Source organism: Macaca nemestrina, chromosome 13 (genome assembly GCF_043159975.1).
Source record: "Macaca nemestrina isolate mMacNem1 chromosome 13, mMacNem.hap1, whole genome shotgun sequence".
Lineage (NCBI taxonomy): Eukaryota > Metazoa > Chordata > Mammalia > Primates > Cercopithecidae > Macaca > Macaca nemestrina.
The window spans coordinates 31,372,820-31,516,998 of NC_092137.1; the positions used below are offsets into that span (position 1 = coordinate 31,372,820).

The 144,179-nt window shown below is 42.2% G+C and overlaps 1 protein-coding gene across 2 annotated transcripts; it reads right to left on the reverse strand.

Moving 5' to 3' along the window:
* Positions 1-23,401: 23,401 nt before the first annotated feature.
* Positions 23,402-100,738, reverse strand: LOC105479696 (xanthine dehydrogenase). 2 transcript variants are annotated; one of them, XM_011737823.3, is made up of 36 exons: positions 100,581-100,738; positions 92,100-92,157; positions 89,268-89,364; positions 87,451-87,559; positions 84,950-85,076; positions 84,049-84,110; positions 74,279-74,347; positions 73,817-73,903; positions 72,274-72,415; positions 71,320-71,412; positions 70,558-70,709; positions 69,211-69,304; positions 67,443-67,552; positions 64,764-64,948; positions 63,083-63,257; positions 61,532-61,615; positions 59,909-60,078; positions 58,037-58,160; positions 56,216-56,335; positions 55,636-55,732; positions 54,574-54,698; positions 53,689-53,822; positions 53,170-53,257; positions 51,869-51,955; positions 36,899-37,090; positions 36,602-36,747; positions 35,761-35,842; positions 35,149-35,244; positions 34,408-34,536; positions 33,656-33,730; positions 32,687-32,739; positions 30,167-30,281; positions 29,321-29,386; positions 27,481-27,669; positions 26,674-26,850; positions 23,402-25,052 (listed from the first exon to the last, which is right to left on the reverse strand). In XM_011737823.3, the coding sequence occupies exons 1-36, from the start codon at positions 100,620-100,622 to the stop codon at positions 25,002-25,004; spliced, it is 4,002 nt and encodes a 1,333-aa protein (XP_011736125.1). In that variant the 5' UTR covers positions 100,623-100,738; the 3' UTR covers positions 23,402-25,001. The 2 variants fall into 2 exon arrangements, with proteins under 2 accessions (XP_011736125.1, XP_011736126.1); XM_011737824.3 differs by lacking the exon at positions 100,581-100,738 and adding an exon at positions 100,257-100,443.
* Positions 100,739-144,179: the final 43,441 nt, after the last annotated feature.

The following is a 144,179-nucleotide window of genomic DNA, read 5'->3' on the forward strand; positions in this document are numbered from 1 at the left end:
GCTGATATCATAGGATCACTGTGAACTAAAGTGGTTAATTAAAAACAAAAGCATTTGTAAGGTATGAAAGCCTGCAGTGATATGGGATATCATAAAGGTGAAGAACGTAGTATCTGAAGTTGAGCCCTGCACTTGGGTTCCAGCTACACTGGCCACTAGTGCGGGGACCTTGAACAGATGCTGACGCTTTTATTTTTAATATAGACTTTTTATTTTTAATACAGACTTTTTATTTTTCAGACAGGGTCTCCTTCTATCACCCAGGCTGGAGTGCAGTGGCATGAACATGGCTCACTGCAGCCTTGACCTCCTGAGCTCAAGCAGTCCTCCTACCTCAGCCTCCTGAGTAGCTGGGAACACAGGCACATGCCACCATGCCCAGCTAATCTTTCAGTTTTGTAGAGACAGGGTCTTACTATGTTGTCCAGGCCAGTCTCAAATTCCTGGGCTCAAGCAATCCTCCCACCTCAGCCTCCCAAAGTGCTGGGGTTACAGGCATGAGCCACTGTGCCTGGCTAGACTTTAATTTTTAGAGCAGTATTAGGTTCACAAAAAAATTGAGTTGGAAGTACAGAGATTTCCCATGTATTACCCCCAGCCCCAGCTTCCTCCACTGTCAACATCCCACATTGAAGTGGTGCATTAGTTACAACTGATGAACCTACACGGACCCATCATTATCACCCAAAGTTCATACTTTCCATTAGTGTTCACTCTCGGTGTACATTCTACAGGTTTGGACAAATGTATAATGACAGGCATCCACCATTATAGCATCATGCTGAGTAGTTCCACTGCCCTAAAAATCCTCTGTTCTTCACCTGTTCATCCTTTGCTGCCCCCAGTCTCCTGATAACCACTGATCCTTTTACTGTCTCCATAGTTTTGCCATTTTCATAATTCCGTGTAGTTGGAATTATACAATATGTAGCCTTTTCAGATTGACTGTTTCACTTAGTGACATGCATTTAAGCTTCCTCCATGCCTTTTCATGGCTTGATAGCTCATTTTCTTTTAGTAATGAATAATATTCCATTGTCTGGATGTACCAGTTTATTTATCCATTCACCTACTGAAGGAAATCTTGGTTGCTTCCAAGTTTTGGCAATTACAAATAAAACTGCTGTAAACATCCATGTGCAGGTTTTTGTGTGGATCTAAGTCTTCAACTCAATTGGGCAAATACCCAGGAGGATGACTGCTATATCATATTCACTATTCTGAGCCTCATTTTCTTCATTGGTAAAGTAGAGACAACAATAGTCCCATAGGGTGATTGTGAAGTTTAATTGAGATAATGCACATGAAGCCCTTAGCAATGCAACCAGCACATAGGCAGTACTCAACTAACGGTAGCCCATCCTTGTTATCCTATTCAAAAGTAGTGACAATACAAATGTGAGAGATGGAAATTCAAGTATTGACTGAGGGATATGACATACGGAGGTGTCATAGTCATGTGTCATCTGTCCATGCTCCAAGAGGGCACAGGGCAACAAGAAATACTAGAAGGCAGTCAGGGCACCACTGCTGCCATTGAGGTGGGATCTGGTCATCTCCTAGGGCCTAGACTAGACACGTTTTAAGTACTTGCTAGTCACATGTGGCTGACCCTGAATCCTGCAGTCTTGAGCAGCCAGGGTAGGAGAGGTGGAGATGAACCCATTATCCCACAGTGAAGTTTGTCCCAGGTTTAGCAAACTGAGGTATCCTCCCACTGTGCATTCCTCTCCTCTCCAAGCCTGCTCCTCCAGCAGCTCTCCTCCCCCATCCTTTTGACTCATCTAAGCCAAGCCCTTTCCCTAACTAGAAACTCAGAGGTGATGAAAACAAAGCTTTTTCCTCTCTTCACTTACTTCCTGTGAACTCGTTTAATTGTTCCCAGAATTACTAGGTCACCAGGAGGCTTTGATACCTTGGTTTTTTTTTTCTTCTTCTTCTTTATGCTTTCTGGAGACAACAAGGGTCACTTGGGGTCCAGCCTTGTGTGGCAAGGGTATGCTCATGGAATTTCTCTGGAATCCATTTCTGTGGTGTTTCTTGAGGGGATGGACTGAATGGCCTGGGTGGTGTGTGGCTTTCAGAAAGCAATGCATTCTTTTCTGCAGAAGTAACTAAAGACACGTTCTCTGAGCCTCCAGTGATAGGCCATGTTAGCTGGAAACAATAATGGTGGTTGTATTTCTGTTGTTTCTATCTCAGCCTTTCTTTTTCAGGCTGCCATGGAACTATTAAATGGTTTGAGTCAGAATCAGGCCTGAGCCTTCCAGAAGCCTTTCCTTAGACAAACATCGCTAGTAATGCTTTAGTTTAGCCTTCTGAGAAGTGGGTCTCATTACTCCACCCATGTGCCCTTCCCCTCTGCTCCCATCCCCCTCTCTCAGATAAAAGCATGGGGAGGAGTGAGAACTGCTTTGCCCTGTGCTCTTGGAGAAGGGCCTTTCTCTTAGGATACAAAGCCCTTGGGGAAGCAGGCGTTTCTGCCTGTGATGCTTCTGATGCGTTGGGTGGAAAAGATTGCCACCCAAGAGCCTGGTGTAGGCACCACTCCAGCAACAATCAGCAATCAGCTGAGTGTTCCCCAGCATGTCACCTCCACAGTGAGGGTGTTGGACCTGATGATCTATTCTAGATACATTTTTAAACATTTCTCCAAGTGACTTTAGCACTATCCAGTAGAGGTTTCTACGATGATTGAAATGTTCACTAAAGGCTACCCTGTCCAATAATGGCAGCCACTGGTCACGTGTCACCTTTGAGCTCTTGAAATGTGAATGGTACAGTGCAGAAATACTTATTTCATTTAATTTTAATTAATTTAAATTTAAGGAGCCACAAGGGACTAACGGCTACCATGTCAGACAACACAGGCCTAGGCTGCTGGATTCTGTATGTTTAAAACTGTGTGTTCCGTCTATTCTATCTAAAAATTATACCACATCCACCCATGTCTCTTCATTTCCACAGTATCCACCTTAAGCTGAGCCACCAACATCTCTTTCTTAGGAAATGACAGTATTTACTCCTTGGTTTCCTTTCTCTAACTTTAGCTCCCTCTGATCCGTTTGCTACAGTGAAAAGTGATCTTAAAACAAAAATTGACGAAGTTACTCTTTTCCTCAAAATCCTTCAACAACTTCCCCACTGCAGTAAAATTGAAAACCCCTCATGAGGCCTGCAAGTGCCTGCACACTCTGAGCCCCGCTCCCTCGAGTGCCTGCACACTCTGAGCCCCGCTCCCTCGAGTGCCTGCACACTCTGAGCCCCGCTCCCTCGAGTGCCTGCACACTCTGAGCCCCGCTCCCTCGAGTGCCTGCACACTCTGAGCCCCGTTCCCTCGAGTGCCTGCACACTCTGAGCCCCGTTCCCTCGAGTGCCTGCACACTCTGAGTCCTGCTCCCTCGAGTGTCTATACAGTCTGAGCCCTGTTCCCTCAAGTGTCTGCACACTCTGAGCCCTGTTCCCTTCAGGCCTCAACCTGTATCAGTCCCCCTGCTGTACCCACCACACATTAGGCTTCTGGAAGCCATCAAACCCTTTTTCAGTTCAGGTCCTTTGCTTAAACTTCCCATTTGTTCTAGAGCTGTGCTGTCCAATACAGTGGCCACTAGCCACATGTAGTTTCTAAGAAATATGTATTTTTTCATTAATTAAAATTAAATAAAATTTAAGATTTATTTCTCAGTCACACTAGACACGTTTTAAGTACTTGCTATTCACATGTGGCTGATGGTTACCATATTGGACAGCACAACAGTTCCTTTGGACAGCACAGTTCTGGAACATTTTTCCCCATACTTGAGTTTAGCTACTTCCTACCCATCCTTCAAGTCCAACATTCCATAGAGGCCTTTTCTCACCCTCCAGTCTAAATTAAGAGTCCCCACTTTATTTCTCACAGGACCTGCAATTTTCCTTTTCAGTTCTTCCAACTCTTTGCAAAGTTATAGTTATGTGTCTGACTGTTTAATATTCATGTTTCCTATTAAGATCTAAGGCAGGGTCTCTTCTGTCCACCTGTCATTCCTCAACCCCTGTCTCAGTGCCTGGCACTTAGTAGGAGCTCATTCATGTTGAGTGAATGAATGAATACGTATATAGATGGGTACAGTGGCTGAACATCATTTACTTGCCTAAAGAAACACAAAATCAAGAGTGAGAGCTTAGGGACCACATGGTCCTGAAATAAAATTCTGACTTCCATTCTTACTCTAACCTTTGGGAGCCACTGTCTCCTCACATGTGAAAAAGGAATGTTATTGCCATCTTAGAGTGCAGTGCTGAGGAGTGAATGGGCTGACATAGGCAAAGCCCCAACATATAATAATAGGTGTCATGTGTATGTGCATTTTTTTCTCTTTATCCCCTCTGCCTTGTCCTTCTATCCTTCTCCATGGTCCCCTCCCTTCCACGCTGCATCTCTGGCCCTGGCCTCTGAGTCTCTCATGCCTCAGTCCTATCCGTCTCTAAGAGGTCTTAAGTTCCTGCCAAGCTGCCACAACTGGAGGATTAAACTAAACATTTCTCCAACATAGAGCACCCCCTATGTTTGGGCATTCTTCACTGTCTACCCTGTATGTGGCTGTATAAACCAGTCTGACCTACCTTTCCACCCAGAACTCATAAAGGCAGACTCCAGTCCTGGAAATGCTCTCAGAATACAGGTGCTCTTAACGTCTGGTAGAGAGTGGCCCCATTCTCTTTGGGCATTTTCCAAGAGTTTGTATCTGCAGACCACATGCATCAGAATCACCTCCAGGGCTTGTTTAAAGTGCAGATTCTTGGGTCTCACTCTAGATTTATTTCACCAGAATCTCTGCAAGGGGGCCCTGAACCTGCATTTTCAGTAACCAGCTCAGGTGATTCAGAGCTCTTGTCAAGCCTTCTCGGGGTATAACATTTAACCCCGTGGAACACTGGGAGGATGCTTCCGATAAGCCACTCACTGATCCTCCTTTAATGTTTATACAATTTCATCTTTACGTCAAAAGATCATCTACCAAACACCTACCTAGTGAGTTACTGAGTTTATTACTATTATTTGGAACTCATAAGCTCACATGAGGAATTTTGTCAGGCTTAAAGGGGATTCCAACCCACTCTTCTGTCCAGAGGTACCTGCAGTGGCAAACCATCCTGCAGACTTCCACGGGGCGAGCGTCCACAAAGGTCGCGGAAGTCCCCATTGATAGTCATTTAGAAGGACACAGTGTAATCAAAGGACCATCACTGTTGTCTTGAATGGGTCGTGATTTAAAACTGCTGCTCTTTTTGATCTTTAATGATAACTTATATTTGGTTCATCACTATCAATTTGTTTTCTATGGGTGATATGATTCACCCTACAATATGCAGGCAAGCAGGTTGGCATCAATACAAACCGTGGCCTACACATTCCCAATAACTAAAACTTAAGGCATGCAGCTTGCTGTTCAAATATAAATAACCTCAAAGCCAAAGCAGATGTGTGTATATGTAATCCCTTCAAAATCTGCATGAGATTGATATTTCATCATAGTAAGCATGTTCATTTCCCACATGAAATTGTAAAGGCAGTGGGTAGGATAGTGGTGCCAGCAGAGACATTCAAACAGCCCTGAGCCAGGCTCTGAGCAGAGCTATTGTCATTTTTCCCTTTTTTTTTTTTTTTTTTTTGCTTTGGGAAGAAAAAGATATCTTCCCGTGGCACCCTAGGCCCACCTCCTTCAGGCAGAATTGCCAGTTTCCTCTGGCCCCTGCCTCACCCACTTCCAGAGTTCTCTCCACTTAACTCCACCCTCCGGCTCCACCCTGAAAGGGCACAGCCCAGCTGTACTGAGTTGAGGTTTTTTGACCCTCAGAAATAAGCAGTTAGCAGCATCTCCAGCGCCTATCTTCTTTCTGCTCTTCCCAGGGGACCCCTGACTCACCACCAACCCACAGGAGAAACCACAGAGCACAGCAGCCCAGCGCCAGCTGCACCTCCCTGGAAAAGTTCCTGGAGGTTCAAGAATGGCTCCTGTATGTTGACTCCCTGTCTCATCTCAGGTGCCATGCTGGACTTTTATATATGGGGTCTTAACCCCCCACCATAGCACAAGCCAGCAAGGTGGGGCTTCATGCAAATGAGGGGTCTGAGGGTCAAAGCAGTGTGGTGGCCACCCCTCACCAAACTGAGCCTGTTCCCAATAACTACTCCCTTTACCGTCCCATGCTGGAGGCCAACGCCCAGCCCGCTCCTCTCTGTGCTTTTTTTTTTTTTTTTGGTTTTTATTCCATCCAATCCCATTTATGTGAATGTGCACAAAAACAGCAAGATCTTCCTGGTTTGGAACTATGACATATTTAATTTTTAAAAATATTGAGGATTATTTACACATAGTGAAATGCATAGCTCTTAAGTGAACCATTCAACGAGCTCTCTGGTGCAGCTGGACCAATTTAATGACAAAGCAGTACACAGGGGTTTAGCTAAGAGGCTGGGATGAAGAAACTAGGAAAGGGGCCACTCACCCTCACAGCTGTACCACCCCAAGTTCCCCTTCGCATTCCCGCTGAGGGCCTGCTGACATCCTGTTTAACATGACCGTCAAAACAACTCTTGTTATGCTATCTCAACCATGTTTATGATAGCAAAACCACTTGGGAGCAAGCCAAATGTCCATTAAATAAACTATGGTGCCATCCATACAATAGAAAATACCATTAAGAAAGAACATGAATAGACATGGAAAGCTGTCTCTTAAAGGCACCTCATAAAACACCAGTGTTAACAGTTGTTCTGAGTGTCCGGATTATGGGCAATTATTATATTCTTCCTCTGATTTGTCAGTACTTTGTGCAACAAATATGTAATAGTAAATAAATTTTATTTGTTGAAGGTGCTTGGCTCTACATTGTTACATCTGGAGGAACAGGGTGTACACAGGAAGTGTAGAAATGCTACGACAGCAATCTCCTTGGCAGAATTGAGATGAGCAGCAGGGAACGCCTACATGCCCTAGGACAGGAATCTGTGGCTGCCTTTCTCTGGTTCAGAAGGTCTTACTCTGTGCAAAGAGCTTACACACATATCTCATCATTTGGAGGAAACTAGCTGGTTAGCACCCCAGGCAAGGCTGGCTGTTCCCACTGCCCCATCCATGTGGTTTACTGCCTCTACAGTTTTGTTCTTCCCACTCCCACTTGCTGAAGAGCCCTCTGGCATGGCTCAGCAGATGTAAAGTCTACCGATCCTTGGTAGGCAGGATAATGGCCCCTCAAAGATGCCCTAATCCCTGCATCTTGTAAATATGTCATGTTGCATTGCAAAAGGGACTTGGCAGACGTAATTAAGGTTATAGAACTTAAAATAGCCAGAGTACAGACAGGCACGGTGGCTCACTCCTATAATCCTAGTACTTTGGTAGGCTGAGGCAGGTGGATCACTTGAGGTCAGGAGTTTGAGATCAGCCTGGACAACATGGCAAAACCCAGTCTCTCTACTGAAAATACAAAAATTAGCCAGGCATGGTGGTATGCACCTGTAATCCCAGCTACAGGGAGGCTGAGGCACGAGAATTGCTTGAACCCAGGAGGTGGAGGTTGCAGTGAGCTGAGATTGTGTCACTGTACTCCAGCCTCGGTGGCAGAGCGAGACTCTGTCTCAAAAAACAAACAAATAAACAAACAAAAAAATAGCCAAAGTAGCCCAGATCATCCAGGTGCACCCAGTCTAATCACATGAGCCCTTAAAAGCACAGAACTTTCTCCCGCTGGAGTCAGAAGAGAAGTGGTAAAAGTCAACAGAAAGATTGGAAGCAAGAGAGGGACCTGACCCCATTGCTGAAGCCTACATGGAAAGCGTGAGGAGAAGGTGGGCAGCTCCCAGCTAACAACCAGCAAGGAAGTGAGGACCTTAGTCCTACAACTGTAAAGAACTGACTCCAGCCAATGTCAAAGAGCTTAGAAGAAGATTCATCCCCAGAACCTCCCAGAAGGAACATGGCCCTACCAAAACCTTGATTTTGACCTTGTGGAACTCCAAGCAGAGGACTGAGTAGAGCGACATGTACCCACACTTCTCATGTACAGAACTATGGAATGATAAAAATAGGTGTCATTTTAATCCGTTAAGTTTGTGTTAATTTGTTATGGCAGCAATAGAAAACAACACACTGTCCTTCAGAATCAATGCAAATGCCACTTCGGTGAAACCTCCTCCAATTCCTCCCTCCATATACGTGAGCATTCCCTTCTCTGAATTCCCCAAACACTCTTCCCCAGGTCTCTTCAGCCACCACTGTGGTCCACCTGGTCTTAGGGTTATTTGTGCACATGTTGTATTTCCCCTGCTAGATAGACTGCGAGCTACTTGGGGCAGTATCTAAGGCGGGTTCCTCTTTCTTTTCATTTTAGGGCATAGCACAGCACTTCATATGTAGCCAGAGGTACATTTTTGTTGGAAGGATGTCTTCCTACCTGGATGGATGTTTATCATTTAATAAAATGAATCTCTATGGCAATTAGGAATTAAAATATGGACCCCAGAAATATTTGCAAATATAGAAATGAATAGCCAGTGATGGATACTGACAGTATAAGAAAAACTAGAATGTGCAAAAGTAGGATATCTAAATCTTTTTGATGCTTGGAATCTGACTGCTCTAGCAGTTGGTCCTGAGATGTACCTTAATACAAAAAATAAATAGGATTACAAGTAGGATTCTAAAATATAACCTCTTAAAAGATTCAACTTCTGGCAACATGGAAGTTTAAGGAAATGAATGTTCCTTTCCTGCTTCAAATAGATAGAAATGTTGTAGAAACTGTAATATAATTTTTTAATACCCAGTTGAGCTCAAAAGAAAGAAAAGGAAACCCACAGGTTCCAGAAAAGAGAAAACTCCAAGTCAGACTGTCAATAGCAATGGCTGAGCAGTTCAGTGGGCCTTGGAACAGGACATCGGTCCTCATGGCTTGGCTTAGGGATTTAACATCCGCAAGTGAAGATGAGATGTCCTCAGGCTGATGGAGGTAGAAAGCTGAACTTCTATATAAAATAGTACCTATGGCATAATAAGAAACTTCTATTTGGTCTTCATCACTGGTTCCTGATAGAGAGTTCCTAAATTGCTTGGAACTTGCTAGGTGATAGGAGTATCTTTTGTTCTAATGAGGTGACTCTTGGTGAGCTTCTAGACAGCTTCAGAATGGTGGCTGGTTACCAAAAGGACCAAACCTTGATAAGAAGCCTAGAATTTTCAGCATCACACTACCCTCCAACACCACCCCATTCACCCCAGGAGGGAAGAGGGACGGGAGATCGAGTTAATAATAAAGTGTGCCTATGTGATCCAACCTCCATAAAAAAGCCTCTAAATGATGGGGTATAGGGAGCTTCCGGGTGGAACACATCCATGTGCCAGGAGATGGGGGCACCTCAACTCCATGGAACAGAAGCTCCTGCACTTAGGACCCTTCAGACCTTTCCCTATGTTCCCTATATGCCTTTGTCTGGTTGCTCATTTGCATCCTTTATAATAAGCTGGTAAATGTAAGTAAAGTGCGTTCCTGAGTTCTGTGAGCTGTCCTGGAAAACTATCAAACATAAGGAGAGAGTCATGGGAACCCCTATTCATAGCTGGTTGACCAGAAGTACAGGAGGCCTGGCACTGAAGCAGGGGCAGTCTTATGAGACTGAGTTGTTAGGCTGTGAGGTCTGTGATAACTCCAGGTACTTAGTGTCAGAATTGATCTGAATTGTTGGACACTCTGGTGTCCAGAGAATCAGAGAATCAGTTGTAGTGTTGGAAAACACCCTATGTAGAGTACCCTTCAAGAGAGGAAAGAAAAAACTATTCATTAGCCCATAGAAGCAGCAAGAAACCATTGCATCTACTCAGAGTTCTTGGAAAGAAAAGAAAACAAAAAGTTCATATGAAAAATCAAAACTCCAGGTGTGGGGTCTATATTTACCCAGCACACATGCTGGAAGCTCACCTATGAACTGATAAAAAGGCAATAAAAGCACAGAAGACACATTTGCTCTATAGGGAATAGTTCCTCAACCCAAGGAGCACAAGTTCCCCACAGGGAACAGAACACTCATTGAGAATAAGCTTATAATGAAAAAAAAATGATCTATGTGAATAAATATTCCACACTGAAGGAAAGAATTAGACTATGAGAACTTGTAAAATCTGTTAAAAATAAATTGTGCTCAAAATGTTAGAAAACACTTCTGTGAAGTTCTTACTACATGGCAAGCATTGTTCTAAGCATTTTACTTGTTTATTTTACTTGTTTCAAAGAGAAGAAAGAAGGGAGGGGGCGCCCAAGATGGCCAAATAGGAACAGCACCAGCCTCCAGCTCCCAGCGTGAGTGACTGGAAGATGGGTGATTTCTGCATTTTCAACTGAGGTACCAGGTTCATCTCACTGGGGCGTGTTGGAGAGTCCATGCTGGTCAGTGGGCGCAGCTCAACCAGCGAGAGCTGAAGCAGGGCAGGACGAGGCATCGACTCCTGGGAAGCACAAGGGGGGAGAGAATTCCTTTTCCTAGCCAGGGAAACTGAGACACACAACACCTGGAAAATCGGGTAACTCCCACCCTAATACTGCACTTTACCATGGGTCTTAGCAAACAGCATACCAGGAGATGATATCCCACGCCTGGCCCAGAGGGTCCCACACCCACAGAGCCTCCCTCATTGCTAGCACAGCAGTCTGAGATCTAACTGCAAGGCAGCAGTGAGGCTGGGGAGGGGCGCCCACCATTGCTGAGGCTTAAGTAGGTAAACAAAGCCACCAGGAAGCTCAAACTGGGTGGAGCTCACTGCAGCTCAAGGAGGCCTGCCTGCCTCTGTAGACTCCACCTCTGCGGACAGGGTATAATTAAACAAAAAGCAGCAGAAACCTCTGCAGGTGTAAATGTCCCTGTCTGACAGCTTTGAAGAGAGCAGTGGTTCTCCCAGCACGGAGTTTGAGATCTGAGAACGGACAGACTGCCTGCTCAAGTGGGTCCCTGACCCCTGAGTAGCCTAACTGAGAGACATCCCCCACTAGGTGCAGACTGACACCTCACACCTCACATGGCTGGGTACACCTCTGAGATGAAGCTTCCAGAGGAAGAATCAGACAGCAACACTTGCTGTTCAGCAATATTCTATCTTCTGCAGCCTATGCTGCTGATACCCAGGCAAACAGGGTCTGGAGTGGACCTCAAGCAAACTCCAACAGACCTGCACCTGAGAGTCCTGACTGTTAGAAGGACAACTAACAAACAGAAAGGACACCCACACCAAAACCCCGTCAGTACATCACCATCATCAAAGACCAAAGGCAGATAAAACCACAAAGATGGGGAAAAAGCAGTGCAGAAAAGCTGGAAATTCAAAAAAACAGAGTGCATCTCCCCTTCGAAAGGAACACAGCTCTTCGCCAGCAATGGAACAAAGCTGGATGGAGAATGACTTTGACAAGTTGAGAGAAGAAGGCTTCAGTCAATCAAACTTCTCAGAGCTAAAGGAGGAACTTCAAACACAGTGCAAAGAAACTAAAAACCTTGAAAACAGAATGGAAGAATGGATAACTAGAATAACCAATGCAGAGAAGTCCATAAACAAACTGATAGAGATGAAAACCATGACACTAAAACTACGTGACAAATGTACAAGTTTCAGTGACAAATGCACAACCAACTTGATCAACTGGAAGAAAGAGTATCATTGATTGAAGATCAAATGAATGAAATGAAGCGAGAAGAGAAGTTTAGAGAAAAAAGAGTAAAAAGAAATGAACGAAGCCTCCAAGAAATATGGGATTATGTGAAAAGACCAAATCTAGGTCTGATTGGTGTGCCTGAAAGTGACGGGGAGAATGGAAACAAGTTGGAAAACACTCTGCAGGATATTATCCAGGAGAACTTCCCCAACCTAGCAAGGCAGGTCAAGATTCAAATTCAGGAAATACAGAGAATGCTACAAAGATACTCCTTGAGAAGAGCAACTCCAAGACACATAATTGTCAGATTCACCAAAGTTGAAATGAAGGAAAAAATGTTAAGGGCAGCCAGAGAGAAAGGTCAGGTTACCCACAAAGGGAAGTCCATCAGACTAACAGCATGTATTTTGGCAGAAAGTCAGAAGAGAGTGGGGGCCAATATTCAACATTCTTAAAGAAAAGAATTTTCAACGCAGAATTTCATATCCAGCCAAACTAAATTTTGTAAGTGAAAGAGAAATAAAATCTTTTACAGACAAGCAAATTTGTCTGTAAAATCCTTTTACAGACAAAAAAATAAATAAATAAAATCCTCTACAGACAAGAGATTTTGTCACCACCAGGCCTGCCCTACAAGAGATCCTGAATGAAGCACTAAACATGGAAAGGAACAACCAGTACCAACCATTGCAAACACATGCCAAAATGTAAAGACCATTGATGCTAGGAAGAAACTGCATCAACTAGCGAGCAAAATAACCAGTTAATATCATAATGACAGGATCAAGTTCACACATAACAGGATTAACCTTAAATGTAAATGGACTAAATGCTCCAATTAAAAGACACAGACTGGCAAATTGGATAAAGAGTCAAGACCCATCAGTGTGCTGTATTCAGGAGACCCATCTCACATGCAGAGGCACACATAGGCTCAAAATAAAGGGATGGAGGAAGATCTACCAAGCAAATGGAAAACAAAAAAAGGCAGGGGTTGCAATCCTAGTCTCTGATAAAACAGACTTTTAACCAACAAAGATCAAAAGAGACAAAGAAGGCCACTAAATAATGGTAAAGGGATCAATTCAACAAGAAGAGCTAACTATCCTAAATATATATGCACCCAATCCAAGAGCACCCAGATACATAAAGCAAGTCTTTAGAGACTTACAAAGAGACTTAAACTCCCATACAATAATAATGGGAGACTTTAACACCCCACTGTCAACATTAGATCAACGAGACAGAAAGTTAACAAGGATATCCAGGAATTGAACTCAACTCTGCACCAAGCGGACGTAATAGACATCTACAGAACTCTCCACCCCAAATCAACAAAAAATACGTTCTTCTCAGAACCACATCACACTTATTCCAAAATTGACCACATAGTTGGAAGTAAAGCACTCCTCAACAAATGTAAAAGACAGAAATTATAACAAACTGTCTCTCAGACCACAGTGCAATCAAACTAGAACTCAGGACTGAAAAACTCAATCAAAACCACTCAACTACATGGAAACTGAACAACCTGCTCCTGAATGACTACTGGGTACATAACAAAATGAAGGCAGAAATAAAGATGTTCTTTGAAACCAATGAGAACAAAGAGACAACATACCAGAATCTCTGGGACACATTTAAAGCAGTGTGTAGAGGGAAATTTATAGCACTAAATGCTCACAAGAGAAAGCAGGAAAGATCTAAAATTGACACCCTAACATCACAATTAAAAGAACTAGAGAAGCAAGAGCAAACACATTCAAAAGTTAGCAGAAGGCAAGACATAACTAAGATCAGAGTAGAACTGAAGGAGACAGAGACACAAAAATCCCTTCAAAAAAATCAATGAATCCAGGAGCTGGTTTTTTGAAAAGATCAACAAAATTGATACACCATTGGCAAGACTAATAAAGAAGAAAAGAGAGAAGAATCAAATAGATGCAATAAAAACTGATAAAGGGGATATCACCACTGACCCCACAGAAATACAAACTACCATCAGAGAATACTATAAACACCTCTACGCAAATAAACTAGAAAATCTAGAAGAAACAGATAAATTCCTGGACACATACACTCTCCCAAGACTAAACCAGGAAGAAGTTGAATCCCTGAATAGACTAATAGCAGGCTTTGAAATTGAGGCAATAATTAATAGCCTACCAACCAAAAAAAGCCCAGGACCAGACGGATTCACAGCTGAATTCTACCAGGGGTACAAGGAGGAGCTGGTACCATTCATTCTGAAACTATTCCAATCAATAGAAAAAGAGGGAATCCTCCATAACTCATTTTATGAGGCCAGCATCATCCTGATACCAAAGCCTGGCAGAGACACAACAAAAAAAGAGAATTTTAGACCAATATCCCTGATGAACATCGATGCAAAAATCCTCAATAAAATACTGGCAAACCAAATCCAGCAGCACATCAAAAAGCTTATCCACCATGAACAAGTGGACTTCATCCCTGGGATGCAAGGCTGTTTCAATATACACAAATCAATAAACGTAATCCAGCATATAATAAACAGAATCAAAGACAAAACCACATGATTGTCTCAATAGATGCAGAAAAGACCTTTGACAAAATTCAACAGCCCTTCATGCTAAAAACTCTCAATAAATTCAGTATTGATGGAATGTATCTCAAAATAATAAGAGCTATTTATGACAAACCCACAGCCAATATCATACTGAATGGGCAAAAACTGGAAGCATTCCCTTTGAAATCTGGCATAAGACAGGGATGCCCTCTCTCACCACTCCTATTCAACATAGTGTTGGAAGTTCTGGCTAGGGCAATCAGGCAAGAGAAAGAAATAAAGGGTATTCAGTTAGGAAAAGAAGAAGTCAAATTGTCCCTGTTTGCAGATGACATGATTGTATATTTAGAAAACCCCATCTTCTCAGCCCAAAATCTCCTTAGGCTGATAAGCAAATTCAGCAAAGTCTCAGGATACAAAATCAGTGTGCAAAAATCACAGCATTCTTATACACCAATAACAGACAAACAGAGAGCCAAATCATGAATGACCTCCCATTCACAATTGCTTCAAAGAGAATAAAATACCTAGGAATCCAACTTACAAGGGATGTGAAGGACCTCTTCAAGGAGAACTACAAACCGCTGCTCAGTGAAATAAAAGAGCACATAAACAAATGGAAGAACATACCATGCTCATGGATAGGAAGAATCAATATCGTGAAAATGGCCATACTGCCCAAAGTAATTTATAGATTCAGTGCCATCCCCATTAAGCTACCAATGAGTTTCTTCACAGAATTGGAAAAAACTGCTTTAAAGTTCATATGGAACCAAAAAAGAGCCCGCATTGACAAGACAATCCTAATTCAAAAGAACAAAGCTGAAGGCATCACGCTACCTGACTTCAAACTATACTACAAGGCTACAGTAACCAAAACAGCATGGTACTGGTACCAAAACAGAGATGTAGACCAATGGAACAGAACAGAGTCCTCAGAAATAATACCACACATCTACAACCATCTGATCTTTGACAAACCTGACAAAAACAAGAAATGGGGAAAGGATTCCCTATTTAATAAACGGTACTGGGAAAATTGGCTAGCCATAAGTAGAAAGATGAAACTGGATCCTTTCCTTACTCCTTATATGAAAATTCATTCAAGATGGATTAGAGACTTAAATGTTAGACCTAAAACCATAAAAACCCTAAAAGAAAACCTAGGTAATACCATTCAGGACATAGGCATGGGCAAGGACTTCATGTCTAAAACAGCAAAAGCAATGGCAACAAAAGCCAAAATTGACAAATGGGATGTAATTAAACCTAAGAGCTTCTGCACAGCAAAAGAAACTACCATCAGAGTGAACAGGCAACCTACAGAATGGGAGAAAAGTTTTGCAATCTACTCATCTGACAAAGGACTAATATCCAGAACCTACAAAGAACTCAAACAAATTTACAAGAAAAAAACAACCCCATCAAAAAGTGGGCAAAGGATATGAACAGACACTTCTCAAAAGAAGACATTTATACAGCCAACAGACACATGAAAAAATGCTCATCATCACTCACCTTCAGAGAAATGCAAATCAAAACCACAATGAGATACCATCTCACACCAGTTAGAATGGCAATCATTAAAAAGTCAGGAAACAACAGGTGCTGGAGAGGATGTGGAGAAATTGGAACACTTTTACACTGTTGGTGGGACTGTAAACTAGTTCAACCATTGTGGAAAACAGTGTAGAGATTCCTCAAGGATCTAGAACTAGAAACACCATTTGACCTAGCCATCCCACTACTAGGTATATACCCAAAGGATTATAAATCATGCTGCTATAAAGACACATGCACACATATGTTTACTGTGGCACTTTTCACAATAGCAAAGACTTGGAATCAATCCAAATGTCCATCAGTGACAGACTGGATTAAGAAAATGTGGCACATACACACCATGGAATACTATGCAGCCATAAAAAAGTATGAGTTCATGTCCTTTGTAGGGACATGGATACAGCTGGAAACCATCATTCTAAGCAAAGTATTGCAAGAACAGAAAACCAAACACCGCATGTTCTCACTCATAGGTGGGAATTGAACAATGAGATCACTTGGACACAGAAAGGGGAACATCACACACCGGGGCCTATTGTGGGGAGCGGGCAGGGAGGAGGGATAGCATTAGTAGATATACCTAATGTAAATGACGAGTTAATGGGTGCAGCACACCAACATGGCACATGTATACATATGTAACAAACCTGCACATTTTGCACATGTACCCTAGAACTTAAAGTATAATAAAAATAACATAAAATAAAATAAAAATAGAAAAAGTCATACAATAGCCAGAGAGTAGGGAGGAAAGAATGATTTGTAAGTAAGTTATGCAAGTAGAAAATGGTATGTATCCTGTCATAGGGTGGTTCCCAAGAAGCAAAGCCTTAAAAGGTGGTATAAACTCCCAGTTGAGGGGACTTCCGTTTTAGCTGAGGGCAATTCTCAAGATGACAGGCAGATATGTACTGTCAGCAGCCAACATTTAGAGGACTAGTAACTCCCAGCCAAGGAAGAGGATTTGCAATAGTATCTTCTACAAGTGTACAGTATAAACATGTTTGGACACTAAATTTACGAAATTGTTGTACATAGGCTTGGAGGATCTTGGAACAGGAAGCAATTGACATTTATTGAGAACCTAACAACAGGTGTCAGATGCTGTGCTGAGTGTCTTTGTTTTCTTTTCTTTCTTCCTTTTGAGACAGTCTCTCTCCATTATCCAGCCTGAAGTGCAGTGGTCCGATTTGAGGTGCACTGCAGCTTCAAATATCTGGGCTCAAGAAATCCTCCCACTTCAGCCTCCGAAGTAGCTAGGACTACAGGTGCATGCCACCAAACATGGCTAATTTAATTTTTTTTTTTTTTTGAGATGGAGTGTTGGTCTTTCGCCCAGGCTGGAGTGCAGTGGTGCGATCTCGGCTCACTGCAAGCTCCGCCTCCCAGGTTCACGCCATTCTCCTGCCTCAGCCTCCCGAGTAGCTGGGACTACAGGTGCCCATCACTACACCCGGCTAACTTTTTGTATTTTTAGTACAGACGGGGTTTCACCCTGTTAACCAGGGTGGTCTTGATCTCCTGACGTTGTGATCCACCCGCCTTGGCCTCCCAAAGTGCTGGGATTACAGGTGTGAGTCACCGCACCTGGCATTAAAAAAATGTTTTTTAGGGACGAGGTTTCACTGTGTTGCCACAGCTGTGCTGGGTGTCTTTCATTGACCACCTCATTTAACTTCACCACACTGACAACAGGTCTCCTCCACTTACAAATGAGGAAACTGAGGCTCAGAGGGTGAGTAATGTTCCCAAGGGAAGAGAACTTATTAAAATACTGGAGCTGAGTACAGTGTTTACTGGCAGCCCTTGCTCTTTCCAGTTGAGCCCTGAGCTTAGCCCAGCAGCTGGGCTTTTTAAAGGAGCACGTGGCATATATAGTTGAGGAAGGAGAAAACCTGGTTTTGGGACTTAGGAACATGAATATCGAGTGCCTTGCAAGCCAATCTCCTCATCAGCTGAAGGCCACAAATTCCTAACAACTTTACTATAGCCACATCTCCCAGAGGGGCGGCACTCCTGGCCCCCAGGGGTGGGGATGGAGAATGGGGGGTGTTGCCAGATTAAAGTAGTGCATAGGAGAGCCCAGAGCTCCACGCTCCTCCGAACCATGGGACCATTGTCACCAATCCACAAGGGCCTATAAAGTACATAAGGTCCTGGCAGGAAGCCCTTGGCCCACTCCAAGAGGACAAAGAATACTTTCACTTGATTTTCCTAAGACTGATCGCTCTCAGGAGGATAGAGAAAGGGTCCAAGACCCCACACGTTCTGCCATACATTCTGCACCCTGGGCAAGGCTCATCATTAAGCAACAATCAGGACTCCCTGGGGTGTGGAGGAAATGACCTTTGGGCCATTCTCAACAATGCCTCCCAACCCCCTCACCTTCTAGAGCTACCCTCCCACTCTGAAGAGGCTGTTCTGGGTAAGGAAAGAGATGCAGGGAGTCTGATTCCTAAGGCGGGTGCTTTCCTACTGATGATGAGCCAGGCCTGTCCTTTCCCCTGGATTCTGAGACCGAGATGGAGGGATGGAAGAGAGTGAACGGGGGGCGGGGGGGGGGGGGGGGGGAGAGAGAGAGAGAGAGAGAGAGAGAGAGAGAAATGCAAAAAATTAAGAGCCCGCACCACCCCATTGAAAGAGCTCAAGCTTTGGCATCCGGAGTCTTAGGTCTAAGTCACTGCTGTCAGAAAGAAAATCCAAATGGAGATGGTTATGTCAGAAGTATCAAAAAAGCCAGGAAGGCATGAAGAGTTGGACCCCAGTCACGTACACACCCAGATGGAATCTAACCTATTAAACTGGGCCAAATTGTAAAACCAGCTGCATTTGATCTAAGCCGTTTATATTGGACCTGATCATTAACTTCCTGGAGAAACAGCTATGCCAAACTGGATTGATCATCAGAAACATCATAAGCTGTGACCAGCCATCACCAATTAAAGACTCTGCTAAAACCTTCCAGATAGGGAAACTTACAGTAAACCTGTATAAGCTTCTACCCAACCTCATCTGGATGGTACACAATTTAGCTGCTTGCTTATTACAATTCCCAAGACCCCAATTAAAACACTGTCTCTTTTGTTTGCTGCTGTGCAGTGTTGGTTTTCTTATTAGTTGACACTCCTCAGGTACTCGCTGTATGAGAGTAGAAATTTCCTTGCCAGGCACTAGGTTTTGTGCTTTCCCTGCATTTTCGGATGCCATCCTCTCCACAACCCCATGAAAGTACCACCGTTATCTCATTCACAGACAAAGAAGGAGAAGTATAAAGATTTAAGCAACTTGCCTGAGATCACACAGCAGCTGAGTGGGAGACAAAGACGGAAACACATCAGTTGATTTCAAAGCTAGTGCTCGTGTCTGCACCACCATCTTCTCCCCGAGCCTGTTTCCTTGTTTGTAAAGTGGGTATGATTGTAATACATACCTCATAGGTTTATTTCAAGAGTTTACAGAAGGCATTGCAAGGGGGAGTGCCTTTCAAATTGCTATACAAATGCCAGTTGTTGTCATTGTCAGACAAAACTAAATAGCATGAATAACAGAAGAGACTGACGTCTCCTTCTGCACTTCTGATAAAGGCTTGTGAAGATAGCCAGGTGAGGCTGATGAGGTCTTTATTCCATCTCACCTGTGCCACTTAGTCAGCTATAGGGAGCTGAGAGCTGGCCCTCCTACCCAGCCCAGTGTGCTGGGAAAATCACATTCATGTGAGAAGCTGAGACATGCTAATCAATCATTTGTGCCAAAAGGAGCAGGTGAGCTTCTCTTACCTGGCCTAAGATCACAGCTAATCCATGTACCCATCACCCTACACCTCATTATGGTCGAGATGCATTCCTGCATCTTCCCTTCCATCCAAGTTTTGGAAAGCTTACTCATGATTTCCCAGTGCTCTTCCCCTTTTAAGGCATGGCCAAAGGCCTGGAAATGACAACTCTGTACTCCACAAAGTGCTTTTTAACCCCACTAATTCTTTCAATCTTCACAACAGCCCAGTGAGGTGGATATGATTATCCACACCTATTTTACAGATGAAAAGATTGAGGTCAGAGGAGCTAAGCAACCTGCCCAAGAGAGAAGAGGGAAGCAGAGGAGAAGCAGAGGAGCTTGAGCAGTCCACGCGTGCTTTCATGCTCAGCTCCTAACACCCAAGAGTGGGCAGAGGCATGCTGTGTGTCACCACCCTGGGGCAGGTGCTCAGTCTAGCCTTGGTGGGAAGCAAGGAAAGGTAGTGAGTGCCCCACAAGAATGTCAGCAACCACGAGGACCCCTGGGAATACTCCATCTAGTGAGAGGAAGAACAGAGAGCACATGCATGGACCAGAATGACATTTGTTGTCGGCCCACAGAGAAGGACAATTGGCTGAACAGGGGATGGGATCTGCTAGGATGTGATGGAGACAGAAAGATAGGAAGAGGGGAGCAAATGACATGCCACTCAGACTCTATGCTCCCAGGGCTGATGCACGGGTACATCAGTACAATGTGAGCAGCCTGTGGATCCATTCCTAAGCTCCCTCCCCCTAACACTCAGGGCTCAAAGAAAAGGGACCCTTGGTCTCACTCTTGGGTGCTCACCTTCTTCCCAGCTGAAAGGTATGGGGAGAGGGGGAAACTTAAACTGGAACAAAGGAGCCAGGGCAAGGATGTGTGGGCACTCCTCATGGGCCACACTGGAATGAGCCAGCCTAAGGCTATTTTGATCCTGAGGCATCAGATGGTCCACTGTTTGTTGGGGTTCCATGACACCCTCCAGGAAGTCCTCCTGGGTGGTGGCTTCCTCCAGTGTGGCCACACTGGTATCGTTTCCCTGTGGCTCTCATCCCCTTCCTCTCACTGCCTTAATGCCTCAGTCTAATCCAACCACAGCTTCTCAAGCAGACCTCATTTACCATGAGACCCCCTTTTTCTTGCACACACACACACACACACACACACACTTTCCTGTTTGGCAGGCAGAATGCCAGGCTTGCTCTCTCCGAAGAAGAGCTCTCTTCCCAATCTCTCAAATTCTGTACTTCAATCTTTTAAACTCTTGAGGTAGATGATGAGTTAATGGTGGCAAAATTAGTGTCCAGCCATCTCTCCACAAGTCTTGCATAGATGATTTAGATTCAGCATCTCTCTTTGAAATGAGGGGATGTTTTTACACTCATTGTTTTGTTTCCCATCTGTGGGACTGAGGAAAGAATCCCATTTTAGCAGGCTGTCACAGAAGCACAGGCAGATAGGCATATATAGGCATACGGGCATATTACCCTCCTTGCCACAGTGTTTATCTTGGGCCTCAAGCTCGCTCTCTCTGTCTTCTTCCCATCCAGTATAACTAGATTTCTATCATATACCCTGGCTCCCTGATCCACAGGTTTCCTCATAGAAGGCTCAGTTGACTAACGGTGTATGGTTAAGCTTTAAAAAGCCTGGACCAGGCCGGGCGCGGTGGCTCAAGCCTGTAATCCCAGCACTCTGGGAGGCCGAGACGGGCGGATCACGAGGTCAGGATATCGAGACCATCCTGGCTAACCCGGTGAAACCCCGTCTCTACTAAAACAACAACAACAACAAAAAACTAGCCAGGCGTGGTGGCGGGCTCCTGTGGTCCCAGCTACTCCGGAGGCTGAGGCAGGAGAATGGCCTGAACCCGGGAGGCGGAGCTTGCAGTGAGCTGAGATCTGGCCACTGCACTCCAGCCTGGGCGACAGAGCGAGACTCCGTCTCAAAAAAAAAAAGCCTGGACCAGAAACCAGGCAGCCTTGCTGTCAGTCTGACTGTGCCACCACAGGGCCATAGGACCCTGAGCAAGTCACTTTCTCTTGTGGGCTGATGTTTCTCCTCTCTAAAATACAGAGATTGAGCTTGATGGTCTTTTCAGCTCTGGGATGCTGAGTTGGCCTGGGGGTTGTGCAAGCCAGAGCAGGGCAGTTCAAGGACAGAGATGACGCCAGAATCCCTTTGGGCAGTGCCTGACATTTCCACTTCCATCAATGGGTTGATTTGTTTCAGGTGACAAGATTGTCACAGGATCTGTCTCCTGCCTTAGGAACACATACTCCCCCACTTCAGGATAGAGACAAAACAAAAGGGCAGGCTCCTGGGCCTGGGGGGCACCAGGGTGACCTCATGCTTCACCAGTTGAAGGAAGCTGCCTGTCAGGAATCGTCTTGTCCCACGATCCAAAATAGGCAGCGAATGGACAGCTTTCCAGGCTCCCCCTCCGCAAAAGACAAAAATATCATGGGCTCGGGGATGTTCTCAGTCATAAATCAATCAGCTAAGACTATTTCTGTCCTTATCCCTTGCCCAGAGTTCCTCCTACAACCTCCGTCCTGCCCTCCCGTCCCGGCCTCCCAGCCACCTAGCTCTGGAGTAGGGGAGTCTCATCAGCTGCCCTGATGACAGCTCAGTGGCTTGGCCATGCCAGCAGGAGAATCCTCACCCTGCCTATAAATGAAACGGTGGGCATTCTGGTGCCTCCACCCACCTCCATGAGCCTGGCTAGCAACTGTCCACTCTGACAGGCAGGTGACTCCCGGTACATGCCAGGTTTCCTGGCCTATAAGGGAGCTGCCAACTGGTTGTGGTGGGCACTTAGGAGTAAATGTCTCTGAGTAAGCCCTCACCATGACCAGGGGTAGGGCTTCTCCTTCACGTGGTTACAGGGGTTAAAGGACCTACCTCATAAAGCCACTGGGAGGAATTAAATGAGACCCTATAGGTAAAGCATTCACCTTGTCACCTGGCAAGTTGCAGATACTCTGAAAATAAGAATTGCCTTCCCCTTGCTAGCCATTCATCTGGAGCTCAGACTCCCATGGCTGACCCATGTCTTTGGCAAGCTCCTTTGAGACTTTTGTCAATCTAAAACCCTAAGTCAGCTGTGATTCCAGCTCTTGGGGAAGCCTCCCAGGACATCTGGTCTACGCAGAGATCCTAAGTCAGTACCTAGTGGTTAACAGATGCAACGCAGCTGGGCCATCTGGACACTATTGCCCCTTGTTCAATCTTCTACTGCCCTCTGCAGGCTTCAGGCCATACTGCAGGCAGTGTAGACTGCATTCCTTGTGCAACCCCAAAAAGACCTAGGCATCTCACTGCATGGGCTCGAGGCACTTTAAGACAACAGGGCAAGGCAAAGTGTCTGAGGTGGACGATGCCACTGAATAGCACAGTGATTTCTAATTGACAGAGCACTTGCTTGTTGGATTTTCATGACCAGTCTACTCTCACCTTGGTACCTGAGCACAGAAGGGAATTCTGTGTCACTGCTTTGCCCCAAGAGCTTCACTAATAACAAGTGACAGGTCTCAGGCCCTGCCCCAGAACACCCCAGAAAATCATCTGAAATGGACCTGGATCTCAGTGTAAATACTCGTTTAGTTTTTAAAGCTCTTCTACCTTGACCATGCTGTAAAACAGCCAGCATATCTAGGATACTCTGGAGAAGGGAATTTTGTAAGAAAGTGTGTGTGTGTGTGTGTGTGTGTGTGTGTGTGTGTGTGTGTGTGTGTGTGTGTGTGTTTTCAGGAAATGAAGGCTGGCCAAGATACTGAAGATACTAGGATTTGGTGTGATGATAATTAATAAGCATTTTTCACACGCCAACAAGCTGACAGTTTCATTTATTAGTGACATCAAGCACCAGTCCAACTATATCATTTCCATTATCCTCCCTCCATGGACAGAACCACAGATTCTGTCTGGCAGAAGGTTGGATTTATAGAGTGAAGGCATGCGACAGTGACACACTGTCCACCCAGCACCATGTAGGGATTAAATCACCTCTTGGAGCAATAAAAGGGATGTTTGTTCTTCCCTTGTTCTCTTTACCAACCGCAGAAACTTGAGGGGATCTAGGCAGAGTTCATCAGGCCCAGGTATCATATGACAGTAAGAAAACCAAGCCTTAGATAGCTGCAGATCCCTTACGTAACTGGAGTTTTCAGGTCATATATTTATAGACTTTTAAAGCAGAAGACAGGAGACAACCCTTTACTGCAGCCCTTATGTTTGCAGTAAAATGGATCACAGGAAGGGGAAATGACAGTCCAAGATCACAAAGATAGAGACAGAAGAGACAGAGCTGGGATGAGAACTCAGGCTTCTTGGCTCTTCTACCTCTGGTTGAGCTTGATTTTGACAGCAGCATTTTTATTTCTTTTTTTTTTCTTCAGAGACAAGATCTTGCTCAGTAGCTCAGGCAGGAGTGCAAGGGTGCAGTCACAGCTCACTGCAGTCTCAACCTCCTGAACTCAAATGATCTCTCCACCTCAGCCTTTCTAGTAGTTGAGACTACAGGCATGCACTATCCAGACGACAGGAGCTCTCTATGTTGCCCAGGCTGGTCTCAAACTGCTGGGCTCAAGCAATTCTCCTGCCTCAGCCTCCCGAAGTGCTGGGATTACAGGCGTGAGCCACCATGCCAGGCCTGCTAGCATCATTTCTAGGTGGAAATTACTTTGGCTTCAAATGTAAAGATTAAACATAATCTTTTTTTGTAAATGCTCAAAGAGGAAGGGAAAGAAATCTAGAACATTGTAGGTGCTCAATAATTGAGTTGGTTGGATTTTTGTGTTATAGAGTAATCTTGCTTTATGCAGCTTAACAAAATTAGATTCAATTAACCTTGAATCTGTTTCATTCTTTATTCTTTCCAATGATTCAAAGATGGTTAGAGGATTTAATCTTACCCCACTGCCTCACTGCAAAATTTGAGTATAGATTCAAGGTTGTGCTTTGCTGTTCATTGGTTTGAAGGCAAGGCTTTCAGAGGAAGGCACACAATTTAAAGTAACTTTGGTTTAAGCTTCTAGAGGTTTGTGGGAGTCCCTTTTGAAGGACAGACACCATCAGAACTTGAGGTTATACAGGCTGTCCAGTAAGTGGGGAATAGCACAAACCCTTCCTGACCCTATTCCAAATACATGATTAGAACAGACAGAAAATGACCCTAATTGCATATTCACCATTTAGGCCTAACAGTTTTGAATTTGCTTATCATTCTGTTTATAAATTACATTTTAATCAAAATCTCCCAATGCATTCACTTGTCTTCCAAATGCCATCCTGATGAATTAGGATGAAAAGTCACAGAATTAGTCACTGTCCTTCTGTGACTTTAATAGATCCATGTTCTGTGGTATGTTCCTCCTGCTCCATGGAAGCCCAAATGCAGCACAGGAAGACTCTGCTGAGGACTCTCTCTTCAGACCCTCACAGACCAGGGTTTGCAGTTTTCTGGTACACCAGTGACACACTAGGAAGGAATGATAGTGTTCTCATTGCCAGGGTCTGCTGATCATGCTCCTCCCACCCTCTTGCATACCTCACCTCCCACCACTGCCAACCACCATTCCAAGGCCAAGCACCACTAGGCAGGCCCAGCTGTTGAGAATGCCCCAGGGCAGGACTCCTTAATTTCCTAAGCCATTCATTTATTTTCATTGAGTACTTTCCATGTGGCAGGCATTCTATTAGGCTTTGGAGATATGGTGATAAACAATACAGATGCGATCACTTTTGAAACTCACGGTCCTTAAAAAGTTCATAGAATCAGCTGCTCATGCAAATCCATGGCAAGAATTTTTAAACGGCTGGTATGTTGTAACATAGAAACGAATCTTTGTTTCAGGTCTGGGGCCATGGAGAGCTTACTAAAATGACTGAGTTCTGCATCAGACTGTTTGCAAAGAGCTCACCTTGCAACCTGTGGGAGCTTATTGGCAGCCCACTCCTCTCAGGGAAATGGGTTTGGGTGATTGTCAGCATTGGGAGCCATAGTGGGAAGGTTCTGGGCTGTGGGTAGGTTGCTGCACAGCTGTGGGCATCTTCACTGCCTGGGTGTGCCACACGGTCTGTGTAGTTCTCACTCCATAGCTAAAGCTCTTGGTAGACCCAAGGAAGACCTGAATGGGGACCCACATGCCTCCTTCACCCGCTGTGTTGAGGTCTGGGGATGGCAGATTTGTCTGCCCCTGGGGCTCTCCTGTGCCCTCCCCACTTGGGACCACGTGTACCCACTTGACCTCTAAATCCAAAAGGCTTATTGAATTTTAAAAAGAGAAAGCCCAACCTGAGTATCAGGAACAACCCAGTCCTGCTAACTCCACACAGGTTGCAGTTGCGAAGGCAATTAAAGCCACTCCAGTGCAGAGGCCACTCCAGCACCATTCAGAGGCTGGGCTGGTTCTGAGATCCTTACGGTGGAAGCAGCCATCCTAGCAAAGTCTTCTTTTGTTAGGCATTGCCAACGACAAGTATCACATAGGTGCTTGTTAAAGTGATTCCAATGACTACGGAATTCTTCTACTACTTCCTGCCACATACACCTTCAAGGCAGTAATCAATCACACTATAATGGAATCATCTGGTTTCCCAAGGTTGCAAAGTCTTCAAGGACACCTATGCGTCCCCAGTATCAGAATGGTACATGATAATCACAGGACAAATATGGTTGATCTAATTAATTATTTCCTCTTTTTCCCTCTATCCCCCCAATATTCATACAGAGTCCTTAACATAAATTAAAGCAAAAATGCTGGCGACTGACTGATACTAAAGATTAGGCTCTCTGGAGTTTCATCCATCACCCTTGTCTAGATGGAAAATAATAAAATCTGTGAGTTATGACTGTGCACCACACATTCCTCCCATCTCTAAAGAGGCCCAGCTACAAGCTACAGCTTTAAGGAGGTTTCTCGTTCTCTTGCAAGTTCGAGTGTGTGTGCTGCATACCGTGCACAATGAAGGGTGGCCATTGATGAAAGGCTGCCTGGTTGAGAGCCCAATACCTCTCCTCTGTGCAGAACGTTCCCTGCAGTTTGCCAGCCTATCCCTGGCCTCCCCTGGACTGAGTGGACGCTTGAAGGGCATCATACCAGGGTGGTGAACCTGTCCACGCAGGCGTTGCGGATCTTCTCCGGGGTGGCAGGGCTGTCTAGCCGGAAGAGTTCCTTCACGTTATTACCTGTGTGCTGAGCTCGAGCTGCACGGATGGCATCTTTGATGGCAAAGAAGATAGAAGCAGCCAGGAAGAGGGGTGGCTCTCCAACAGCCTGAACACAGACAGGGCACAGGGCAGGGGCTCAGGCAGGTGGTCCCGCCTCCACACCATCAAGTGGACCTAGGAGGCCAGGCAGCAAACTCTGCACGAGGAGGGCTGGTGACGCCAGGAAAGCACTGATGGGGGCCACACCAAATACAGCGGGAAGGCACAGTCAAAACTGATCAGGGGCTAAGAACAGTCAAGCTAGTACATGACCAGACCTCATGGACATATTTCTTTGAACACTCATTGTGTAATTTTCTCTGACGACATCATGCAAATATAATGTACCATTTAAAGTTATACTCAGTAATTGTATTTTACAGACCACAAAATCTGACGTGAGTTTTAACCTTTTCCTCAGTCACTAGCCGAGGACCTGCAACTCTGCAGCCAACATTTACAGGCACCATAGTCATATTACAGCATTTGCAGGAATTATGGGCATAAGAACAAACAAGAATTAAAACACTTTCTAGCATAGGTTGGTTTTTCTCCCCCCAAAGTACAGATCAGAGACCACCTATATCAGAATCACTAAAGATACTGGCTGAAAATGCAGGTTCCAGGGCCCTAAGACACCCCCATTGGAGCAAAATTTCTGGGCGTGGGCACAGAGCCAGAGCCAAAGCAATGGTACCTTTGATGCATAGATGGCCTTCTTGTTGGGGCAGTCTCGGAGCAGGGACACCCTGAACTCAATGGGGATGCTGCCAAATGCCGGGATCTTGTAAGTGCTAGGGCCGCGGGTGTGCAGGCTCCCCTCGGGGGAGTAGTGTAGCTCCTCTAGGGTGAAAAGGCCAAGGCCCTGGACAAATGCCCCTTCCACCTACAGGATGGATGGAGAGCACAGTTAGCTTGCCTCCCTCTTCCCTGAGGACAGAGACCATTTGCCACAATGGACACAAAGCCCCACCTGCAGTGTGGCCTGGAATGTAGCTAAAACAACCCTCTATTGCTTACCTGGCTCCTGCCCCAGCCCTGGGATAACCTATCTGGACTTCTGCCAGGCTTTGGCTCAGACAGAGCAAAGACATTAACACGGAAGGTCAGTGATTCTAGGAAGGTCATGCCAGTGGGCGTGTTCCCCATTAACACCTGCCGCAGTGCAGATGGAGATGTTCCTTCCATGTTGCTGCTGGGGAAATGGTGAGCCAAAGCTGAGAAGCAAGCTCACAGGAGGATTTATTCAAAGTAGATTCTCTGAGACTTACCTCCAGCCTTTGTGAATGCCCACCCTACCATTTTCTCTGGGAGAAAGTGCCCTCACTGCAGTTCAGCTTACAGGTCTCTCCTAGGGTAACTGCCATGCTAGACAGGCCCACACATCTGCTCTCTCAGCCCCTTGCTCAGAAGCGTGACATGGGGCACTACCGTACCTCAATGAGCATTCAGAAAAGAAACCGGCTGGCAATCACCTTTGGGTCTATAGTGCCTGGCTTGGTGCCTGGCCACAGTAGGGGACCATAAATGGTTGTTCAATGAATTAATGAACAGATTGACTAATGGCCAGATTTTCATATACTCAGTAGTTGTCCATTTTTGAGAAGTACAATTTGTATTTTCTACCAGATGCTCAGTCTTGAATTCTTGATTCCTCTTCTGTTTTCTCCTATTTCACCTATTCTTTATTTTATTTTATTTTTTTGAGACTGAGTTCTGCTCTATCGCCCAGGCTGGAGTGCAGTGGTGTGATATCGGCTCACTGCAACCTCCGCCTCCCAGGTTCAAGGGATTCTCCTATCTCAGCCTCCTGAGTAGCTCGGATTATAGGTGCATGCCACCACACCCAGCTAATTTTTGTATTTTTAAGTAGAGATGGAGTTTTGCCATGTTGTCCAAGCTGGTCTCGAACTCCTGACCTCAGGTGACCTGCCTGCCTTGGCCTCCCAAAGTGCTGGGATTACAGGTGTGAGCCACAGGTTCCAGCCCTATATCACCTATTCTTCTCAGTAATCCCATATTCTCCTAAAGCGATTTTCTCTGGGACCTCCCTTTACTACTTCTGCTTAAGCCTTTGTGTTTTGCTCCCAGGGGCCTTCCACCACTCCATGTTTGGCAGCATCTGCTTCCTGGGGTACAAAAGCTGTTCTGGGTGGAGGAGGAATGAGAAGACAGAAAACTCCTCTGACCTCAGACCCGCTGTCTGGGCATTGATCCCAAACTCAATCTCCATTCTACACTGTGCTTGCACTCAAATTGGGTGTGTGCGCATGTCCACATGTGCACGCCATGTTCCCCATTCCTCATCTTGTTCTTTGAGTTGTGAGTAAGTTAATCTATATTAATTTGCTTTCTGTCTTGAGAGTTGGTTGGGCTATCACCAATCTAAATTCTACTTTGTGGAGAACTCCCTAGGTTCCATGTTTCAGCCTGTTTGAAGACAACCTTGGACAACATGCTGTGACTGGTGGCCCCAGGAGGGGAGTGGAGCACATCGGTGGCCAAGTCTGTCACCATCCTGGTCTCCCAAGCCTCACCTGTCCAATATCAATGGCAGGGTTTAGACTGGAGCCAACATCCATGACAATATCTGTGCGGAGGTTCTAGAGGAGACAGCAAAATTACAAGCAGTTAGAGAAGAAAAAGATGTTTGGAATATGATAGATGACTCCTGGTGACCCTCAGACTACAAATGCCAACCAAAGGGTATGTTCCCAAGCAGAAAGCCCTGGGTGTACTCAGGCAGAAGTGTTAATATTCCCACCAAATCTCTGCTGCCACCATCACTGCTGGAGTCTGAGTTTGTAGGAGTAGGGGATGGAGAGCAGCAATGATCTCTCAGTAACTGGAAATAACACACATTCATACGTGAGTAGTCAGATAGGGTCCCAGCCTGGGGCTTTGAATCTGAGTCTGGGTAGATCATGTACAAAAGAGTCAATATACTACGTTTCATGGGCTGAATCCAACTCGCCCCTGTTTTTGTGGGGTCTGTTGTAATAATAATTACATTATTAAATAGCTGGAAAAAATAAAAAGAAGAATACTTTGTGACAAGTAAAAATTGTATGAGATTCAATTCAAATTCAAATTTCAGTGTCTATAAATCATATTTTATTGGAACAGAGTCACACTTACCGGTTTACAAGCTGTCTGTGACTGCTATCACACTTCAATGGTAGAGTTCAGTAGCTCAGGCAGAGACTGCATGGCCCACAAAGCCTAAAATACTTATTCTGTGGCTCTTCATAGGATGTTTGCCTATCCTTAATGTAAGGCATTATTTTTCCAACCAGAAAGTTTGTCTCTATCAACTTTTGGTATTACCACTCAGTTGTTTCTCTTTCTTTCCCACTAAGTACTAAAGTTTTGCAACTTCTTACCTTATGATCTCCTGTTAAGCAGTCAATTTCTACTTCAGAGCAAGCCACCCCATAGCTGAAGTAGTGGAAAGGGTTCCCTGAGTTAGTCTCAAAGCTGTAGCCCAGATTGGGTGTTCTGGGAAAGGAAAGAGAAGATACTGCGCGTGTATTAACATGAACACATCCCCTTCCCTATGCATGCACAGCTTCACGCACAACATCTTTAAACCCCACAAGCTTTTGCATTCAGCTGTTCTCCAAAAAAGTCTATGTGTTTTGAACAGTTTGAACCTGTTAATGAAACCCAGGTATTCCAGAACATTTTGTCTCTGGGCTCTCCTCTAGTTTGCCAGTAACCCTTCTGTACTCTTTCTGTACAGCCTAGCAGTGTTTGGTACCATGCTGGCTTCTACACGGTAGAAACAGAGGTAACAGATCCGTCTGGGCTCACGAAAGATGTGAAAGTCACACTCCAAAGGATGCACTGAATTAAAATCCAAGGTCTTCAGGACAGAAAGTTCTGCCTGTGGTGGCTCTTAGACTGTTCACACAAGTTCACCTGCTTACCTTCTCAAGATGAAAGTTAATAAGATCAGTATCTCATGCTAACCTGGGTGCATCTTTAAGCAGCCACTCCCCACCTGCTGGTCCCTTTGAAAGTTCAACAAATGATTTGAGGGAAATGACACTAATAGAAACAAATGCTTCCTTATACATTTTTAAAATTTTCAATCTGGAGTACCTTATACAATTCCACTTTTGCCTGAGTCATATAAATATATGTGTATATCTATGCGTTTGCGCATGTGTATTCACACACCTAGAGTTTACAGTACACTGACTCTGTTATTCTATACACTACACAGGGATAACATGAGCTGATATGACCACATCTGCACAAAAACAAAACCAATATGGGGCTGAGGGAAAAGGCTTCTCCCAGAAAAAAACACCACCAACTCCCAGAAAAAAACACCACCAATTCCTTTGACCTCTGTTTTTCCAACTTTCACCATGCTCATCTGGTTTCACCTTTATAAAACCTTAGTTTCATGAACTCCAGAAAAGTAATAGGAATTTATGAGAAAATGAGTTTATGTATGTGTAGGTCAGATATTAATTACCTAGAAAGTATTGGCAAAACATTTATTCACCACACATATATATACATGTTTATACATATATATGCCTTATACATATATATGTATAATACTTTTATATGCTTTATACATATATATTCAATGTAATATCTATACACATATATATGAACCATATATAGTTCATATATATGGCATAGAAATGTTTTTTGTGTATATATGTTTATACATACATATGTCTCATACATATATGTATAATACATATATATGCCTCATATGTATATGTATAATACATATATATTCAGTGTAATATCTATACACATATATTAGCCATATATATGTTCATATACATGGCATAGAAATGTTTTGTGTGTGAATATATGTTTATACATATATATGCCTTATGCATACATGTATATAGGCATATACATATATGTATAAGGCATATATATTCAGTGTAATATCTATACACATGTATTAGCCATATATATGTTCATATATAGGGCATATAAATGTTTTTTGTGTATATATGTTTATACATATCTATGCCTTATATGTGTATAAACATATATATGCCTAACATATATATGCTCTCATATATACTCATATACACATGAAAATGTTTCATATAAAGAAATGTTTACACATATATATATTTATGCATCTATATAGTCATACATTCAGACAAGATATTTTAAAGAAACATTGAATTATTTTCCAAATATATTGAAAGAAAATATTCCAAATATCTGTGAAAGAAAAGGTCCTAGTTAAAATTCCCAGAGATGGCTAAAACATGATGACTGACAGTACATATGATCATATCTTTTTACAGCTGCTAAGTCAGTTGGGCAGGGTCTCTAGCTATTCATGCTGCTACTAAATTTAAAGTTGCAGAAGACATACGGTCTCTTGAAAATCTCCCTGTATTAATAAGGTTCCACTGTACTCTGCATTTTGTAACAAGACCATGTGCTAAATCCTCCTCTCATTCTATAAAAAAATCCCACACACAGTACAAAGAAGCACGCGTAGCTAACAGCAATACCTAACTCATAACACTACACACCCTGGTTTCTGCAGAACACTGAGGGAGGAATGGTTAGGTGACTGGCCCTAAAATGTCATCCGTAAGGAAACAGGGGAACAGGTTCAGCAGGACCACTGACTTCCTCAGGCAAAATGGTGCAGCCTGAGATCAGAACTACAAGTCAGGTCTTCTGACACACAGCTGGTACTTTTACCCCTTGGCACACAGCGTGGCTATTCCACATATTTTAGAGCATCTTTAGACTGAAATTAGTGGAAGTCTATTGAAGAGATAAGAGTTTCAGTGGAGCTGCTCTCTCCTGACCACAGCCTGGCAGGATTTGGTGCTGGAGAGGACCAGTGAGGTTAAGATGACATCGCACTATGAGCTGGGCAAGGACAGCACCATACTTACCTATAAAACCCAGTGGCAGACAAGCTCACTGTGTCCGTGTAGGCAGCTGTGACCTGAGGAGAGGAGATGGCCATCAGGCAGGAGAAGTGGGGTTTTCAGGAACCCTGACCTGCCACTAAGCTTTCACCCAACTACCAAAGTCAAGCTACATTCATGTGCTTGGTACACGTGGTATGGAGAGGTCAAAGAAGGCATAGTAAGATGAGTGAGTCTGAGAAAAATGGCATGTTTTCTTTAAATCTATTGAGGAAGATTTGTACTGAGCTGGTTTACGTGGGGTCACATTTGATGTGCTAGTCTTCTGCCCAGTTCTACCACTCCAATACTGGGGAAGGATGCAGAGCTGCCATTGATATTTCCCCCTACTGGAGGAGCCACAGCCTCCCACCTGCGAGAGACTCCCTTGCAGCTTCCCTCTGAGATTTCTGACATTCAGGCCACTGATCTAGAAGTCAGAGAATTGGGCTTATTCTTATCTTAAGTACTTGTTCTGTCATTCCCCAAATCACAGGAATGATAGAAGTCCTTGGGTGATGTTTTCTCCCCACGCTCTCACAGAGGGAATCTCAGTAGACCCAAACTCAAGAGATGGAGATTTGAGGAAAACCAGGCTCATTTGGGACAAAGATGGTGTGGGAGCAGACCCAGTGAATCAGTACAATCTGATGAGGCACATTCAGCAGGCACCCATCCTCTCAGGCTCAGGCAGCAAAAACCCTGATTCCCACAAGGCTGTCAAGATCAAAACCTTCCCTCAAATGACCTCCCTCAGTGATGAAAGCTACAGAGAAAGCGACCCAGCCAGGATGAGCATTTATTTGTCCTGTAAAATCACACAAACCACCTCAACTTCTCTCTGCTGTTCTGACTAGAATATTGTCTCCTATTGCTTGTTCGGGGTCGGAACGGAGGGCCTGCTGTTGATTTCTCTCTCCTCTGCAAAAGTGACTTGGATCCGCTCAGACTCACCCAGTCTTCCCAGGAGCCACTGGGATCCTTCTTCTTGTAGGGTTCCAGCCTTTTCAAGATGGTCTGACAAGCCGCCTAAAGTAAACACCCCCCGCACCGCAGACACATCACTCCTCTGCATTCAATAGCCCAGGCAAAACCCGAGGGCCCCAGCAAGGCCATCTCCAAGCAATGCTGTGCCCAGGGTGCCACTCAAACAGCCTGGCCACCCACTCCAGAATGACCGAGGCCCAGGGTAGAATCCACAGGACCTGGCCAATAGGGCCACCACTAGTCCCTGCTTGGAGAGCACCTCCTGACCCAATTCTTAGACTGACAGAGGGTGCAATGTTTGAGGGATCCCAAGGGAGGTGCCTTCTTCCCTCAAACTCCTTGTTTGATTACATCCCCCATATGGGAGAGGAGCAAGTGTGGCCAACCTGACTCTATAATGGAACTTCAGCTTCAGCCCATTGTCCTATCGCCAGCTCCAGCACCAGGGAGTATTTCCGGAAGCCTCTGCTTTCCCTCAGCATCCTCACTTCCCCATCCTGCACTCATCCTTCCCAGCTTTGAGGGCAGTGATTATGATTCTTGGGCCTCTCTTTTAGCTTGAGGTTTGGAGAAATAGCATCCTCCTGGATAAGGGAGCCAGAGGCCTGGCCAGAGCCAAAGGCCTGCAAGGAACCCTTCTAGCTCCCACCCAGGGAGACTCTCCAGGCCCACAGCTCTGGGCTGGCCCTCTGCTCTGCGGGATCCCACGGGCTCCTTACGTAGACGGCTTGTCCATTGAGGTCAGCGCTGACAGAGGCAGCCGTGGGAGAAGTGTTGGGCACAGTGTTAGTGCTTGTCTCACTGATATAAATCTTAGAGGTGGGGATTTTCAGAGCTCTGCTGGCCACCTGCGAAAAGAGAAGACATTGCCCTCTAGGGAAGGGGTTATCATGGGGCTTGGCTGCCTTCTCTCCAAGACAGGATTCACATTCACTGTTACAGGCAAGAAAACAATTTTGTAAGCTCTAATCTCATTGTCTGGGATGTCCTCACATCTGGCTGAATTTGAAGGAGCACTTGTTGGAGCGGTTTGGTTGGGTAAAAGCATTCATAAACTGACAGTGCCTTTTTACACTAACACTCACTTTTCACAAGATCCAATCTGGCCAGTCTCCATGCGCCAAGCAGATGTGCTGACTCTAATCCAGCTCATTGTCCTCACCCCACTCCGAGGAGTCTTTTGGAATGTGGGAAACCTTTACACACACAGTGTGCCCGCCTCACACACTGAGAATGTTGGTAATAGCAATGTCCTCAGAGGTCACCTGGCCAACTCCTTTGCACAGTTGAGGAAACTGAGTTCAAGTGCAGGAAAAGACTTGCCCAAGGCAACACGGACATAAGCAACAGGGCTGGGGACAGACCCTGGGCCTGCTTCTGCTCTGGTAGGTCCCACTGCTCAATTTCTTATACCACTTCCCCTAACAACAGACATCACGGTGCTAGAGAGGGCTGCTCACCTGGACCATTTTGGTATGAAGGCCTTGGCCCATCTCGGTCCCTCCATGGGTCAGCAGCACAGAGCCATCTGTGTACACATGAAGCAGGGCTCCTGCCTAGGGAAAGAGAAGGATGCCAGACACAAACGTCAGTAAATTCCAATTCAATAAAGTTTGGGACCAAAGGTATGGAGCCCAGGAACAAGAGAACCAGCAGCATTTTGGATGTAAATCTCAGACAAAAATTATGGCAGTATGAATCTCATGATTTAATTATATAGCACATCAGTAGTTGCAGAAGGTTTTCATATGTTTCTCTCTGTTTCTCTTGTTCAAATATCTGTCCTCACCCTGTAAGTGAAGAAACAGAACGAGAAAAATAGAGTAGCTCTCACCAGTCCGATAGTAAGGAAAGGTAAGAACTAGAGGTTGATCCCAGATCTCTGAGTCTCACTGCCCATGACCTACTGGACAAATAGGACTGTGCAAGTTCAACTTTCATTTAAATAGCAAAGAGTTCCTTCAGTAAGCCCTGTTACCAGTGACAACGAAATTTCCCTTGCAATGCTGTAAACAAGGGGGAAATGGGGTCCCAGTCCAGCGGAGATAGACACAATTCGATAAAGCAATTACCTGATTCAGAAAAGGAAGTGTGAAGCTTATTCCAAACTTGGTGGGAATTATGCACAATCCTCTCTTTTTCCAACAATTCTCCCTAGAGAAAAGGAACATTCTTATAGAAACTTCTCTACCATGTTGAGGTCATGAACATCTTTGGATCAAACCAAAACAGGACATCCTTGGGGTTGCCCATATAGTCTTGTAATAATGGAACTATGCCCCAATAATGTAGACAAAGATGAGAACGGTCAGCTGGTGCACAGCCCACTCCAGGCGGTCTTGACTTTAGTGTCAACACTCTTCTTCCCTGAGTGCAACTCGTGCTGGGTCAGAGTGGCTTGGTGGTCTTGGGCTGTTATCTCCAGGAGGCACTGTGCTTTGCCAACAATAATAAAGCCTTTTCTGTGCTTTATATTTAATTGTCTGAATAACTCTGTGAGGAGGACAGAGCCAGTCCAATTATGTCCACTTTTCAGATGATGAAACTGAGGCCCAGGGAGATGGAGTGACTCCAAAATTCATATTTATAGATTGGTGTCAGAGGCAGGTGTATAACTGTTATGTGTTGGTCCTGGACCAGTGTTCTTTACAATATGGTGTGCCCAGAAGGTTTACAAATGCTTAAAGATGAACCACAACTGATAGACTATGACACTGATTGCAGGCTGTGAGCCCACCTGCCCCAGGCTGAAGATCATTATAAGATCTTAAAGAGATGGCTGTGAATGAGTTGGCAAAGTCAGCAGTCTCATAAGTTATCCATTAAATTATTAGCTTCCTATTTTGGGGTCAGGAGAAAGGCTGTAGGATATGAAACCCAGGAAAGCACTGGACCCCTACTCCCAGTGCTTACTTGTTGAACTTGTCAACCTCACTCTTCCGAGCATGATACTGAGAGCTTGCTAGGCATTCTTCCCAGCACCTGGGCAAGGTGAAACCCTCAAGCTTCTGGTTGAAGTGTGTCAGGTCCCCTTCTTTGTACAGGTTTTTCATCCGCACCTTCCCAAGGAGAGAGACACAGAGGCCTTGTTGGTGGCAAGAAACGGTGGGGGTGGGGGCAGCCCCCATGGGAGATGCCCAAGATACAAAGCCACTCTCCCCCTAAGTAGTCCAAACCACTCTGACTTGTGCTACCAAATGCTCCGCTTACCTCCTCTGCAGGCATCCCACAGGTCACCGCAACTTCACTCATCCAATACTCGGCAATGAGCATCCCCTGGGGACCCCCAAAGCCCCGGAAGGCCGTGTTGGAGGGAAGGTTGGTTTTGCACAGCCGCCCAGTGCCCCGGATGTTGGGAATTTTATAGCAGTTGTCCATGTGGAATAGAGCTCGTTCCATAATCTGAAGCAGAGGAAACAAAAATGGGAGAGAACAGTGTGCTGATTTCATTGGCTCCTCAAAGTAGAAACTTTGAGGGCCTTATCCATGGCCTGCCTTTCCCCTCTGCACCACAGCTGCTCTTCTTCAGCCCAAGTTATTTCTCCCCCAGGATATTGCAGCAGCATATTTTTTTTTTTTTTTTTTTTTTTTTTTTTTTTTAGATGGAGTCTCGCTTTGTCACCAGGCTGGAGTACAGTGGCGTGATCTTGGCTCACTGCAAGCTCCTACTCCCTGGTTCAAGCGATTCTCCTGCCTCAGCCTCCTGAGTAGCTGGGATTACAGGCATGCACCACCACACCCAGCTAATTTTTGTAGTTTTAGTTGAGACAGGGTTTCACCATGTTGGTCAGGATGGTCTCGATCTCCTGACCTCGTGATCCACCCACCTTGGCCTCCCAAAGTGCTGGGATTGCAGGGATGAGCCCAGCCTGCGGCAGCATCTTTACTGCACCTTATCCACCTACTAGTCCCCTCATTCAGCTCCTCTGTGGAGAAGCCTTTCCCAGAGTCTAGTTGGAACTAATCACTTGCCTCTTTTTGAAAACAGTTAACTTTTAAAAATTCATTGTAAATTAGTTAATAAAAACGAATGAAACCACCATGAAAGTTGTACTGCAAATAGTTTGAAGTGTCGCATACTTCTATAAGTCATGGTATGAAAAACAGTAGCCTTTTCCACTTTCCTTCCTTCCAGTCTCCAGAAGCAACTACTTGCAATTCTCATAGCTTATCATTTATCAGCTATTTAGATAAACTTACACATCTCTAGATAATGTGGCTACATTGCTACGTCTTGACTTTTTCAGCTTTAGACTTTTACGTTGTCTTTCTTTTATGGAAAAGGAGAATTTAGTTTTGGCTTAGCCCCCTCCCTCCAGCCCTCACCCCTACCAGCTTCCTATTTCCCAGTATAGTTGTATTTTGATCAGATCAATAGTCAACTTAATATTATAACTCTGTAAACATTACTTACTGCTGAACCATGTAGTTACATTACAATTTCTTCTCCCTTGATAAAATTTTTTTCACCCTGGAGTTAAGAATTGTCTTTATTTTTTCATCTGCTTCATTTTGTATGTACTTATTACTAAGCCAACTTAAGTTTTCCCCAAATTCTAAAAATCTGCTCCTAATGCGTTTTCTCTTTTCCCTCCTGAGCCCTGGTTCCAACATGCTCAAGCACATTAGATTTTCTATCCTAGAGCCATCTGGCCTACTCCAATTTAAATTGGCTGCCCACTAGATCTGCTATTCAGCTGTTACCTAAGGATTTAAATCTGAAATCCCCCAGTGAGATCCAAAGGGGTAAAGGGATTCATCCCAGGGATTCCCTTCATCTCTCTCCATATTGAATCTCCTGTTCCTGGATTCCATGCCTTTCCCTTTTTAAATTCTACTCCCTCATTTTGTTGGAGTACATCCTTTAATATCTTCATAAGAAAGGATACACAAAGAGGAACATCTTTGACACCTTGCATATCTGAAATGTCTTTATTCTACTTTCACCTTTAATTAATGATTCCGCTGTATATAGAATCCTAATTTGGAAGTAGGCTTTCCAGTTTTTCTCAGCAATTTGAAGGCATTTTACCAGTACATTCTAGCTTCCTGCTATTGAGAAGTCCAATCAATGGCTTTCTAACTCTTGGAAAGGGTTCTGTTTTTTTTTCCTGAAAATTGTGAAATCTTCTCTTTGTCCTCAGGTTTCTAAATTTCATAATGTTATAACTTGACATAGGTCTATTTTCTTTCATTGTGCTGGTTATTGAATGTGCTGTTTTAATCCCAAAATGTATGCCCATCAGTTTTGGAAAATTTTTTGAATTATTGATAGCTCCCCCCCCCTCTGTTTTTTCCATTCTTTCTTTCTGAAATGATTATGATTTGAACCTCTTGAACTAATCCTCAATTTTTTTTTGTATTTTCTCTATTTTTTCACATTATTTCCCATTTTTGGGAAATTTATCAAGTTCCTTTCAACCCTTCTGCTTTCATAGTGTCAATTCATGAGAGCTCTTTTTCATTCTTTGACTGCTACATTTTAGTAACATTCTGTTCCTTCTTTAAATTGTAATATCTCATCTCTCTGGAAAGATCAATGGCAGTTTTCATGTTTTTGTTGTTTGTTTTATTTTGGTTTTAGTTTATTTCCCTATGTGTACTCTCTCTCTCCCACAAGTTGCTTTACGTGTCTTTGATAATTTCAGTCTTACTCATCCTAGATGATTTTTCTATGCCTCAATTAATTCTACTTTTGCTTTCCCTAGTACTTTATCAACTTGCATTTCTGTTTCTTTTACCATCTATTTCCCCAGCCATATTGTGAATTTCTTGAAGGCAGAAACAATATCATATCCTTCTTCATGTGGCCACCCTAGGCACTTAATAAATATTTGCTGGATTGAATTAAAAATCTTGTAAGATGTCTAGGGACAAAGACTGTTTTTCAATGTGATTTTTTCCCATGCCAAAAAGCATGTCTTATACGTGGTGAGAACACGAAATAAGAACACTTCTTTTTTTTGAACAATTTTAACCCTAGATCTGAAGTGTGAAGTTTTCTAACTGAGCCCATTAGGCAGCCCCTAGCAGAGAGGAGTGGGATCCAAAGGGGTAAAGGGGAACGTTGGCTTTTCCTGAAAACGTCAACTTTTTTTTTTTTTTTTTTTTTTAGAGATAGACTTTTGCCATGTTGGTCAGGCTGGTCTTGAGCTCCTGACCTCAAGTGATCTGTCTACCTCGGCTTCCCAAAGTACTGGGATTATAGGCATAAGTCACTGCGCCCAGCCACCTCTTTTTTTTTTTTTTTTTAAACAAGAATCTATACATATGTAACTACTATGGTTACAAAATTTAAGATTTAAAAAACTGTAAAAAGTGGTACCACCAAAATAAATTTGTTAATTCTCACAATTGACTTTATTTCATCCAAACCCTCTAGTTATTTTTCTAAACAACTCAATACTCCAAGTTCATCTGCTAAAGCTGTGACCACAATAATGAGGAGTGTGTAGCTCCCACTTCTGGTCTTACCCTGGTCATTTATAATGTGACTGGAGGAGCATCAACTGAGACTAAATATGAAAGCACACGATAATTACTGATGACATCACTCAGGATTCTATCTTGCGAGAAACTCAGCATTGATGTATAATACGGAGACTTCCACTTCCATACTCCCACTAAGTACCACTAAAAACTCTGGAATTCTATACATTTATTTAAAATCAACCACAACAGCAATGTAAGAATACTCTGAAAAGTGGAGGAAAAAAAAGGCAGTCCCAGGAGGGACTTTGCAATCCAAGGAATGACATGATGGTGAGTTCCAGGGGTTTCCTTTTTGCCTCATCTATATATCCCAGACTTGGGGCAGGAGCTGGCAATCCAGAAATGCCAATGATGACAGAGACCAAAAAGCTCACTCTATATCCCAAATCCTTTTATCTCTAGTCAAAAGACCAGGAAAAGGGCAATCTAGCAAAACTAAACACTTTTAGACAATAAGTACTCCAGTCAAACATCACACACACAAAACTCTAGTCTCATTCCTACTCACACCGGCAAAAGCTCAGTGGGAGCCTAAACTTCCACATTCATGAGGCTGTTATGAGATACCCCAACACTCCTGCTGGGATGGTGCCAGAGGAGACCAGGAAGGGAGTTGAGACTTTCGTTGCTGATGGCCAGTCATAAAGCTGTACCTATACCTTATGATTGAGTCACTGGAGAACACATCGACTTCCCCACCCACCTAACAAAGACACACCACTCTTCCCTTCCATTCTGGTGGTGTCAGAAAAACTCTAGTGAAGAGTCAAGACTTTTAGCACAAGCCAGTGGTAAAGAGACCACCCACACCATGATGTCCATGGACAGCACTTGGAATGTAGATCTCCCACCTCTGCCCAGAAGTAAGGAGTTGTTCCGACCCTGAGTATCAACAAAGGCCAAGTGGAAGATCAAGATTTCTACCCCCACCTAGCAGTGATGAGGTGGCATCCACCACTGCTAAAGCAAAGTCAGAAAGAGCCAATTAAAATAGAAGGCTTAAATAAGATCCAAGCTCTCGGCCGGGCGCGGTGGCTCAAGCCTGTAATCCCAGCACTTTGGGAGGCCGAGACGGGCGGATCACGAGGTCAGGAGATCGAGACCATCCTGGCTAACCCGGTGAAACCCCGTCTCTAGTAAAAAATACAAAAAAATAGCCGGGCGAGGTGGCGGGTGCCTGTAGTCCCAGCTACTCGGGAGGCTGAGGCCGGAGAATGGCGTAAACCCGGGAGGCGGAGCTTGCAGTGAGCCGAGATCCGGCCACTGCACTCCAGTCTCGGCGACAGAGCAAGACTCCGTCTCAAAAAAAAAAAAAAAAAATAAGATCCAAGCTCTCAGAACATCATTGTCACCATCATCATCACCGCCATCATCTGTACATTAGTGGTGGGTTTCTCCAAGTTTTAGTGAAAAACCACTTGTCATACCAAGTGTCAGGAAGATCTCAAACTTCCTGAATAATAAAAGATAACCAAGAGATGCCATCACTGAGGTGACAAAGATGTTAAAATTATCTGACTATAGTTTTAATGCAGCCATGGGAAAAAAAAAAAAATGCCTCCAAGATCAATTGTGAACACACTTGACACAAATAAAAGGCTTCCAGAAATAAACAGATAGTTTCAGCAAAGATATAGAAGATACAAAGAAGAACCTAATGGGCCTTTTAGAATTGAAAATGCAACGACCAAAACAAATAGCTTATTGGGTGGATTCAACAGCAGAAGAGAGGGGGCATAGAAGAGAATCAGTGAACTGAAGAATAGAATAAGATATATTATCCAGTCTGAACTATATTGGGAATATGGAATGAAAAAAAAAAAAAACAGTTTCAAGGACCTTTGGGACTATAACAAAAGACATAACATTGAAGCCACTGGAGATCTGGAAGAAAAGGAGAAAAAGAGAAGAGCATAAAAGTACTCAAAGCAATAATAACTGAAAAGTTTTCAAGGTTTCAAGATATATAAACCTACAGATTCAAGACGCTTAGTGATCTTGAAACAGGATAAGCCTGAAGAAATCCGTGATAAGTCCTATCATAATTAAACTTCTGAAAACTAAAGACAAAGGAAAAAGTCTTGAAAGCACCCAGAGAAGATGACAACTTACCTACAGGGGGAGCCTAATTAGAATGAGAAAGGATTTCTCATCAGAAGCCACAGAGACCTGAACGAAGTGGCAGTTTCTCAGGTGCTGAAAGAAACGAACTGTTAACTCAAAATTTAATGCCCAGTAAAGTTATCCTTCAGGAACAAGGAAAAAAATCAAGACATTCTCAGATGGAAAACTAAGAAAATGTGTCCCCAGCAGACCCACAATAAAATAATGACTAAAGGAAGTTCTAAACAGAAAGAAAAGGATAAAAGAAGGAAGCCTGGAAAATTAGAAGGAAAAACACTATAAGCAAAATCATGGGTACAAGCAGTAAGCTTTTCTTTTCAGTTTTTAAAATTGTCTGATAGTTGCAACAAAAATTAAAACACTGTCTTGATGTGGTTCTAAATGAATGTAAAGAAAGTGTTTAAAATAAAAATAATGTAAATGGGAAAGGGCAGAGTCATAAAGGGAGGGTAAGTTTTCTATACATCGCCAAAACTAGTAAAATGAGACCTTCCGTAGGCTGTGATAAGTTGTATATATATAACATAATACCTTGAGCAATACTAAAAAAGCTATGTAAGAGATACTTTTAATCAAAATGGAATTCTAAAAAAATGTCCAAGTAACCCAACCACAGCAAGGCACACCAAAGAATACAGAGAAATGAAAAGCTGATAGAACAGACAGAAAACAAAAATAAAGTGGCAGACTTATGCCTCAACACATCAGTAATTATATTACCTATAAATAGTGTAAATACAATTAAAAGAGATTAGCAGAATGGATTTAAAAACATGACCCAACTACATACTATCTTCAAGAAAATCACTTCAAATATAATAATGTAGGCAAGTTGAAAGTAAAAGGATGGAAAAAGATATACCATGCAAACATTAATCAAAAGAAAGCAAGAGTGGCTTTATTAATATGAAATAAAGTAGACTTCAGAGCAAATACAATTACCAGAAACAGAGAGAAGGAGATTATATAATGAAAAAAGTGTCAATCCTCCCAAAAGACAGCAATACTAATTGTGTCTGCCCCAAATAACAGAGCTGAAAAATCTATGAAGTAAAGACTGGTAGAACTAAAATGAGAAATAGAAAAAATCCACAATTACAGTTGGAGATTTCAATGCTCCTCTCTCAAAATTGATAGAAAAAAATAGACAGAAAATCAGGAAGGATATAGAAGAACTCAATACCACCATCAGGATCTAGTGGATATTTACACCTGTGGTAGGAAAAAGAAATGCCTCCCCAAAGATATATTCACTTTCTAATCACAGAACCTGTAAATACTACCTTACATGGCAAAATATGTGATAAAGTTAAGGATCTGGAGAGAAGTAGCTTATCCTGAACTATTGCAGTGGACCCTAAATGCAATCACATGTCTCTGTAAGAGAGAAGTATGTATAGGTAGACAAGAACAGACACACAGGAGAAGGTGACGGGAAGACAAGGACAGAGACTGGAGTGATGCAGCCGCAAGTCAAGGAGTGCCACCAGCCACCAGAAACTAGAAAAGGTCAGGAACGGATCCTTCCCTAGAGCTTCCAGAGGATGTGCGGTCCTGCCAACACCTTGATTTCAGACTTCTGGCCTCCAGAACTGTGAGAAAATAAATGTTCATTATTTTAAGCCACCCAATTTGTGGTGATTTGTTATAACAGCCACAGGAAGCTAATACACAGTCCATCAACAGCAAAATACACATTCTGTTTAGGTGCCCATGGAACTTGTATCAAAACTGACCATGTCCTGGGCCTTGATATGAACCTCAACACACTTGAAAGAATTGAAATCCTGTAGAATGTATTCTTCAACTAAAATGGAATGAAACTAGAAATCAATAGAAAGCCTCAGGATAGAAAGATAACAGGAATATCTATAAACACCTGGAAACCAAACAGCATGCTTCTAAATAACTAGGGATCAAAGAGAAAGTGGCAGGGAAACAAACAAGCAGACCAAAAATATAAGACAAAAATGAAATACACATACCAAAACTTATGGGACCTGTCTAAAGTAGTGCTTAGGGGAAACTTTATAGCACTAAATTGAATACATTAAAAAAGAGGAAAACATTCTCAGATAGTTATTTAAGCTTTCAACTCAATAACCTAGAAAAAGAGAAGCAAAATAAATCCAAAGCAAACAGAGTGAAGGAAATAATAAGGATAAGAGCAGAAATCAGTGAAATCAAAAACAGACACAATAGAGAAAATCAATGAAACAAAAACCTGGGTCTTTAAAAAGAGCAATAAAATTGACAAACCTCTGGCAAGACAGAAAAACAAAGTGAAGCCACAAATTACCCATATCAGGATTGAAACAGGGGATGCCACTATAGACCCTGAAGACATCAAAAGAGAAATAAGAACACACCATGAACTATTTTACACACATAAATTTTTTAATAACTTAGACAAAATTAAATTGAATTCATGGAGATAAAGAGTAGAACGATGTTTACCAGAGGCTGGGGAAGGTAGGGGGGACGGGGGATAAAGTGGGGATGGTTAATGCATAAAAAAATACAGTTAGACAGAATGAGTAATACCTAGTATACAGTAGCAGAATATGGGGACTATAATATTTAAAAATATACAATAATTTATCGTTTATTTATTTATTTATTTATTTATTTATTTATTTATTTTGAGACGCAGTCTGGCTCTGTGACCCAGGCTGGAGTGCAGTGGCGCCATCTCGGCTCACTGCAAGCTCCGCCTCCTGGGTTCATGCCATTCTCCTGCCTCAGCCTCCCCAGTAGCTGGGACTACAGGTGCCCGCCACCACGACTGGCTAATTTTTTGTATTTTTAGCAGAGACGGGGTTTCACCGTGTTAGCCAGGATGGTCTCGATCTCCTGACCTCGTGATCTGCCCGCCTCGGCCTCCCAAAGTGCTGGGATTACAGGCGTGAGCCACCACGCCTGACCTATCATATATTTAAAAATAAATAAGAGTAGAATTGAAATGTTCCCTAACACAGAAAAATGATAAATTCTTGAGGTAATGGAAACTTACATTACCCTGATTTGTTTATCCTGATACACTGTATGCCTGCATCAAAACATCATATGTACCCTATAAATATATACAACTACTGTGTACCCATAACAATTAAAAACAAAACATTTTAAAATGAATGTCTCAAAATACAAAACTACCACTTCAACATGAGATAGATAATTTGAATAGTCCTAGAACTATTAAGGAAATTTAACCAATAGTTTTAAGGCTGTCAGAAAAGAAGTTTCCAGTTCCAAATGATTTCACTGGAAAATTCTACCAAACATTTTAAGAAGAATTAACACCAATTCTGCACAATCTCTTCTAGAATTAGAAGAGGAATTCCAACTCATTTTATGAAGCTAATGCTATCCTGACACCAAACCCTGACCAAGATGGTATAATTTTAAAAGAAAAAACTACAGAGCAATATTTCTCATGGATATGGATCCAAAAATCTTTAACAAATTTTAGCAAATACAATTTGGCAATATATTAATTATACCATGACCAAGCTGGATTTATTCCAAGGACAGTGGCTGGTTCAGTGTTTAAATAAAGGAATGAATACAATCCACCATATTAATAAGCTAAAGAAGAAAATATCACATGATCATATCAGTCAATGCAGAAAAAGCATTTGACAAAATTCAACACCCATTCATTATAAAGATGCTCAGAAAACACTAATGGAAGGAAACTTCCTTAATCTGATCATAAGTATCTACAAAAAACAAACAAACAAACAAAACCCTACCAGTAACATATTTAATGATGAAAGACTGAATGCCTTCCCCTTAAGAGTAAAAACAAGGCAAGGATATATGACCTGTAGTTCTGCAAGGTCTGGCTAGCCATCACAGTATGTAAAGAAAAAGAGATTAAAACTTGCAGATTGGAAAGGAAGAAAAAAAACTGTCCCTATTTGCAGATGATAATGATTGCCTGCAGAGAAAATCCCAAGTAATCTGCAGAAGAAATTCTAGAACTAATAAATGAGTTCTGCAAGGTCACAGGATATAAGAAACACAAACTGAAATCACAATGAGCTATCACTTCACACCCACTAATTCTAGTGGGTAAAGACAGACATACCAAGTGTTACTGTGGATGTGGAACCCCTAAAGGTTGTTGATTGGAATACAAAATGGTATAGTCACTCTGGAATATAATTTGATCATTTCTTTTTTTTAAAAAAATCAATAAAAATTAGGTAGATCCATTTATTTTTTAAATACAAGAATAATTTTGGAAGGGCTATTTCACAAATTCAGCATTAACCAACTCTATCGACATGTTTAACAAAACAAAACAAAACAAACACCAAAAAGAAAAAAGGCATTTACTCTTGGCCCTTTTAGTACAGGCGCAGTGTCCTATTGCATCACAAGTGCTAGTGATGCAGTAACAGATCCAAGGGCATAATATTAAAGATTCTTTTTTCCAACTGCGATTTAGTTGAAAAATAACGTTAATACAAACATGTATGAATGGCTGTCAAGACCACCAGTGAGCTGCAGAATACCTAGAGGCCTACCTACTTAGATGGCTGAAACTAGTAAAGCAGTATTAAAATCAGTGCTTTTACTCTTAGATTAACAATGACAGAGTGAGATTTCTTTGATTCCAATTTTATGAGGTGTGGTGGGGAATTGAGAGGAGATACGGGGGAAGACTGGCAGCGTGTGCTGAGATAGAGGTGGGAATGTGGCTCAAATTAGTCAATATTCAGATTAGGATATTGTTTTAGAAAATTTTAAAAGTGCCCTAAATTGTGGCATATTGAAAAGGATATTAAGGAACAATGATTCATTCGCTCTGAACACAATTTAATGAGTGCCATCAATGGGTTTAAGAAATAAGCAGAGAGGGGGGATGGTGAGGCAAAATGAGGTGGAAGAGAAAATGGTAAGTGAAAAATATGCTTGAACATTGAAGAATGTGAAAAGGCCACCAGAGAAATTCCTTTACTTATCACTCAGAAGTGTTCTTCCCATTGGCTACCTGCTCCTGATCACCCAAACATCAAGTTTAGAGCACAGGAGCAGTAACCCCCTTTATCTGCAATTTCACTTTCCATAGTTTGTTAACCAAGGCAACCTTCGTCCAAACATACTATGTGAAAAATTCCAGAAATAAACAATTCATGTTTTAAATCACAAGTCGGCCAAGCACGGTGGCTCATGCCTATAATCCCAGCACTTTGGGAGGCTGAGGTGGGTGGATCACCCAAGGTCAGGAGTTCCAGACCAGCCTGGCCAACATGGTGAAACCCAGTTTCTATTAAAGATACAAAAATTAGCCGGGCATGTTGGGGCGGGGCGCCTGTAATCCCAGTTACTTGGGAGGCTGAGGCAGGAGAATCGCTTGAACCCAGGAGGCGGAGGTTGCAGTGAGTCGAGATCGTACCACTTCACTCCAGCCTGGGTGACAGAGCAAGACTCCATCTCAAAACAAAAAATAAATAAATAAAATAAATAAAATAAATCACAAGCTGTCCCGAGTGATGAAATCTGATGACCTCCTGCTCTGTCCTGCCTGGGATGTGAATCATCCCTTTGTCCTGCTTATCCACACTGTATACTGCCTGCCGCTTTGCACTGAGTAGCTGCCTTGGTTGTTACATTGAAAAAACATAGTGTATAAAGGGTTCAGTACTATCTGAGGTTTCAGGCATCCACTAGGGTTCTTGGAATGTATCTCCTGCAGATAAGGGGAGACTACTGTATTACATCTCAGCTTCCATAAAACTTTACTAATTTGGATTAAGAACACAAGCCTGATTTAGTAAAAAGCATCCATAAATATTCAGAGGTATAGTTTTGTTTCATCAAGTAAAAAGAGCAACTAATTCCAACTGTTGAAGTAGTAACAAGTAAAGGCTTCACCAGGCTTGCCTCGATGAAGAGTTAAGACATATTTTTAGGTCAATAGCACAAGATTATTGAATAACTTGTATGCTACAAACATGCTGCTTCCACTCATCAAAACAACCCAACCATCTTTACTATTCCAACTTGCTGAGAACCATGTCAGATGTTGCCTTCAAGAATGAAATGTTTCTCAAAACTGTTCTATCAAATGTAGTAGCTATTGGACATAAAACAGGTAATTTATTTCAGACTTTAGCCAGTTTTCATGAAGTATTTATTTCCAGCTTCAGTTTATTCCAATATTAATTTATGATAGGACAGTTACTAAAATTAGCCATTTCTCAGACTATAACTTGGAAATCATAAGAAATGGACAATTTAGGTCACTAGTCAAAATCTTGATTCAAGTGATGATCCAATAGCTTACAAATGTCTTCAATAAACTGAGCTTTGAGGCAGAACAAAAAACAGAAAAATCTAAAACCTCTCTATCCCAAGCACCAATAATGGAGGCTAAAGCAATTACACCTACAAATCCTTAATGACAGGTCTCTCCTAATGAAAAAATCCTGCCGGGCGCGGTGGCTCAAGCCTGTAATCCCAGCACTTTGGGAGGCCGAGACGGGCGGATCACGAGGTCAGGAGATCGAGACCATCCTTGCTAACCCGGTGAAACCCCGTCTCTACTAAAAAATACAAAAAAAACTAGCCGGGCGAGGTGGCGGGCGCCTGTAGTCCCAGCTGCTTGGGAGGCTGAGGCAGGAGAATGGCGTGAACCCGGGAGGCGGAGCTTGCAGTGAGCGAGATCCGGCCACTGCACTCCAGCCCGGGCGACAGAGCGAGACTCTGTGTCAAAAAAAAAAAAAAAAAAAAAAAAATCCTGAGATTTAAGCACTGTGACTTACAGAAGGCAGGTTGACTTAATGAGGAAATTTACTTTCAATAAAAAGACAATTGGCAATATTTTATTTTGGGAACTTAGCATTTCACAGATCCTCAATATGTTTTGAGGTAGGTCAAATATTAATAGTGTATTTTGCAAACAAAACTCAAGCAGATGTTTTGTTACTTGTCCCAAACCACAGGAGCAGTTCTATCACGGCCAGGAAGAACGTGGTCTCTCAGATCTTTCAGATTAATCTGTCATGTGTGAATTTAATGGTAATCACTTGCAAATATTCATGAAAAAAACAAAAGACTAGATATAGAAATTCTACTTTGGGATATTTTAAACTTCTTAAATTTATCCTATAATGAGTATATACTTGCTCTCATTACAAATACATATATAACTGATCTTTACAATTACAAATGAGCGCAGGACTGACTATGTTGTTTTTCTGCCTTTTGGGGTGAGTAGAGCAGGGAGATAATCAGCAAGCTTTCCTCAGAGCACTAGGCAGCCTTTAACTGAAGGTGCTACCTTCGAGGCACCATTGACTATGATTTGGGATCATAGGAGAGCAGGTATACTAGTGGAACCAGGATTCAGAAAAGACGTCTGGATCCAAAAAGGGGAGGCTCTTTGAAAGTCAAAGATGAAGAGAAAAACAATAACATCTCAAGCTAGTGATCCTGAGTTGTACTAGGGCATTACAACTACTTGTGAGAGGAGCTCCTACAAGAGCAGTAAGCTTGTCCCAATAAAGCCTATTAAAGTTATTACTAACTAGACAAGCCACAAGTAAAACTAAATTGGTATTTTATTAAAGTGACATCTATAGAAGCAAATATCTAAACATTTTTTTTTTTTTTTTGAGACGGAGTCTCACTCTGTCGCCCAGACTGGAGTGCAGTGGCGCGATCTCGGCTCACTGCAAGCTCCGCCTCCCGGGTTCACGCCATTCTCCTGCCTCAGCCTCCGGAGTAGCTGGGACTACAGGCGCCCGCCACCACGCCCGGCTAATTTCTTTTTGTATTTTTAGTAGAGACGGGGTTTCACCGTGTTAGCAAGGATGGTCTCGATCTCCTGACCTCGTGATCCGCCCGCCTCGGCCTCCCAAAGTGCTGGGATTACAGGCTTGAGCCACCGCGCCCGGCCAAATATCTAAACATTTTTAATATGAGCAAGTTTTACTTGTCATGTAAATTCCTCTCATTGTCACAAGCCTAATTCAATTAGCTCATCATAATTCCTAAAATAATTTACTAAAATTCAGCTCATCTTGACATAGGTTCTTGAGCCAGTATTCTGAACTGTTTCATTATAAAGTTCCTTCTATTTAAACAGTTGTAGAATATTAGTAATAATAAAGCCCAGCTCTCCCAGTGCCTGCCAGGCTGCCTCTGCCCATGAAAATGCGATTATTTCTTAAAATGTTAAGCTCACCACAGATTCAGCAATTCTATTCCTAGGAATTTACTCAAGACAAATAAAAATACATGTCTACGTAAAACTAGTATGAGAGTGTTCAGAGCAGTATTAATGCATAAAAGCAGAAAACTGGAAACAACACAAATGTCCATCAAGTGGTGAACGGTAAACAACATATGGTATATCCTTATGATGGAATATTATTCATCAATGAACAGGAGTGAAGTACTGAATCATGCTATAACATAGATGGGCCAGACATGGTGGCTCACGCCTGTAACCCCAGCACTTTGGGAGGCTGAGGTGGGCCGATCACTTGAAGTCAGGAATTCGAGACCAGCCTGGTCAACATGGTGAAACCCTGTCTCTACTAAAAACACAAAAATTAGCCAGGCATAGGGGTGCATGTCTGTAATCCCAGTTACTTGGGAGGTTAAGGCAGGAGAATCGCTTGAACCTGGAGGCAGAGGTTGCAGTGAGCCAAGATTGTGCCATTGCGCTCCAGCCTGGGTGACAGAGCAAGACTGTCTCAAAAGAAAGAATAATAACAAAAACATAGAGGAACCTACAAAACATTATTCCAAGAGAAAGACACCAAACAGAAAAAAACTAAATAGAACATTTAATGGTTCTATTAAATGACTTAACTACAAGACAGAAAGTAGATTAATGATGACCTGGGCCTGTGGAATGGTAATGGGAGTGACTACAAATGGATGCAAGAGATCATTCTGGGGTGATGGGAGTTCAAACACTGGATTGTGATAGTGGTCTAACAACTCTTGAAATTTACTAACAACCATTAAGTTACATACTTCAAATGGATTAACTTTATGGTATGTAAATTATACTTCAATGAAACAATTTTTTAAAAAGCAATTAGACTTATTTAAAATTAAAACATCACGGAAACGTGTAACATAGAAAATGACAGTGTATACCCCTCTCAATACCATTCCAATCATTGTTAATAATTTGATCATCACTGTTAACAGTTTGGTATATGTTCCTTCAGACACTTTTCCATGCATGTTATATATAGTAATATATATTAGTATTAGTTTAAGTATATATATTACTATTCCATGCATATACACACACACACACAATGCTACCACACTGTACATAAAACATTGTAACTAACTTTGCTAGCTTGGCAAATTATCTTAAACAGGAAGGACGGGTTTTTAACCAGAGAAATAATACGATCATCATTGTGCTATAGAGATTAATCAAGGATGGGAAACCTGAAGGTGAGGACCCATTAGGAGACTACTGCAACAGTAGCAGGCTGGGATTAGGGAGGCTCGTGCCTGTGTGGGAACAGGCTGATCTTGAAGTCAGCTCTGGGTGCAGGGGCGGTTGCAGGTCCTACTCACACTCTGAGAGAGATCCTGGGTGTTCCCCACGTTGCTGAAGTGATCCACCTCCAGAGCCACAACCTTCCCAGTCTTCATGAAGCCAACCTGATAAAAGGAGAAAGGAGAGTGATTTATCAGAAGTCCCCTTTCCCCCACCTCTCTGTCTCTCTCTGATCCTCCCTCCCACTTATGCCACCTGGAGGAAATAAACAGAACACCACATCATCCCATGAGAAAAGAGTGACCTTCAAAAGTCAGCAAAAGGTAACAAGTGAAGAAGAGAGGAACTGACCTCTCCCCAGCGGCGCACACTTGGCTCCCCACCCCTGGACACCCTTGTCCCCACACCCCTTCTTCCTGCTACTGGCACCTGGCTTCTGGTCTAGGAGGGGAGTAAGGAGGTTGGAAATAGAGAGTTGGTCGTGATAGGGCAGGGAGGGGAGCGCAGGGAAGAGAAACTAGGAAAGATACTGGACTGTCCCCTCATGGATTTTGGTCAGAAGACAAAAAAAGTTGTATTTCACAGGAGCATGCACATCCTTGACCTTATGTACACTGTTAAAATACCCTTTACAGGCTGTCACACACACAGAAACTGGGACCCCGAAAGATCAAGGAACTCTCTTCAGGCCCACAAGAATTTGGGGCTAAGAGAACTATAATCCCTTGCTGGGAGCTAAATTATGAAACAAACTCAGAATAGGTCAAAGGCCATGTTCAAGGCCAGTTCATGGAGAGAGGGCTCCCAGGTTTCTAGAGCTAGGCGGAATCCTGGTAAGGTTCTGCTGATGTGTACAGGGAAAGAGTGCATTGGTCATCCACAGAACTCCAGAAAAGGGACTGTCCCAGAGAGAAGTGTGGACAGTCTCCAACCATGATCTGGGAAAGCAGGTGCTTATCCGAACATCTTGGGGCTATCCAGGCTCCTGGGAAGTTTTATTTCTCACAGTAAATTCCAAAGCTGTCATTCCAATATTTACATCAGGCCTGTGATCATGTTAATGTTGGGCTACCAAGCATGATGGGTTGACCCTGAGTCTGCTGGTGAATCATGTTTCTGAGCCTGACCAGAATCAGAACACAGCAAATCCACAGAAGCCACGAGTGCCACCCTTGGGAGATGGGGTGCCAGCCTCCCTCAGCACCACCTTTCTGTGTTGCTGTTAGCCTACTTGAATTTCTCTTCTTGCTATATCTTATTTGAACTTCTACAGATAGGCAAAAAGTAAGAGTGCAGCTCTAGGAAGCCTGGACATTTGGTCCCAGGTTTCCTCACAAAATGGCACTTCCCATCCCAGCACAGCCCCAACATCTACAACCTTGTATCTGGCCAGGAAGGGATGTCTGCCACCAGTTATCAGCATGTCCTCATCACGGTCCAGCATGCAGCGCACAGGGCGGCCAGTCCTGGCGGGTACCGAAAGGATTAGAAGCCTGTGAGCCTTCAACAGCAGCTCAGCCCTGCGAGTCTCAGAACAAAAACAGCCAGGAAGCCACCTTTTCCACCTGCACGCTGAGCAGACCTGTACTGGGCTGCTTTGCCATCTAGGCACTGTGCTAGACAAGGTGGAGAATATAAGGACGCGAGGTATGTGCTTTCCTTCAGAGAGCTCACAGCCAGATGGGGAGATCAGACGTGGACACCTGTGCCAGACCACAATGAAACAGGTGATGTTACCCTCCCACTATGCCCAAGGGTTCTAAAAACAGAGGGCTGTGAGAATTCAAAGCAGGGGGAAACGAATTCTAACAGGGGGAAGTCCAGAAAGCCTTCCTGGCAGAAGCAGCTTTAGTCTTCTTCCCAGAGCCAGATGAGAGAAACAGGCTTTGGAACTCACTTATATGCGGCCAGGGCCACCGCCGTGGACACCAGAGTGCTCCGGGTCTCCTTCCCTCCAAAGCCTCCTCCTATTCTCTTCACTCGAACCACAATTCGGTTTTCTGGAACTCCCAACATTTTTGCAACAAAGCTCTATGGGTAAAAGACAGAACATTCACACTGAATGCATTATCTGAACTTATTTCAGGCCTGATGCAGAGCCTGTCCAACATGCATGGACCTAATTACTACTGTGAATTCTGAAATTCCTTGATTCAAAATCCCCATGCAGCCTTGTGGTTAGTGATGCTGGGGCCTGCCAGACTGAATTCAGGCATTGGTTTTTAACCAGAGGGCAAGCAGTTGGTCACAGAATACTTTTAGAAACTTATTCCGTCTGACCAGGTGACCAGGGACTGGGAGATCATGAGAGCAGGACCAGATGCCAAAAACACTGGCAACCGCTGTCACATTACAGGCAGTAGAGAAAGGAGGACTATTTGAGCTGCTGTAGATAATTTAGTGGGCCCTGTGGCTATGACTTAATCCAATACCTTCATTTTACATATGAGGAAACTGAGGCAGGATATGACTTGACCAAGGCCATAGGCACTGAAATGATAACAGCCAACATGTACCAAACTCTAGTCTAAATATTAAAACTCATCTAATAATTACGACGACCCACCCAGGCCCCATTTTATAGATGAGAAAACTGAGGCTGAGAAAGGTTATGGAACAAGGTCAGTGATACCAGCTTGTTGGTGACTCCAGGACTATGACACTCGAGTACCCTCTGGACCAGCCCACATCTCCCTCTTTCCATTTCCCACATGGCCCTCCTGGTTTGCTAGGAGCTCCCCGCTGCCCTGTCAGCCCCTTGAGCTGACCCAAAGGCACCTACCTGTGTCTTCATGGTGTTCTGTGTAGACACAAAGAGCTCCATCTCTCCTTCCTCGCCTTTTGGAACAGCAATGGTGCAGTGAGTCTCCAGGTAGAAGTGCTCTTGGCCACCGATGTATAACTCCCCTGGGGAAGCAGTGAGATCCCTCATAGTGAGCTCGATTCTGCAGAAGGGACCAGCTTGCCTAAGGTGAGAGTACACTCTGCCAAGTGGCCTGGGCAGGAAGCAACTGATCACACAGTTACCTGAGGGGTAACCTCAAGGTTTCCCACTTGGGGTGGAAAAGGATCCCAAAGTCTTAGCCATTTGGGAGCTGAGTGCTCTACCCTCACCCCCACCCCCTAAACAAAGAAACCAGAATGACACCGAAATGCATCCAGTCCAAAGTTCTCTTCTCACTGCAGCTTATAGAAATCAAGGATTTTGAAAACTGTCATTGTACAGTTTTGGAAAAGGTAAAGCAGGGATTAATAGATGTGATTGAAATGCATCTTCCAGAACCTAAGCTACCAAGCCTGGTGGAGAGTTGGCTTCATAGTGACTTTGCAAAGCACAACAGCCAATGTAAAAAACAGTTCCAAAAGAGGTAGTCAGCTGCATTGTCCTGGGGTGAGAGCAATGGATTTGATTTCACAGTGTCAGAGACAGAGGTGGAGGGAGAACAGGGCAAAGGGAAGAGGAGGGAGGATGCTAGTTGAATATGGGTAAGGACTGCCTTCAGGTAGGGGGATGATGAGAGTTTATGCTGTTAGAGGCCTGGCAGACCTAAGGCTGTCAGGCATCTGTGGCTGTTATCTTCCCTAGATGATCTTCCAGATCAGAATACTCTAGAATCTCTCTACAATCATTAGGTCCAACCTAGAGACAGGAGAGTAGAGATTAAGATGACTGAAGTTTTTTCCCAGCCAACTGTCTACTATTTTGCTACAAATGTAAGAGGGAATTTTCTGTTAGGAAATGTCTGGAAATCACTTCCCTGCTTCAGGGTTCAATGCATATCTCTTGAATTTAATTTGCAAACCAGGGCCACCCCATTCCCACTGTGGCACGGAGCAGCTCTACCTGACACAACATTATCTGCTTCGGAAAACCCCTTCTTGAGGTCCCCTTTCTCGATCTTCAGCTCAGGTCCATAAAAGGAGTTGTTATTTATAGCATCCTGAGGATCACAAAGAAGTTTCAGAAATGTGACTTTTAGCAGGGAGGGAAAGATGGGTTCTGATTAGGGAAAGAGAAGCTCTCTGAATTGTTGACTCTCTCTTCTCATAAATGAATCTCTATACGCTTCACATACAGACTTGAAGTAAGCTCTACTGTAGCCCAGGGAATCATCTTCCTTCATTTCCTCAGCTGTAGGTGGACAACCCTGGACCTTGAGGAAAAGCAAAGAATACCACAAGGACCAGATGGAGGTAAAATTTTGGGAAGGAGGAACTCAGTTTGGCTGTTGTTAGTGGACTGGGCCTAAGATCGTAAAGGGGAAGATTTCATGGGACCCCAAATCCCAGGGTTGAAAGGGATTTTAAAACCCATCTAATCAAATCCCTATCCACTGCTCAAATCCCCTCTAGGGGATCATAATAAATGCACATCCAGGGACAAGGAGCTCACTCCTCTACACCGGCAGCCCATTCTCAGTTACCTCAATTGTGATAATGGCTGGTAGTTCTTCGTAGGTGATTTTCACCCCTTGGGCAGCTCTCTGTGTGTGTTCTGGGGTGTCAGCAACCACAGCACCAATGATATGCCCAACACAAGTAACCTAGTAGCAGAGACAGACTGTTAAAGAACGCAACCAGGCTCATAGTGAAACAAATTATTTTTGGATTGTTCAAAAAGCCAAAAGAAGTCCCTGGCCTCACAATCAAAGCACATTTTAGGAATGCCCTGGGGCCTTTTAATTTCCTTATCCTACTGATTGAGGATCATTAGGATCAAGATGCCAAACACATTTCATCTCAAGGGCCAATTCTGAGTATTTAGTACTGGCAGACTATTGAGAAGCTGAACCAGATAGAATGTGGCAATTGACTACTCATTTGCCATGTGCAGAAAGGAGGATATGGCACCAGGAAGTGTGTTTGTCAATTCAGATTCACTCCAACACCATTGGTCTTCCTATGGAGACTCAGAAGGCAAGGCCACATTTGGCAAGTCACTATTAATAGATCATGACTAATCTTAGACCCTGACCCTTAGTTTTATTTTCTTTTCACCACACCACTCTCTTCTATGTTCTATTTCCCAGATTTATATCAAAAGCTTCTCAAAGGCTGTAAAGGCTATAAGCATCAATATAAGGCATGTAAGACATATGCTTATAAGACGTGACACTTTTTTTTAAGTATCGTGTCCCATCCTTCATCTAATACCCAAAAACAGTAGCTCTCAAATGCTGGTTCTTAGACTTGATGACCCATAAAAAGATTTTTAAAAATTTATATGATAATGATTGTTGTTTTCTTTTCTTCAATAATTCAGTTTCATAAAAGCTTAATGGATCTCCTTCAGAGATAATTTTCATCCAACATCCCCAAAAAAGTAAACAACAAAAAATTTTTGTCCAACACATCACTTTAGAAGATGAGGTTTCCGACAATAGGAACCAACAATTAGCATGCATGTCTCTGATAATTATCTTTGTGGCCCAAATAAGCTATTGACTTAGTTGGTTAGTGCTATGGTGGTTAAATCTGGCTGTTGGTTAGTGCAATGGTGGTTAAATGGGGCTGACTCTCACTAGCCATAATGCTAGCACTGCCCTGAGAAGCTCTTAAAGCATGTAAAGCAACTTGTTCTTCTATGAAATGCTCTCCTCATGGAGTCCTTGTTCTCACATTTTTAGTTTTTTGTTCTTTCCTTCACTTTTACATCAATAATAAGATGAACTCACTCTTCAGAAATACCCACTCATGTCTAATTTGCAAGATTTGATGTCTACCGGAATTACAAAATGACTGTCGAGAACTATCCTATGAGTAAAATATAAGGACTTTTGTAGCAGGTGTCTTAAACATTTGAAGGATTTTGTTTGTTGCTGCAGAATTCCATATAGTTGAAATCAATAGATCAACTTTCGTGTAAGTGAATTATCAATTCACGTAGTGGTGGTATTGTGATTTCTAGTTAGTTTGTTAAATGTGTTCTTATTTTATTTTAATTAAGGAGTTTACTGTTGTACCTTAAGAACCCAATTGTTAGTTCAAATGTAATCACCAGCCTTGTTTTACTGCCACTTTGGCATAGAGGCATCCTACTATGTACAAACAGCAGGCATCAATTAAATAAACAATAACATATTCTATCCCTTTGTGGATTGTGCTGAATATGGGCCAACTGGATGATGGCCACAATTCATGCACATATATAACATTTCCAGATCAGGAGTTTGGAGCAATGTACACAAATTAAAACTTCAATACTTATTCAATGTACTTCATATAAAAAAAAATCCAAGACCTACCTTATCCTTTGCAAAGACTGTCTCATCGTTACAAATTCCAGTTATGTTACTCCCAGGAATATCATCAGCGGAAATGAAACAAACAAACCCTGGCACCTTCTTGGCTTCTGATATGTCTATGGACCTGCAAGAATGAGTAGTGTGAGGGGCCCGGCCAGCAAGCTGGAGCAGGGGACCTATCACCTAGTTGGACAACCCTGTTTTTATTTTGATTGGCTTGGCTCCATCCTAATTCCTCGTTTCTCTGCTTCTTTTCTATTAGATTCTAATTCAATTATATTGTATTCTGCAAATGTCGATTAAATCCTCACCATGTTCAGGCCACTATGCTGAATGTTGCTGGGGATATACAGTGAATAAGCCAGCCAGGCAGAGTTGCTCACGCCTGTAATCCCAGCACCTTGGCAGGTCAAGGTGGGCGGATCACTTGAGCCCAGGAGTTTAAGACCAGCCTGGGCAGCATAGCAAGATCCTGTCTCCATTTAAAAATAAATAAAGTAAATAAGGCAGGCCAGGCCTCTTTATACCTTACGTGGTGCCCTGTCTGGTCTCCAGGTACAAGCGAGCCATATCAGAACGAACAGCACTTACTCTGGAGAGCTCTGGCTAACTCACGCATCACACCTAACTCCCTTCCAAAAGCAGCACATGGGGCCCTGCTGTGCCACTGATCCAATGGCCCTGAACAGCTTCATAGAGCTGCATTTCTCTCCCTGCATTCATGGTGCTATCCCAGCATGACCGGGCATCCTACCATAATAAGGAAACATGAACCTCAAAGGGAGAATGCCTGAATATATTATCAAGGATAACAGTCTCAACTATGTACTGATCATACTGGCACATGCCCCCATAGGGAAATAGGGCAACACATTTCAGGGAAAGGCATGGAAACTGCCCTGAAGTACTAACCATCTTCCAAATGCTTAATCCTTAACAAGAAACTCTGAAAGTACTTATCCTAATTCCCATTTTATGTTCGGGGAAACTCAAACTCAAGGAAGTTAGGTAGTTTGTCCGAAGTCACTAAGCCAGAAAGCAGCGTGACTGGTATTACTGGAACTGAGGTTAAGTTAGGAGGGTTAAGCTCTGTCCTGCCACACCCACCTCCAAGTGTGTGCAGCCCGGGAAGACCCTAGTTGTTGCAGTTACAACAATGTCAACCCCCTCATCCTCTTCCATCCATTCACACATTGCTTGGATGGAGGTGGTTTGAGTGTAGATAATGTGGGTTATGGTATTGTCAATATGGGCTGAAGATAAGGGAAAAAAGGGAAAGAATGTATCCTATAGCTGGCAACCATAGGAACGTAAACACTTTTTTTGTTTTTTTAGGGACCTGAACAAGTTTATTTATCTGTTAGATTTCAGCCATGCCTGGTTCACCATTCCTGGAGGGTGTCCGTCTCCAAACTAGGAGCAGCAGCAGAGAAAAGACCAATGACAAGGAAACCTGATTCCTAGTCCATGCAGTGGGCCCAAGGAAGGGCTTTTCCTAGCTGCTCTACTCAGCAGGCTATGTGTCTAACGCCCACCAGGAAGTGAAGTTCACGCTGTCTGGCTTGAACATGCAGAGGCAGCACAACACAGTTGCTCAGTTGCTTGGCTTCAAACTCCAACTCTGCCACTTGCCAACTGTGTGGCCTGGGGCAAGTAACATACCCTACTTGTGCCTTAGTTTCCTCGTCTGGAACACAGAGGTAATAATAGGAGCTGTCTAGAAGGTCTTCCCTTCTCTCTAGCCTGGGAGGTCCTGGAGGCACCTCATTATCTTTGCATCTCCATGGCCTGGCAGGATGAGACAAGTCTCCTGGGTGCTCCCAGCAGCTCCCTCACAGCATTCCACCAACTCCTCCTGGCGGTGACACTCACTTGATTTTGGCGTGGGCCCGGGTGCTGGTGACCAGCCGGAGAGACAGCTCATTCTCATAGCGAGGGATGTCGTCACAGTACACGGCCTCACCAGAGGCCTGCATGTTCGCTGCCAGGTGGGGCAGGGGCCGGCCCACCATGTCCTCCTCAGACTGGCCCTTGGGCACCTCCTGGAATGACAGGGTCATCAATCAGGCTGAGCTGTCGAGGACACTGCCTCTCTACAGGCCCAGGGGACACTGGAGAGCTTCAGGCTACATGGCAAAGCACACCGAGGGGTAAGAATAAAGAATGCAGGGGGCGTGGGGCAAAGGGAACAGGAAGGTGGATAAGTGATGGCAAGAGTGGTCGTAGCGTTGTTTTATAAAAGAACAACAAGAAAAAGAAGAACCTACATTTCCACTATTTGGGGACTGGGTAAATAAATTATGCAGCCCCATATAACACAATAGTATGCAACCATTGAAACATACTTTTGAAGGACTTTAACTAGAAGGATTGTTCATGCAAGCATGAAAACAGGACATAAAACATTTGTGTTTGTGTTTGACAATAATTCAAATTCTGTAGGAAAAGATAATATATGCTATAAATATAGTATATACATGTCCATATATGCATAGGAAATAATGAAAAGAATTAAACAAAAATATAATAATAATTTGTTCTTGGAGGTGGAATTTTTGGTGATTTTTATTTTCTTCTTTATACTTTTCCATATTTTCTAAAATGTTTTAAATTACTGATTTTATAATAAAGTTGTTTTTGTTTTACAAAGTGATCATAACAATGGCTAATGTTTATTGAATGTTTCACCGTATCCCAGGGACCATCTAAGAAATTTCCTTTTATTAACACGTTTAATCCTCAAAACCATCTTATGAAACAGGTATGTGATTATCCACATTTGCAGGTGGGTATAATTAACCTGCTTAAGAGGCACACAAGAGGATAAATAAGTTGTTCAAGGTTGCACAATTATGAACTGGCAGAGTGTGGATACAAATTCAGGCAGCAGGCCCCAGAGTTCATGCTTGGGCCAACCACACTCCAGTGTGCAGGGGGCAGTAAACTGTGGCCTGGGGGCTGACACAGGCCCACTGCCTGTTTTTGTAAATAAAGCTTTATTGGAAGACAACATACTCATTCATTCATGTTTTGCCTGTGGCTGCTTTTGTGCTACAATGACAGAGTTGCGAAGTTGCAATAGAAACCATCTGGCCCACAAAATCGAAAATGTTTTCCGGAAAAGTTTGCTGAGCCTTTACCTAGCACCTCTCAAAAAGCTGGAGTAGACAGATGGTTTGTCTGTTTTAGCATGCTCAAAAAGACTTCTGGCTTTGCACATTATCCCTTATGTTAAAAAAAAATCTGTAAAGAAGAGGTACAGCTAAGAGTCTAATCCCAAAGAGAGAAATTTAGGCAAATAAGGGAGAAATAGTGACTAGTGACATTAACATCTATACGATTCCCATTTTCTTCACTGGATATTTATGCACAAGCGTAAGGAGCTTTATACACCTACATACAATTCAAGTTAGTCATTAGCTGATGGTCAGCCCCTAGCCAACTGATGTGGCCTGCAAAGTCCCCTGATATTAGCCATACGCTGACTGTACTCACTTGGAAGAGATGGACATTGGCTGGCGGGTCTTTCTGAAAGAGTAAAGTTGCACTGGCGAAAGTGGGGTCCAGTTTACCACACTTCTGTGGAGACAAGACAACAGAGGTGACCAGGATTATATTTCAATCATTGATCCCTTCCTTGGTTGTCCCCAAATAACCAAAGTGACAACTGATCCCCTTGTCTCTTCATTTCATGCCCCTTTGAGTGCTGGCTGGATCTCTCAGCATCCAAACATGGGCTCTGAGAGCCCAGCATTTAAGAGCAGCCTCAGCTTCACTGCTAGCCCCCTAGTGTACCCAGTAGACTGAATGGTCTGTACTCCCTCCAACACCCCAAACTCTTTCCCTCCTTCTTGTATTTATGCCTGCTGCTGTCTCTGTTGGGAATATCCTTCTCCTCCAGCCTTCCTGGAACAGTCTTCCTTGCCCTACTCAATTCCATGGGAAGCATTTAATGATATGGAAAATGTTCACGATATAATCCCAATGGAAGCAAAGGGGAATTTAAAGTTCTATATGCAGTGTGGTCCCAAGTCTATTTAGAAAATAATATATCCACATCAAAAGATAGGAAGATGATAGGTGTTGATAGATGGATGGAAGGACAGCTAGAAACAGAGAGAGAGAGATGGAGCAGACAAACAGTATAACAGATAGATGGACAGATAAATGCAGGAAAAAAGATCAGAAGAAATAACCAAAATACTTAGCAGTGGTTTTCTCTGGGATTTGAGAGTAAGGTAATTTTAGTTTTCTTTATCCAATCCTGTTTTTTTATAGTTGTTTTTGTTTGTTTGTTTGTTTGTTTTTTTTAGAGGGATTTATCTCTGCTGTCCCTGCATCAGTGACATCCTCTCCACTTTGGGCCCCCTCCACACTCCATCTCCGCAGTTGTCTCCCAAGTGTGGCCTTTATTGTCCACGTTCTCCCCCACACTGAGCTGCCCCCTAGCACCTCATGCAACCTGGCATAGGACAGATGCAAAAGAAATTCTTGGTGAACAAATCTCAGGAGCTGGGCCCCATCTTAGCCTGCATCCTCTCTTGAGGACACATATCCTGTGCATTCCACGGCCTCCTGGCTATTGCAGCCCCACCTGACATTCCCATTCCACCCTACGTACTTATCACACTCTGCATTCCCTTTCTTTTTTTCTCTTTCTTTTTTTTTTCTTTTTTCTTTTCTTTTCTTTTCTTTTCTTTTTTTTTTTTTAGACGGAGTTTCTCTCTCATAGTCCAGGCTGGAGTGCAATGGCACAATCTTGGCTCATTGCAACTTCTGCCTCCCAAGTTCAAGCGATTCTCCTGCCTCAGCTTCCTGAGTAGCTGAGATTACAGGGCAAGAACCTGTGTCCCCAAAGCCCAGCCCAGCACTCTGCCTCTAAGCCAGCTGGTCACTCCCATTTCCATGATTCTTGTGCTGTGACCCTGGTCCCTGCTATTCTGCCCTCAGATGTCTGGAGGACAGGAGTAAGTTTACTACCCAGACCAACTTCTTTTTTCCCCAAACATGCTACAGAGAGCCAGTGCCTGGCCAGGCCCCACTCACGTCCTCTGGGTTCTCTTGGCCCAGCTTCCGAAGGACTGTCAGGTAGAACTTGAAGAAGAAGCTGAGGGTGAGGGTGCGCCGGAAGTCCACCATGCCACCAGGGGCGTCGGGAGGCAGATGCAGCTCCTCCGCCAGGGCTGCACACACGTCCTGCAGCAGCTCCTCCGTCCAGAGCCTGCCAGAGTGCAGCGCATGGGACAGCGCTACTGCCCAGCCCTCCACATCCCTTTGTGTAGAGCTGTGTGCCCAGAGCCTCAGAGCTGTACAAAGCTTGGTTCAAAATTCGGCTTGCATACTTAGAGTTGGGTGACTTTAGGCAACTTAAATTAACCTCATTGAGCCTCCGTTTCCTCATCTTTAAAAACAGATGCAATTTTAAAAGACCTTCAAAGTAATAACAGTTAAAATCTATCAAATCCTCACAATGTGCCAGGCAACATCTTAATTGTTTTATGTGAATTCTCACTTTTAATTTAAATTTTAAAATGTAGTAGGGAAAATTCGTATACCCATTTACCAATGAGAAAACTGAGGCACAGGGAGGCTAAGTAACTTGACTTATGTTACCTATTTGGTAAATGACAAAGCCAGGAATTTTGGAACCAAGGAACCAAACTCCAAGTTAAGCTTTATCGATCTTATGTGGGTGCTGTAAGGATTTCCTAGGATAATGCTAGTAAAGTGCTTGGTACAATTTCTGTTATATAATAACCATAGTAATAGTAATAGTAGTAGCAGTAGTACTAATCACAGCCATAATGGTAGCAATAGTAGTAATTACAGAGCAGTAGTAGTAGCATCAGCATCAATACTACTAGTAATAATACTATCAACAGCAATAATAGTTGCAGTAATTGTAGCAATATAGATAGTAGTAATAGAAGTAGTAAAAGTCATAGAAGAAGTTGTAATAGAATCAACAGCAACAGTAGTAATAATAGTAGTAACAGAAGCAAAGCCAGAAAGTAGCAGTCATAGTACCAGCAGCATCAATAACAGCAGTAATACTACTGTTAGTAGTAATAGTAGTAGCAGCAATACTAGTAGCCATAGTCATAGTCATAGTAGCAGTAACAGTAGTAGTAGTAGTAATTTCAGTAGCAATAATAGTAGCAGCAGTAATGGTATTAGTAAAAAACTAGTATAACACTAATAATAGTAGTAGTAGTACTAACAGAACAAGTAGTAGAAGAGGCAGCAGTAGTAGTAATAGTAATAACAGCAATAATACTAATCATAATAGTGACAGTAGGAATTGCAGCAGTGATTGTAGCTGTAGTGATAGTAGTAGCAACAGTAGTCATAGTGATAGCAATAATGAGTAACAGCAGTAATTCTAGTAGTAGAAGCAGCTGGAGTAGCAGCAATGATAATATTAATTATAGTTGCAGTAACAGTAACAATAGTATTAATAATAGTAGTAGCAGCAATGGTAATAGCATAGCAATGGCAATACTAGCAGTAATACTACTAGTAGTATTAGTAATAGTAGTAGTAGTAGTAGCAACTGTGGTTATAGTAGAAGTAGAAGTGGTAGCAATAGTAGCAGCAGTAGCAGTAGTTATGGTAGTAGTAGCAGCAATAGTAATACTACTGGTGGTCATAGTAGCAGCAGCAGTAATAATGATACTATTAGTAGCAGCAACAGTAGCAGCAGTTTTATTCTGCTGTTAGCTCTTACTTGGAAAGCTGCCTCTGAGTGGTCTTGAGGGCCGAGATGGTTCTGTCGGCCATTCCGCCATAGCAAAGGGCCAGCTCCTCTACCTCTGTGGTTCCTGGCTTGAATAAAACTCTCATGCCACTGGTTACCTTGGCAATGTCATCTTCTCTCCGGGAGGCCTGCTTGAATGCTGAGAAATACTCCCCCTAAAAGAGAATAGGAAGGTGCCTGTTTTCCACCTTGCTTTGCAGGGGCTGCAAATGGAAGACCCAAACCACAGGGCTATGAGGTGGGGTGAGGGGATAACACCATCACACATCAGTGTGTGAACTGGCCCCAGGAATCAAAGATCAGACATAACTGATTACCACCTGTTTAGGAGAGGTTCCAAACAGCATTCCCAGAAGCTGGAAAAAAACCAGGATTTCTCCCTGCTAGTCAGAAAAGCTGAGGGTCAGGGACAAAGTAGAACTCGGTGGTCTCCATTGAACAACAGCTGCAGGGGAGGAAGTGTGCTTTCACAAAGGCTCCTCAGAGACCCCTCATCCCCCTTACCTTCCCCACCCTGGTGCCCACTATCAGTGCCCCCCCAGCCTCTCTGGGGACTGAGACTGTTTGGCCCTTGGCATCCTCTGCTTGTGGCCTTCACAGTGCCCTCTCCAATCTGCCCCTCCCACCAGTCTGTTGGCATCATTCAGAAATCCTGGTGAAAGAACCCCGGGCACAGTGGCTCACGTCTGTAATCCCAGAGGCCTAGGCAGGAGGAGTGCTTGAAGCCAAGTGTTCAACCAGCCTAGGCAACATAGTGAGGCCCTATTTCTACAAAAAAAGAAAAAAATTGCCAGGTGTGGTGGCGCACTCCTGCAGTCTCAGCTACTTGGGAGGGTGAAGTGGGAGTATCACTTGAGCCTGGGAGGTTGAGGCCGCAGTGAGCCATGATCATGCCACTGCACTCCAGCCTGGCCCAGCAGGCAGGGTGAGATTCTGTCTCAAAAAAAAAAGAAAAAGAAAAAAGAAAAGAAAAAGAAAGAAAGACAGAAAGACAGAAAGAAGTCTTGCTAAAAGAAAATATCACTATCACACTATGCAACCATCACTGCCCTTGCACTTTAAACACATTTTCCTTCCTGGGTTTGAGCTAGGATCTGTCTTTAAGGATAGGAGGAGAGCATGAGTTATTTTCCAGGTAAGAGCCACCTGACTTCAAGCTCTTTCTGTGTCAGGTTCCTTTTGAGGTCTGTACTCACTCTGGCACCACAAATTCTGTTGAACAATAAAATTAGCATGTTTAGGGAGAGGAGATCTATTGGAAAAAGCACAATGAGGCCCACAGTTGAGGCCCCCAAATAGCCACAGGCTTTTCTCTGAAGAAGCCATGGAGCCCCCTCCTGATGACATCAGCCTGGATGTCAAGCACGGCTCTGGGGCACTGAGCCCAGAGTTTGACCTTTGTTCTGGAACAGAGGTCCCAGGTGCTCACTCCCAGGACTGTGCCTGTCCATGGGGACATTCTTTCTGGGGTACAGTGAACTGTCAGTGTCAGGTTGACAATATCCTTTCTTGAGAGTTTCCTAATTCTGGGTATTAAAATCTCCTTTCTTTTACGGAAGGATGTATTTTGTTAATGACCATACCTGGCAAATAAAAACTGAATAGAGCTACACCTGTTTCCTCCCCCTTTCATCGCTCACAATTAAAAAAAAAATTACTGAACTGTGAAATTCAAAACGCTGGGAATCACTGCTCAAAATGGTCTATACAGACAAGCTAGAAAACCATTAAGAAACCACCTCAGGGATATAATTGCTCTAATTTAATTAGCATTCTCATTAAGGAGGTCAAAATTACCAAGGGCAAAACATGCCTTAGAACACTCACTAAAGCGCCGGCTGTGGGAAACTTCACTCTCCCTGACAGCGGCTCCCCGAGCCTCTCCCAGATGCCTTTTCTGACAGGCCCTTTTGGAATGTGTTCTGAGCTGGTAGCTGCTAGGAGAGGAAAGACCCACACCAGGTCAAGACATCACAGGCCCCAGGGAACAAAGAGTAAGGCAGCCAGTGGTGCCCAGACCTGCCCCGACAGGCCAGAAAAGCCACTCATGAAGCAGGAATCCATCCGCACCAATCCACGGTGAGGTCACCGAAGCAACACCTCATCAAGTCTAAGGTCAGCATATGGTCTGAGCCACAGGCAGCTGCTTCATGCAGCACATGAACCCCACATTCTTCACCACGGAAAAGCAAATTTCCTCTGACATGGGCAGGAAGCCTTGACAGCTAGATGTGTTCTTGGAATTCTGTTGTTAGCTGCTGGTCATCTCCACTGGCTTCTAGGCATCACCAGAAACCTTACGAATTATTTATTTTCAGTCCTCACAATAACCCGTATAGTAAGTGACATGGTGCCCATTTTACAGATGAGGGAATTGGGGCTCAGAAAGGTGAAATGACTCACTCAGGACTAAGTTTCTAGCTATCTGGTTCCACAGTCCATGCCATGTGCACTCCTATCCTGCAACTTCTCATTGTCCAGAAAGGAATATGGTTGGTTCAATAGAGGCAAAGTTCAGAGAGAAAAATCATCACTGTAAAGATTGAGAGAGGCTCATGTTGGTCCCTGAGGCAGATTCTGATCTCTTTGTCTAGAGCCTGGCAGTAGGACTCATTTGAGCAGAGCCTGGAACCACCGCCAACATCTCACCTCCCTGCTGTAGGGGATCTCTATGGAGAGCAGTATCTCCTCCGGGCTCAGCAGGGTCTTTCTGTAGCCAGGGAAGAATGTGTGGTCCATTGGAACAGTTCTCCTGGTGCCTGTACAGAAGCAAGATGAAGAGGAGCCAACGTGAGGGACAGGCTGGGAACCCCATGGGGAGCAAAGGGCAACCATCAGTGGGATTCTTCATGCTGGTCTCCAATGCCCACAGTCAGAGGGAATGACTGGCACAACTGGGGCCAAATCCTCCATTTGAAATCCTTAAGCATCCTTAAGCAATAGTGTGCTAGTGAATCTTTAACGACCAGTTCCGTGTGGGGGAAAAAGCCCTGGTTTATAGCATTTGCCAATCTGTGTGGTGTAAATACTTCCAATAGCCAATTTCAGGCCACCAAAGTTGCATCACTGAATGTGAAACTGGGAAGAAGGCGGGAAAGAGCACAGCAACCCGGACTGCTCTCCTCTGTAGGGGTTGCTTACAAGGCTGACCCTTGGGAACTTGTACTTCAGAAGGGTTCCCAGTGCTCCATGATAGAGCAGCTCACTGTGCCTAAATTATCTGTACAAACAATAGTTTATGCTGAACCCCTGCTTTCCTTCTGGGAGTCTAGACTTTGGGCACATGCTAGTAGAGGCTGCCTATATGACAAGCTCCTGAGAAAACCCCAGGCGCTGAGCCTCTAACAAGCTTCCCTGGTAGGCAAGGCATCAATTGTGTTGTCACAACTTATTGCTGGAGGAATTAAGCATGCACTGTGTGACTCCACTGGGAGAAGTCTCTGGAAAATTGGGCCTAGTTCCTCCAGACTTTGCTCCCATGTATCTTTTCCCTTTGCTGATTTTGCATCCTCCTGCTATAATAAGTCATAGCCCGGAATATGACGGCATGCTGAATCCTCTCAGCGAATATCAGAGCTGGGGTGGTTTCGGGGACCCTCTGACAAGGCAGAGATTCACAGGAGCACATAATTGTACGGCATGTCCACCGTACAGACAGACAGAGGCAAATAACTCCAAGAGCACTGATAACAGCAAAATGAAGTAATTAGGAAGCGATGAATTTTGAGTATTTATTCCTTTTGTTTTGAATATAATTTATTTCATTGTAATTTTATACAACTTTATTTTTATTTTTATTTTTATTTTTGGAGACAGGGTCTCACTCTGTCACCCAGGCTGGAGTGCCGTGGCGAGATCTTGGCTCACTGCAACCTCCACTTCCCAGGTTCAAGTGATTTTCCTGAGAGCCTCTCAAGTAGCTGGGACTAAAGGCGCACACCACCACACCTGGCTAATTTTAGTGTTTTTAGTAGACATGGGGTTTCACCATGTTGGCCAGGCTGGTCTTGAACTCCTGACCTCAAGTAATCCTCTCACCTCGGCCTCTCAAAGTGCTGGGATTGCAGGCATAAGCCATCGCAACCTGGCCTGATTTTTATTAATAACTGTTTCACAGATGGCTCACAGAATTCCTGAAGATCCAACAGCAGGCTGTGGTGAGCCAGTGCATCCCAGCCCCAGTACCCCAGTAGGTAAGGCATCCAGATAGCAGTACCTGCTGTGAATTCTCTACAAAGAAAAGGTCCAGCTTTCCTGTCCCCCAAACCGGGTACATTTTCCTTGCTTCCCTGGATCCAGACCTTAGGGAAAGCTGGGTCACTGAACTTTGAACTCTGTTCCTCCAGAAAATGACCTATCTGGTGAGACTTTTCTCCCCCAAGTCCTTCTTCCTGGACCTCTGCTTCAGGCAGCTCACCTCTGGACACAAGTGTCAGCTTGGCCCCACTGGCCATGAACACAGGGTTGAGGTCGGAGATGGGGCTGGCAGTGATGATGTTCCCTCCAATGGACTAAAACAAGCAGAGAGCATGCAGTGAGAGCCCACCCCAGGAAACCCCTGCTCACGCAGCAGGCTTCCGAACCCAGGGCAACCAGGTGACCCCTGCTGCAGGCAGACCCCTGAGGACCTGTGTCCACTGTAGTCACAATAACAGCACAGTGAGAACTTAGGCATTCTGAAAAATGCGCAAAATTTGAAATCAGAACACTTGAGATTGGATCCCAACTCTAAAATTTTAGCAGGGAAGCCCCTTTAAGTGTGTTTGTTTGTTTGATTGATGATTTCACCCAACCTTTTCCCGAAAGGATTGAGGTGATTTATCACAGAGGCCATATAGAGTTAATAAAGTAGAAGATAAAGATCAAGGAAAGAGAGGAGGAAGACTTAAGGTTGAACAATTTGCCCTACTTGGATCTGAACTTCCTGGTAACTTGGCAAAAAAAAATGTAAGAAGAATCAGATACAGGGTTCTCATTATTCAAAAACAGGAAGAAAATCAGTTGCACAATGACAACAAAATTCTTCCTGGAAGTAGATTTTAGCAGAACTAGGGAACTCGGTAGCGTTTCTGCGTTTATATCTCCTAATCTATCCTCAGAAGTGACAGGTACTTGGGGTGGGGGCTGGGAGGAACAGGTGTAGGCTGTTTTGTTTTAATTTTAAAAAAAATTAAAAACGGCAGGGATAGCTTTTCTTCCAACACCATAAACTGTTGTGAAGAGCTTCCATTGGCATAGGGTGTTTGAATGCCACCATTTGCAAACTGGGAATGTGGGGACTCGTCTGAAGGCTGACTGAATAATCAACAGGTGGATTCCTCCCTCTGTCGGAGGGCTCTGTCTCTGGTTCTCCCCATAGCTCGGAAAGGAAATTCCCCTCCCAATTCTGGCTTCTCCCTAGCATATCTCTTATTCACCTACTGTTTGGCTCAGCCAAGCTCAGGAAAGGGGAGGGAGGCAGGAAGCCTCATCTCTGCAACCACAGCATGAAGCCCATGAGTCGTGGAGTGCGTTTCCCAGGGTGCCCCACAGACCACCTTCATCAGAAGCACCTGAAGAGCTGGGCTATCTCCCAGACTCACGTATCAGAATCTCTGAGGTTGGGGCCCAGGAATCTGCACTTTAACAAGCACTGCTCCTCCCAGGCAACTCTAAGCACTAAAGTTTGAGGCCCACTGCACTGACGCAAGTGAGAGTCTGGCCGCCCTGCTTTCAGATGAAAGCTCCATCCTACGGGCCTCGCTTGCTCCTGACAGCGACTCACCGCCACAGACTTGACCTGCTTCCCAGCAAACCAGCGCAGCTGCTCCAGGACCCCTCTGAACACCTCCGTCTTTTGGGCAGGAAGCTTAGCAACGGCATCAACCAGGGTCTTTTCCACAATGCTCAGGGGGCAAGCAGCTCCGAAGGAGATACCTGGGAACACATATTCGGAATCCCAGCAATTCTTCCCACAGTTCAGAAGAGGCTTTCATGCACAGCTCCTCTGAAGCTTTCCAGCAACCCGAGCAAGGCTGAATCAGGACTCACAGCTTTACATGGATGAGGAAATTAGGGCCCAGAGCGGTTGAGTGACTTAACCAATGCTACACAGCTAATAAAAGAGCCAGTACTCAAGCTTAGGCCTCTTGATCCTACAACCGATGCTCTTTCCTCTAAACCAGTAGTTCTCAACTCATTAAAATCAGAATCTCTGAAGGTGAAGTCCTAGCATGCTTTTCAAAAGCACTCAAGCACAACCCCCACCTCCCTACCCCCGGATGACTGATTCTAATGTGTAGCCAGAATTGAGAAAATGATGGAAGATCCCACAGCCTCTTGCCCATTGGCACCCTACCATGGATGTTTGGTGGAGAAAAGGCAGTGAATGGGGTCTCTCCCGCTTTTCCCCATGCAAGACGAGCCCCAGGAGAAGCAGGGGGCAGCCAGAGCCAATGGGGAGGCCACCCTGACACCTGTCACCCATTGTGTAACCTATCCCCAGCCTCATAGCCCCTCCATGAGCTTGGAGTGAACCTCCCCTTACCCTCGGGTCCATGTTCTACTGAATTCAGCTCAGGGATCCAAGCTGGGCAGACGATCATAGGAAACAGCATATTCTTGAACTTCATCTCAATGCCTAGAGAGAAACGAGAAGCTGAAGTTGTAGGCCCATTGTTGTATCACCAGGGCAGGACTTAGCAGCTTTTCCTACCATTACACACAGGATATATGACATATTCACAATCATAATATGCTCCCTGGTGACTGTAGGTGTCTGGGAATAGGAAACTCAGTAAACCAGGGGTGGGATTAGATGTAGTCTTTGGACTGTCCGCCCAAAACTAGGTCTTTCTTTCCCTCTCAAAAAACCTATCTGAATTCAAATGAAATGAGTTTCAATTCACTCGTGTGTGTGTGTGTGTGTGTGTGTGTGTGTGTGTGTGTGTGTGGACAACATTAGGAAACACAGGAAATTAAGGTATGTCAGGAACCCTTCCAAGCACTTTCCCTATTTTAACTTATTTAATCCTTACAACAACCCTACGAGGTACCATGATTTTTCTGTTTATAGATGAAGAAGCTGAGGCACAGAAAGGTTAAGTTTCTTGCCCAAATCACACAGCTAAGAATAACCAAATTTCAGTACTGGAATGGTTATTCATGTTGGGGTATAATCGTAATAAAAACATGAAAGTTTAACATTAAAACAAAAAGGAAAATGAGAAGGAAAACTTCAAATCTGTCCTCCAGGTCCCAGCAACTTTTCTGAGGTCACACATCCAGCAAGGGGCTGAGCCAGGCCTGTGGGATTCCACAGCCAGGGGCCTTTGCAGGAACTGGAGTGTACAGGGCTTTCTGGTGGGCTCTAGGTAGTCAGTGGGGCAGAGGGGTAGGGTGCAGAGGCAAGTAAGGTCAGGGGGAGGTGAGGATGGGCAAGAAGACCTAGAAACACCCCCAAGCCCCCTGGCAGCCCCAGGGCAGCCTCCCCGGCCCTTACCAATCTCCGTGTTCCCCACCACCAGCTTGGCATCAGGGTACTGAGCCTTGAGGTCCAGCAGCTCCTTGAGGGTTGAGGCCTGTATCCACGTCACACGCTCCCCTTCAAATCGCAGCTGCTTCCGAGGAGTGTCTTTCAACCTCTGGGAAATGCAGTTTTCTTACTACACTGTCTCCCTCTTCCTACCATCATTCCTCTTATAAATTGCTTTAAGTCCACAATGGGATGTTTTACTGACATTCAGAATGAAAATATCTATCAGGAAGAAGCAAGGGGAAGTAATATGTTCAAAGGCAGGAACTCCACTGGGACTATTAAATATATGCTTAGTCTTTACAAGACCTCTATGAAGGAGGCAGTATGAGCCTCATTTTCACCAGTGAAAGAAGATCCTGAGGGTCAAGGAGGTTATGGGACCTGCTGAAGGTCACCTGCCATGAGGGGTCCCCAACAGATCTGGCTGAAAGCCCAGATTCCTTGCAGTTCCCCTTACTGTCTCCAGGGGGCACCATGGACAAGGCATGAAGAAGGAAGGAAGGAAGGAAGGAAGGAAGGAAGGAAGGAAGGAAGGAAGGAAGGAAGGAAGGAAGGAAGGAAGGAAGGAAGGAAGGAAGGAAGGGAGGGAGGGAGGGAGGGAGGGAGGGAGGGAGGGAGGGAGGGAGGGAGGGAGGGAGGGAGGGAGGTTTTGTTATAGGGAAGGAAGGAAGGAAGGGTTTGTTATAGGGAAGGAAGGAAAGAAGGAAGGAAGGAAGGAAGGAAGGAGGAAGGAAGGAAGGGTTTATTATAAGGGGATGCCTAGGAAGGCTGGCTTTAGTGCTTGCAGGATGACACTGGGCTGAGAATGAAGCCCTCAAATAAAACTGCCGGTATTTTCAAAGTTTCACAGTCCAGAGAAAGATCTGCTGGTGGCCTACTGCAAAGCCATTCTCTCTGGCCTGCTGAAGCTACAAGGCAGTTTTCATGAGCTCAACACCCTGAGAAGCACACACTTCAAAAACTCCGAGTGGCTTGATTCTTCTGTTGCCATAAATATTAGAGTGACGGTGATAAAGTGGGTGTGAGGGGGTTTCCTTAAGACAGAACTGTGAGCTGCAGATCATGTCCTTTGAAGAGAGCTCTCTTTTTTGTTGTTTTGTTTTGTTTCTTCTTAAATAAATGGATTGCTTATAGAGGGAATAGGTTTATTGGGGTGCTTATGTATTAGATATAGGCAGGAGATCAACAAATGGTTATAGTGCACCTGCTATGCTACACAGTGTGCCCAGAGAGCCAGTCCCTATCCTCATGGGGCTTGTCATTTAGCAAAGAACACAGACATCGAATTAGTAACTGTAAGTGTGACACACATGAACAGAAGTGCAGGGACTGTGGGCACACATAGCAGAGACTCAACCTAGGGGGTGTCAGAAAGTGGAAGGGAAATTTAAGCTGAAACCTAAAGGACAAGAAAGACACAAAGTTCCCAGTGGGTATGAAAATAAAGCAGGTTTCCAGGGACTCACAGTACAGACTCGGCTGGGCCTGTCCCTGAGGCATCACCTACCAGCAACTCTGGGGGAAAAATGGGCTCCTGGGTGGGATCCAGGGGCGTGAACTCCTCTGGCTTGAATAAAGATGGTGAGAGACTGACCTACGGGGAAAGAGAACAGTAGATGGGGCAGTATCCCCTCCTTTCAAACACCCAAGAGGACCAATTCAGCCTTTCCTTCCAGCCAGCTCATTCCCAGCCCCCTGCAGGGTGCAAGAGGAGCAGGTAATCCCTGGGAGGCAGGAATGAGAGGGTCTCAGTTAGAGGAGGTGGGGCTAATGTGCATCATCACCATCGCCATCTACGAGGGCAGACTACGTAGTAGTCTACGTAGACTTGTCTACGGTGAGTCTGCCATCGCTGACTCACCGTAGGTTCCTTTTCCAGCCCCCACTCCCAGGGACATGGAGCTTGTGCACCGACTCCTCTAAGTCTCAGATTACCCCCAGGCTTCCAGGGGGAGAAGAACTCACTTACCGAGTGGTCTTTCTTCTGGCTCATGCAGCAGTTTGGATTGTTCCCATCTCCTTCACAGCATCCACCACCCTAGAGAGATGATGAACATCTATCTGCACAAGGGTATTTACAAAGAGTATTCACAGAAGCTAAGGAACCTAGATTATTAATATCCAAAACACTCCAGCTCTGATGCCTGTCCCAGCATGAATAGCAGGGGCATCCTACCTGCCTGTCGTGCGGAGTGGAGGCCTCAGCTACATTCCCTCTTGCTTGGCTAACGTAGATTAAACAAATAGGAGCAACAAGGTCACTGAATTTCAGGAAATTTTATCCATAAAAACTAGGTCCTACTTTATCAAAACCTATCCCTTATGCCCATTTCTCTTCTTCAGTGCTGCTTCCTCAGGAAGTGTCTATGAGGGATATTCCCATTGGCTCTCTCAAGACTCAAGAGGCTCAACTTCCAGACCAGTGAGGTTCCATGGGGCGTGGCTGGTGTCTCCCAGGCTGGACTCTCTGCGGGACCCTGCCAAGGATGTCCAAGATGGGTGCTGGGCCCAGCACTGTGTCCAGCCAGTGTGCCCAATGGCCTCCCTACTGCTTATTAGGCACTTCTTCCCAGAAAGGTAAACACTCTTCATTGCTCGCTGTGGGTCTGTTCTGGAGGAAGTATGCAGGTCAGACCACCCAGCATCTCTGGGGAAAGACTTGTTCAGGATCTCTTGGGATACCAGTGGCAGAGCACACACAGAGTCTAGAATCACTACCTCCCAGCACTGAGGCATTGCAGGGTGGTGGAGGGGCGTGCTCAGCTGACCGATCTGCAGCTCAGGGCTTCAGAAGACAGAGTCCTGGAGTTGTGCTGAGATGAAAAAGTAGGGAAAACTCATAGGCTCTGCCCCAGGCACTGGGGTAGTCAATTCCTGAAAAAGCAGGCCGGGAGCAGTCCTTCTGCATGTCAGCCACAGGAGACACCATACCGTGTTGGCGTTTCCCAGAGGCTGTTTCACAACTCAATGACTTCCCCAAGAAAGCGCTCACGGGACGCTGGAGGTGTGACCTTGGAGGAGTTGTAAGCAGGCAGGCGGTGGCATCAGGAGAGAAACGCCCCACTCACCCCACCACCTGCACATGCTGCTCCGTGTACAGACTCTTCCTGCATTCCCAGCTCCGGCACTGGACGCCAGACCTGCTCTGTCCATTCTGAGCCTCCCCCCAGCCAGCCACCTTGTACTTCCCCTCTTTATTTAGACAGAAAGAAAGGAAGAGAGGTTTCTTAGTGCCTCTTCTCATGTTTCTTCTTGGAGGAGTGAGGCATGGAAATGCCCCGCCCTGCCTGAAGTGAAAGTCCTGAACCCCACTCACCTGGCCCTCCTGAGGAAGGCCGTATTTCACAGAAGCGCCTTTTCCAGACAAAGTGCCGGCGCATTATTACTTAGGTCTATTTTCTTGATAATTCATTGGTGTGTTAATGACATAAATTACTGTGATGTGCAGTGATGCGTCACTGCCCTCCAGGTCTATTGAGGTTGGATAAGACTACATTTTCTCATCCCCACCCTCTTGAGATTCCTAGTTTACTAAATAGGCTAAGACTTCTGCTCTGGTGCCTTTAAAAAAAAAAAAAAAAAAAAAAAAAAAAAAAAAAAAAAAAAGCTTTATTTTTTAAGAGTGGTTTAAGGTTCACAGAAAAAACTGAGTGGAACATATAGAGAATTCCCAAATATCCCCTATCCCAACATATATGCACAACCTGCCTCACTTCAGCATCCTCAAAAATGGTACATTTGTTACAATTGATGGACCCACATTGACCCATCATTATCACCCAAAGCCCATAATTTATATGAAGGTTCACTCTTGGCGTTGTACATTCCATTGGTTTTGACAAATGCGTGATTACATGTGTCCACCCTTATGATATCTTACAGAATAGAGTTGTACTGCCCTAAAAAACCTCTGTGCCCTGACTATTCATCCATCTCTTTCCCCTAATCTCTGGCAACCACTAGTCTTTTTACTGCCTCCATAGTTTTGTCTTTTCTAGAATTTCATAGAATTGATATCATACGATGTGTAGCTTTTTAAGATTGACTTCTTTCACTTAGTAGTAGCAGTTAAGGTTTGTCTATGTCTTTTCGTAGCTTGATAGCTCCTTTCATTTTGGTACTGAATTAACATTCCATTGTTTGGACGTTCTACAGTTTATTCACCTACTGAAGGACATCTTGGTTGCATCTAAGTTTTGGCAATTATGAGTAAGGTTGTTGTAAGCGTTCCTGTGCAGGTTTTCATGTGGCAATAAGTTTTAAATTCATTTACGTCAATTCCAAGGTGTGTGATCACTGAGGTGCATGGTAAAACATGGTTAGTTTTGTAAGAAACTGCCAAATTGTCTTCCACAGTGGTTGTGCAATTTGCATGCTCACCAGCAATGAATGAGAGTTCATGTTGCCCCACATCCTCACCAGAATCTGATGTTGTCGGTGTTTTGGATTTGACTATTCTAATAGACGTGTGGTGGTATTTCACTGCTCTTTCAATTTGCAATTCCCTAATGACATGTGATGTTGAACTTACATGCTTACTGACCATCCATATATCTTCTTTGGTGAGTTAGCTGTGCAGGTCTTTTACCCATTTTTTAATTTAGTTGTTCATTTTCTTATTGCTGAGTTTTATCAGTTCTTTGTATATTTGGATAAGTAAAGTACTTTACAAGATGTGTCTTTTGCAAATATTTTTCTCCCAGTGTATGGCTTGACTCCTCACTCTTCTGTTATTAAATTTTAATGAAGTCCCAGCTTATAATTATTTCTTTTATGGATCATGCCTTTGGTGTTGCATCTAAAAAGTCGTCATCATTCCAAGGTCATCTAGGGTTTCTCCTATGTTATCTTCTAGGAGTTTTATTGTTTTACATTTAGTTTTATGATTCATTTTGAGAAGGGTATAATGTCTGTGTCTAGATTCATTTTTTTTTTTGTATGTGAATGTCCAGTTGTTGCAGCTCCGTTTGTTAAAAAGATCATCTTTGCTCCATTGTATTGCCTTTTCTTATTTGTGAAAGATCAATTGACTCTATTTATGTTGGTCTATTTCTGGGCTCTCTATTCTGTTTCATTGATCTCTTTGTCCGTTCTTTTGTCCATTCTTTTTGTAGTATGGACTGTGTCCATACTACACTGTCTTGATTACTGCAGTTTTCTAATAAATCTTGAAATTGGATAGTGTCAGTCCTCTGACTTTGTTCTCTATTTTCCTTCAATATTGAGTTGGCTACTCTGGATCTTTTTCTTCTCCATATAAACCTTAGGATCAATTTGTTGATAGCCAAAAAATAATTTACTGGGATTTTGTTTGGGATTGCATTGAGTCTAAGTTGGGAACAACAGACATCTTGACTTGTTCAGTCTCCTTATTCATGAAAAAGAAATCTCTCTCCATTTATTTAGTTCTTTGATTTTGTTCATCAGAGTTTTGTAGTTTCTCTCACATAAATCTTGTACATACTTTTTAGATTCATACCTAAGTATTTCATTTGTTGGGGAGTACTAATGTAAAACATAAATGATAATGTGTTTTGAATTTCAAGTTCCACTTATTCATTGCTGTTATATAGGAAAGTGATTAACTTTTGTATTACCTCTGATTCTATCTTCTGGAAGAGATTGTAGAGAATTGACATAATTTCTTTTTTAAATGTTTGATAGGATTTACCAGTGAATCTATCTGGGCCTGGTGCTTTCTGTGTTAAAGGTTATTAATTAAGATTCAATTTCTTCAATAGTTATAGGCCTATTCAGATTATCTACTTGTATGAGTTTTGGTAGCTTACGTCTTTCAAGGAATTGTTTTATTTCATCTAGGTTATCAAGTGTATGAGCATAGAGTTGTTCTTAATATTCCTTCATTATCCATTTAATGTACATGAGATCTATAGTAATATCTTTTTATTTTGATATTAGTAATTTGTATCTTCTCTTTTTTTTCTTAGTTAACTTAGTCAGAGACTTATTAATTTTATTGGTCTTTTTAAGGAACCAAATTTCAGTTATGTTGATTTTCTCTATTGATTGTCTGTTTTCAATGAAATTGATTTTTGCTCCAAATTTTATTTTTCTTCAGCTTACTTTGAATTTAATTAGTCTTTTTTTTTCTAGTTTTCTAAAGTGGGAGCCCAGATTACTGATTTTATTTGTATTTTATTTTTTATTACTTTATTTATTTATATATTTGAGATGGAATCTCGCTCTGTCACCCAGGCTGGATGCAATGGCGCAATCTTGGCTCGCTGCAACCTCTGCTTCCCGGGTTCAAGTGATTCTCCTGCCTCAGCCTCCTGAGTAGCTAGGATTACAGGTGCGTGCCAGCATGCCTGGCTAATTTTTGTATTTTTAGTAGAAACGGGGTTTCACCATGTTGGTCAGGCTGGTCTTGAACTCCTGACCTCGTGGTCTGCCCACCTCAGCCTCCCAAAGTGCTGGGATTACAGGAGTGAGCCACTGTGCCTGGTGGATTACTGATTTTTAATCTTCCTTTCTAATATATGCATTCAATATTATAAATTTCCTACTCAGCATTGTTTTCACTGCATCTTATAAATTTTGATAAGCTATATTTTCAATTTCATTTAATTCAAAATATTTTAAAATTTCTCTTGAGATTATCTTTTTGAACCTCTGTTCTTTTGAATTGTGTTGTTTAATCTTCAAGCATTTGGGGGTTTTCCAGCTATCTTTCTGTTATTGATGTCTAGTTAAATTTCATTTTGGTTTGAAAGCAGACATTGTATGATCTCTATTCATGCAAATTAAATTTATAAATGTGTGTTTCATAGCACAGAATGTGGTCCATCTAGGTGAATATTCCACATGAGCTTGAGAAAAATGTCTTCTCTGCTGTTTTTGGCTAAAGTAGTCTATAAATGTCATTATATCCAATTAATTGATGGTGCCGTTGAGTCCAACTATGTCCTTACTGATTTTTCGCCTGGTGCTGTCCATTTCTGATACAAGGGTGTTGAAGTCTTCACATATAATAATGGATTCATCTATTTGTCTGTGCAGTTCCATCACATTTTCCTCATGTATTTTGAAGCTCTGTTGTTAGGTGCATACACATTAAGGACTGTTATGTCTTCTTGAAGTATTGATTCCTTTATTATTTTTAGGGCCCCTCTTTTTCTCTGGTAACTATTCTTGATCTGAAGTTTGCTGTGTACAAAATTAATATGCTACTTCCACTTTCTTTTGATTAGTATATCATGGTCTACCTTTCTTCATCTACTTAGTTTTAATCTATGTGTGTATTTTTATTTAAACTAGGTTTCTTGTAGACAGCATATAGTTGGGTCTTGTTATTTTCATCTACTCTAACAATGTCTGTCTTTTAAATGGTATATTTAGATCACTGACATTAAAGGTAATCATTGATACAGTTGGATTAGTATCTACCATATTTGTTATTGTTTTCTATTTGTCATCCTTGTTCTTTGCTTCTAGTTTTGTCTTTCACACATTTTCTGACTTTTGTGGTTTTAACTGAGCATTGTAAATAATTTCATCTCCTTTCCTTTCATAAAATATCGATTATACTTCCTTTTTTCTTTTTTTTTCTGGTGGTTGCCCTAGAGTTTGCAGTATACATTTTTAACTAATCCAAATCCACTTTTAAATAACACTATGCCACTTTACAGGTAGTGATAGTATCTTATAATAACAAAGCATTTCTAATTTTTCCCTCTTGTTTGTTTTATCATTGTTGTCATTCATTTTACTTATACACAAGCACATATATATATACATCTGCACACATAAACAAATGCATTGTTGCTATGATTATCTTGAACAAATTGCTATCTGTTAGACCAATTAAGATCAAGAAAAATAAAAATTTTTATTTTACCTTTACTTATTCATTCTCTGATGCTCTTCCTTTATGTAGATCTGAGTTTCTGGCCTACATCATTTTCCTTCTTTTTAAAGAACTTCTTTTAATATTTCTTACAAGACAGGTCTACTGGCAACAAATTCTCTCAAGTTTTGTTTGAGAAAATATTTCTCACTCGCTTTTGAAGGATACTTTTGGAGGTTACAGAATTTTAGGTGCTTTGGTTTTTTCTTTCAACACTTTCGGTATTTTACTCCATGCTTCTTGCTTGCATGGTTTCTGGGAAAAGTCAGATATAATTTTATCTTGGCTCCTCTGTAGGTGAGGGGTGTTTTCCTCTGGCTTCTTTCAAGTCATTTTTCTTTACCTTTGATTTTTTGAAGTTTGAATATCACAGGCCTTGGTGTAGTTTTTGTTTGGTTTTGGTTTTTTTGGTATTTATCCTGGTTTGTGTTCTCTGAATTTCCTGACTGTGGTTTAAAGTCTGACGTTAATTTTGGGAAATTCTCAGTCATTATTGTTTCAAATATTGCTGCTTTTCCTTTCTCTTTTTCTTCTTCTTCTGATATTCTCATTACCCATATGTTACACCTTTTGTAGTTATCACACAGTTCTTATTTGTTTCTGTTTTGTTTTCATTCACTCCCTTTTCTCTGTTTTTTGGTTTTGAAAGTTTGCATTGTTACATCCTCAAGATCAGAGATTCTTGTCTCAGCCATGTCCAGTCTACTAATGAGCCCACCGAAAGTGGTCTTCAATTTGGTATAAGTATTTTCAATCTCTAGCATTTCTTTTTAATTCTTAGAATGTCCATTCTCTGCCTAGATTATTGATCTGTTCTAGTACGTTATCTATTTTCTTCCATTAAAGCTCTTAGCATACTAAGCATAGCTTTATAAAATTCCTCTTTTGTTAATTCCAACATTCCTGCCCTATTTGACTCTGGTTCTGCTACTTGTTCAGTCTCTTCAAATTGTGTTTGCCTTTGACTATGCCTTATAATTTTTGGTTGAAAGGTGGACATGATGTACTGGCTAAAAGGATCTGATGTAAATAGGCCTTTAGTTAATTTATTGGTAAGATATGAGGGCGAAGTATCGTATAGTCCTAGGATTAGTCTCAGTTTTTTGGTGAGCTTGTGCCCCTCGCCTGTGAACTTCACAAGTGCTTCTCAGGGTTTTTTTTTTCTCCATTTGGTGGGAGAGGATGGCTGGAGGGGGCTGGGCTTGTGTATTTCCCTTCCCACGGGTGAAAGACTAGCGGGCGGGGGGTTGCATATTTCCCCTCCCCAAGGTAGGTTAGGCTCTAATATAACCTCCGAAGTTTAGGCTGTGGTAAAATAATTTCTCCTGAGGGCAGGCCTTTTTAAGAAGAACGGAATACTCTGGTATATTCCAAAATGGTTCATTTTTCCCACTCCCTACCAGAAACACAAGGAGATTTTTCTCCAGCATTTACTGTGAGGACCTGGTGGACCGCCTGGAGGTAAAACTCACAAAGATGTAGAGCACCCCCTCCATGACTACATCCCCCTGTAGTTTATATCCAGGTATAAACTCCAGCAGTTCATCAGTTAGTACTTACATCTTCCTATCCTGGCAAAGATTCCTGCAGAGGTTTTTGCTCCTGGGTTTCTGCTCTGATGTGCCATGTCTGCCTGTCTGTCTCTCCAATTTTTTAGACAATGAGTTGTCCTGTGACCTCATTCCTCTGATGGATCTAAAAACAATTTTTTTTTTTTTTTTTTTTTTTTTGAGACGGAGTCTCGCTTTGTCGCCCAGGCTGGAGTGCAGTGACCGGATCTCAGCTCACTGCAAGCTCCGCCTCCTGGGTTTACGCCATTCTCCTGCCTCAGCCTCCCGAGTAGCTGGGACTACAGGCGCCCGCCACCTCGCCCGGCTAGTTTTTTGTATTTTTTAGTAGAGACGGGGTTTCACCGTGTTAGCCAGGATGGTCTCGATCTCCTGACCTCGTGATCCGCCCGTCTCGGCCTCCCAAAGTGCTGGGATTACAGGCTTGAGCCACCGCGCCCGGCCTAAAAACAATTGTTGATTCTTCAGTTTGTTCAGCTTTTTTCTTCTTGTTTAGATGAAATAAAGACTCCTAAGCTGCTTACATGCCAGACCGGAAACTGGAAGTCTTGCTTGTACCTGTTTAATGGTTCCTCCATTTCTTTCCTTGTCGCCAGATAGGTGTGGTCACTTCTTGCTGTGAGCAGTGTGCCCACCTCTACCTGACCCTCCACACACTTTCTAGTGCGTGCTGTGGACAGGAAAACTAGATAACCAAGTTTGTTAGAGCTGTGTGTAAAATAAAAGTAAAAAGGCTCTGAAGAAACATCTTGGGGACCTCCAATGAGGAACATACATTAGCTTCTGAGCACCTTTTGTGTGTCAGGCATTTTGGCTGCTCAGAGCTCTCAGTCTTGCTCTGCTCTATGCTGTAGGTAGCTGAATCGAGGGAGGTAAGTGCTGCATGGTGAATTCAGGAGCCATTTCAACTTCCAGGAGGGAAGGCAATTGATAATACTCAAAAATCCTTCTCTTTTGAAAAATTAAGAGGACTGGTTACATTTTATCACTTTGAGCAGGTTCTAATGAAGTAAATAGAGGCAAGATTAACAATCCCTGATTCTCAGGAAACACTGAGTAACTTGGGAAGATTATATAGCGGCTAATGGAAGAAATGTACCAGCATTATAATTTATAGTTCCCATTTATTGAATAACCGAAATGTGCTAGGCATTGTTCTAAAAGCTTTTCAAGAAGTACCTAGTTTTTATAAACACAGTAAGGTAGATATTCTAATGAAATCACCTAATGAAATCACCATTTTATTAGGTTGATGCAAAAAAATTACAGTTTTTTCCATACTTTTAATGGCAAAACCACAGTTACTTTTGCACCAACCTGATAGAAACAAGGAGACTTGCCCAAGGTCGGACATCAATTAAGTGCATCAAATTGAACCCAGGTCTGCAGAATCTGAATTTGTGCTTTTAGGCATTTTCATTTAATTCCACACTTGCTAATTCTTCATCATCAGCAGCATTAATCAGAGTGTGGTGTTTTCCATCCTTATAAGGTCCTGTCTCCATGTCTACCCACCCCTTCTTGGATTATATGCACACAGCACTCTTTCATGACGTGCCAACCCTAAAGGTGAGTGGAAAGCATAGGAGTCTGTAACTCCCCTGGACCCAGGATCAAATCGAAATGAGATGGTTTGATTTGGAGTCAGGATTAACTTGGCCCAATTGAGAAGTCAGATACAACCTGGGGGAAGATTAAGCCAAGAAAGGAGATGCCAGCTCTCTTGCCTTCCTTGCCAGATGGCAGGTGTGTGTATGTGTTTATATAATCAATGCCCACACACCCAGCTGTGACTTCTCACTCAGAGTTATATGAACACTGCAGGGGTTCACAAAACTGTCTGGAGATCAAATTACCAGTTTCATAAGCCCAACAGAGTGCCAGCCACAGAAAGCAGCCAGGAGAGCAAAGGAGGAGGGGTGCAAGTGCTGAGCAAGGCCAGGTTGTTATTAAATGCTACATTCAGCACCTGTGCCATGGGCTGAGCCTGCCAGTCTCCAAGGGAAAGCTGCCAGACCCAAAGGCACTAGAGGAAGCTAACTCTTAGGTGGTGAGCCTCTTCTAAAGCTGGTCTCCAGACCATCACTGGCAGAAATTCCCATGCTATTCATAAGAACCCTTCCCTGAATAAAAATAGCAGACTCTACTCCCCATGCCAGATGTCCCCAGAGGGAAGACTCACTAACTGGTCATCTTATCATCCTTGTTTGTAGACCAGAGGCCCTTGGTTTCCCTCCCAACAGTGATTTCTGAGCGTTGCTGTTTTAGGAGCAGAGACACTGATGTTCTGGGGTCCCCACTTACCCTGGCAAAGGTCCGGAAGCCCTGGAGGATGGGTCTGTAGCCTGTGCAGCGGCACAGATTTCCTGTGGGCCAAGGAGAAAACTGCAATGTTAGTGCAAGTCCCTGGGATGGGTGAGGAGTTTGTGACTTTGCTTGCAGCTAAGTTGGGTGCTCTCTTTACCAGGCTGCATATTGTTACCTCTGTCTAGAAGGCCTCTTGGCCTTCTCCTATCCTGACTTCAGAACATCTGTCATGACTTCAATAAGTCTTTCCTAGAATGGAAGCCTTCCTAGAATGCCCAGACTGAGTCAGGTGCCTCTCCTAAGTGCTCCCACAGTGGCTGATCATAGCTTCATCAGTTAGCCTATCAGACTACATTATAAAGTCTCTTCTTCAGAGTATGAACTTTTTGAGAGTAGAGGCTGTATCTTTTATCCCTGTGGCATAGGATGTGATTCAAAATAACTGAATAGATGATGGATAGAAATGGTGAATAGATGGGGAGGCTTCTCTATTTAATTCAGAGAAACAGACACATAGGTGGTCTTTGCCCTGCAGAATCCTGTTCTGGTGAAATCTGAGAGGGAAGGAAATCATATCACTAGCCCCTGTGGAGTTTTCCTGCACCAGCCACGTACTGCCAACCCCACTCCAATACTGGTGGAAGGCAGACAGACACCTCAGGAAGGTGAACCCAAAGGCAGGAGACCTCAGGAGGTCTCCACACCAACCAGGAGTTCTTCCAACTAAGAGAGGGTTGGCTTTCTAGCAGATCTTAGTCACTGCATTGTCGGGGGGTGGGGGGCCTGAGCCCTTCCTCCAAAGGGTAGTCCCTCATGTTCCTTGCCCTGGCACTTGCCCTCACCTCTTCAGGGCCTCGTTTGCCATTCCACCTCCTAGGCTGTGCCTGAAGGCCCGTACCTTGGAAGGCATTCTCAATCTCCTCCATGGTGGGCTCAGGCTGATTCCGGAGCAGTGTGTACATACTCATGACGATGCCGGGGGTGCAGAACCCGCACTGGGAGCCGTGGCTTTTGGCAATTCTCTCCTAAAAGGAACAGATGACATAGACACCTGGGATAGCAGAACCCTCCCTGGCTCCCCAAAGGACTTGACTGGAGCTAGCCCATGTTGAGAGACCGTGGGGGGTAGCAGTCACTGCACAAAGTCAAGCCCCAGTGCCACCATTTACCAACTGTGACCTTGGCCAGGTTCCAAGCCCTCTGAGTCACAGGTTCTTCATCTGTATCATGAGGACCATCCTTGTAGTTGCCTCTAGAGCTGTGATGAGGATTAACTGAGATAATTCATGTAAAACCCTTAACACTGTACCTGCATATAGCAGGCAGTCAGCCAATGTTAGCTATGACTAGGAAGGTCTTTTTCAAGAACAGTGACTATCATAACCAGAAGGCAGCTTCTGAATGGATTGGGTGTGGCATATGAGAGAAACAGTCAAAGGTGATGTCTAGATTTTTGTCTTAAGCAATTCGGTGGATGGCTTTGCCATTGATTTAGATGGGAGAAAACTGGGGAAGGAAACCATTAGGAGAAAAGTAGGGTTTTCTTAAGTTTGAGATTAGACATCCGTATTGAGATGTCAAGTAGGCAATTGGAAATGTAAGTCTAACTTCTGAGGAGAGGTCAAAGCTGAAGTTGTAAATGTAAGTGCCAATGGCATGTGGACAACATCAAACTCATGTAGGGAGAGTGTAGGGATGAGGAAGGGGAAGAGCCTAGGTCAGGGCCTAGGTCAGGGCTCTGGGCACTGCAGCAATTAGAGACTGAGCAGAAGAGGAGCTAGTGTGGAGAGAGAAGAAAAAGTCAGAACCACAGTGTCACAGAAACCAAGAGAAAACAAATAAATGGACAAGAAGTGGAATCTGGCTCTGTAGCCTATATGTAACCAAAATAAGTGCATTAGGAATAAGAACCTGTACCATTGGACAGGGAGGATTTTAGGTTGATTATACAGATATGACCTGATGTGGTTTGGCTGTGTCCCCACCCAAATCTCATCTTGAATTGTAAATCCCATAATTCCCACGTGTTGTGAGAGGGACCCTGTGGGAGATAACTGAATCATAGGGTGAGTCCCCCATCCTGTTCTCATGGTAGTGAATAAAATCTCGCGAGATCTGATGGGTTTCTGTTTTCACTTAGGTCTCATTTCTCTCATCTGCCACCACGTAAGATGTGCTTTTCACCTTCTGTCATGATTGTGAGGCTTCCCCAGCCACGTAGGACTGAGTCCATTAAACTTCTTTTTCTTTATACATTACCCAGTCTTGGTATGTCTTTATCAACAGTGTGTGAATGGACTAATACTTGACTCCTGTGTTTAAACTATTTATTCTTTCTTTCATCTATTTGTTTCAAAGAAAACAGCAAGTCTTAATTAACCCTCTCACATGTCCTTCAGGTTGGACAAGTTTAGTAATTTCCCCTCTTCCTGCCTAAGAAACAAATCTACAGATGGAAAGCAATATCACCGCAACCTGTCTGACCTCACATGACTGGCCCAAGATGCCATTCCAAGGAATAGAACCAGCCACTCTGCAGGAGGCTCCTACTCCGTCACCTGAACGACATGTCTCCTCAAATAATCAAGGGAGGATTAAGACCTGGGTCAAGCTCTGGTAACGTCTATTATAATCTCCCAAAGACCTCAAGTTTCCTCAAACAAAATGCTTTGGGGACAATGGCCATTCCTTCCAACAGGGCTCTACTCCCCTTTCTTTCCACTTGGCCTAAGAGCATCCTGATTGTCTCCCCAAACCCCTCTCAGATTATCACTGCCCACTCGCCCCAGAAGTGTTTCAGATTTCAATGCATTTTCAGGTGGCCTGACACCATCAAGGAGAAAGCCTTGCTCAGGCACTAAATCTCTGTCATCTTATTTAGTACTTGCTAACCTCCATTCTAATGAAGGTGAAGGCCTAGCAGTTTACATTTGTACTATCTGTGGGTGGGAGGTAAGGGGTGTGGAATTACCATTGCAGGGAGTAGGTGGGCTTATAAACAGGGGGCACAGATAATCAAAATTCAAATCTGGGAAGGCTAGGAGTTTCCTAAACACACTCCAGAACAAAGTGAGGAAGCTTCCCTGCATCTCTTCCTCCAAATTCTGGTGCAGCTGGACTGGCCTAGCCACCAGATTCAGTTGACCTCTTGGGTCCCTTGAGATCATGCAATGTTATAACCAACCAGCTCACAGGAAGGAGATTCAGCCTTGGGCGTTTCTTCTTTTCACCTCGTGGTACCCACAGGAGATGGGGAGGTGGCCAGGGTGCAATTGCCTCCTTAGATTAAGCAGTGAAACTCTGCCCAACAACCCAAAGCAAGTCTGCACCTTTGGCATGAGCCTCCCTGCAGAGGAAACAGCATGATCTCAAGAGCACAGCTCCCTTTCCTCTGTTTACCTGCACAGGATGCAGCCTCGTCTTGGTGCTTCCTATTCCTTCCACAGTTGTCACTGCAACATGGTGCAAGGAGCAGATGGGGGCCAGGCAGGCATTGGCAGAAAAGTGGCTAGAACCCCAGATTAAGGTCATTCCATTTATTGTCCACTCAGGTCATCAGAATGGGCCTGACTGTGGGCTCTGGAGGACTTTGTGAGGCTGTATGTTATGTCTCTCCGCTCCCATTTATGTTCTTGTATCTTCTACCAGTGTCCTCACCTCTCCACTGAAGACACTGGGCAAGGAACAAAGGAAGCCCTTCTTGTAGGTAAAGCTGAGCCCTTTCAGAATCCTGTGGGATCAGGCATCAGAGCACCCTCAGCCTCTGAGCAGGAGCAAGGGAACCAGGGTCGCTTTCAGTTGCCTGTTACTCAGCCTGACCCTGGAGGCTGAGTCAAGGGGAAGTTTCTCTGGCAGGCTGCAGCCTTGAAGCACGCTTCTGCCTGCAAGGCTCTTCCCTAGCCTCGGTGCCAGAACCTCCAATCACTTCGCTTCCCTGCATTTCCTCACCTCTATTGCTTTCATTCCTCTGTGGGGAAAGGGAGAGGGAACCTTCTGGCAACATGAGACACCAAGCCCTTAGCTAGGACTGCCTTGCATTCTTCTGTTATTCATCACTCATTCAGTTGTTGAGTGCCAAACATGTCAGGCACCCTGCTGAGGGCTGGGGAAATAAAGATGAATAAGATGAAAGCTCTGCCCTTCAACAGCCTGCAGTCAACCCGGAAAACTGAAGCCCATGTGAAGGTGCAATTTAAATCTTGTTAAAGTAAATTTAAAAGGAGACCAGGCCTGAACACTCAGCAGACAAAACCAGTTAGGCCTTATAAGTGACCTAAACTCTGCTTGATTTGCGGGAGAGTTTTAACTTGAGTTACTTCTTATGAACATCTTTATTTTAAAAAATAAGCCTTAAGATCAACCAATCAGAAGTAGTCAATGAACTTGTAATTATAGAACTAGGGACTTTCCAATGGGATAGACCAAATAAAGCAATTGTATAATTGTAACCAGTCAAATAACTTCTTTGCTTTTTGCCTGTGTCCATCCTACAAAAACCTCCTGCTTGCATTTCCCTGGTGGAGCACCTAAACTGCTTCTAATTTGGAGCTGCTTGAACTCGTGAACTGTTGTTTTCTCAAACTGTAAAAAAAATTGTATCATGCCTCAGTTTACCTGGGAAGGCTGTGCACAGGGCACTATGGGACCAGCACAGTCAAGGGGCACCTAACCCGGTCCTGAGAGATCCAGGATGGCTTCCTGGAGGTGGTGATATTTTCATCCAGTTCTAAAGAGCTAGTAAGAGTTAGCCAGGTAGGGAAATCCTAGAAGAATGTCCCAGCTTAAACAAAGACCAAGCAATTAGTGGGCCTGTGTCATTGATATTTCACAATTATCTCTGCTTGAATGGAGTGCTGGGCCCATGGTGAGAAAGAAAACTGGAGAAGAAATGTGGGGCCTACTGTGCAGGGCCTTGCCCACTAAGCAAAGAGATTTTGTCCTGGGGGCAATGAAGAGTTATTGACGGGTTTTATGGAATGTGATATAAACCTGGATTTTAGAAAAGTCATTTTATCAGCGGTTCGGAGCCTGGTCAATATTATAAGCCTAGAACATACTTGTTAAGAGATCATTCTACAGTTTTCCTGTGCACAGATTCTCCTTAAAAAAAGGGGCTCACACACATGCACATGCACACACATACACTCATGCACTCCCTCACAAGTTGGTCCTGCATCACAGCCCCCACATGGATGGTGCCAGCAGGCAAAGGATACACGATCTTGTTCTGCAGACGATCATACTTGGAGAGCATCACTGTGCAAGCCCCACAGCCTCCCTCTCCACAGCCGAGCTTGGTTCCACTCAGCCCCACTGGGTGGTCAAGAGTTAAGGAGAATGAACTCAGGGAGAGGAGTCTGCTGGGTTGCTAGGAAATGCATAGGCAGAGCCGTGGGCACAGCCATTCATTCCCACATGTGCTCAGGCCCCTTAACCCAGGAAGACAGCAGGCCCACTGGCCTCCTTATTCAGAGAGACTGCACTGCACCCCAGGGAGGCAGGGAACAGGGCCATCTCCACTGCACAGAAGAGCAAAGGCATCAGGACCCCATGGACAGCACCCAAGTAGTATCTCTTGGGACATGAGTTCTAGGACCGGTCAGTCCTAGAGCCTTCTCTTGGGTTGAGGTCTTCTATGTGTGAGCAGGTAAATCATACACCTGAGCATACAGGGCAGTTCTCACATCACTCCCAGCTGGGCACACCATGAAGCCGCTTGGGTCAGAATGAGACATTGATCTGTTCTGGGACCTCTGAGTCCTCGCTTTTCACTCTGAACTTTTGGGCTGATAAATCCCCAAGAATCAAAATTAGGGCTAGACCAGAGGCTTTTGAATATTTGGCCCACAAGATACGTGAATGGAAATTAAAATAGAGTGGTTTGTTTTTAGGTCAGCGTCCAATACTGGGCCACACTCTTATATATACTTGCAGAAAGATCATCGGCTACTTTGAGTTTTAAAAAGTGCCTAACTAGTGAGCTATTCTAGAGAACAGCTATTGCGGAGGTCACTTTCCCTGAGTCACATTGCGGCTTCTCCCTCAGACCTGCAGGCCTCTAAGCCACCCACCACCTACTGAAGATGGAGGGAACTGAGGGGATTATCGCCTGGTCACTTCTCTCATTTTCAAGACAAAATTTAAAAACAATGATATAACATCTTATTTTGGAAGAGCACTTACACCTAGATACCTGTTTGAACTTCAAAATGATTTGGTTAGCATGTAGGAAAGAAACTTCCTCATAGATTTGAAAAACAACAAACTGAGACCCAAGACGTAACGTGGGTCACACAAGATGACACAGGAACTCATGTTGCCCTGCCGTTGTGGCCGCATCACAGCCATCTGACTCCAGACTGGGTGAGCTCCCTTCATCACGCTCCTTCCTCCCCAGCACATCTGTGAAGGTTTGCTGTGTCCTAGTCAGGGTATACACAGCTCTCAGCGGGTCATACAACTCTGGGGGCACCTGAAGATGAATGGTGGCAGTCTAAAGTCTAGCAAGGTCTTCTCCCAGCCTGGAGACCTCTCTGGAAGCTAGGGTAAGAGTCAAGGCTGGAGTTTTCTCCCCAATCTGGAACGCCCGTAAATTGTCTCTGAGCACAGACAGCCATAAGCTGCAAGGTCATCCTATTTATGTGCCAGCTTTCAATTTTGCATTTCATTTAAGATGTGACACAGCCAATTGCTGTGATAAGGAATTTCTGAGGCTTCTGGGCCTTCAAAACTACAATGGAAATGATTTAAAAACTAAAATTAGTTTTATTATTAGAAAGCTAAAATTGATCTCAATAATCTCTGAGAATGAGCTTCTCTTCCCAGACCTCCCAGGTAGATGGGCTGTAAATGGAGTTCCATGCAAGCACCTGATCCGATCCAGTGACACTTTCACTCCCCAACACCCCCAGGTTTATCTTCTGTGAACTTCCAGATACACCCACTTAAGGTAAAAATTCCAGAACAAAGTACACCAAAGCCAACCACTGTACTGTATGATAGGAGGGGAGCAAACCAGAGTGAAATCATGGGCTCCAGACTCACTTCTGTGGGGGTTGAAATAATCTTTGCTGTCCCCATATATGTCACTGGAAAGATCCACTAGACACCCGCCCTGGGAGAAGGAGGGTTTTGTTGACAGAGGTCAGGATGAGCACAGTCCTGCCGACAGGCCCCCTGGAGCGCTGCCAGTGTGGGTGAGAGGTTGGGAACATAGCTCTAGGCTTTGGTGCAGTCTCCATCACAGAACACACTAGCAAAAGGCAGGTCACTTCACATATCAAGGCCTCAGTTCCTCCTCTGTGGAAAGGGAGTGTTATGCTTCCATGGGATTCCTGTGGAGATTGAGGTGAGCTGCACAAATCACTTTGAATCCTGCCTGTATATAGGAAGTGCTCATTAAATGTTAACCCTAATTATTATTATTGTTTTAGTTCCAGGGTCTCAGAATACTTCTGATACTCAGAACTAAAGATTTAGGGGCTCTTCCAGAAGCTCCCCGACACTGAGTGAGGAGCAGCACCCCAGTCTCTCTAAAGAGTTCCCCCGCCCTCCAGGGCTCCCTGTTTGCTGTTTCTACAATGAATGCTACCTGTATAGGATTCCTACCTCAAGCATCCTTTTCCCAATAGACATAACTTCCCTTGCTTCCCTCCACCTAGGCAGAGCTGGAAACATTCCCCAGGAACTGCATTTATGTATTAAGCAAATGTCACCTAAGGAAGGCCCCCTCTTCCCACAGAGGAATGACCATGAAGCTCACCAAGGCTAATGAGGGCCTTTCTACAGGCCCTGGATTAAACCTTGGCATTACTAGAGTCTTAGCTGGGAGACACCTCAAAGATCACCACAAACAATCCTCTCATTCAGTAGCTGAGAATCTCAGATTACAGGGGCAACTAAAATGCAGGTATCCCAAGTCCTAATCCAGCGCTCTTTCCTCCACACCTCATGGCCACCCCACCAGTCACTAGGAAACAATGTAAGGCCCAGAGAATCGGTCACCATTGCCCCCCTTCTCCATCACTCCCACTCCAAAGTCAGGATACACCTTCTTCTCAGGTAGGCCAAAAGGGTTGTCTCTGGATCTGCATTTTTCTCCACCACCTATTAAAAGAAATGAAAGAAAAATATATCATAGGTATACTTAGTCATCCTTCTGCAATTTCTTCCTTCAGTGTCTCACTCAAGAATTTGTAGAGTTAGTGGGAAATGTGATATAGTTTGGACATTGCCCCTCTAAAGCTCATGTTTAATTGTAATCTCCAGTGTTGAAAGTGGGGCCTAGTGGGAAGCAGTATGATCACGGGGGCAGATTTCTCATGAATGGCTTAGTGCTACCCCCTTAGTCGTGAATTAGTTCTCACGAGATATTTAAAAGTGCGTGGCATCGCCTCCTTCTCTCTCTCTCTTGCTCTTACTCTGGCCATGTGATGTGCCTGCTCCCACTTTGCCTTCTGCCATGAGTAAAAACTCCCTGAGACCTCCCCAGAAGCCGAGCACATGCCGGTGTCATGCTTGTACAGCCTGCAGAACTGTGAGCCAATCAAATCTCTTTTCTTATAAATGACCCAGCCTCGGGTGTTTCTTTATAGCAAAGCATGAAAGGCCTAATACAATGTGCTAAATAGATCATGAAAACGTAGGTATTTTTATTCACAATTCCTTAAGAATGAACCTATAAACTACAGCCAGACTATGTATATGCTCAAATCCTTAAATTCTAAAATTGTACCTCAGTGCTCACCTTGGGACCCACTACAGAACATGCAGGCATTGCACCTTCCACATTGGTTCGACCAAAGCAAAGTCCCCTTCAAATCAAACCTGTCATCTCATTTCAACGGCTAGATCACACCTGTGAATTCCAGGGGCCTCTGAGAGCATGGCATGCAGATCTTGGACTTCGCCTCTTTGAGTATACACTCTCAGACCCTGCGTGTGACTGTGGAAAGCCAGTCTGTTGGCCTGTGCTCAGAGCAGAGCATTGCATGTGATGGGTATTAGTCAACAGTAACACATATCAGAAATGGAAGAGAAATCTCAAACCAAAGATCCCTCACTAGGTTCAATAAGGTGGAAAAAGTGGTCTAGAAAGTGCGATGTCAGTTTCCACTGTGAATTGTCAAAGGAAATCTACGAAAACCCGTTTCAGTACTTCTCACACATTACCAAAGCTTAAAAGGATGTGGATTATTGAAATAATAAAGACAGAGAATTCGTTATGAGGTTTTTGTTAGACGGAACTATACTACCCACACCTTCCTAAAGGAGAAGGGGAGGAGTATTTGCCTCCCACCTCAAACTTAGTGAGGGGGCTTACTTTGTGCTACAAAGAAATCTAACATGCCACCTTTGCAGCATAGGGGAAGAGATAGGCTTAACAAGAAATCAGTACTGACAATGACAAGTTTAAACTCCTCTTTAAACTTAAGTTGGAAATGTGGCTGTGCTGGGGTTGGTACATACTCCCAGAGCTTGGCAGAGCAAAGGATGCGGAAGTGTTGGCTATGGATGTAATGCAAGCCATTCACGAGATAAAAAGAGTTCGCTTGGAGGTCTTTAAATCATTTCCCAAAATACAGGATGGAGCCTTCAATAAAGAGAGACTGTGTGGAGTGGACTTCCCCAAACTGGAGGCTGATGGAGAACAGCAACCTGAGAAAAGTGCATCACTCATGTCATGACACATGCATGCAAATATTCTCTGTGGTGGCCCTTGAAGATCCTTGAAAGCCATCACAAGAAGAATGAAAGAGTCAGCTCCAAACACCTAAAAGACTCAGAAAGCTGGAAGCCACCTTACAACAGTACCAATTAAAGGAGAGCTTTCTTGCTATCCTCACCACACCATCCTGAATTGAGACTGTCTGGAAACTTAAAAATAACCATAGGATTCTTTGTTGACTAAGAGTAATAAAAAGTTCATGAAACTTCCAGAATTTGTCCTTTGAATAAAGTTTAAAGGAAAGTAGATGAAATTAACATAAGTCCAGCTTACTCAATATCCTGGTTACAAATCATAGAAGAAATCATAAATGTGCAAAATAGCAATCTTTATCACCTTTCTTGTAGACGACAGTAAGAGCCTCTTAGTTTACTACCACATTGTTCATTTCTCCTGTACTGCAGTTCTGCTTTTATCACATCACATCAGTTCCCTGCTCAATGCCTTTCATGACCACCCACATATTCAAGGTAACATCCAAGTTCCTTAGGTTGTCTTTCAAGGCCCTTTTCAATATATTCCCAATCTTCATTTTCAGCCTTTCTCCCTTCTACTTCCCTGCCAAGCTGGTCATCTTACTGCACTAAAAATACATTTTATATCTTCTAACTCCTGTGCCTTTGACTACGCTATTCCTCTTCCACCTGCATTTTGCTTTATCAGAAGACTTCAAACAATTTCTTCATAAAGGCTTTCCATACCACTCCAGCCACAAGTGGATTGCTATAGAGAATGGCTGTACCACTCTCAAGGTGTGGCAGCAGGATTACCACGGTGCACTCCATTAAACACTCTCAACAGGATACCAGTGGGTATCCCCAAGGAAAAACATTTTGTAGGGAAGCAAGTTAAGGAAATGTTGGGTTAAGCAGATCGCTCTGGTAAAACTCGAGCATCAAAAGAAATAACAGCCATAATGGGCTATAACACATTAAATACCATTAAAATCTATGAGTCCAAATTGATAGTCAACAAACAAACAAATGGAAGATATGGAAAAGTTCTTCCTGACAGAAGAATGTCATCTAATAAATATGATTGGCCATCTTGTAATCAGCACAATAACTGATCCAGTTAAGAATCATCAGTGGAAATTAGTACAACCACTACGGTTATACAGAACAGTTTGAAGGTTCCCCCAAAAATTAAGAATAGAGCTACCATATGACCCAGCAATCCCACTGCTGGGTATATACACAAAAGAAAGGAAGTCAGTATATAAAACAGATATCTGCACACCTATGTTTTTTGCAACATTATTCACAACAACCAACATTTGGAAGCAACTTAAGTGTCCATGAACAGATGAATGGAAAAGAAACTGTGGTCATATACACACTGGAGTGCTATTTAGCCATAAAAAAGAATGAGATCCTGTCATTTGCAACAACATGGACGGATGGAGCTGGAGGTCATTATGTTAAGTGAAATAAGTCAGTCACAGAAAGACAAACTTCACATGTTCTCACTTATTTGTGGGAGCTAAAAATCAAAACAATTGAACTCATAGAGATAGAGTAGAAGGATGGTATCAGAGGCTGGGAAGGGTAGTAGGGAGTAGGAGGAAAGTAGGGATGGCCAATAGGTACAAAAAATAGAAAGAATGAATAAGATATAGTGTTGGATAACACAACAGAGTAACCAGAGTCAATAATAATTAAATCGTACATTTAAAAATAACTAAAAAAGTATAATTGAGTCATTTGTAACACAAAGGATAAATGCTTGAGGAGATGAATACCACATTTTCTATCATGTAATTATTACACATTGCATGCCTACATCAAAGTATCTCATGTACCCCATAAATATGTAGATCTACTATGTACAAAATTAAAATCAAAAATTAAAAATTAAAGGGCTTTCCATCTCCCCTTCTTTCTCTTTCCTTCTGGTTTTTATGTAAATGTTGCAATGAGTCATCAGTGACTATTAGATCAAGTGTAATACAGAACTCCTAAAACTCAACAACTATAAAACCCAATTCAGAAATGGGCAAAGGACTTGAATAAACATTTATCCAAAGAAGATCTACAAATGGCCAACAAGTAAATGAAAAGATGCTGAACATCACTGATCAGAACTATAATGAAATTTCACCTTATACCCATTAGGATGGCTACAATCAACAAACAAACAAACAGAAAATAAGTGTTGATAAGGATGTGGAGAAACTGGAACACCTGTCCACTGTTGGTGGGAATACAAAATGACACAGTCACTGTGGAAAAATAGTAGAACGGTTCCACAAAGAAGTAAAAATAGAACTAGCATATGATCCAGCAATTCCACTTCTGGATTTATACACAAAGTAATTGAAATCAGGGTCTCAGATATTCGTACACCTGAGTTCATGGCAACGTTATTCACAGTAGCCAAAATGTGAAAGCAACCAAAGTGTCCATCAATAGATGAATGGATAAGCAAAATGTGGTACATCCATACAATGGAATATTATTCAGCTTTAGAAAGGAAGGAATTTTTGATATATGCTACAACATAGATGAACATTATGTTAAATGAAATAAGCCAGTCACAAAAAGACATACTGTATGATTCCCCTTAAGTGAGGTACTTTAGTCAAATTCATAGAGACAGAAAAAATGGTGGTTTCCAGGGACTGGAGGAAAGGTAGAATATGGAGTTATTGTTTAGTAAATTTATAGAGTTTGTCTTAAAAAATGAAAGAAGTTATGGAGGTGGAAGGTGATGATGGTTGCCCAATATTATAAATGTATGTAATACCACTGAACTGTACCCATAAAAATGATTAAGATGGTAAATTTTACGTATTTTACCACAATAAAAATTATTTTAAAAAAGAATATCAATGGATACTCAAACTAGTGGGTGAAAATTTGATGAACAAGAATTTGTATCATTCCAAAGTATCTTCTCACATAGCCTCTATTAATTATAAAGGTAAAGCAAAGTTATCTTACAGTGAATAAACTTGGTGGATAACACCTTAGCCAAGTCATCAAAGTTCGCATCACAAAGAAGACCCAAAAACTGATGTTAAAAAAACAAACCTAATGATAGAAAGCAGTGAGAAAAACACATTACTTCTGTGGTATTCCTGCCCCCAAATGCAGACTCTGAATCTAATTATAAGAAAGCATAATACAATTCAATATGAGGAACATTCTAAGAAATAACTGGCCTGTTCTTTTCAGAAACACCAATGTCATGAAAGACAAAGGAAAGCTGAGGAGCTGTTCTAGATTAGAGAAGACTAAAGACATGGCAACCAGCTGCAAGGCAGAATCCTGGATTCCGAGCTGGGGCTGGGGAGTTATAAATGCCAGTATTGGGAAAATTGGAATACATTTGCATAAAGTTTATAGTTTCACACCAAAGCTAAGTTTCCTGATTTCTATAAATGGACTATAGTTTTGTAAGAATATATTTATTCTGGCTGGGTGCAGTGGCTCACGCCTGTAATCCCAGCACTTTGGGTGGCTGAGGTGGGTGGATCACGAGGTCAGGAGTTCAAGATCAGCCTGGCCAAGATGGTGAAACCCCGTCTCTACTAAAAATACAAAAAATTAACTGGGTGTGGTGGTGGGTGCCTATAATCCCAGCTACTCTGTAGGGTGAGGCAGTGAATTGCTTGAACCCAGGAGGCAGAGGTTGCAGTGAACCGAGATCATGCTACTGCACTCCAGCCTGGTGACAGAGCGAAACTCCGTCTCAAAAAAAAAAAAAAAAAAAAAAAGAAAAGAAAAGAATATATTTATTCATATGATAAGAGGTAAAGGAATATGATGTCTGAAACTTACTGTCAAATGGTTCAGAAATCTATCTTATACTATATATTCATTTCTATTAATTATGTACATTTATATATAATTATTTATGTACTTATAATATATACTTGTGTATCTGTGTGTGTGCCCAGAGCAAGAAAGAGAGAATGATGAAGCAAATGTGGCAAAACGTTAATAGTTGGTAAAGCACATAAAGGGTATTTAATACCTCCTTGTGTTCTTCTTGCAATTTTTCTTTAAACATAAAATAATTGTAAAATACAAAGTTAGAGGAATAATTTATTTAGTACAGGATTTCTCAAAATTTTAAAAATTCATCCACTTATTCCATCCACACTAGTTTGACACTGTATACCATGCACTGTGATAAGTGGTTTAAGAATATCCAAGAAGAGCATCTCATGCTGCTAGTTTTCTGTGAAATACATTTCAGAATGTATTACTTTGTCTAATTATAATCCATCTCTCCAACTAGTCTATAGGCTCCAAAATGGCAAATGCCTGATCTTAGAGATCTTATTCCTCCAGTGCATAGCCCACTGTCTGAGGCCTCAGAAGGAGCTTGATAAATGTTGACTATATGGGGAGTGAGCAAGTGAATGATGAGTGAGTGAGTGAGTGAGTGAAAGTCACCGTGAGGATCTCTGTAGCCAACACTCACTTGTTGTGGGGATCACTCATGGACACCTTTGGCTGCACCCTACCTGCCAAATCCTCCCAGATTCTTCCAGGTGCCACAGTCTCCCCTAGACAGAGTGACTACTCAGAAAAGCTAGAATGCTGCCTTGCAAAAAGGCTGTCATTACAATAAAAAAAAAAAAAAAAAAAAAAAGACTGGACAGTTCCTTCCCTTTGACTCTGACTCTAGAACAAAAGAAGATGTGAAAACAATAGTCATCAAGGCTCATCACCACCACAGAAGGCCCTAGAGGTATTCGACTTTTTGCATCTAACACCTTCTGCAGGACCCCATTTAGTGAAAACAGAGTCCTGGACGGTGGTACAAAATAAGGAGAGGAGTAGGCTCACATTTAAGAATGAGTCACTAAGTTCTTAGAGCTTCTTTGGTAACTACTTTGCACAATTCCTGTAACAAAAGGTCTAGAATATCTTCCGAATAAAAATGAGGACAACTTTCTCACAGCTGTCATTGTTTGCCCAGGAATTCCCTTGCTTGGCCTTGTTTTTACAGCACTACTTTCACATAATTACTTTCTGCATTGCCCTTCTGCCGTTCTTGAAGTTTCTGAACATGCTGCACCATTATAAATTACAAACATGGATATTCATCACAGAAACTGGCAGTAGTAGAAGCTTCTAGAAATAATAGGGTTTGATGTGATGGTACCATTTAAAAATTTAAAATTACTTTCCTAAAGTGAAAGTAAAATGCAAGGGAAAATAATTTTCCCCAAACCAGATTTACCTTGAAATGCTTCTTTCTAGATTTAGTGCATAACAGCAAGCCATCCCTGAAGAAGAGCAGAAACGTACACTTTCACACGTTAACCAATGATTTGGTTTAATAAACAATAAAACCTAAGAGTAAGACATAACCTTGGAATTCATTGAATCTAGCTGTTTACCCAATGTAAAAATTACTAATAAAAATTCCAGAGATGTCTTTGTGTAAGTAGGTCTCCTAGAAAGCCAGTTGTACAATGGTTTCCTAAATTTCTACACTGTAATTGCTGAATGAAAGAAGTTGTTGAAATGTTGGATGCAAAATCTTACTACTATCAACTTGAAAGCTTTGCCCTATTTCTTGGGTTGGTGCCAGGCGCCATCCCTGCAAAGGATGCAGCTCAGAGAGGAAACTCTGAACCCGGAAGAACATGGCTGTCCCCATTCCCCAGCACCTCCCAAAGGCACCACTCAAAGGGAATCCATCAATCTTTGGAGCACCGATGCTGAAACAGCTCATGAAATATCTTTTACAGTCACCCACACACATCCTGGAAATTTAAGACCTAGGAGTCCTGTGAAGCACATTATTATTCTTGAAAATTACATCAAAAGTCACTCAAAATTATATCAAAAGTTTCTCAACTCAATGCAAAAGTGCCAATATAGCAAGACAAATAAAATTGCCCTTATTTGGGGGACACATTGGGCACATTCATCACGCACTGTCCACACAGTTAGTTACAATGTGTAACTATGGGACTCTTTTACTATCCTTTTCATTCCCAAGTGGGGAGTTGAACAGGTGTGAGCATCTCAGCAGTGTTGTAGGGGGGCAAATGGAGGCTGGAGACCATGTAATATGCTTGCCCCCTGTCTCCCTGCACCACATTAAAATTTGCAAAGATTCTCACTCTTGTCCAAGGGCTGCTACCCATGTCACCTTCCCTAAGTCCCTGTGCACCAATAAGGTAAATTCAAGTAGGTGAGAGATTTGCAACTTACATGTAGAACTAAGTGTGTGGGGGTGGGGAGTGCGGAGAATGCGGGAGACGCCCTTTATGGAAAAAAAAATTGTGGTTTGCCACAAGGTGTCAGTATATGTCACCACACAGTGAATCAGGACTGGCTGTTAAACCTATGTATATAATATATTAGATTCAAAGGCTGTGTACATCTTATATCCTGATAAAAGCAAGAAAACACATTCCTGTTCCTTCTCTCTGTAAAGAGAGCAACATAAATTTTAGGATATATTTGATTAAACCCAGAAATAGAAGTGTAGTGATGACCTCAAATCTCACCTAGAACTCAACTCCCCTTTCTCATTCTGTGCCAATCTCCACTACTGCAGAGAGTTGGCAGCTAGTTCACAGATGCCTCTCTGCTTGCCTCTCTCTCCCTCATTCCTTTGCCTTCTGAGTATCTTGTCTGTGCTCTAGCCCTGAGAAGGTCTTCTTCCCCAGCGTTACCAAAATGCAGCAACACCTTTAAAGGGAGAGAGAGAAAGACAGGATAACAATTAAGAGGGAACAGGAAAGACAGAGAACAAGATATGGCTCTTCCAGAGGACAGATGTCCCCTCCCAGGGAGCAGGGACAACAAACCAGAGGTCAGCTCCTACTTACCTTTCTGCCGTTCACAAAGAAAACCAACTCGTCCGCTGTCATTGCCACAGGTTGGGGTCCCTCAACTCCAGGTACCTCACTCCTAAGAGACACTGGCAGGTAGTTATCACTGCTCTGTAACCTGAAAATTATGCCTCCCAATAAAATGAAATAAGGTCCACCAATAGGAGGGAACCAGCTCAGAGCTTCAGGGCACGAAGAGTTCTTGGCAAAAGCCACTGGATTACATAATCAAGGAAAGTGCAAACAATCATGCACAGCAAATTACATGTGTCAAAGAGCACAGGTGTGTCACACCTGTGTCTCCACACCTGTGTCAAAGAGCACAGGAAAATACATCCAGATATCAGTAGGGTTGTTGCCTTGGCAGTAGGTGACTGTGGGTCTTGGGCACTGCTCTCATGAAACCTGCTTTGTCCTCCCACTTGCTGCAAGACAGAGAAGGGGAAGACAGAAGAGGGGAAGGACCATTGTCAGAGTCACTGCTAATAGAACTGATTCACACCCTCCATCATTTTACCATTCAGGTTTACAGAAACACAGACTGAGTGCATGAATGCAAGAGTCATTCTTTCGCAGCCTGGTGGAATAGAGAGGTCACAGGAAATGGAGCCCCATGAACCTGACTCAAATCCTGGCATTTGACCTCAGCATGTTACTTAACTACCTTCAGAACGCAGATTGTTTTCATCTTGTACAGGATCATAGAATGACATCAAGAATAGAAGAATGAGGGACAAATGACATTTTGGAAGTGCCTTGTAAATTTACAAAGAACCAAAACATGTATCACTGTTGAAAAGACATCATCAACATCTCAACAAAGAAAACCCTAATAGCAAACTATTTTTGAGATTTGTCTTTTATTTGTTTCTCTCATCCTTGACAAGTTGTCAGAGTAACTCATAAAAGTATTTCAAAACACCAAAGATATTAAAATGCTCATACCACATAGTCATAGGCTGCAGTAACACATAGCTGAAAAAAACCTTTCCCCATCCGATATCCATTAACTGTCAGTGTAAACACAGATGTGCACATCCACTGGAGCAGCACTAATGGGCTCTCTGCAGTCCAGCACCCTCCCAACTGCCCCTACCAGTTCTCTAGTTCAACACACACACACACACACACACACTCTCTCTCTCTCTCTCTCTCACTCTCTCTCACACACACTCTCTCACACACACACTCTCTCACACACACAATCTCTCTCTCACTCTCTCTCTCACACCCTCTCTCTCTCTCTTTCACACACACACACACTCTCTCTCTCACACACACACACACACTCTCTCTCTCTCACACACACACACACACACTCTCTCTCTCTCACACACACAAACACACACACACACACACACACACACACACACACACACAGAGGCCAGCATTCACTCTGGTCTTCTTCTGTCCTGTAATGACCCATATAGTGGCTCAGCCAGCCTTCCTTAGGTAGGACGCCTCCCCTACAACCCTAGCAGGCTACCTGAGGGGGAAGAAAGGAGTATTAGGCAGATGTACTTGATATAGCAACAGCTTAGAGAAACTAAAGACTGCCAGGACAAGCACACAATCAACACAATGCCTCCTCCCACCACAGCCTTAATTTAACCAGGAGATGAAACTTTACTTGTTGGTTGACCAAATATCCCAGTTTGCCCTGGACTATCCTAGTTGCAGCCTTGAATCCCTGAAATATGCCTCAGAGATCCTAGTAAATCTTCAGTCCAGGGCAAACTGGGACGGTTGGTCACTATAAAACTGGTTGTTGGCTAGGCACAGTGGCTCACACCTATAATCCCAGCACTTTGGGAGGCCAAGGCAGGTGGATCACCTGAGGTCAGGAGTTCGTGACCAGCCTGGCCAACATGGTGAAACCCTATCTCTACTAAAAATACAAATATCATCCGGGAGCAGTGGCCCACCTGTAGTCCCAGCTACTCTGGAGACTGAGGCAGGAGAATCACTTGAACCTGGGAGGCAGAGGTTGCAATGAGCCGAGATCATGCCACTGCACTCCAGCCTGGGTGACAGAGTGAGGCTCCGTCTCAAAAACAAAGACACAACCAAAACCGGTTGTTAAATCTGGAAGATTCCCTACCCCAGATGCCATTTGGCAATGTCTAGGGATATATTTTATTGTCACAACTGGGGAGGGATGCTACTGGCATTTAATGGATGGAGGCCAGTAATGCCACTAAACACCCTACAAACCACAAGACAGTCCCACCCCAATAAAATGAACAACAATGAATGTCAGTAGAGCCAAGCTGGAGAAATTCTGCCCTGAAAGAAAGAAGGAAGGAGCTGGGGAGAAAGGGACTGAGCCTAGATCATGTTTTGTAATTAGTCAATTCTTCCAAACCCTTACAACTCTTTGATTGAGAGGCTTTTCCTCTATGCACTAATCTACCCAGTTTAACAAGCACTCCCCTTCCTCTTGGGCATTCCCCAGCCAATGTTCCAGGAAAAGCTAAAGGGATAGGCTGAGGAAAGAGCTCAGACTTTGGAGTTCCGTAGGCTGGCTTGAATGTTAGCTCCACCACTTCTGTGTGACCTTTGGCAAAAATCTCTCTCTTGGCATCGATATTCTCATTTACAAAATGCAGGTGGCCATACTTGCTTTGTAAGGACCAACTCTTTTTTTTTTTTTTTAATTGAGACACCCGGCTAATTTTTTTGTGTTTTCAGTAGAGACCAGGTTTCACCGTGTTAGTCAGGATGGTCTTGATCTCCTGACCTTGTGATCCTCCTGCCTTGGCCTCCCAAAGTGCTGGGATTGCAGGCATAAGCCACCACTCCCAGCCTGTAAGGATTAACTCTTAGCAGAATGAAATAAAACATAGATTAAATCTGTTGTCCACAGGAGAAACTAATGTTGGTGTGCTTCTCCCCACTCAGTAAATCTTCAACCCCTCTCTTATCTACAGGTGAAAGTCCTCTCTATTACTACGAAGCATTGAAAGATAAAAGTGAAATAAATTTTCAAAAGGGTTTGTGTTGTCAGCAGAATTTTCAGCTCTGTAATAACTAGTTGAAACCCCAAATACTGACATTTGACAAAAACTTGAATTGGTATAATTGCTTATTATTTAGCAAAATATTTGCCATCATTTTATTTCTCTGACTTGATTTTATTTCTTTAATTAACAAATTAAAATTGTACACATTTATCATGTATAATATGATGTTTTTAAACACGTATACATTGTTAAATAGCTCCATTGAGCTGAATAACATACACGTTACCTCACATATTTATCATTTCTTCCGGTGAGTACAGTTAAATTGTCTTAGAGATTTTCAAAGTACACATCATTATTAAGTTACAGTGACCAAGTTGTACAACAGATCTCTTGAATTTATTCCTTCTGTGTAACTGAAATTCTTTATTATTTGACAAAAATCTCCCCAAAACCCTCCCCCTCTCAGCCCTTGGCAACCACCATTCTGCTCACAACTTTTATGAATTCCACCTTTTTAGATTCCACACATAAGTGAGATCATTGAGTATTTGTCTTTCTGTATGTGACTTCTTTCATATAAATAACGTCCTCCAGGAACATCCATGTTATGGCAAATGACAAGATTTTCTTCTTCTATAGAGATGAATAGTATTTATCGTGTACGTATGCCACATTTTTTATCCATTTATTTATTGATTAACAGGTTAATTCTTTATCTTAGCTATTGTGCATAATGCTGCAGTGAACATAGAAATACAGATATCTCTTTGACATTCTGATTTCATTTCCTTTGGTATATACCCTATAGTAGGATTGCTGGATCATATGGAAGCTCTATTTTTACTTTTTTGAGGACTATTCATACTGTTTTCCATAATGGTTGTACTAATTTACATTCCCACCAGCAGTGTGCAAGGGTTCCCTTTTCTCTACATCCTTGCTAAAACTTGTTATCTTTCATCTTTTTGGTAATAGCCATTCCAGCAGGTGTGAGATGATATCTCATTGCGCTTTTTTTTTTTTTAGATGAAGTCTCGCTCTATCGTCCAGGCTGGAGTGTAGTGGCATGATCTTGGCTCACTGCAACCTCCAACTCCCCGGTTCAAGTAATTCTCCTGCTTCAGCCTCCCGAGCAGCTGGGATTACAGGTACGTGCCACCCACCCAGCTAATTTTTGTATTTTTAGTAGAGACAGGGTTTCACTATGTTGGCAAGGCTGGTCATGAACTCCTGACCTTAGGTGATCTGCCCACCTTAGCCTCCCAAAGTGCTGGGATTAGACCTATATTTAGCTGTCTCAGTGTTGGGTACATATATATTTACAATTGTTATATCCTCTTGATAAATTGAGCCCCTTTCTCTATATAATAATTTTTTTGCCTTATTTTACAGTTTTTGACTTAAAGTTTATCTGATATACGTATAGCCAACCTGCTCTTTTTTGGTTTTTATTTGCATGGATATTTTTTTCCATCCCTTCACTTGCAGTCCATGTGTGTCCTAAATGTGAGATGAGTCTCTTGTATGCAGCATATAGTTGGGTCTTGTTTTTTAAATTTTTTTTCCATTCAGCCACTCTATGTCTTTTGATTTAAAAATTTAATCTATTTATTTTCAAAGTAATTATTGATAGGTAAGGACTTACTACTGCCATTTTATTGTTTTCTGGTTGTTTTATAGATCTTTTGTTGCTTTTAGCCTATTTTATTTTCTTACTTTGTGATTAAGTGATTTTCTCTAGTGTTATGCTGCGATTGCTTACTTTTTGTCTTATGTGTATCTACTGTAGGTTTTTCCCTTATGGTTACCATGAAGCTTACATAAAACTTCTTAAAAGTATAAAAGTTATAACATTTAAAGTTGATAACAACCTAATTTTGGTTGCATACCAAACCCTAAACTTTTGCTCCATCCTTCCTCACATTTTATGTTTTTGATGCTGCAGTTTACATCTTTTTATATTGTATATCTCTTAAAAATTATTGTAGTCATTATTTTTAATAGTTTTGTCTCTTAACCTTCATACTAAATATGTAAGCAATTTACACACCACCATTACAGAATCAGTGTCCTGAATTTGACTGTATGTTTACTTTTACCAGTGAGTTTTACACTTTCATATGTTTTTGTATTACTAATTAGTGTTCTTGTCTTTCAGTTTGAAGAACTTCCTTTAGCATTTCTTGTAAGACAAGCTTAGCGATATAAACATCCTTCCCAGTTTTTGTCTGGGAAAGTCTTTATCTCTCCTTCATTTCTCCTTTATTTCAACTTTTGAGGTACAATATTTTTGGTTGGCAGAGTTTTTTCTTCAGCATCCTGAATATATCATCCCACTATCCCTGGCCTTTAAGGTCTCTGCTGATAAATGTGTTGCTAACCTCATTGGAACTCTATGATATGTTATTTGCTTCTTTTTTCTTGCTACTTTCAGGATCCTCTCTTTGGTTTTTAATGGTTGGATTATAATGTGCCTTGGTATAGTTTTGTTTAATTGAAACTTATTGGAGACATTTGACCCTCTTTACCTGCATATTTATATGTTTCCCCATATTTGTAAAGTTTTCTGCTATTATTTCTTTAAATAATCTTTATACCCCCATTGTCTCCATCTTGAGCTTTTATGACTCAAAATTTGCACTTTTGAGGTTGTCCCATAAGACCCAAAAGCTTTTTAAAAATTCCTTTTTATCATTTTTTTTTCTCCTTTGGCTGTATGTTTTCAAATAACCCGTCTTCCAATTCACAGATTCTTTCAACTGCTTAATGAATATTGCTTTTGATACTATCTATTGCATTTTCATTTCATTCATTGTGTTTTTCAGCTCTAGAATTTCTGTCTTTTTAAATAATTTCAATATCACTGTTAAATTTCTCATTTTGGTCATGCATTGTTTTCCTGATTTCTTTGAATTTCTTTACATTTTCTTGAAGTTGGCTGAACTTCCTTAAAACAATTATTTTGAAATCCTTGTCAAGCAGTTTTTATATCTCTATTTCCTTGAGGTCAGCTACTGGGAGAGTATTCTTTTGGTGGTGTTCTATCAACTTGCTTTTTCATGTTTCTTTCTTCCTTCTATTGATATCTGAGCATTTAAAGAAGTAGTGACTTATTCCAGTATTTGCAAACTGGCTTTGTCTAGGAAAGTTTTTCACCAGCCAGCCCATCCAGCCCATTGTCTGGTATAATCTGAGGGTGGCCTTTCTGCTGCAGTATTCAAGAAGACTGGCCTAATGCCTAGGTCAGCAGGTGAGTGGGCCTGGGGTCAGAATCCACTGGGGTAGACCTGTTGATTGAATCCAAGGGCAATAGGCCTAGAGTCTGAGTTGGTGAGGGCAAGCCTGGAGCCTATTTCCACTGACGCTTGATGTCTGGGTCTGTAGGCATTGACCTGGTGCTGGGATAAGTTTTGAACCTGAGTGTGCAGGAGCTGGCTCAGGGTGCTAGGGTGGAACCTGAAGCTGTGGGGTCACACTTGGCATCAGAGTGGGTTTGGAGGTTTAATCCCCAAGTGGATTGGGTCCAAGGCAAAGTTTAGTGCTCACTTCCCTCTCCCTGGATATCTCCTTGGATATCTTGGAGAGATATCCAAGTGAAGGATATCTCTCTTCACTGTTCTGCCTAGGGTTGGGGAAGTGGTAACACAGATAATGTAAAACTATTCTTCCTACCCTCTTCAGTGCATCTTTTCTCATTTCTATGCTGTACCCAGGTGCTATAGTCTCTCAAATGGTATTCTTAGCTCTTGTGAAGGCATTTTTTTGCATACATATTTGTTTAAATTGATGTGTCTGCAAAAGGATGAGTGCTGAAAAATCTTATTCCACCATCTTGCTGACATCAGTCTCTTCTTTGATACTTTTTCATATAGTATAAATGAAGGGAAAAAAAACTAAAGTCGGAACTTTTTCCATACTGAATATCTACTGTATATGCTTTTCACATTAGGATGAATTCTGAAATTTTAACTGAAGTAATGGAATTTTACCACCTGGGAATAGACCAACTGTGACGTACATTGTATTACATTAACTTACCTTATTCTCCTAAGAGATGTTTTGGCTTTTAATATACCTTGCATTGGCATGTGAGGTTTTAAGATTCACAGAAAATCCAGATAAGCTCCGAGGCCTTCTGGACACAGACCTCTTCCCAGTGGGAGCCACACTTTCAGGAAATCACAAAAGATAAGAAAAGTAAAAATGTTGCCAAGAGTCATAACTTATTTTTTGAAGAGTGAGCTCCCTCAGGGCCAAGTGCTTTCTGGAGGAAGATGATTCAAGAAAGACTATGGAGTGTTCCCTGAAAGGTTGTTCAGAGCTAGACCAGCAGCTGTGGAGACTTCAGTGCTTTTGAATTCATGCCCTGGCCCTCTATGCCCTGGCTGTGTCTCTAGCTCTCTTTAGAAGTCACTGCTGGCCTTTATCTTACCTCTGCAGAAGCTTCTTCCCAGTCTGCTCTGTCCTTTTCAACCAGATGTACATTCTTGTCTGTAACCTAAGGGCATTCTTATTCATTTTCTTTCTTTACAACAACGTTTACTTTAAAATAAAGAAAATGTTTTTTCAATATATTCCATTGTTCAGATTTTTTTAACCAAGACTGGTTTCACTCCTACATATGTTCACTCTGGATGAAAGATTTTTGCCATATTCTCAGAGCATCACTAGTCAACACCCAATACTCCTTTGTTCTCTCAGACTTCTATGTTATTAACTAATCCTAATAATAGTTCTTAACATATGAATAACATTTCTTTCACATATCTTGATTTCATTTGATCCTTATGATAGCCCTGTGAGGTAAGTAAGGAAGTTATTATTACCTTCCTTTTTCAGGCAAAAGCAAGTGGGAGTCAGAGAGGTTGACTTGCCAACTGTCACATGACAAGCAAATGCCAGTTTCTACAACCATCACCCATTTCCCAGCAGAAAAACTATCTCTTCGATAGTTCTTCACTAGTAAAACCACGATTGTTAGCATAGCACTTATGACCCTTCTTAGTGTGGCTGAAATTCAGCCTTCTGGTCGGTAAAGTGTCTTTGTCTCGTGCCTAGACAGTGGGCCTCTGAGATTAGGAGCAAAACTGTGTTTACCACTCTTTCACTGGTGCCTAGCATAAAGCCAGATCTATAGAAGTATCAAAAAATGTTTCTTGAATTGTGTCTACAATGCAAGGGATGAGTTATGTTTTCACAAATATCTAAGTATCTGCCTTTTACTAAACACAGAAGTTTCTTCCATCATTTCGTATATTCTTAGCATCATTTAACTTCCTTTACCAGTTCCTTTCTAACTAAACTTTTGTTAATTAACCAGCTAGTGTTCCTTAAGATAAAGGTCATATTACTTTATTACTACTGAGGAAATCAATCAATCAAGCAAATGCACATCTGGGAGAATCCTCTTATAATCAGGAAGATGAGATTATGAAAAAATGACACAGAGTCAAAACTAAAAGCATGTAAACTTCAGCCTGGGTCCTCACTGAAAATACACAAAGGCTGGGGGAATAGAAAAGGCCAGAAGCAAATGTAAACCCACTTTAATCCTTTTGCATAATCCTTATGTTTTTTATAATGTATTTCTCACCCAAAAAACTCTGTCACCACAGAGTCATGGTGGCAACCACCATGTGGGTTTGGTGGCTAGCTAGACACAAAGTAAAGTTTCTCTTTCCAATCTGAACTGCTCTTGCACAATTCAGAAAGGAAAGTCCTTACCTCTTCACTTATTCAAGGATCAACTCACATGTGATCCGCAGTCAATATAGACCAATGAATAGCCATTGGAGAAAATTATTATTACAACTATTTGCATCCTTAATTCCCCTCCCCTGATTTATTTTTCCTATTATCATCTGAAATGCTACATAGTGTACTCACTTATATGTTTATTGTCTGTCTTCCTGCACCCAACACAATGTGAATGTGGCAGGAATGTTAATCTTCCCACCAAATATTCATGCTCTCCTCCTCTAATGAAGAGTTTCTGCTGGGAAGTCACTACCCAGCCAGGAGCTACATTTTGCAGCTCCCTTATATATGGCTAAAGCCACATAATTGAATATTGATGAATGTAATATGGGTAAAAGTGATGTGCACAATGTCCAGGCTCCCATTTTGTCTTTTCTACTGTCTGACAACAGATGTCAACGAGCAGGGTGACGTTGGAAGTCACAAATTAGAGACGACAGAGCTTTCAATAAACTCAAGTGCTTAAATGAATACAATGAGCTGAACATTTCCCTCTACCCTTGTTGCTTATTGACTTTACAGGAACAAAAAATAAATTTCTATTGTGCTTGCTCACTGAGATTTCTGGGTTTATCTATTGTAGCCTCTAGTATTACATTCACTAATACAATAAATTCCACAAAGGCAGAGATATTATCTGTTTTATTCAATGCTAAACTCTGCCTGTATATGGTTGGCATACTATTATAGTCAAGAAGTATTTGCTGAATAACAAATGAATGAATGAAAACAATATCAGAACCAGGTTTTAGTTAAAGGCAAAAGAGCATAGCTTGAATGTCTGGCTTGGCCCACATGCAAAGCTGTGTGTGCAAACGGTATCAATGGAGTTCACAGGCTCCTCAGGAGAACTTATTTTTCATCCCTAGGTCTTCAATCTTAAGTGTCCCCACTCCCATACTATGTTTTAAGGATGGATTCCAGAGCAACTTCTACACTAGGCAATATTTACACATCCATTTATTGATCAACCATAACGACGCTCTGTCATATGTCAGGTACTATGCTGGGCATTGAGTAAACTCTAAGGCCAGCATTGCAAAAACTGAACCCAAGCTTTTTACTCACCCTCCTAAACTTCACCACTCCACAGAGCAAGGATGCTATTATGATTTAGATAATTATCCCACCCAAATCTCATGTTGAAATGTAATCTTCAGTGTTGAAGGTGGGGCCTGGTGAGAGGTGTTTAGGTCATGGGGGCAGATCTCTCATGGCTTGGTGCTGTCTTCATGATAGCGAGTGAGTTATGAGATCCAGCTTTTTAAAAGTGTGTGGAGACTCCCTCTCTCTCGGTTGCTCCCGCTCTCACCATGTGTCGTGCCTGCTCCCCTTAGCCTTCCGCCATCATTAAAAGCTTCCTGAGGCCGCTCTAGAAGCTGAGCATATGCTCTCACCATGCTTCCTGTACAGCCTGCAGAAACATGAGCCAATTAAGCCTCTTTTCTTTCTCAATTGCCCAGTCTCGGGTATTTCTTTGTAGCCATGCAAGAATGGCCTAACACAGATGCAAAATGCAGGCTGATATATTGATATATTTGAAATAGGTATAATATGAAAACTTGAGCACTTCCTCCAGATCTCTTGGGCCAACTTCCTAGTTTTATTACAATGGCCTCTAAGAAGTCAACTCAGAGCACAAAAGGCTCCAGGAAGATCACCTGCTGTTCCTGTTCTAAATTTGTTCTTGTACTGGAACTCTCCACAGGAACTCAGTATTGCTAATGCTGTTATTTTCTTTATTTTACTTTTAAAAAGAAAAGAACCCCTTTTCTCCTGCAAAAAGAAGTTCATTAAACTACTGTTTGCATCCCTAGGCATATAACCCCCAAAAGGAGCATATTCCCCAAAGCAATCAGGGACCGAGAGCAAGCTGACAACCTCAGATCTGTTCTCCAGAGTAAGTTTAGTTTTCCCAAAACCCAAGGAGAGGAAATGAAAACTGGACTGACATTCTCCACAGACTCTTCCCTACTGCAGGAATCACTTGCTGGTGGTTTGATCCATGCCTGGCCAATATTGTCTTCTGATGGGACCTTTCCTTCCACCGTTTTTTACACTTTTGGAAAATATCTGCCGCTCTCTCCAGAGCTTTGAAAGTAAGTTGATGTTTGGCATTTGTGGGTTAATATTTGAGATTTTGGCTATTTGTGAGTAATTTTGAAAGTTCATAACATAATATTTAGCATTTTCTGAAACATAAATTTTATCTCATGAGCTACAATCATACAGTTGCCTCTCAGCATCCTGAGCGAGCCTTGTTGAAAATTTTAAGGGGATTTCTTGTATCATTAACTTTATTTTGGTGCATTTTATGAAGATTGGGTAAATTAAGACATTCATATCTCTTTATTGATCTAGCAAGTAACGTAAAGTTCTTTTAGGAGACACAATTTCTTGCTTTCAATGCTTCCCCAGGAGGCCTCCAGCCTGCTGGCCAAGGCAAAATCACCTCCATAGTGAGAGACAGTTTGAGGAGGACAAAAGTGTATGAAGATGGTAATATGTGCCAGGCATTCCATATTCATCTCATTTACTTTTCAAAAAATCCCTATGAGAGAGATACATTTTTTAATAAACAGGAAAGCTGGCTGGACTCAGAGTTGTCATAAAAAGTCACATGGCTGGTAAGGTATAACCAAGATTCAAACCCAAGCCCCTGTGATTCTAGAATCTTCTGACAGCAATGGAGATCAGAGGCTGGGCTTTCCTAGCTGGACCCCACCCAGGATGGCCCCTTTACACTGTATAGGCATGGGGGGCAGAGGAAAAACCATCTCATTGAGTCTCACTAACACAGTGTTGGCAGCAGCAGTGAGAAAGTTTGGCCTTAAAGGAATCAGAGTGAGGAGAGTAGAGGACGAAACAGCGTGTAGTGTGACACAGCAGGGTACAAGGCTTTCAGGCCTGTCTTAAGAAAACACATGGATGTGGTTTGTTTCTCTGTTTTCAATGTTGCAATCACAATAAAGTGCTTTGAGGAAGGAAATCAAACAAGAATCTTGTCAAATTCTGCAAACCCAAATTAAAATGCACAGTGTAAAAATGTCACAGGGAAAGAAAAGAACCAGACAGTGGGAAGTCGATAGAATCTTAGCTGTCACTTATTTGATAGTTTGGCTCTGGGGGACCTAGAGAAGGGCCCCAGGTTCCAGGTCCACTCTCCCAGAAGGAGTAGATGGAATGGAACTTGTTAGCCACTGCCAACTCCCCCCGGGTCCCCGAGCCCAGGATATGCAGAGAAGGGTGAAGGTGCGGCACTCTTGCAGGGTCTGCCCAGTGCTTGGATTTGCTCCTCGTTCTCTCATGAGGACCAGAGGCTTCTGGAAATTAGTGGTCCCTGGTGGCTTGGAAGCTCCCTGGAACCTGGAAGGAACATGGAGTTGGATGGGGAAGGTTTTGACCCTCCATATGTCATATCTGTGGATCTGAGCAGAGGAATCTGTAGACTTAGCACATAAGCAGAGGAGAGGGAAGGCAGAAGACCCAAAGGAGGAGCAGCAGAGGAGGGGCAGGCACAAAGAATGGTAAACATAGAATGGCAACCACAGTCACCTCAGGGATCAGCTCATGGCCTCCTGGTCAAGCTTCCTCTCCCTGTGATTCTTGGCTGTCTTCCATCTGCAGCTAAGTAGCCAGACCAGAATAGTCAATAATTCTAGTGATCTGGCAACTATAATTTTCTAGTCTTGATCAGTGTCAGTATTACTATGTTAAACTTCCCCTATTCATCATGTCTATCTGATCATCATTATTATTCTCAGAATCCCACGTAGAAGTAGGAACTGGGGTGACAAGAATCTGGGTGCTGGCTGCTCCTTGAATGCATTCCATGGCCCCATAGCCATGACTTGGGTGCCAGTGAAGCAGCAGTTCCCAGGAAATACACGGAGTGCCTTGCCTGGGGCAAAATGGGAGGGCTTCAACGGTGGGTCTGTGAGCAAAGATTGTGAACTTGTTCAGGACAAAAGAGAAAAAGAGTACTTTTTCCTAGGAAAAATCTCATCAGCCTCTCCATGCCTTTGTTATAAACAGACAGAGGCCCCATTTAACTGGTCTAGAGAATTTTGGAACCAAACATGAGGTTGTGATGAAACCATGGAAAGAGTCCCAGTCTAGGAAAAGAGACCCAGGTGAAAGCCAAGGATCTGCTCCTCTCTCTGTCACTTTTGGCAAGCCCCTTTCCCATCTGTAAAACTTCAAGGACCCTTCCAGCTCTAACATTTATGGGTATTATGGCATGAGATAATACTTGTGTGTGTGTGTTTTTGCATCCTCCTTTCTGGTGGCCTGTTTATTCACATCATCTGAGCCTCACCCATTTCTGAGCAGGTTGGGTCCATGCTACAGGATATTCCCACTTGTCCAGCATTGAAAAGCTGGAATGCTAAGGAAAAGAGTATAATACCAGATATAGGTTCTGAGAGTGACCAAGCAGCAGAACTTGCACTTGAAGCCCACTTTTTAGTTCTAGAATCAGCACTCCTTCTACTCCACTAGATCCCTGAGGTTCAGACCTGAGCACCCAGGTGGGTCTCATGGCTGAGTAGCTTACACAGGGCCTGGTGAAGGATCCACACAGAGATTTAATCAGCAGTGGATTGGGGTCAAGAAGGAAGAGTCAGGAAGGAAATCCCCAATGTGTGAAAAACAAAACCACAACAATCAGCAATGAAAATCCAGGGACAGGGAAGTGAGTTCCACCTAAATAAACCCCAATCATTGGACATGGTGGCTTAAGTGAACTAGGACTTTCCAGAAAACGGGAGGTCACATGGGAGTGACTCAAGATTTCGACCTCTGTCTTAAGATTGCTGGAAACTATCTCACAAGAACACTTCCAAAGGGATTTGGAAAGAATGCTTGCTAAAGGAAGGAAGCAGTGCAAAAATGGACAAACGAATCCATAAGGAAGGGCTGAGAAAGGGACAGGTGGGAAAAGTGGTCTGGGTGAAGATGAGGGAGGAAGTCAGAAAGTAGTTCAAAAAAGCCAATTCTAGGCAGAGGGAGGGTGAGCCAGCCACCTCTGTGGCCTTGTGGTTTCCTGTGGCATGATACCAACTTAATTCTACACCAAGCCAAGTGAGTCAGTGCTGGCAAGAAGTCACTAAGAATGGGCCAGACCATGGGCTTGCCTTCCCCAACTCCACCAAAAGCCCTGAAAAGTGAGACAGTGTCTCTCACTTCCCGCCGAGAAAGGAGAAGCCCCTCAGCTTGCTGCTTTTCCCCTCTCAAAGCTCTTCCCAGGTTTCCTCTCTGCCCTTCGTAAGCAAAGGTCTCACACTCAAGTCCCTTGCTGCTTAGACGTGCGGTGGGGCAGCTGTGATTCACTTTTATATTGTGTAAGAAGCATTGTGCTGCATCAGCATTTGTAAAACCAGATAAAGAATACCTACATTCATGCCAACTTGTGTCTGTGAGGGTCAGTTTTCCAGAGCTAAAGAATAAGGCATGAGAATCAGACATCAACTGCAAAAATTTGTTTTTTTGCATTTGTCTGACCTAAATTAAAGACTCATCTTCGGGCAGAGCAAGATGGCCGAATAGGAACAGCTCCAGTCTCCAGCTCCCAGCGTGAGCGACATAGAAGACAGGTGATTTCTGCATTATCAACTGAGGTACTGGGTTCATCTCACTGGGGAATGCCAGACAATCAGTGCTGGTCAGCTGTTGCAGCCCGACCAGCAAGAGCTGAAGCAGGGCGAGGCATCGCCTCACCAGGGAAGCCCAAGGGGGAAGGGAATCCCTTTTCCTAGCCAGGGGAACTGAGACACACAACACCTGTAAAATCAGGTAACTCCCACCCCAATACTGCGCTTTAAGCAAACGGGCACACCAGGAGATTATATCCCACACCTGGCTGGGAGGGTCCCATGCCCACAGAGCCTTCCTCATTGCTAGCACAGCAGTCTGTGATCTAACCACAAGGCAGCAGCGAGGCTGGAGGAGGGGTGCCCGCCATTGCTGAGGCTTAAGTAGGTAAACAAAGCCCTGGGAAGATGGAACTGGGTGGAGCTCACAGCAGTTCAAGAAGGTCTGCCAGTCTCTGTAGACTCCACCTCTGGGGACAGGGCACAGCTAAACAACAACAACAACAAAAAAAAAAGCAGCAGAAACCTCTGCAGATGCAAGCGACTCTGTCTGACAGCTTTGAAGAGAGCGGTGGATCTCCCAACACGGAGGCTGAGATCTGAGAACGGACAGACTGCCTGCTCAAGTGGGTCCCTGACCCCTGAGTAGCCTAACTGGGAGACATCCTCCACTAGGGGCAGACCGACACCCCACACCTCACACGGTGGAGTACACCCCAGAGAGGAAGCTTCCAAAGCAAGAATCAGACAGGTACACTCACTGTTCAGCAGTATTCTATCTTCTGCAGCCTCTGCTGCTGACACCCAGGCAAACAGGGTCTGGAGTGGACCTCAGGCAATCTCCAACAGACCTACAGCTGAGGGTCCTGACTGTTAGAAGGAAAACTAACAAACAGGAAGGACACCCACACCAATACCCCATCAGTACGTCACCATCATCAAAGACCAGAAGCAGATAAAACCACAAAGATGGGGAAAAAGCAGGGCAGAAAAGCTGGAAATTCAAAAAATAAGAGTGCATCTCCCCCTCCAAAGGAACACAGCTCATCACCAGCAACAGATCAAAGCTGGACGGAGAATGACTTTGACGAGATGAGAGAAGAAGGCTTCAGTCCATCAAACTTCTCAGAGCTAAAGGAGGAATTACGTACCCAGCGCAAAGAAACTAAAAATCTTGAAAAAAGAGTGGAAGAATTGATAACCAGAATAATTAATGCAGAGAAGGCCATAAACGAACGGACAGAGATGAAAACCATGACACGAGAAATACATGACAAATGCACAAGCTTCAGTAACCGACTCAATCAACTGGAAGAAAGAGTATCAGCAATTGAGGACCAAATGAATGAATTGAAGCAAAAGAGAAATCTAAAGAAAAAAGAAGAAAAAGAAATGAACAAAGCCTGCAAGAAGTATGGGATTATGTAAAAAGAACAAATCTACGTCTGATTGGGGTGCCTGAAAGTGAGGGGAAAAATGGAACTAAGTTGGAAAACACTCTTCAGGATATCATCCAGGAGAACTTCCCCAACCAAGTAGGGCAGGCAACATTGAAATTCAGGAAATACAGAGAACGCCACAAAGATACTCCTCGAGAAGAGCAACTCCAAGACACATAATTGCCAGATTCACCAAAGTTGAAATGAAGGAAAAAATCTTAAGGGCAGCCAGAGAGAAAGGTCGGGTTACCCACAAAGGGAAGCCCATCAGACTAACAGCAGATCTCTCGGCAGAAACTCTACAAGCCAGAAGAGAGTGGGGGCCAATATTCAACATTCTTAAAGAAAAGAATTTTCAACCCAGAATTTCATATCCAGACAAACTAAGTTTCATAAGTGAAGGAGAAATAAAATCCTTTACAGATAAGCAAATGCTTAGAGATTTTGTCACCACTAGGCCTGCCTTACAAGAGACCCTGAAGGAAGCACTAAACATGGAAAGGAACAACCGGTACCAGCCATTGCAAAAACATGCCAAAATGTAAAGACCATCGAGGCTAGGAAGAAACTGCATCAACTAACGAGCAAAATAACCAGTTAATATCATAATGGCAGGATCAAGTTCACACATAACAACCTTAACCTTAAATGTAAATGGACTAAATGGTCCAATTAAAAGACACAGACTGGCAAACTGGATAAAGAGTCAAGACCCATCAGTCTGCTGTATTCAGGAGACCCATCTCACACGCAGAGACATACATAGGCTCAAAAGAAAGGGATGGAGGAAGATCTACCAAGCAAATGGAGAATAAAAAAAAGCAGGGGTTGCAATACTAGTCTCTGATAAAACAGACTTTAAACCTTCAAAGATCAAAAGAGACAAAGAAGGCCATTACATAATGGTAAAGGGATCAATTCAACAGGAAGAGCTAACTATCCTAAATATATATGCACCCAATACAGGAGCACCCAGATTCATAAAGCAAGTCCTTAGAGACTTAGAAAGAGACTTAGACTCCCATACAATAATAATGGGAGACTTCAACACTCCACTGTCAACATTAGACAGATCAACGAGACAGAAAGTTAACAAGGATATCCAGGAATTGAACTCATCTCTGCAGCAAGCAGACCTAATAGACATCTATAGAACTCTCCACCCGAAATCAACACAATATACATTCTTCTCAGCACCACATCGCACTTATTCCAAAATTGACCACAAGTTGGAAGTAAAGCACTCCTCAGCAAATGTACAAGAACAGAAATTATAACAAACTGTCTCTCAGACCACAGTGCAATCAAACTAGAACTCAGATCTAAGAAACTCAATCAAAACCGCTCAACTACATGGAAACTGAATAACCTGCTCCTGAATGACTACTGGGTACACAATAAAATGAAGGCAGAAATAAAGATGTTCTTTGAAACTAATGAGAACAAAGATACAACATACCAGAATCTCTGGGACACATTTAAAGCAGTGTGTAGAGGGAAATTTATAGCACTAAATGCCCACAAGAGAAAGCTGGAAAGATCTAAAATTGACACTCTAACATCACAATTAAAAGAACTAGAGAAGCAAGAGCAAACACATTCGAAAACTAGCAGAAGGCAAGAAATAACTAAGATCAGAGCAGAAATGAAGGAGATAGAGACACAAAAAACCCTCCAAAAAATCAATGAATCCAGGAGTTGGTTTTTTGAAAAGATCAACAAAATTGACAGACCACTAGCAAGACTAATAAAGAAGAAAAGAGAGAAGAATCAAATAGATGCAATAAAAAATGATAAAGGGGATATCACCACCGACCCCACAGAAATACAAACTACCATCAGAGAATACTATAAACACCTCTATGCAAATAAACTAGAAAACCTAGAAGAAATGGATAATTTCCTGGACACTTACACTGTCCGAAGACTAAACCAGGAAGAAGTTGAATCCCTGAATAGACCAATAGCAGGCTCTGAAATTGAGGCAATAATTAATAGCCTACCAACCAAAAAAAGTCCAGGACCAGATGGATTCACAGCTGAATTCTACCAGAGGTACAAGGAGGAGTCGGTACCATTCCTTCTGAAACTATTCCAATCAATAGAAAAAGAGGGAATCCTTCCTAACTTATTTTATGAGGCCAACATCATCCCGATACCAAAGCCTGGCAGAGACACAATGAAAAAAGAGAATTTTAGACCAATATCCCTGATGAACATCGATGCAAAAATCCTCAATAAAATACTGGCAAACCGGATCCAGCAGCACATCAAAAAGCTTATCCACCATGATCAAGTGGGCTTCATCCCTAGGATGCAAGGCTGGTTCAACATATGCAAATCAATAAACATAATCCAGCATATAAACAGAACCAAAGACAAGAACCACATGATTATCTCAATAGATGCAGAAAAGGCCTTTGACAAAATTCAACAGCCCTTCATGCTAAAATCTCTCAATAAATTTGGTATTGATGGAACGTATCTCAAAATAATAAGAGCTATTTATGACAAACCCACAGCCAATATCATACTGAATGGGCAAAAACTGGAAAAATTCCCTTTGAAAACTGGCACAAGACAGGAATGCCCTCTCTCACCACTCCTATTCAACATAGTGTTGGAAGTTCTGGCTAGGGCAATCAGGCAAGAGAAAGAAATCAAGGGTATTCAGTTAGGAAAAGAAGAAGTCAAATTGTCCCTGTTTGCAGATGACATGTTTGTATATTTAGAAAACCCCACTGTCTCAGCCCAAAATCTCCTTAAGCTGATAAGAAACTTCAGCAAAGTCTCAGGATACAAAATTAATGTGCAAAAATCACAAGCATTCTTATACACCAGTAACAGACAAACAGAGAGGCAAATCATGAATGAACTTCCATTCACAATTTTTTCAAAGAGAATAAAATACCTAGGAATCCAACTTACAAGGGATGTAAAGGACCTCCTCAAGGAGAACTACAAACCACTGCTCAGTGAAATAAAAGAGGACATAAACAAATGGAAGAACATACCATGCTCATGGATAGGAAGAATCAATATTGTGAAAATGGCCATACTGCCCAAGGTAATTTATAGATTCAATGCCATCCCCATCAAGCTACCAATGAGTTTCTTCACAGAATTGGAAAAAACTGCTTTAAAGTTCATATGGAACCAAAAAAGACCCCGCATCTCCAAGACAATCCTAAGTCAAAAGAACAAAGCTGGAGGCATCATGCTACCTGACTTCAAACTATACTACAAGGCTACAGTAACCAAAACAGCATGGTACTGGTACCAAAACAGAGATATAGACCAATGGAACAGAACAGAGTCCTCAGAAATAATACCACACATCTACAGCCATCTGATCTTTGATAAACCTGACAAAAACAAGAAATGGGGAAAGGATTCCCTATTTAATAAATGGTGCTGGGAAAATTGGCTAGCCATAAGTAGAAAGCTGAAACTGGATCCTTTCCTTACTCCTTATACGAAAATTAATTCAAGATGGATTAGAGACTTAAATGTTAGACTTAATACCATAGAAACCCTAGAAGAAAACCTAGGTAATACCATTCAGGACATAGGCATGGGCAAGGACTTCATGTCTAAAACACCAAAAGCAACGGCAACAAAAGCCAAAATTGACAAATGGGATCTTATTAAACTAAAGAACTTCTGCACAGCAAAAGAAAATACCATCAGAGTGAACAGGCAACCTACAGAATGGGAGAAAAGTTTTGCAATCTACTCATCTGACAAAGGGCTAATATCCAGAACCTACAAAGAACTCAAACAAATTTACAAGAAAAAAACAAACAACCCCATCAAAAAGTGGGCAAAGGATATGAACAGACATTTCTCAAAAGAAGACATTTATACAGCCAACAGACACATGAAGAAATGCTCATCATCACTCACCTTCAGAGAAATGCAAATCAAAACCACAATGAGATACCATCTCACACCAGTTAGAATGGCAATCATTAAAGTCAGGAAACAACAGGTGCTGGAGAGGATGTGGAGAAATAGGAACACTTTTACACTGTTGGTGGGACTGTAAACTAGTTCAACCATTATGGAAAACAGTATGGCGATTCCTCAAGGATCTAGAACTAGAAGTACCTTATGACCCAGCCATCCCATTACTGGGTATATACCCAAAGGATTATAAATCTCACTGTTATAAAGGCACATGCACACGTATGTTCATTGCAGCACTATTCACAATAGCAAAGACTTGGAATCAACCCAAATGTCCATCAGTGACAGACTGGATTAAGAAAATGTGGCACATATACACCATGGAATACTATGCAGCCATTAAAAGGGATGAGTTTGTGTCCTTTGTAGGGACATGGATGCAGCTGGAGACCACCATTCTCAGCAAACTATTGCAAGAACAGAAAACCAAACACCGCATGTTCTCACTCATAGGTGGGAACTGAACAATGAGATCACTTGGACTCCGGAAGGGGAACATCACACACCGGGGCCTATCACGGGGAGGGGGTGGGGGGAGGGATTGCATTGGGAGTTATACCTGATGTAAATGACGAGGTGATGGGCGCTGACGAGTTGATGGGTGCAGCACACCAACATGGTACAAGTATACATATGTAACAAACCTGCATGTTATGCACATGTACCCTAGAACTTAAAGTATAATAATAATAAAAAAAAAAAGACTCATCTTCACATGCACAGAACCCACCTTCTCCCTCAATTAGGGCCTGGACATCCATCCCTTTCCTGCCAGCACCCACTGAAAAGAGAGGAAACAGCAAGGAAGGGGTGGGAAGACACTGCTTCTGTACAAAGCTTAGCAGAACTCAGATGTGCCATTCAAATTTCCACCAGGAGCTTCCTCAAGGCCCAACTACGACAAGCCCTGAAATACCCAGCAAAAGCACAAGCTGACAATTAGTCACCATCAAGAGCCAGTAGATCAGCTTGAGAACAGACATGGCAGCAGCCAGCAGGCACAGTGGGTGGCGCCATCTAAGATGTGGGTGCATGTGGCTGCCCCAGCATATCCCCCTAATTATGGTGTGCTCTTTGACTCAGGAGATATCACCCACAATTAATTCTGGGACACGTTCTGGAGAAAGGGGCCTGCAGCAGGCTTTTTCTCTTCTGCAGCACCTGTGGTACACAGATGGACACTGGGTGATACCTAAGAAGGTCTTGGGCCAGCAGCTCCAACAGAGCCCTATGCCTCTCTGGTTTCCTATGTGGGCCCGAAGCTTATTTTCGCTGGCACAACCTATGCCGGAGTAACCGACAGGAATTGGGAAAGAAGGTTCTGCTGTTTTGATTCCAAAAGCTTGCCTCTCAGAGCTCTTCCATTACACTTATAAGAACTGGTTTTTGTCACAAAGGAACTATTTTCAGGAGACTGAAAAATATTCTTCAATATGAGACCAGAAGGAAGAGCTTTCAAAGAAAAAGATCCTAGGGATGAGATTTAGAGAAGGAGCTATTAGAGGTTAGTAGTGGTCTGTGCAGTTTCAGTAACAGAGAATGGAAGGGATAGAGAGAGAGAGAGACAAAAAGAAGAAGCAAGAATTCAAATATTTGTAAATCTCGGGTTCCCAACTCACTAGCTCTGCATCCTTTGGCAAGATCTTTGTACTCTCTGACCCTATGTCCCCATTATTTAATGGAGACAGTAATAATTTCCTTACCTGGTGGTTGTAAGAAGATAATGTTTATTAATGCCAGGATTAGAGCAAGTATCAAGAAGTGTTTCTGAAAGCAGAAGATGGAGCTTGGCAGTATTTTATACGTATTTTATGCCACTCTCCCAAAGACTTCCTGGCCATGTGCACCTGCCAATAAAGTAATGATGTTCTTTCGGCACCTTTTAGGGAAAAGGTTCTGAACCCCACACTGAGACGCGCCAATGACCACCAGCAGGCAGAGAAAGAGAGAGCATGAACTCCTCCTATGAGGCCTGTCTTAGGCCAAACTGTGGAAGTAAGTACTCCTTCATATCATTTGTGGACTAAGTGGTCTCAGATATCCAGGGATCCGGCCGGGCACGGTGGCTCATGCCTGTGATCCCAGCACTTTGGGAGGCTGAGGCCGGCGGATCACAAGATCAGGAGACTGAGATCATCCTGGCTAACACAGTGAAACTCTTTCTCTACTGAAAATACAAAAAAATTAGCCAGGCGTGGTGGCAGGCGCCTGTAGTCCCAGCTTCTCGGGAGGCTGAGGCAGGAGAATGGCATGAACCCAGGAGGCAGAGTCGAGATTGTGCCGCTGCACTCCAGCCTGGGCAACAGAGCGAGACTCCGTCTCAAAAAAAACAGAAAAAGATAGCCGGAGATTCAGGACCCTTACAGATCAGGTCCTATCCAATAAAAATGCTTAGTGGCCCAAAGGCCAGCAGTATGGATTTGGGTTAGAGGATCAAAGTACAGCTGTATTCTCATTCTCTCTCTTTACTAAGACATACATATCTAATATGCTTAATGTTTTGTTCCTGATTCTTTACTGTCTTACTGCATTTGGGCCCAGAGGCTCTGACTTCTCAAGCCTGGCAAGATTCAACCAAGCTAAACCTGCCTGGAAGTGATACACATGACTTCTCATATTTTGTTGGCAGAACCAGTCGCAGATAACTTTAAGGATGTAAGTCGATCAGTCAGCTTAGATTGTGTTAAACTGTGGGAATGATCAACCCCCAAGTCTCAAGGGTTTACAGAAATAGTGATTTTTTTTCTCTCTCATACATCCTGTGGTCATCTAATGCCCTGGGCTCCGGGCTGAAGGAGCAGCCTCTATGTAGGACAATGTCATTCTCATTATAGATAGAAAAGAAAGTCTGCGGACTGATGTAATAGCTCTAATGCTTCTGCTCAGGAGTGGCATTCTTCACTTCTACTTGTGGACCAAAATGAGTTTCATGGTCAATATCTGATATCAGAGAAGCATAATCTTCCTATGTGGAGGAGCACCACCTTTCACGTGGTCAAGACTGATGGCAAAGGTAGGGAAGTAGAGTAATCTTATCACACAGAGGCAGCAGAAACTGGGGACAAAACTTAATCTAACACAGCAAGAAAGTACAATCCTATCTATAACTCAAAGTGGAGGGACATGGGATATTAGTGAATATTAATGATATCTCTCATTACTAGCACTGTAAATGTAAACACAGAGGGCTATCGAATAGAATTTTGTCAGAGTAAACCATTCACCCTGCCTGGAGGGGATTTGGGACTGTTACGCAGACAACTGATCCAGGCCTGAGGTTGGAGAATTTATGATTATCTATCTTATATTCATTCAACAAATAATTATTGAGCATCTACTAGGGGCCAGGAAGTGCAACCATTGATATACAATGGTAAACAAAACAGGCCTTGGGGAGATTAAATATCTCTAGAGAAAGCTAGCATTAAATAAATATGTATTTATTGTAGTAAACACATATTTATTGTAATCAACACACAAATAAATATATATTTATTAATACAAACTGGCCTACAGGTCACAGTAGGAAAGACTGGGCTGTCAGAACTCTTTCAGAGACAGAATAGCAGAGAGGCCACTTTGAGGAAGTATTGTTGGAACTGAGAGCTGACTCAGAGTTAGCCAGGCAAAGAGTGGTGGAAAGAATGTTCCAAGCAGAGCAAACAGGTTGTACAGACTCGCTGAGATGAAAAGAGTTTGGTATACCTGAGGGACCAATGAGAGGAGGGAAATTACTGTAGCGAATGAGTAGAAAAGCAGTTCAAGGGGAAGTTGGTGAGGAGAGCTAAAGCATGCCTGAGATCATGTTAAGAGTTTTAGATTGTGTTTTACATGAAATAAGACACTGATAGTGTTCGGTGGCTGGGGGAGTTTGTGTGTGAGCATTAGACATTATCCTATATCCATTTGTTTAATTACTCTGTCTACCACATGGAGAGTGGATTGAAGAGAGGCAGGAGTTATTCAGGCAAGAGTCAGTCAAAAGATGAGGTGACTTGGGTTGGACCTGCGGAGATGGACATGGACATGTGCATAATAATTTTAAGGCACGTTGTAGGGGCAGAATTGATAGCAATTTGTGATGAATTAGAATATGTCGGGAGGACCAATGAGTCAGAAAAAGGTAGGAAGAAAGATGGGGTTGGTTCTTCCTAAGTCCAATTCACCTCGAAGAGAAAGAATGATGAAGGGGTGGGAATAAGGGAACCAAAATTTTTCTTGGGATATGTTCATTTTGAGATTTCTGTGAGCCCTCCAAGTTACAAATGCAGAATAAGTCATTGAAAATGAGAGTCTGGGGCCCGGAATAAAGATCTGAGCTACAAATATTTGTTTAAGAGTCACAGTGTATAGTAAAATCCAAAGTCATGGGATTGGGTGGAATGCAAATTTAAAGTAAGAAGAGAAGAGGATTGTGGACTGCTTGCTTCCTAGAGAACTCAAACATTAGAGTTTGGATGGGATAGCGGGAAGAGAGGGCTGCTGGCAAAAGAGTCTGAGAAGACCAGAAAGCTGGGAGAAAACTTGGGGGTCTGGTGTCATGGAAGCCAAGAGATAAAGCATGTTTCAGGAAAGAAGTGTTTAACAGCCTAGACTACCACAGAAAGGTCCAGTAAGATGAGGACAGAGAAACTACCACTGGCTTTGGCAGCACGAAGTGCCCTTCGCAAAATCCATTTCTATGAAATGGAAGAGGCAGAAACTAAAATTGAATACAGTGAGGACTAAATGAGAGGTGAGGACGAGACTGCAGACAACTCTTGCAAGAAGTGCAGTTAAGGGAGACAGAGCATTGGGGCAATAGCTGGGGATGATTAGGATAAAAAGGGTAGTGTACAAATGTCGGAATAATTATTGGATAAATCCAATAGAGAGTAAAGACGGAAATGTTAACGATGGAACAAAACCGCCTGATATGGCATAAAGGACATGGGATCAGAGCACAAATGTGGTGTCTGACTTTGCAGAGGAAATGAAATCTCTTCCCAGAAACAGTAAAGAAGGAGAAAAATTGGGTGGTGATGCCACCAGGTGTTTGAATTTGGTAGTGGAGAGAAACAGGGAGAGTTTCTGTATTGTACATTGTGGGATTTGGGGTGAGGGTGAGGTGGTGTTTGTGTGTTTTGTTTTTAGTTAATAGGAGACAAGATCATTAACTGAGAGGAATACAGGGTAGGATGAATACAGCTGGAAAACTGGAGAATGTACAACTATTCCTTGAGGAGAGTCAAAGAATGGGCTTATCTCAGCTGTGTGGTGACTGGCAGTGCCAATTTCCCATTTGAGGTTGGAAATCATGAGCCTAGAGTAATAGAAGTGAAAAGTCATGTCTGTCTACCCAATTGTGGGATTTTTGCCCAGTTTCAATTGCATGGAGGCAGGCATGGAAAAGGCAGTGGATAGGTTTATGCAGAATTGAGTTGCAACAGGCACATGTAATAGAAGGAAAGAGGTGAGAGAGTTAAAGGTATCTGCAAGGGAGGGCCTATAGTAATGGCCCATGGACTTGCACCTGAACAAGAGGGTAATGAAGGCAAAAAAAAAAAAAAAAATGGTGGTAGATACAGAAAAAGTGTAAGGTCATCAAAGTGGAGTGCTTCATGAGGCCAAAGAGAATGTAATCGGACAATAGGATATTTGAGTTTGTGATTTAAGCATTGGTAAAATTATAAGTGGCTACCTTGTAGAGTTATTTCCTTCTTTTAAATTTATATACCATTAAATGCACAAATCTTAAGTATACAGTTCAATGATTTTTGGCAAATAAGTACACTTATTTTACCCCCACCATTTGTGTCATTCTAGAGAGTTCTTTCATCCCCTTTCCAATCAATCCCCACTCCCTGTCCCCAACAGTAGCAGCTACTGTTCTTACCTCTATCACTATAAATTACCTTTGTCTGTTATAGAATTTCATATAAATGGAATCATATTTATTATTTTGTATTTGGTTTCTTTCACTCAGCACGTTTTTGAGAATTCATTTATTTAGTAATTCAATTTTTTATGGCTGAATGGTATTGTATTGTAAGAATACACCACAATTTACTTATCCATTCTTCTGTTATGTTGGGTAACAGAATAGGTGTGTGTTTAATGTCATAAGAAACTTCTAGGTAGTCTTTCAAGGTGGACATAACATTTTACACTCTCACTGGCAATATATAAGAATTTTTGCTACTCCACATCCTGTCCAATATTTATTGTCATCAATCTCTCCTTTTAACCATTTGAGTAGGTGTCAAGTGGTATCTTGTGGTTTTCATCACTTCCCTGATTTGGAACATGTTTTCATGTGCTTATTAACCACTTCTATATCTTCTTTTGCACAGTGTCTGTTTTAAATTGAGATTTTTGTCTTTGCATTATTGAGCTGTACAAATTCTGTATATATTCTGAATTCAAGTACCTGCTTGAGATATACATTAATCTTAAGCATCTTTTCCCAGTCTGTTGCTTGCCTATTCACTTGCTTAATGATGTTTCTTGATGAGAATTTTTCAATTTTGTTTAGCACAACTTATCAATTATTTTATCGTTAATGGTCATTCTATTTAAGAAATTTTTTCTACTCCAAGATAATGAAAATATTCTGTTTTCTTATAAATCTTGAAGTTAGAAAGCAGAGGTTCTTCAACCCTGTTCTTTTTCAAGATTGTTTTGGATATTCTAGGTCTTTTGAATTTTTATGTCAGTGTTAAAATCAGCTTCCAAATTTCAACTGGGATTTTGTTTGGTATTATATTTCTATAGACCAATTTGGGGAGAAGTAACATCTTAACAACAGTGGGCCTTCTAATTCATGGACATGGTATATCTCTTCATTTACTTAGGTCTTTAATATCTCCACAATGCCATGTAATCTTCAATGTAAAGGCCTTGAGGATCTTCAGTTAAATTTATTCCTAAGTACTTTATATTTTTGATGTTATTATAAGTGGTATTGCTTTGAACATTTTGTTTCCCAATGCTTCATTGTTAATATATAGAAATACAATTGACTTTTGCATACTGACCTCATACCCTATGACACTGATAAATTCACTTGTCCTAGTAGTTTTTGTCTGAGAATAAAGAGTTTTAACTATTTATCTCCAATATTTATGCCTTCTACTTCTCTGTGATGTCCACCATATTACACTGGTTAGAATTTTTGGAACAGTGTTGAGAAGAAGTGGCCATCCTTGCTTTGTTCTTGCTCTTAGAGGGAGCAGAGTTATTTTTTATATCTGCCTGATTCCTCCCCCTAAACAGTAAGATTCTCCAGAGTAGGAATCACAACTTATTCATAGCTGTATTCTCGACCATTTCTGAAATAAAAAAGAGTGTGACATTTCAGAAGCATTTAGTAAATATTTACTGGTATATTAAAGGAATTACACATGACAAAAATGCACTAAGGTCTCTGTTGTGATTCCTGGCCATATTTGGTGCTGATCCCTTAAAATGAAGTAGGAGCTCATAACCAGGTAGCCACTGATAAAAGAATGTTTTTTTAAGTTAGTAGTTTCCTATTCTGAGTTTTATGCAAACATAATGTTAGAATGTCTAGTCATGTGGAGAGGGGTGGAAAGTGGCCATTTTGACCAGGATGCTAAGTAAGACACATGCATAATCTGATTCTTAGGTTCTGAGCACACAAAGAACTGTCAAAAGCAACCATAGGCAGGGTGCAGTGGCTCACACCTGTATTCCTAGCACTTGGGGAGGCCAAGGTGGGTGGATCACTTGAGGTCTGGAATTTGAAACCAGCCTGGCAAATATGGTGAACCCCATCTCTACTAAAAATACAAAAAAATTAGCCGGGTGTGGTGGCAGGTGCCTGTAATCCCAGCTACTCAGGAGGCTGAGGCAGGGGAATTGCTTGAACCTGGGAGGCAGAGGTTGCAGTGAGCCAAGATCGTGTCACTGCACTCCAGCCTAGGCGACAGAGTAAGATTCCATCTAGGGAAAAAAAAAAAAAAAAAAGCAACCATAGCATTCAGTTTCACCAACCACAAGTCCCAAATACGCAAAACTATGAAGTTGGCTAAAAAGAATAAAAAACTGGAAACTTAGGATTTGTGGGAAAACAGATTGATTCATTCAATACTCATCCACAAAATACCATTACTTATCAATCAGGGTGTTATTAAAGCCTGACCATATGGTTCAGCAGCAACTGTTGATTCAAAGCTTTTAGCAAAATGACAGGTAATGATAAGTGTTATCAATTACTGAGAGTTTATGTCAAGCATTGTGCTAAGAGCTTCAAATACCCTATATAGTATTATTCACCAGCACTTGGAGATAGGCATTGCATCCGCTTTATACATGAGTAGACAGAGATTAAATGACCGTCCCAAACCATGCAATTCCTGTGTGCTAGAGACAAGGCCCAAAAAGATCTCCATTCAAAGTGTGCAAACTTAACCACTAAACTATACCTCCAAATTCCATGTCATGGTGAGGGGGTGTCATGAACATCCTTCTCCATCAGCTCTAGGACCTGGACTGTCAGTCCCATGAGATCAGGGACCATATCTGTATGTCTGGAATAGTGCCTAGCACTAAATAGGCATTCTATCAAATTAAAAAGCTAAATGACGCACATTATCAGTTTATCATAACTACACCTTATATTTGTCTGTTTCACCTCTCAATAATTGAACTTTTTAAAATTAAAATCCTCCATTCTGATGCTGAATTTGTTCATTTCTCATGGTAATTCTAGGTACCTTATCAATTTTTGCTTTATATTTTTGAAATATTTTAAGGTAGCTTTTAGGTATTAAAGCTTTTTAAACATTACATAGAGACCTATTTATTCCTAAAGATGTTTTATGTCTTAAAGTCTATTTTATCTGAGATTAATATCTTGTTGTCAGCTTTTTTTGTTTAGGATGTAGGTATTTTATCTTTTTCTAGCCTTTTTACTTTTAACCTTTTCAGGCCTTTAAGCTTCAGGCATGTTTTCATAAAAGCGCAGGGAAGAATTTTGTATTACTGTTTTCAAATCCAGTCTAAGTCTATTTTAACTGGCATGTTTAACTCATTTTCATTTTACTGATTATTAAAATATTTGGGCTTGTTTCTACCCTTCTATTTTGTTTTGTTTTGTTTTGTTTTCCTATGATTTTTCTTTTCTCATTTTTAAAAGTATTCCATTCGTGGCATGTTTGGTCTGGAAGTTTTACACTCTTCTTCAATTATTTTATTGATTGTCTTTGAATGTTACCACTTATAGGTGTTTTTGAAATTTCACTTTGTTTCATTTAAATGTTCTGTTCACTTCTGAAATAGCTGAGCTTTTAACATTTTTGCCTTTTCTAAGAGCAATTTGTCAAAAACCAGTGACAAAAGTGTGGCAAAAGAACAACATAACTGTTGTTGTGTTAAGAAAAATGTTCTGTGAATATGAGAGATATAAACACTGTATGCAACCACATAATAGCAAGAGGGTCAATTCAGCAAGAGGATATAACAACTTTAAATATATATGCAGCCAACACTGGAGTACCCAGATGTATAAAGCAAATATTATTAGAGCTAAAGAGAGAGATAGGCCTTCTTAATACCATAATCGCTGGAAACAACAGCACCCCACTTTAAGCATTGGAAAAAGCTTCCAAGCAGAAAATCAACAAAGAAATATCAGATTTAATCTGCACTACAGATAAAATAGCCCTGTAGATATTTACAGAACATTTCATCCAAAAGCTGCAGAATACACATTCTTTTCCTCAGCACATGGATACAACACATTAGGTCACAAAACAAATCTTAAAACATTCAACAAAATTGAAACAATATCAAGCACATTCTCCGACCACAGTGGAATTAAACTAGAAATTAGTAACAAGAGGAATTTTCGAAACTATACAAACACATGGAAATTAAACAATATGCTCCTGAATGACCAGTGGTTCAACGGAGAAATTAAGAAGGAAACTGATAATTTTCTTGAAACAAAGGATAGTGGAAATATAACATACAAAAGCCTATCAGATATAGCAAAAGCAGTACCAAGAGGGACGTTTATAGCTATAAGTGCCTACATCAAAAAAAGAGGAAAAATCTTCGTATGAATAATCTAATGATGCATCTTAAAGAACTAGAAAAACAAAAGCAAACCAAACTGAAAATTAGAAAAAGAACAATAATAATAAAGATTGGAGCGTAAATAAATGAAATTAAAATGAAAAAAGAATACAAAAGATCAACAAAACGAAAAGTTGTATTTTTTTTTCTAAATAAAGAAAAGAGGTTTAACTGGCTCATGGTCCTGCAGACTTTATAGGAAGCATGGTGCCAACATCTGCTCAGCTTCTGGGGGGGCTTAGGAAGCTTACAATCATGGTGGAAGGCAAACAGGGAGTAGGTGTATCATATGGTGAAAGCAGGAGCAAGAGAGGGAGATTGTGCAGGGGTTGTTGCCACATACTTTTAAATGACCAGATCTTCTGGGAAGTCACTCACTATTGTGAAGACAACACCAAGTCATGAGGGATCCACCCCCAGACCCAAACACCTCCCATCAGCCCCACCTCTTGCATTGGGGATTACAATTCAATGTGAGATTTGGGCAGGGACAAATATCCAAACTATATCTCATGGTGCCTGGAATATGATCCAATAATAGAATTAGTTCGTCAATAAATATCCAATCTTTGTCTTTCTTATCTGAGACTTCTATCTTTAAAATCTACCTTATCTACTTTATAGAGTCCTTGAGGATGCAACAAAGGAGTTAATGAATCCAAGTATGTTTTATACAATCTACATTCCTCAATAAGATAGTATGTAAGCTCTTGGAAGAAGTAAATCTTCTTTACTCATTATGTTTTATTTTTTATTTTTAGTTTTTAAACTTTTATTTTAGGTTTGGAGGTACACATGAAGGTTTGTTACATAGGCAAACTCATGTCACCAGGATCTGTTGTACAGATTATTTCATCACCCATGTATGAAGCCCAGAACCCAATAGTTTTCTTTTCTGCTTGACTACCTCCTCCTCCTACCCTTCACCCTCAAGTAGACCCCAATGTCTGTTGTTCCCTTCTTTGTATTCATGAGTTCTCATAATTTAGTTATCACTTGTAAGTGGGAGCATGTAGTATTTAGTTTTCTGTTCTTGCATTAGTTTGCTAAGGATAACAGCCTCCAGCTCCATCCATGTTACTGCAAAAGACATGATCTCATTCTTTTTCATGCCTGCATAGTATTCCACGGTGTCTATGTACCACATTTTCTTTATCCAATCGATCATTGGTGGACATTTAGGTTATTCCATGTCTTTGTTATTGTGAATAGTGCTGCAATTAGCATTCACTTTCAAGTGTCTTTATTGTACAATGATTTATATTCCTAGTAACAGGATTGCTGGATCAAATGGTAATTCTGCTTTTAGCTCTTTGAGGAATCACGATACTGCTTTCCACAATGATTGAACTAAACTCTCACCAACAGTATCACACCAGTCAGAATGGCTATTGCTAAAAAGTCAAAAAATAACAGATGTTGGCGAGGTTGCAGAGAAAAGGAAATACCCACAACTCTTTGAGTCTGGGTAGATTGAGGCGAGTGTCTTGATATCCAAAAGACAGGCAATAACAAATGCTGGTAAGAAGTGAAGAAAAGGGACCTCTTGTACACTGTTGGTTGGAATGTAAATTATTATAACCACTATGGAGAACAGTTTGGAAGTTTCTAAACTAAAAATTGTGCTGCCATATGATCCAGCATCCCATGCGGGGCGTAAACCCAAAAGAAAGGAAATCAGTATATTGAAGAGATATACTGATCTCCTATGTTTGTTGCAGCACTGTTTACAATAGCTATGATTTGGAAGCAGCCTAAGTGTCCATCAACAGATGAATAGATAAATAAAATGTGGCACACATATACAATGGAGTACTATTCAGCCATAAAAAAGAATGAGAACCTGTCATTTGCAACAACATGGATGGAACTGGAGATCATTATATTAAGTGAAATAAGCCAGACACAGAAAGACAAACATTGCATGTTCTCACTTACTCGTGGGATCTAAAAATCAAAACAATTGAATTCATGAATGTATAGAGTAGAAGGATAGTTACCAGAGGCTGGGAAGGGTAGGGGTGTGGTGGGGGGAGGTGGAGATGGTTAACAGGTACAAAAAAAATAGAAAGAATGAATAAGATCTACTATTTGACAGCCCAATGGGGTAGCTATATTCAATAATAACCTAACTGTACCATAATAACCTAACTGTAAATACTATTTGCAATTATAAATTGTATTTATTTTAAAATAACTTAAGCAGTGTAATTAGATTGTTTGTAACTCAAAGGATAATGTTTGAGGTGATGGATATTCCATTCTCCACAATGTACTTATTCCACACCACGTGCCCGTATCAAAACATGTCATGTACCCCATAATACATACACTTACTATGTACCCACAAAAAATTAATTTTTTTTTTTTTTTTTTTTTTTTTTGAGACAGAGTCTTGCTCTGTCGCCCAGGCTGGGGTGCAGTGGCCGGATCTCAGCTCACTGCAAGCTCCGCCTCCCGGGTTTAGACCATTCTCCTGCCTCAGCCTCCTGAGTAGCTGGGACTACAGGCGCCCGCCACCTCGCCCAGCTAGTTTTTTGTATTTTTTAGTAGAGACGGGGTTTCACCGTGTTAGCCAGGATGGTCTCGATCTCCTGACCTCGTGATCCGCCCGTCTCAGCCTCCCAAAGTGCTGGGATTACAGGCTTGAGCCACCGCGCCCGGCCAAAAAATTAATTTTTAAAAATTCAATAAACACAGTATTGTTGTAGACATTAAACAATACTGATTTTTTTTTAACTTGAAAAAAACCACTGTATTCAAAACACTAATTCTTATAAAACAAGAAATATCTAGGTCTGAAATTTTAGTAAGATAAAGAAATATTGATTTGCCAAGAAGGAAAATCATGCTTTTATCTGAAAAAAAAAGTGATTTTTAAAAAGATAATAGGGACTTTTTTAATCTAGTCGAAGTTCCTTATTTCCAGAAAGTAAAAATAATTTGTTCAAAATGTTGGTTCGTGAGTATGAGATACACTGTGAGAGAATTTCTTTTTTGCAACTATTCATGATCTGAGATGTAGGGAAAAATCTAAGAGTAAAATAATAACTATGAGAATGAGACTGTTCCTCACATAAACCTCTCCATCCAAGCAGGACCTATAGGCACCTCGCAACAGGCGACTTGAAGGGAAGCCCTGGCAGATAAGGAAAGCCATTTGGGTGATGGTTACTGTCAATTGACTGATTTGTATTTGCAGGTCACATGCCTACAATCCATGTAGCTGCCACTAAGGTGACAGTGGTGGTGCCTCCATTATCAGCAAAAATCAAACAACTGTTCATTAATAGTTGAATTTTGAATAGTTGTTTGAATTAACAACTAAAAATTTTCACGTAGTAGCCAAAGGACCTTTCAACTCACGGAGAGCTTTTTCTTGTGGTCTCTTTATTGAAACAACAAAACATAATAAAATAATTAATCTCTAATTGTTGTCACAAAGTTCATGAGGTATTTCCATAAAGAACTGCACTTCCAAAGTCCATGAAGAAAATCTCTCATTACTGTCTAGACACAGTTACTATACAGATAGGAGGGTAATTTAAAATGGTGCTTTCCAAACTGATATTTTGCAGAATACCAGTTCTGATGGGTGTTTAAGAAATCTTTGGAAAGAAGTGTCCTAGAGTCAAATACACATATGAAATGCTAGGTTAAACAATGTAGTATAATTTCAATGCAGGTCTTCTCAGAGACTTTTCTGTGATTAATGTGCTTCGTGTGAAGCGTTTCTTGGTTGATTCAAACAACGGAACATTTTTCTCATGAGTGCTTCCCCAAAAATATGATTTTTTAACATGCAAACTTTTACAAAATAACACAATATTATTCCCACTAAGCTTTTTTATTGTGGTAAAGTATACATGACATAAAATTTACCATTTTAGCCATTTTAAAGTGGACAGTTGAGTGGCATTAAGTACATTCACATTGTTGTGCAACCATCACCATCATCCATTTATCTCTAGAACTTTTTTCATCTCTCCAAATGTATACTCTGTATCCATTAAATGATAACTTCTCATTCCCTCTTCCTCCTATCTCCTGGCAACCATCATTCTACTTTCTGTCTCTATGAATTTTACCACTCTATGGAGTCATGCAGTATTTGTCCTTTTGTTGTGACTGACTTCTTTCACTTAATGAAATGTCCTCAAGGTTCATCCATATTGCAGCACGTGTCAGAACTTTCTTCGTTTTTAAGATTGAATAATCTCTCATTTGGATATACCATATTCTGTTCAGGCATGTATCTGTGATGGGCACATTGGTTTCTTCCACTTTTGGCTATTGTGGAAAATGCTGCTATAAGTCACTAAGCTTTATTTACTATAAATTTCACTCTGGCCCTATTCAAGAAGTTTAAAAAACTTAGTCCAAAACTTTCCTTTCACCCACAAAATCCTTTCTGATGAATAAGAATTTTTGGCTTTAACTAAGGCACTTAAAAACTTTAGACAGCCTGGTGTCATGATTTCTCATAGGCATTCTGTCTTACTCTTTCAGGGGAAGCATTTGGCAACCTCTTAAAACTTTCCAGAGAGCACACATAGTTATCTGACTATTACCACTCCTCCTGCTCAGCTTTGTCCTCTTCTGTAACAAGAAATCATTTATACCACAGGATTTCACTCACACGAGTCTATAGAAGCTCTCATGTGGGCACCAGGCAAGAAGCTACGTGACTTAACCTTGAGAATCTGTTTGTTTTGTTTTTTTCTAACTGGAAGAAGATATTCTCCTATCAAGGGAAAGGGCCTTGCATCAAGTATTTAAAACTCTGTAATTAATATCTTTACTGGGCTGAAATTTTATTGCTCTCCATCAGAATTCTTTTAAGAATTAAAGAACAAAGAGGAGATACCGTGCCTTTTTAAGTCAGAGAAGCATGAATTGACGTGACTTCATGTACAATGAGAAGAGTGTGCAGGGATGCTTTTAAAAATTAGAAGGCAACCACATTGGCCAGTCAGAAAACATGGGATGGATGACAAGAGTCTAAGAAATGCCAGAGGAAAAGCTTTTCCTCTGGCTTCTGGAAAGTCAAGTTATTGACAATTTTCAAGTGGATAAGAAGAATTTTAATAAGGTGAAATATTTGTTCTACATCCAAGACACAAGGCTCTACATTACATTATCTTCTACTTAACCCCTTCCTTCTCCCTTAACTGCATTTATTCTGGCCCAGGTTTTTGACTGCAATGATTCTGGCCCAAGTTTTCCAGGCCATCCCAATTGCCCTATCCTTTGAGATTTAAGCAAAAGTGGATTAAATGACCCTGTTATGCTTATGACAATTTCTCTCCACCCTTCCTCCACTATGGTTGCTAGGAATTCTTAGAGACTTATGTTAATATTTCTCCTGGTCATCACTTGGTCCAACTTTCTCCTCTCACAGAATTCTTGTTCTCTGCTATATCTTCCCTCTTGCAGCTCTTTTCTTCTCTACCTTACATAAACCCAAACCTGGAGCTCAGTCCCTTTTTAAAAACATTTTCCCAAGCATCATTCATACAGGGAGATATGAAGAGTAGGGATGTATTGAAGATCTTGGAATACTAGCAGAGAAGTCACAGTCCTGACAAACTCCCCAAGATTGAACATAGAACTTCTCATCTGCCTTCTCTTCTCTGTTTTGTGCATCTTGCTAGGACCTCTTCCCAACACACCCTCTATGTTAGGTTATTCCTTGTGTCTTTGGTGAGGGGAAGAAGATGGAAGGAATCATGAGGCAGGGTGGGGTTGGAGGGGTGCTGTCCTCACCTTGTCTGCTTCGAAGTTGCCCTTGAACACTCAAAATTTTGCTTTTATTATTTGTGAAGAATGATTTAGTCTTCTTTGACTGATGCCAACCAATCTAGGAAATTCTCCAAGGGCTACTCTTTCATGTCAAAAAATATCACACCCAGATGCTTTGTTAAATACAGCCTCTTCTTAAAGACGTAGAGTTTATTTCTTGTTTGTCAACATTCAACCTAGTCTTCCTGACCAGAGCTGACCTTAGCTCAGCTGTTGCATACCTTTCTGAAGATAATGAGGGTTAAACAGAAATTAGGCCAAAGTCCTATTTGAGGAGTAAACTCTTCAGATTGAGTCTCTCGTTGGCAGATTATGTAGGAAGGCGCAATCAGTGTTCACACTGCAATTTATTCCCTTGCCTGCCTGCACTTCTATGTTTAGGATCAGAAGGGAAATGGATATGCTTTGAAAGCACAAAAAAAGAGGAGCCCAGAGTCATCATTTTGGAAAATGCATTCAAGCACTCACCAGGGGAGAGGGTGCCCAGGACCCTTGGTTAGTCTGGTCCAGGGGGCAAGTCCTTCCCTGTGGTGGCTCTTCTTTTGCTTCCATTGCCTACTTATATGGTTTGGCTGTGTGCCCACCCAAATCTCAATTTGAATTGTATCTCTCAGAATTCCCATGTGTGGTGGGAGGCACCCAGGGAGAGGTAATTGAATCATAGGGGCAGGTCTTTCCCATGCTATTTTCGTGATAGTGAATACATCTCATGAGATCTGAAGGGTTTATCAGAGGTTTCCGCTTTTGCTTCCTCCTCGTTTTCTCTTGCTCCCACCATGTAAGAAGTGCCTTTCACCTCCCGCCATGATTCTGAGGCCTTCCCAGCTATGTGGAACCGTAAGTCCAATTAAACCTCTTTTTCTTCCCAGTCTCAGGTATGTCTTTATTAGCATCATGAAAACAGATTAATACACGTACTCAATGAGAATCCTTTGAAAATTTGAGTTCTCTTGTGTCTCGATCACAATCAGCAAAATTGCTGGTCAGGCCAGTACGCTTCTAGTCTTCCTCATAGCACATCCCTCATTGTAAATAATTAAAACAGCATTTGGGTTTTATAAATCCTCTTCTTGATAGCTCTGTTAGCATTACTGAGCATCTAACCCCCATCAACTCCAGTATATTGGGTCCTTAAGATGGCAAGCCAAGGATCTTAACTGGAACTCAGTGCATTCACCAAAGTAAATGCCACTTGGCAATGTGAAGCTTCTTCATGATGGGTCAATTGGCTTTTCCCAGGCAACACCTCTTATGTCTTTCTATGGGTTCCATTCTTCAGTTCAGAAAGTAGAAACTACTTTGATAATTTTAAGCAAGAAAGGACTTAATTCAGAGAATTAGATATTTTCAAAATCATTATAGGGATTTAAGGATCAGGTTCTAGACTGGTCCTCCTGGAATAATCCCCAGGAATATAGAACCAGTCCATCATGGAAATGACTCCTTTGAGACTGACACTGTAGCTATGGATACAAAAAGTCACTGTCTTTCTGGCTGCCTCTCATGCCCAGAAAATTGGACAGTGGACACCCCAAGCTGTAATTAAGATTAGAAGTCACAGAGGAGGTAGTATGGGGATATGATGTCAAAATAGAAGGTTCCATCAATCATGCTTCCAAGAAGGACACCAATTTAACAACTGTCTACACACCAAAGAAGTACCTTCATGAGAATCAAAATGCAGGTGAGCACTCACAGTACCTGGCTTTAACTTTGCATCACTGAAAGAGGTACCAAAGAGGTAGGAAAAGCAGTACTGAATCACCAACGCCACCCTTTCCCTATACCCAGCAGTGACAGCATGATGCAGAGAGCGATTCTATGTTGGGGAGAAGGAGAGTGCAGCATTTGTGAGACATTGAACTCAGTTCTTCCCTGTTATAGGAGAAAGCAAAATTGGACCAAACTCAGTTGACACCCACCCATTGAGTTAACATTTAAAAAGACCCTAGTCAGAGAGGAATCACCAATCCCAGTGGTCAGAACTTGAGTTCCCACAAGCCTCTCCATCATGGCCTAAAGTGCTCTGGGGCTCTGGGGCCCTAAATTAACTTGGATGACAATCTAGGAAACAAAGTCTGAAACTACTAGATGAGTCCTAGTGCTGAACTAGGCCCAGTGCCTGTGTACTGGATAGGGACTGGATAGGGGAGGGGTGGGAACATGACCTACTGAGACACCAGCCAGAGTGGCTAAGGGAGTGCTGGCATCACCCCTTTCCTAACCCCAGGCTGCACAGCTCATGGCTCCAAAAGAGCTCCCTTCCTTCTGCTTGAGGAAAGGAGAGGTAAGAGTGAGGAAGCCATTGTTTTGCATGTTGGATACCAGCTCAGCCACAGCAGGATAGGGCATTGGTCAGTGTCATGAGACACCCTTTCCAAGTCCTAGTTCTCAGATGACATTTCTACACATACCCTACACCAGAAAGGCACCTACTGCCTTGAAAAGAAGGACCTACTTCTGGCAGGATTCATCACCTTCTAACTGAAGAGCACTTGGACCCTGAATAACCACCAGTAATACCCAGGTAGTACATCATGGGCCTTGGGTGAGACTCTGAGACTAGCTGGATTCAGGTGAGACTCAGCACATTCTGAGCTGTAGTGGCCATGAGGCGAGACTCCTTCTGCTTGAGAAAAGTGGAGAGAAAAATAAAGGGAACTCTGTCTTTCACCTTAGGTACCAGCTAGGCCATAGGCGGGTAGAGCACGAAGCAGGCTCTTGGAGCCCTCAATTCCAGGACCTGGGACTTGGATGGCATTCCTGGACCTTCTCTGGACCAGATGGGAGCCCACTGCCCTGACAGGTGAGTCCCAGGCGAGGCATCATTCACCACAAGCTGACTGAAGAGCCATAGGGTCTTAAAGGAACATGGGTGGTAGTCTGGCAGCAGTCTCAGTGTGTCTATGTTGGTGGTGGCCATGGGATGAGGCTCCTCTGCCTTTGGAAAGGGGAGGAAAGAGTGGGAAGAATTGTATGTTGTGGTTTGGGTGACAGCTCAACCACAGTACAACAGAACACTAGATAGACTTCTAAAGTTGTTGACCTGGCTTCCAGATGGCACCTCTGGACCTGCCTGAGGCCTGGGGTAACATGCCATCTGGAGGGAAGGACACAGGCCTGGATGGCTTTGCCACCTGCTGATCACAGAGCCCTAAGGCCTTGAGCAAGCATAAGCAGTAATGAGATAATGATTACAATAGGCCTTGGGTGAGACCTAGTGCTGTACTGGCTTTAGGTCAGACCCAGCACAGTCCTAGTGGTGGTGGCCATAGAGATGCTTATGTCACTCCACACCCAGCTTCAGGAGGGAGAGAAGGAGGGAGGGAGGGAGGGAGGGACAGAGAGAGAGAGAGAGAGAAGAAAGGAAAAAGAATGGAAAAAAAGAAGAAAGGAAGGAAGGAAGGGAGGGAGGAAGGAGGGAAGGAAGGAAGGAAGGAAGGAAGGAAGGAAGGAAGGAAGGAAGGAAGGAAGGAAGGAGAGGAGGAGAAGGAGGAGGAAGAGGAAGAAGAAGAAGAAGGAGGAGGAGGAGGAGGAAAGAAAGAGAGAGAGAGAGAGAGAAAGGAAGGAAGGAAGGAAGAAGAAGAGAGAGAGAAGAAAGAAGAAAGAAAGAAAGAAAGAAAGAAAGAAAGAAAGAAAGAAAGAAAGAAAGAAAGAAAGAAAGAAAGAAGAAAGAAAGAAAGAAAGAAAGAAAGAAAGAAAGAAAGAAAGAAAGAAAGAAAGAAAGAAAGAAAGAAAGAAAGAAAGAAAGAAAGAAAGAAAGAAAGAAAGAAAGAAAGGAAGGAAGGAAGGAAGGAAGGAAGGAAGGAAGAGAGAGAGAGAGAGAGAGAGAGAGAGAAAGAAAGAAAGAAAGAAAGAAAGAAAGAAAGAAAGAAAGAAAGAAAGAAAGAAAGAAAGAAAGAAAGAAAGTCTCCATTTGTTTGGGAGAAAGTAAGTGAAGAAAACAACAGTCTATGTCTGGTAATCCAGAGAATACTTCTGTATCTTGTACAAGACCATCAAGGTAGTACCTCTATGAGTCTGCAAGAACCACAGCATTACTGGGCTTGGGATGTCTGCTAAAGCAGATACAGCTCAGATCACAACACACAAGTCTTTTCGAATATCTGGAAAGCCTTCCCAAGAAGAATGGGTACAAATAATCCCAAACAGCAAAGACTGCAATAAATACCTAATTCTTCAATACTCAGACACAGATGAATATCTACAAGTATCAAGACCATGCAGGAAAACACGATTTCACCAAATAAACTAAATAAGGCACCAGGAATAATCTTGGAGAAACAGAGATAAGTGATCTTTCAGATAAAGAATTCTAGATAATTGTTTTGAGGAAACTCAAAGAAACTCAAGATAATACAGGGAAATAATTGAGAATTCTATCAGATAAATTTAACAAAAACAAGCAGAAATTCTGGAGTTGAAAAATAAAGTGACATGGAAAAATGCATCAAAGTTTTTAAATAGCGAACTGATCAAGCAAAAGAAAGAATTAATTAGTGAGCTTGAAGACAGGCTATTTGAAAATATACAGTCAAAGGAGACAAAAGAAAAAAGAATGAAAAACAGTGACAGAAACCTACAACATGTAGAAAATAGCCTCAAAAAGCTTCAAAATTCAATAATTTAAGAATTATTGGCCTTAAAGAGGAGATAGAGAAAGAGACAGGGGTATAAAGTTTATTTAAAGGGATAATAATATAGAATTTCTCAAACCCAGAGAAATATATCAATATTCAAGCACAAGAAGGTTATAAAACATTAAGCAGATTTACCCCAAAGAAGACTACTTTAAGCCATCTAATAATTAAATTCCCAAAAGTCAAGGATAAAGAAAGGATCCTAAAAGCAGCAAGAGTAAAGAAACAAATAACATACAATGGAGCTTGAACTCAGAGCAGACTTTTTAGTGGAAAGCTTATAGGCCAGGAGAAAGTGGCATGACATATTTAAAGGGCTGAAGAAAAAAATTTTTATTCTAGAATAGTACATATAGGAAAGTATCCTTCAAATATAAAGAAGAAATAAAAATCTTCCCAGACAAACAAAAGCTGAAGGATTTCGTCAACACCAGACACATCCTATAAGAAATGTTACAGAGAGTACTTCAATTAGGAAGAAAAGGAAATTAATGAGCAATAAAAAATCATTTAAAGATACAAAATTCACTGGTAATAGTAAGTACACAGAAAAACACTGAATATTCTAACACTGTAACTACAGGTTGTAAACTACTCTTGTCCTAAGTAGAAAGACTAACTAATACACCAATCAAAAATAATAACGACAACAACTTTTCAGGACATAGACAATACCTTAAGATATAAACAAAAACAACAGAAACTTGAAAAACAGGGGGACAAATTTAAGATGTAGAGTTTTTATTAGTTTTCTTTTGACTTGTTTCTTTGCTTATATAAACGGTATTAAGTTGTTACCACCTTAAAATAATGGGTTATAAGATAGTATTTGCAAGCCTCATGGTGACTTCAAAACAAATGTCATACAATGAATACACAAAGGATTAAAAACCAAGAAACTAAAGCATATCACCAGAGATATGATTCACTAAAAAAGAGAGAGGAAGGAAAGAAAGAAGGAAGAGAAGACCACAAAACAAACAAAAAAACAAATAATAAAACGTCTTCAGGTAGTCACAGTCAAAACACAATTGACAAAGAAATTTAGTTATTTCTGTGATTTACAATAACTTAACATAATAACCTTAATTGTTATTGATAGCATATACTCAAACATTAGAACTTTTTAGAAATCCCATACCATTTTGGAACATATATTAATATTTCTTAGTAAAATATAACCTGAAGAAGATTAAACATTATTTTTATTTTGGCAATTCCACATAACTAAACACATCAAATAATCCTGTTTACCTCTTTTTTGGATGACCCAGGGGCTCTCTGTAGCATTCAAAAGTTAAGGGTCAGAGAAAACAACCTTGAAACTGAAGTTTGATTTTGGGAAGCCTGTTAAATATGTTAGAGGCTTAAAACATTTCATATTATGAAATAGAATTCCAGATTTCCATAAATCATTTAGTTAGCCAAAATAATTACCCAAAAATTATTTTAAAGACAAAAACCTTTACTCATTAAGAGAAAAGACTTAGCTTTCCAAACAATCTGTCTCGTGTCTTTTCCTTATTTTTTTTCAGTAGTTGATTCACAAAGCAAACAAAAATTTTTTATTATCCTTTACTATTACATGAAAATCTCATTCAAGGGAGAGAAAGCCAAATTTCACCCTTTCATTAGTTTATTATTGATGTCAACCCCAATTTTCTAATGAAATATTATAGATAATTCTATCCAGTCTTAACCAGTTTGATCATGAGGTGAGATTCTTATAAGCCTTTTATAACACTTTACAAATTTTTGTTAAAGAGCAGATCAGTGCCCTAAGAAAACCTTGTTTTATTCTTTTATTTTAATGCTCAACTTAGGGAAAAACCATATAATATTCTTTTGAATTTAGTCAATATGTTCACATACAAAACTTCTTTTGCAGGACTAATTTTTACAAACCTTACACAACTTGTTTAAACCTTCAGCTTTGTCTTTATCCCGTTTAAAACACTCCTTTAACCCCATGAACTAGACAAAAATTTACATTCCCATGCCTTGTTATAATCTTGTACTAAAAACAGATTTTACTTTCCTTACACACCTTACGTGTAAATCTATGTTCAGTAGTCTCAGTTACATATTATAATGGTAACTCTTAGCAATTTTTAATTTTAATGTAAAACATGGTAAGTTATTTTATTTATGTAATAGGCGTAGATAGGGTCTAACTCTTTCCAGCACAGTTAGGGACATTTTTAATCTCATATGTCCCCAGGTCTTACTAAACCATAAAGCAAGCAAGTTGAACAATTTTCAAAAGCCAAAGAAGCAGTTTATAACCTTAAAGCATTTAACAAGCCCAGTATCTGACCTACATAATTTAGACCACATATTTACATTTTGAAGACATTTGTATTTTATTAACAATCTTTAAAACTGTTTTTATTTCTCAAAAATTAAAGTCACATGAACTAAAAGGCATTACAGCTTTTCTTTTTACATCAAAAAATATTTAATCTAAGCACATGTTTTTCTCTAAGACAATTAATTAAAGCTCTTTTTTATATAAACATCACACACATAACACATATATAACTACACAGACAGACAGAAGATCCAGTAGTTGTAAGCTTTTTCATTTGCCAATCTCCTAATTAGATTATTGGCCTCAGGGTGGAGCCCTTCAACAAACAGGGTTAAGAAAACGTGCAGTTTCTAGGGCCTAATAAGCAGATATAGCTAAAAGCAGATATAGCTAAATCCCTCTCAAAATATGAGAGGGATTTTTAATTCTTGGGGATCCATGAGGAAAACAAAAGTTTTTTTTTTCCCAAAACAGGGTCAATAGTGCCTCCTCTGTTTTTTTCCAGGGAGTCGCAGGCCATCAGAAGTTATCTTAGGGCCTCTTGTGCATGCATTAAGAGTGGCAAGACAAAATTGAGAAAAATAATTCAGTTGGCTGAGAAGAACAAAACTCTTTTTCAGTGAAACAAGATCCAAGAAGAGAAAAACATAAAAGCCTTTTAAATATACCTATAGTGTGAATATCCACTTTTAATTAAGCTGACTTTTAACCATAGCACTCTTTAAGAAAATCCTTTTAAATCCCTTGTTACCTGACTTTAGCCACACCAAGTGGCCAATATTTCTGACTTTTGAACTTTATCAAAAGTAACCTCACAGGTGAAACCAACAAGCCTTAACTAAGGTTATGATTTAACAGTGAGTGTACAAGGTATTTTCAAAGAGCTGGTAAGCAGTTTTTACAAAATCTAGAATCTTTAAAGGTAGCTCACAGAAAGGAAGATTTAAGAAAGGAAGCTGGAAGCTAAGGGAGGGAAAGAGAATCAGCAAATTGTAAAAGTCACACAGATATTAGCCAGAAAGTACTCATTCCCTAAGCCAG

What these genes read in the sequence shown, in the direction of transcription:
- LOC105479696 (XM_011737823.3), bottom strand. Translation starts at nt 100,622, where the DNA reads ATGACAGCGGACGAGTTGGTTTTCTTTGTGAACGGCAGAAAG. An exon ending in TTTTTCCCCCAGAGTTGCTG is followed by an intron (nt 72,416 to 73,816) that starts GTAGGTGATGCC and finishes TGCATTTCCCAG; the next exon opens with AGGTTGAAAGACACTCCTCG. An exon ending in CCAATGTCCATCTCTTCCAA is followed by an intron (nt 60,079 to 61,531) that starts GTGAGTACAGTC and finishes CTGTCATTCCAG; the next exon opens with GAGGTGCCCAAGGGCCAGTC.